At 42.5% G+C, this 121896-nt stretch overlaps 1 protein-coding gene and 1 non-coding gene across 4 annotated transcripts; one reads left to right on the top strand and one right to left on the bottom strand.

The window, feature by feature from the left end:
- Positions 1-220: 220 nt before the first annotated feature.
- On the bottom strand, positions 221-112278 carry LOC138288608 (L-threonine ammonia-lyase-like). 3 transcript variants are annotated; one of them, XM_069230103.1, is made up of 8 exons: positions 112204-112278; positions 108818-108980; positions 78195-78376; positions 58662-58840; positions 52250-52380; positions 25525-25670; positions 714-803; positions 221-597 (listed from the first exon to the last, which is right to left on the bottom strand). In XM_069230103.1, the coding sequence occupies exons 3-8, from the start codon at positions 78334-78336 to the stop codon at positions 356-358; spliced, it is 930 nt and encodes a 309-aa protein (XP_069086204.1). In that variant the 5' UTR covers positions 78337-78376; positions 108818-108980; positions 112204-112278; the 3' UTR covers positions 221-355. The 3 variants fall into 3 exon arrangements, with proteins under 3 accessions (XP_069086204.1, XP_069086203.1, XP_069086205.1); XM_069230102.1 differs by lacking the exon at positions 108818-108980 and having other exon boundaries at positions 112204-112272; XM_069230104.1 differs by lacking the exons at positions 108818-108980; positions 112204-112278 and adding an exon at positions 91472-91680.
- On the top strand, positions 23973-24088 carry LOC138288633 (U5 spliceosomal RNA). Its single transcript, XR_011202495.1, has one exon. It is a non-coding gene; the product is annotated as a U5 spliceosomal RNA (small nuclear RNA).
- Positions 112279-121896: the final 9618 nt, after the last annotated feature.

The raw sequence follows: 121896 nt of genomic DNA, 5'->3' as shown, positions 1-121896 counted from the left end.
AATAAGACGCAGCATGCTTATACGGGAGAAACATAAATACTGGGACACAATAACAGAACAATCAGGCCAAACAAAAGACCTAATATACTATCCTAACAATACTGTATTGATCACTATTAGGTGTTGTTAAGTGCTTAGCTTGCATCAAAAAAACACATTAACATACTTTTGAGTAACTGAACAGCCAAATAAAAAATTCACATCGAACCATGATGCCAACTTCAAAGTGAGTAAATAACATCTGAGGCCTTTAATGAGGACTCCTGCACTTACACCAGACCACAAACCTCTTTCAAGTGTAAATAACAAGTTAATGAGTTAGCAGGTTTCAGGTGGTTGTAGAAGTAACAATCATTTAAATACATATATGACTCAGTTCTTCAGGTGAGATATTGCCTCCTGTTAGCAAAGCTATCACTGTTTTCCCACTTATGTCAGGTATTTTATTTCTTAACAGAGCGGCATATGCTGCTGCCCCAGATGGCTCAACAACAAATCCTGCCCGATACAGATGTGACATCGCCTTTAGTATTTCCTCATCGGAGACAAGTATCACCTCGTCCACATGCTCCTTGCAGATTCTAAATGTGTTGGTGCCTATGAAGAAAAGAAAAACAGTTCAGGCCACCTGGAACTGTCAAAGCAGTGCAAATCCAGAGCAGGTCTTGTTTTGTTGTTGGTCCGTTTGTTTTGAGTGGTACAACCAATCTTACCTGCAAAAGGCGGGGCTAATCCTGCAGCAATGCTTTTTGCATCCATGGATGCAGGCTTCCCATCCATAAAACTTCTATACATGGTGCAAGCTGTCGAAAGGAAAACATGAACACTCAGCTTTGTTTTATAGTGGAACAAGTTCACATGCATGTGGTGATTCAGACATGCAGAGTGAAGTCTTACTGAGTATTTTAACCGTTTATCTGTTTGGGATATGTTTTGCATATGTTCACTGTTTAAGTGATACAGCGGTTTTTTAATGGGCGTCACCACTAATTTGGAGAATTTCAAAGTCATTTTTGATATTTCTGCCAAATGTTTACATCCGTTTTAGAAATGTTATTTGCATATGGACAGTCAATGAATATGGACAATGCTGCATTGGGCGACATTTCGAGCAGTGGATGCAGCAGTGACCACTGATCAAGCTTCACTGAGCCAGCAAGATACCACCTTGGAATGTAAATAAGACATGCAAGACATTGTGTGGTAGGACTAGACATTCAACATTTTGGCAAAATAAAGATCATTGTTTTAAAGGGCAGATGATTTCAGGGCTCAGAATTCGGCTATACTTGAAAAACTGTGCACGACCAAAGACCGTGCTAGTTGAAAGAAAAGGAAATGTACTTTTCCCTTTGCGAATGCATTCTCAGTGCAGTACATTGTGGAGTGGCAGAAATAGAGTAAGTGCCCACAGTACTTTTACTTTTTCTAATCTTCTTGCCTTTTCATTTTTATCATGCCAATTCAGAGTGAAAAAACAGCAAGCACTTCATATAAACTAAAAAAACAAGTTAAAGGTGCACAACATCTTAAGAGTTATATTGCTGCTCTTTCATATAGAACAGTTCAACATCTTATGAGTTATAGTGCTGTTAATTCATACAAAGAAATTATATAAGAATCAGCACACAAGTAAAGCTCTCATTCCTTACATCAGTTATTTCAGTGACACTACTGTTGATGTTCATTCAGTCAGCTAGTGATGACCTCACAATTTACTTTTACAAACAAAACAGCTATATTTGTCTCTTTCATTAATTATTTATTTTAAGGCAGAGGCCAACATGATTTTTAATTCAGTCATTCCACAAACTATTATTACTAATTCCCTGTTGTAAATTAGAAATCCTCTTGGAACACATATATTTGCATCATAGTTCAAACCTGTGGGCAACATTGTTGACTTTCGCAGGACCCATTTATTTTGCATTTTGTTTATGGCTTTCTCTCTCTGCTAAATGCATTATTCAGACTGGAGAAAAAAAGTGATTGCCATTCTATTTAATGTCACTCATTGCCAAACAATTTAATAAATATACAAAAATATTTTATTGATACGCATTATTGTTTGAAGGTTGACTTTTAGAAGTCATTGCTTCCCTTTCACACACGATTCATTCTATCTGTCCTTGAAATATCAATTCCTGTCCAGAAGTAACATTGATTAGTGCTTAGACCGTGACTGCTGGAGATACAATTTCCTATAGTGAAGAATGTTGTGTGTCTTCTGAAAACCCAAGGAATTTTGACTTAAGGGTCACACAAAGAGGTTACATCAGTGGTTGCGTTCTCAGGGATCTTAGTGGGGTCCCAGCTAATCAATATGAGGCCTTACCCTTGCTTCTTTGGAGTATAATCTAGGTGGTGGCATATAAGGGAGGGCTTATTTTCAAATTGAAAAGTTTAGAAGGGCCAGCAGGGATGACCAGCGTTAGAATCGTTCTTAAATCAATTGAAAACAAGAAGTTAAAATCCACAAGGTAATTGTATACGTGTGGGTAGCATAACAACAATAGCAAGCATCTGCAAAGCCCAAGTGTCTGGCCCTCACAAACTAGTGCTTTAGTTAATTGTTTTTATTGTAGGCATGTGACACAGAAAGAAAGAAAAACAAAACATAACACGCCACTGCCTAAATGTGGTGGTCATATGCTTGTAATAAAAAATAAATTTCTATTGCATATAATTTTAATGAAATATGGGTCCCTCTTGTCGGTCATGTGTAGTAGATACTGTCTAGTAACCATTTTAAGCTGTAATGTACATCACAGAAAAAATTATCCTTATTGGTGCAAAGAAATCACACACCTTAGCCAGTGGCATGTTAAAATAAAAAAGCATACAAACAACAAAACATGCAGGGGTCATGAGTTATGGTGTGCATTGTGGATTGCACACTATGACACATTTCAGAGCTTTTCCGATTTTGTGCTTGCAGAAACATAATTTACTTTTAACTATGCTATTTATATATATAAGGTTTTCTCACGTCGAGCTCGGTAGGTACTAATTTTCATAAGGCGGGCCTTCGTTTAGAGTGGCACAGTGGATGAAAAACAATGGTTTGAAATGCTACACTGAGAAATTGCCAGTGGTTAGACTATTTGCAAGCATTCCTCCCATCACCTTTTGTGGGTGTTCTGTAATGCCTTAAGTGGCCAAGGGAAGGCCTTGGCGTGGGTCGTTTGCTAGGTGTGCCATAGGATCCAACCTATACCTCACTGATGATGCCCAACAAGGCTGAAACCAGTCGGAGGTTGTTTGTGGTCCCTTTTGGAGGGGGCCTCCCTGGCTGTTCGGGATGGACTCTTCCCATAATGAGCAGAATCATTACTGATTTGCACAAGGCAGGCCATTCTCCACAGTGGCACAAAGTGTTAAAAACAATAGATTGGAATTCCACCCTGAGTGATTGTCAGTGGTTAGACTATTTGCAAGCAATACTCCCATCACCTTTCTTGTGTTTATATAACAAAAATAAAAGGACTTTATAGTAAGGTCCCCATGTTCTGTAATGCATCCTCAACATTTTTCTTCATGTTGCAGCAAGCCAATCAGATCCCTCGTTAACGCCGGACCGAATAGGCCATGTTGGGTTGGAAAGGTCCTCTGCATTGTAATAGGCATGCACCCCTGGCTTGTGCCCAACTTTACCATTGTCTGGATCAAAAATGCTGATTTTGTTTTGTCCTAGGCGAACACGGATCATACATGTATGTCATGACGTAGGCTTGTCTCATGGATTGTGGTCTTTTTGGACCAGGAGGGATGCCCAAGGTGCTGCTCTCATAGTTGCAGAAGACTGCTGTCTTCACCAAGAGCTAAGCAGCACATGTGCAGTGACGGCAGCCTGCAGTGTAATGATCCATAGTACTGAACATGACCTTTTTTTTTTTAGCTTGGGTCACTGAAATGAGGCCTACAGGCTCACTTACTGTTTTAAAAGTTCTACTGCTGTGTGCTTAACTCTCCCCTGACCAGGTAGATGTTGAAGTGTGATGGAAACGTGCTGAGTGTGTGTATGCTCATAAGAAGTGCACTACACCAAGGGTGAAGTGTGGTACAGAGCACACTGGTATAATTCAGAAAGTCTACAGTACCGAACAGAGAGCGCAGACTGAACACATTTGCTGCATGTAGGTGTGCTTGTGGTGGCACAATACATGAGGATAACAGTGCTTGGCAGTAAGTCTGCTATGGATGTACACTGAGTGCAAATGTGCTTGCACTGCTACATTACATGGAGGACCTTGGGATCCATTTTGGGAAGCTCTGGCCTGCCTCTTGAGAACATGAGGAGTAGAGGAACTCACAGACAAATTTGTCGATTGCTGCATTTCTGTAAGCTGGAATGGACTAGCACCAGCAGGTGGGAGAACCAGCCTCTCTGCATTTCAAAGGGCTCTTTGTTTCAATGATAGATCACAAGGAAGGAGCCTAGACACATCTCAGGAAGAGAGAGATGGGGCTGATATGGGAAACAAAGAGTAGCGCTAGGAGTCCAGTAGTAACCCTTTGATTCACATAGTACTGTGGCTGACATCCAGGTGTGAAATCTAGTCACTCCCATGAATCGTGTGGTTTAATCAACTTGTAAGTCCTGCCTGCTGCAACAGACATCCTTCAGGAGGAAGAACAAAGGGGAAATTTGTCAATTTCAATGAAGCAGAACCACAACATAGCACTCCAAAGGCTCAGAAACTAAATTACATTTTGAGTGTGGAAAAGGACTATAAGTAAGGGAGTTTGAGATACCAAACGTTGTCATCTTCTGAGCAACCAGACGGCTGTGTAAAGAGGCAAAGCTTTGCAAGACTTCTGCCTGTGACCAGGACTGAGGGCCCAGGCCTGATAGTCTCCCTGCTGGGTGAGGGGACATCGCCCATGCAAAAACCAAGACCATCTGTCCGGGAGCACCAGTGCCTGCATGCTCACCAAGACCAGTGTGCCCTGTGAGGAAGAGGAGAGAGTTGGAAGAGCAAGGTCTGTTGGGAGCCCCAATGTGAGGACTCTCTGTGGGAGGTGTGAGGAATTCACTCTTGCATTGATCGGGCCGCAGTCTGTGTGCTGGATTGTTTCAGGGACCCCTGTGTGCCAGGAGGGGCCACCTTGGACTGAGCCGGGGAGCAATGGTTGTGTGGAGTGAGCCAGACTTGCAGGAGCTCGCTTTGGCTAGCCTTGAGTGTCAAGGAGGTGGCCACTATGAACCTCAACGCTAGGTCAGCGTGACTTGACTTGTGAGTGCCATGGCTGCAGCCCCGTATGCCTGGAGGGGTCACCAGAGGTGCTGATGCCAATGATTCAGGCTGTTGCCTGGGACAGAGAAACCGCTGTTGTGACTGAGGTGGGTACGGCCCGCACACTGTGAACTTCACCAAAGGAGTCCTGAGGGTAAAACAACATCCCAGGAGTCCCGTCAGAGCAAGGAAATAAACTCCCCCATGAAGTGAAGTGCGACTTATAGTGTGTTCAGAGCAGTAACAATCTCTATTGCTAGAACCAGCTGGTAGCATGGCTCAGAGGTGAGAGCCTGCATCTCCTTGTGCTGCCACGTGTGACTGCACACAGCCTGACTTTGTCAATCCAGAGTACGACTTTGCTGTGCCCTGGAAGGGTTCCATATCACCGGAGCGGGTAAGCCATGAACTGGGCCTTTGGGGGCCCAGGGGACATACTGACGTTGGTAGAGCAACCCCCTAGACTCTTGTGACTGATCTATCAAAAGGAGTCAGAGGGAAGAACTCTTGAGTATTGCCTAATAGTTTACATTCCCTGGATGTGGTTATCAGTGAATGGGGAATAATACTGAACCAGTTGCGCTACAGTTAGTAGGACAGGGAGTAGCATTACAGCTACTAGAGCTCCGACCACAAGGGGGATTGTGTTATTGCTTTTGAATGTTGTTTACATTTGCATGTGTAGAATTAGAATACAATACTTCCTTTTTATATGAAAACAAATATTTGACTGGACATTGATTCATTGTTCGCACAGCGTGCACGTTGAAGTATGAGTTGTTTTACTGATCTGTATCTGCACTCCCTTCCCCCCACCCCAGAGGAGCCTTGACCCAGTTGAGCAGCATCCATAGTAGGTCAGGCCCTGGGGCATCAGGAGAAAAGTCCTCCGATGTCACAGGTGGACCCAGTAACTCCTGCTTGGCCCATGCCCCACTAAAAGGGGTTCTAACAATTGGTGGAAGTAGTGGACACCTAACATTTAGGAGCCAAACAATACAGAGGTGGCATTGGCTATCTCCAATTTGCATTGGTGCTGCAATAACTTTAGTTTTTTCTACACTCAAAGGGGACACACATAGGCAATGGAGAACACAGGTTTGGGAACTGACCTCATCACCACGTCCACAGAACAGATGGAGGATTTATGTACGGACAAAAGGCAGTGGAGTCCAGTGAGTCGGGACAAAGAGGTCCTTGCTAACTTCATTAGGGACCAGTTTGAGATACTAGGTGAAAGGGAGGAGGCTGTAGCTGTCTGTGGGGAAGGAACCATATTGGGGACCCAAGAAGAGAGAGCTGTGGAGTCAGGCTCTAGGATCCCCTTAGCACACATATATCATATATATCCCAGACACACAACAATTGTGTCCCCTAATGTATTTTCCAGAATTTCACCAAGGCACTCACCACCTTTAGTTTCTAAGATACCTCAAGTGTGCACACCACCTCAAATTTCTAGGGTACCACCATTACCACTTCCAGGAAAAAATCCCTTGGGTGGATTGAGTCTAGCAGAGACCCTGAGCTTGCAGTTGGCACTTCAGAAAGATAAGGCTGGGGAAGATGACAAAGCCAGAGTGTTCAAGAGGGAGAAGCTAAGACGAGCTCAAGGGAACAAGAGGAGAGGAGACATGATAGAAGGGCCGATTGGGTCCTGGAGGCGAAATTGCAAGAGAGGGAGGAGAAACAGAGAAAGGGAGGAAAAACAAAGCGAGTGGAAGGAGAAACAGAAGAAAAAGGAAAGAGAGCTGGAAAGAGAAAGGATAGCCCTTGCAAGGGAGAAACTTAGGATGGCAGCAATGACAACTCCATCTAGAATAAGTGACATTACTTCCAGTTCAGGTCAAGTTGTGGCCAATGTTCCACAAGATCTTGTGCATGTATGTGGAAGGTCAGGATATTTTGCAATGGCTTATGAGCTTTGAGGTCGCTTGTAAAGCGCAGGTCTGAAATGTGGTGTCTAAAGTAGCTGCCTTAATGGGGCGCATGCCATGGGAAGGGACAGCAATCATTGGGAGGATGCCGGTGGTGGACCAGATGGTTTCAAGTCTGTTATAAAACACAAGAGTCTCACAAGCGACAGTGGATTCGCTAGCACATGATCTTATTTTAGTAGTGACAGCAATTTTTGAATGTATTTTTTTTTTCACTATTTTCACTTTTATTAATATAAGCTCAAATTATTCAGTTTTTTCCACTGGACTGCTGCTTATGTTTCAGTATGTGTTTGAAATGTAATAGTGAGGAATTTGGGGTTTTAAATCATATTTTAGTGTTCCTGGTTAATATGAACCACTACATTAACAGCAAAAAACAGCTAGGGGCGCGTCAGTTTCTCCACTTAGAAAGCAGCCCTGGTTATCAGACTACACAGCACAGCTGTGTGTGATAAACGTGGACCACTTCCCAGATGCACTTATGGTTAAATATATTGGATTTCCTCTAGATCTGTTCTTTTAGTACTTTGCTCTCTGGGTAGACAGCGGGAAAGAATGGTGGAGACTCATGATAACTGTTTAAATAAATGCATTTTTTTTTTAATGAGGCTATTCACTTTCATAAAATAAATGCACACTTTAAAATAGATTATTCACACAATTTTCAAAACATAAACACAACCCGCTTTTTAAAGGAGCTCTGTACATTTAAGGGATTCCTGCACACCTCAAAAAATGTCATTGTCTAAGAAATTAAGAAAATAATTCTGAGCGCCTCTGTAAAAGGTTTAGCATATTTTAAAAACTGGCCTTTGGACCACAACTGCGCAAAGAAGATTTGTATTTTCTGTGCAACTTAGTGCATCTGCGATTTCCCCGAGCACCAGGCATGGCCCCTTTACTTCTAGTGAAAAAGCTAAGGCCCATATTTATACTTTTTGATGCAAAACTGCACTGACGCAGTTTTGCGTCAAACATTTTACCACCAGCTAACGCAATTTATTTGCGCCGCTCGGGCGTCAAATGTATGCTTTGACGCATGGCGGTGCAAACCACAGATGTGAGTCATTTTTTTTTACTCAAACCAATGCGTCACGTCGTAAAGAAAAACAACTTTAATGCGGCGAAAATGACTGTGAGCCGGTTTACGACGTCGCAAACCGGATACGTGCCGTTTTTTGATGCAACAGCTTCAAAAAGCGGTGCAAACACTGCAAAATGTGCTAAGGAGAGACAAAATGGATCCCAGATGCTTGGACAGACCCCAGGAAGATGACCCACACAAGACCCAGGAGAGGGAGAAGAAGAAAAGAAAGTGTTGCTTCAGTGCAGAGGAGCAGGAAATTCTGGTGAAAGAGGTGATGGAACACCAGCACCAACTTTTTGTCACCTCAAAGTTGCCAATCAGTAGGAGAGAAGCAATATGGCAACACATTGTTGACAAGATAAACAGTGCGGCAGAAGTACAGAGAACAGTCATTGAGTGCACGAAACTCTGGCATGACTGCAAGTGCAGGACCAAGGAAAAGATGGCCAGGAAGGCAGCACTGTAGACTGGAGGTCAGAGTCCTGCACCGCAGGAGGCCCTGGGCCACATGGAGGAGATGGTGGCAGCCGTCATCCCTGTGGAGATCGTCACAGGGATTCAAGGACAGGACTGCGCAGACTACCAGGAGACAACACAGATGCAGGGTAAGTCGCATGGGGAATTAAAATGCAAAAATGTTAACTGCAAGCAGGGGGGGGACATACCTACTACAAAATGCATGTAAGTCATGATATTCAGGGAGTGGAATGGGTAAAGGGACACAGCACGGGGGCATGGCCCGTTCAGAGGAAACCTGGGGCACAGTACTACAGTACAACAACAACCTTTGCATGGGGGGTATGCTGCCATGCCAAGGATTTTGGAAAGGTAAAGCCAGTCCAGGAGGGTAGGGTACAACGTAAAACTGTCCTGCTATCGCAGATAGCTGGTATTCTCCCTACATGAACTAGGGCTCAATTAACAGTCTCAGGCCATATCTGCAAGTGGAATTTAACATTGACAACAGTTGCCACTACCACCTCTGCTGTGTGTGCAGTTCAAGTAGCTAATGGCAGTAACGTCCCCATGGATCAAACACACCCAAATTAGAGGGTTCAGGATGACAAAGTTATCAGTCCCCTATAATCAAAAGAAATGTTCAAATCCTGTTAAATGTAAATGTCCATAGTTGATACAAACATCAGCCATTGTCATACACATTAGGAGGTACAGAGCACTACTTTCATACCCATGCTGCATATGTCAGGGTCCGCCCTGTGCCTGGGTCACAGTAGCTCCAAAGACACCATCCAGCATCCCAAATGTCATACTGCTCAGACAATAACATTGAGGGGGAGGACATATGTCACCGGCTAGTGAAATTCACCCTCACAGTCAGAAGAGGAAATGGAACACTGCTAGGACCATCAGTGCAATCCAATGTAGCACACTTTTCCCAACATAAACATTACACACTACCAATGCTGACATCTTTAGTGTGCCATGCCAATGCTATACATAGTATATGCTAGGTCTCAGGAACATATAGCTGGATGTGAAATATCTGAGACTGGCTCAGTTCCAGATTGTTAAGTGTGGTGCAAGTGAAATCAGAACAACCACAGCCAGTGCAAGGCCTCACCCTGAGAATGGAAGTAGACGGAGGGTTGAATAGGACAAGAAGGTGGCAATATACAATTTGGCCAGAACCAACACCTAGAGGATGTGATGCTGACAAGTTCCCAAACTGACCACAATACATGTGACATGCAGGTGGGGCATAGGCCTGGGAGACGGCTAATATTAAAGACATGATTAATGAACAGGAACCAAGATCACAATGTGCAACAAATAGGAAGGCAGGCATGTCACATTACAAATCCCACAACACAGACACACTAATTGTACAATATCTCATTGCAGAGGATGATGGCTCTCCTGGGGATATGCCTGTCCTGGACTACCCTAATGACATTGATGACGAGCTGACAAACATCAGCCAGCAGACCCTCCAAGATGTCCTTGGGACCCTTCAGACCCCACCTTCAGTCGCAAGGAGGAGCACAGAGGACCCACCCACCACCCTAATTGTACGACCTGCCAGCTCCAACCCAGCTGAGGACTCTGACGACACTGGCACCAGCTTTGAGAGAACTGTAGTTGGAGTACAGTGGGAGCTGGCCAAGGAGGTGCGGGTGGGGATGGAAAATATGGCAGCCAGCCTAGAGGGGGTGCGTTCGTGCATGATGTCAACTGCAGAACAGGCAGCAGCCATGCAAGGGCGAACATCAATCTTGCATGAACTTGAAAAAAGTGTGAAGGAAATCAGCACAGCTGTAAGAGAGTTGACACAACACCTCCAACAACAAACTTTTCAACGCATGCACAAATGTAATATTGACCCCCTCAAGGCCGACCTGGCTGCCTACCACAGTGATGTGGCTGCTATTCTTAAGAACCAGCAGCTTCTCCTTGCTGCAGTACTGCCCTTAATAGCCCCACAGTTGGCAGCTACCGGGATGTCTGACTTAACGTCTTCAAACACTGAGGTGTGTGTTGCCCCTTCACAACCACCACCACCATGGGCAGAGGAGACAACACACACATCAGAAGATGAAGACGTGGAACAGATCACCTTCACCCGTAAGAGTAACCAGTAGCACTAGTCCCTGCCACCTGGCCTCTTATAACCAAGGTCCTGTGCTTTGTAACATGCCAGTCTTGCAACAGCTGCACTCAAGCACTGTTCTCCGGCCCACTGTTTATCTTGTCACTCTGCCCTGTGATTGTCTCTCACTACCTCATTGGCAAATTCTGTCCCACTGCACTGTCTGACACTTCACCCCAGCATGTCCAATGACATGTCCTTTTGCACTTGTGTAGGATCACAATGGAAGGTGTCACACTAATGGACTCACAATCATGGACAATGTAAATATAGCACTACAGTACTTTATAATAAATAGAACTTACACAACCACATTGTCTCTGTGTAATGTGACACATCAATCGTGAGGGAGATCAGTGATGTTTGCCTTTTGTCAATGATTATAGAATGTCAATACAACTGCCCTGAAAGAATGTGGGCTGATAACTATGCACTGTGGTCTGGATGGTACCATCATCTGCCTTTCCTGAGGGTTAATTCTGAGGGAAATAGAAACTAAACAGTATAATTATGTTTTGGACAGAATAAGTCTTCCTCAAGGGATGTTTAAGCCAAAAATGATTGCCTTAAAATTTTTCTTCAAGCCAGTCTTTACGTGTGTAACACACACCATACAGCAGGAATGGATGTGTATGAGTGTACATACAAATAAGTAACCTGTCTGAACAATGTAACAAATGATAGGTGTGAGTTATGTATACCATACTACATGAGATCATACCACCACTCACCTTATAAGGCTTCACTTGAACATCAGGCTGCAGGCGGACGTAACACAGTGTCCTCAATACCAAATCTGGTCCCAAAGTATGTGAGATTGAAAACATACATCAAAAATTAACAACACTTTGGGATCCATAGTAACCTTGAGTGGTGGGTGCAATGGATGGCAGAATCTTAGCAAAGTAGCTCTGGTGTAGCTGCCAATGTAACAGCTCAATTGGGAATTGGTTGCATGATGGGACACAAATGCAAATACTAAAGAGACACTGTACAGCCACGGCAAGGCCCTGATCCCCAAGCATTCGACACATGCTGAAAAGGATTACCTAAATATTTATTTAACAGTAAAAAAGGAAGATAAAACCCGGGGAAACACCTTACCTAACCTAACCTATCCTAACTACACATTACCCACAACAGGCCCTAACTAACCTAAGCTAAACTTACTTATCACATTTAACTAAACACTCTAAACATCAACCCCCTACCCCCTTATAAGACGGGACACATGGAGGACAACATACACTAACCTAAACACATACTATCTTATACTAAACAAATATATTTTTATTGTATTTTTATATTTTATATATATATATTTTTTTTTAATAAAACACCAAAACCCCAGCATCATCCCTCACCCACACACATAATAAAAAAAAGATATTAAAATTATCATACCCCACCCCACAACCCACTACTACTAACTAAACTAACAGCCTATTCTAACCTAAAACTAAGCCCCCTAAACCCACTAATTTAAAGAACCAGGAAAGAGGAGGGAGGGGAGGGAATCATGCCTGAGGGTATATTGTTCACAAGTTTGCCCTCCGCAGGGTCTTCTTGATGGCACGCACCCTCATTAACTTGTGCCACATCCTGCTGCAGCCTGTTCATTTTCCTCAACATACGTTGCATGTCACGTTGCATCCGTTGGAAATCTGCAGGGTCAATGACTGCAGCAGGGGTGGTCTGGGTGCCAGTTGAAGATGTTTGTCCGGTTGTCGGTGCCATGCTTGTAGGGGGAGGTGCAGGTGGTCTGTCATAGGTCCGGGAGCAGCGGAGGTTGATGGTCCTGCAGTGATGCCTGATATGGTTGGTGTCACCTGGGTGGTAGTGGTGGTGCTGGTGGTGGCGGCTGTGGTGGACACCGAATGGCCCCCTTGGGCAAATGCCCTCCACACTCCGGAGGCTCTTTCATGGTGATAACGCCGTGCCATGTGGCGGAACCCAGACCCCACATCCAGAATGTGGCGGTAACGCATCGCCCGGCGCTGAAACTCCCGAATCTGGATGGCATTCATATTGGCTGCTGTTAAAAAAAGATAAAACCAAACATTAGGTACTTCATTGTGTGATATAGCTACTGAAGTAAATCAGACAATACATCTAAAATAGCAGAAACAGGCCGTATCATAATACAGATCACAGATTGTCCCTGAGGAAGTACATGCCAACGCAGCCTACACATGTCCTATCTAACAGCACAGCAATGCTCTAAAAGATGTGTAACAATTTAAATGACCTATGCATCATTGTTCAGCCATTTGTCACCTAGAAAATGCTGCAAGTCGTCCACATGTGACAAGCCAACTAATGACTATCTTCTGGATGACAATCAAGGGCAACAGGATCTGTGATTTGTAAATGGAATTGCCAGGATGGAATGCAGTTGCTAATTATGAGGGGGTATCCTAGTTTTGGACAAGTGATTTACAGATTTACATGTCCGTGTGCTAAACTTGGATCATAACTCCTAGGTACACATTTCATAACCCTAAGTCTGTGCCTGAGGGGGGGATGGACAAGCAACAAATACTTTCCAACATCTAGGACACCCAGGAAGCTTTGGACAGCTGTACATGGGTTTGGGCAGTCCACCACAGGTAAGGAGGATGTCCAACTAGGATACACCCAAACCTTGGACAATCCCATCCACATTTATGTTTGGAAATGCAGACAATTGTCAACATCATTTAATACCACTAATACCTGTCTTACAACAAGCATATAGATGCAAGCACACATCTGGCCATGAGCAGCATGCACACCTATGACATTGTACTCAAGTGCCACATACACGTAGCACAACATGTGGAGCTACATGCTGCTAGGAAGTCAAACATACAGTCGAACATGTTCATTAGTGAACAGGGAGGCTCAGGTCTGTGGGTAAGACTTTGGCATTCCTATTCTTTGAGATTCAGGGTCTGACTTGCTAACTAAATCATAAATATGGACCTCTGCTAAATTTTCTTAATACAAATGTTAGCAACAAATGTCACTCACCCTATTCACATGGCCATGCCTACAGGGCTGCACTACAATCCCAAAATATGACCATACGCTAATGATTGTCCAACTCAAAGATGGGAAAAAAATACTTATACTCCACTCAAGTAACATATCCAATCATTTCCCAGCACATCATACTTTGCTATATGTCCAACACACAGGAGCCAATCACACAACAGCTGCAAACACAACACAGAACTGAAATATCACACTTACTAGAGATGTCTGGGTCCGCAAATCGATCCACCTCTCCGATTGTGTAGGGGGCAGGTCCACCTGTAAAGCATGGAAGGGTGAACGCGTTCAATGTCTGTGCACTGTACAACACTTCCAAATACAATTACTGTGTGTAACATTAAAACTGAAAGTCCAGCCTCTCAGGCATGATGATACTGCAACAGACACACCACTGCAAACATGTACAGACCCGGTCACTCCAGTGAGTGATACACACATATCTTCACACATGCAGTGGCCCTAACTATCATGTGGTGGCAAACATGCTCCATCAATTGTTTGCAGACTCATTTATGGAGTGTACTCCTCTCATCATTTGTAGTAATGAGAGACATGCAAAGCCGCTTTCCTGGAGCACTGCAATACCAGTCACTCAGGTATTGTGGCTTGTGCATCAAAGGACAATCATTTACTGTGTGACGCACCTATGGGTTGATTTAAGGTCATGATTTATCATGCTTTCTATGGTCCCTTACATGTAGGGCCTGTGCTGTGTCTAGGTTACATATGCTACATTAACAGTGTACCCTGAGCCACATATGCCCCCTATGACAACATAATGGCACGGATCCTGTGCATTATTTGGTGACAGTTTGAGGCTAGCCATGGATTGACCAGTTTTAATATTTGGATGCAACACGGAGATATATGTTGACAGTGTATATTGTAGTCATCCGTGACAGACTGCATGGGCACAGGTGTAGTCATTGCACCTGAAATGTGTCACTCATTGCCCTGTTTACCCATTATGGGTTTAGGAAATCACAGATGAGCCACATTCATCATCTTACATTTGCCAAGTTGGTTGATCAGCAGATACACAGCAAACTGACACTGTGATATTATTAATACATGGTTTAGCAAATGTACCACTGTGTCAATCATGATGATGTAGGTTTCAATTTGTATGTACCTTCGGAATGACAGCAGTCACAGGAATGCTGGTCTTCTGATCTTAGCATACACCAATGTCAGTGATAACCTCCATACTGGGAGGTTAGTTATTAAACATATGCTGCACTAGATCAGCATGGGTGTGCCAAACTAAACTAGCAAAGTATTAGTGAACTTTATTTGTATGATGGAATTGGTCAAGGGTCCCTTGCACGACATCATGCACGTAATACATTGTGATCATGCATTCCCTAACGTCAGGTTTCCCATGATGATCCCATAACTTATGAGAAGTTCATGGCAATAGAGTAACACAGATGGCAAATGCATTAGCTCTGTTCCAGCTATTGTGACTAAGACCAATGTAAAACACACAGGTACAATGAACAGAGAGCCATGGACAGTTGTTACCCCTCAATTTGTATCTTTTGCTTCATTTTATGTGCCACAGCTACGGAAAGTAGCACCAAACATTTTGACATGAACCTGTGTGCAATACTTTTGGCATCCTTCCCTAATTTAATTGCAGCACAACCAAGTCAAACTATCAGCCTAAGATATTACCTGAGGTCAGAAATAACTTGTTACATATGTGTCAGAATCCAGTTCAGACATGTATCAGAAATAATTGGGGGACACATTAATTCTTGAAAATATCTGGATTAAAAACATGTCTTTCCTGGTACACTCACAGACCATGCCTAGAACATATGTTACAGCCACATTTGCATCATCTATTGACGTGAAGGCAGCACTAATTTACCGGCTCCAGCTGTGTTTTGTAACTCAGTGCAGCTGTTGCGTCAACAAATGACGGTAATGTGTAGGAATTAATGTATAACTCACGGCCAATGTATGTTTAACTTGCATTCCACATGTCCAAAAACATTGCCTGCAGCATATGAACAAATCTGCTACTGTCACTACAGAGCATTTAAATGTGCACATTACTCTGAATTGTACTCACCAACAGGGCCACCAATCACAATCCCCATGTGGTCCAGCAGGTCTTGCTCCCTGGCAACCTGGTCAGCCCAACGGTGTTTTAGCTGGTGGTCGATGCGCGGTGTGCTGTATATTCTTTGCAGATGGTACAGGACCTTTACCCACAGGAGCCTCCTTGCCTCTGTGTGATACCCCTGTATCACCCGGCCTCCTGCTTCTATCATCAATGGGAGGAAGTGGCACACCAGCCAAATGAATCCCCCCAGCTCTTCCTCTCTCATTCTATCAAGACGAGGCCTACCCAACATGCTTGAAAAAAATGAAGGAATTAAAGGGTACAGAGGATAATGAAGGGAAAGGAGGAGAGGGAAATGAAAAGTAAATAACACTACAACAGCCCAACTATCCCCAAACTAACACTACCCACAACAGACTCCCAACAGTACATAGACAAAATTAGACATCAAAAATGACAAAAATACACTTACACAGGATACCACAGACACTTAGAAAACACCAAAAGATAACATAAAGAGCACACAGGAGACACATTCACAATATTCACAGAGAGACAAGTCCAAACACAGCCACACAGTCAAGAAAAATAACAGACTGCAAAGTGAAAGTGAAAGTACACCCACTGTACCAATTCTGTAAACAGGATATCCTATTACATCACTTCCTGCCTCAAATGCGGTGCGTTTTTATTCGTATGCGTCAAAATATTATAACGCTTACAGTCTGTGCGTCATTTTTTTTGACACACCTGCTTAGAAATTACCCCGCATCCATATTTTCAAATATTTTTCATAGTTAACCAATTTCATGGGGTACAGTGTGGGGATTACCGCTCAGGGCCAATGGATGTAACATGGCAGTGAGCATCATTTTTTGACACATGTGCGTCTTTTTTGACGCATATGCGTCAAAATTTCTGTCTTTTACTGGGTTTGGGTCATTTCTCATATTTTATAGTACATGACGGGTGTGACTATACAGAGATAGGCTGTTTGCACCAACATTGTGCATTCCGGTGTATGGGCACATGTGGCAGATCATACTACTGCGTACCATGATCCTCTAGTTGTTGTACCGGATTTGCACTCTTCACTGACGCAATAGATCCCCAAACGTGTGGAATACAAATTGGTATTACCCAGTTTGAGCAGGTTGTGCGTCAATAGAGGATAGCAAGGCTACGCAGCTCAATACAGTAACTCATTGTCTGTGTGTCAGTGTGTGTGAATTGGCTCTTACAAATTTAGTTGTCCCACTGTGTGAACATCACAAGACGTGTTTTCATAAATGTGTTTGTATACATGTGTTGTCAATGTGGCCAACCATCAGATGCTATTCAGTGTGGAAATGAGAAAGGAAATGTGTTTGTCATACACATAACAACAAATGCTGTGTGAACTTCCCAGATGTTTGGGATATAAGCATCTCCAATGACAAACCATGCACAGAATAGATAGAAGACGGTTGGTCATGGCAGTGTTCCAAGACTAAGCCATCACATGTCCTGGAATGCGGGATACCACTTCCTGGTCACTTGTTTGTATACTACCCATGAGTCAGGCACTGGAAAATGCTATGTGGATACAATGTTTGTGACACCGAGTCCCAAAACCAATCCATAAATGTAATGTCACTCCACAGTTTGAGTCATATAAATGACCTATGTTTCTCCTGTGGCAGTGGAGGGCCAGCAGACTAAGCAGGACGTGTTCACATATTTCCAGTGGTTAATTGCACAAAGGTGTCCAGTTCAAGTGTGTGGGCCAATGTGTAGCCTGTATTATTATTGGGGTCCATGTTGTCACAGTTACGTGCAGGTCTAGTCATGAATCTATGGAGCCATTCCCTGCATTAACAAAGTATCCTTCCCAGCTAAATTGAACGAAAGCCAAAGAGGAATTGACAACACACATGGGGAAAGTCCAGCTATGGCACTGCAGAAGTTTTATGAGACTGACAACAGGGCAACCTTGGTGTGCTCACAAAGTTAATGAATCAGTAATTTTAAACCAGCAGGTTTCCTCACAACATTTGTACACAGGGTGGCCTCTAAAATTCCCACTGCATCCGGGAACATCAGTGCCTCTGTGCTGATTAATCTCACACCTATTCACAACGCAAGCCCCATCAGTATTTTGGGGGCGATGTGAATCAGTGTGTGGACCGTCAGGGTACGAACATGTGTTGACATTTCATGCACATTATCTAACGTTGTTTGTTGTGCTGGAGGCACCATACTCAATCCATGCATACAGCCATGGTACACTGTCACTATTTGTCACTCATGCATATATGAAACCCCGCCAAGGGATGGGCCATGATTAGGCTTTTTAAAGACAAGTTCCACCCCATGATACAATAAGTAAACTGATTAGGCTATACAATGTATTTGAGTATTCAGTGTAGACCTACCTGACACACTACCCCAGGAGGAGAGTGAGGGCATGGAAAGCAACTATGAGACAAATGTAGCCACAGGGAACCTTTATGGTAACGCAAAGACAGGACCCAGTCAGGCTAACAGGATGCAGGGTCAATCAGGAACAAACATGAACAAGGCAAATACACAGTGAGCAGACTGAGACTGGTCAAAGCTGGAACAACACTGTGGAAAATGTAAACTGTTTCTGTCCTGTGTGCTGCAACGTTACACAATAACCCAAGGCCTGTGTTACACAAGTGATTTATACGGCAATGCATAACAGTGATATACATATAATGGCAGTTTCTATGCAGTTCCAGGCAGCTGCAAGGGCAGTGCGTGTTCAAATGTCTTGTCTGCATGGAGGTGCTCACAGGTGTGTGCAGCTTCAGTCTCTCACAAGTCCCGTAGGTGAGAATGCAGTTCAAAGGGCCAACAGTACCTTTCACATGGGAAGCAATGGACAGGTGATTACAGGTCCTACAGACTACAAGGCAGTGCATTATCTGACCAGAAGTCCATGCAGACAGATGAACAATGACTATGGCATACCATACTAAAGAGGGAAGCACACTGGAGTCCGAATGTGAGTCTGGGTGTGTGTAGATGAGGGATTATCTTGGTACAAATTGTCCATATCCAGGGGCCCCTCGAGAAGGGTGGGGAGAGACAGAGAACATGGCAGTGGCAGGACTTATGACCTGGGATGGCATGTGCCGGGGATGTCTTGTGAGCAATGCTAGTCATACCTGGGGCACTCGTGCTATCCATTTGCTGCTTACATGCGTTTCTTGTCACACATACTCCTTGCAAAGATAGCTGATGTCACACTTACTGCTGTCAAGGGCCTGGTCATACCTTCCTGTTACCAATGCTATAGAACATCCACTGCCTCATGTATGAGGCATTTTTTTCTTGGTGAATGATGGTGTCTTAGTTGTGTGCCATATGCTGCAATGAACCATGTTGCCAACATGTATGTGTGAAATAGCTGTGGTCCTCTGCTATTGCCCTTCAAATGTGAAATAGACAGGATATATGTCATTTACAGTGTGTGTGTGTGAGAAGTTGGCTGTACATTCATACCCATCAAATGTAATGTGGATTTTTCAGGATCCTAATATGTATTTCTGCACTGCTCCATGAGGCTACACTCTGATGATGAATCTTAGGGATAATGTGATGTAAAAATGATTACCCAGACCATGATATAGTGATTAGAATAGGTGTTTAATGACATATGGTAAGACAGTGGTGATGGTGACTATAGTTAAAAGAAGTTTTGGACTATGTGTTGTCTCTGAGGCAATCCTGCTGCTGTGTTTGGATGGTCCCCCTCATGTTGATGGACCACGTCCTCCTCTTCCTCCTCTTCAGCCATTTGTGGGTCTAGTTCATAGAGGGGAATGTTCCTCCTTACACAAATGTTGTGCAGGATGGCACAGGCCAAAATGATCTTGCAGACTATTTCTGGTGAGTGTAGGAGGTTGGCTCCGGTGATGTCGAGGCACCTGAATCTTGACTTCAGGATGCCAAAAGTCCTCTCGGCTATGGTGCGTGTCCTCTTATGTGCCTCATTCTAGGCACGCTCTGATGCAGTGCTTGGGTTTGCAAATGGGGTCATGATCCATGGCTGGATCCCATACCACTGATCAGCTGAAAGAGAAAATGAGTGAGAAAAGTTTGATGTTGCTAGCACCATGATTATCACTTTGCATGGCAGTTGCTATCTTGTTTTGTCTGTGACTCATCTGTGTTTGTGTTATTGTGTGGAATCCTAGGCTTCTAGGATGTACCATCAGCATTGGGTTGTTGCATTATCTGAACTGGTGTTTGGCTGATTGACCGGATGTCAGCTGTATTTTTGTAGAGTTGCAGTACATTGTGTACTCCCTTGCATTATGTCATGTGGAAGAGGTTTCCACGTGTCTTAACTGAGGATGACATGATACTTCCATACACAGAATCAATTCCACAGTGGTGGTAACACAGTTGCATCTATATGGCCTGGACATCCCATCCAATTTAACATATGCAATAGAATTTGTTAAACATCAGTGAGGCCCTTTGATTTGGCTAGGTGACAATGTACAACACATCTCCATAAGCTGTCAGCACTGACGTGTTGACAATTGACAATGCACAAATATCCCATGTGAGACAAGTTCTCTGCAGACCTATTTCTCTGCCCTTGACGAGTTGACTCATGTTCAAACGTGTACCTATACTACTGAACCTGGTCCAGTTCAGGTGGCTAACTTGGTTGTGAGGTTGTTATTTTGAGTGTCAGAAGGTCCATATGCCTGTTCATCTGTTGTGTGTGTGTGTGAAATTGTCTCAATCCGCATGTGTAGGAATGTGCATTTTCAATATTGTCACATCAATATATGTTCTTAGCACAGTCCATTTGCTTATTGGTAGTGGGCAATGTCAGAGTAGGAGTGATGTGAGATATTGGTACAGCCACAATGATTCCATGTCACCTTCATTGTAGTCATCATCATCATGCTATGTGTCTCATGGTGTTTGACCTGCAGCAAAACACATTGCACACCCCTTACACAGTACTTATTGCTTGGAAGGGTGTTTGATTGAGTGTTATTGATGTGGTATTGAAAGATTAATCTTCCAAGTTGTACTGCCAGTTAAGGCCATGTCATTGTCATTGTGTTGTTTTAAATTGTTCCCTTGTGTCTGTGGAGTGGCACCTGTTGTTATTTGGAACTGTCATTTGTCCATAGGTGTGTATCCCATTGGGTGAGGATATCAAACATGCCTATCAGTGTCACAACCTCATTGTCTTCCTGGCCACGTGTCAATGTAGTGGTGTATGTGTTGTGTGTCCTACAGGGTTGCTGTGCAGTGTGTATATAACTGGGTTTCTGTACTTACCAACAAGTAGGCCATTTCCATATCGTCCATCCTGGAAGTGTTGATTGATGGTGCAGTGACGGAAGATGAATTAATCATGTACACTCCCAGGATACTTTGTCACGATGTTGGTGATCAATCCCAGGTGATTGACAATGGCCTGCACATTGATGGAGTGTGTGTGCTTCCTGTTGTGGTATAAATGTTCGGTTGCAGCAGGTGGCACAATGCGTACATGTGTGCAGTCAATGGCACCAAGCACGTGTGGGAAGCCGTTGATTTGGTAGAAGCCCTGTTTGGTCTCCTGCTGCTTCTGCTGTGTGTTGGGGAAGATGATGTAGCGGGGTGTGAGGGAGCTGATGGCATCCAATACCTTGGGTAGGAAGGCAGAGAATGAGGGCTGAGAGATCCCAGCAACCAGGGCACCAGTGGTTTGAAAGGAGCCACTTGCCAACATGTGGAGGACAGCTAGCAGCTTGGTTTCTGGTGGAATGGTGTGGGGTGTCTGCAAGCTGGGTGCCAACTGTGGCTCAATGTTGCGCAGCAGCTGCTAAATGATTTGCCAGTTGAGTCTGTACCTCTGGATGAGGTCTTATTGCCGGAGTCCCAGAAGGGTTGTCCTGGTGCGGAATATCCTCTCCTGCCTTCTGCATTGCCTTTGGGGACCCTGCTGGTGTTGTGGAAGCTGCTGTTGTTGGTCCTGTGCTCTGCGTCTGCGTACACGCTGGATGAAAAGGACCTCCGTGTCTTCCCTTTGGAGCTCTGCTGTTGCTTCTTTGTGTTTTCCTTAAGTACTGGTGTGTTTGCCCCATTTTAACACCTGCCCTGACCCAGGCGTTATTTTTTGACGCAAATCAGGCTGTGCGCCATTCTCCGACTCTGCCTCCCGTTCGTGCGGGATTTTTGCGCCGTAGCATAAATATGGCGCACTGTGTTTAAGTCATTTTTTGGACGGGAACGCCTACCTTGCATGTCATTAACGCAAGGCGGTTTCCCGCATCCAGAAAATGACACACACTGTGGACTTTTGGTGTTCGCGGGCTCGGGTGTCATTGTATAAATATGGTGCAAGGTTTGAGCTGAATGTGTGTCAAAATGTTTGACGCACATTCCTGACAGACAGAGTATATATATATATGCCCCTCAGTGTTATGAAATACTGTCAGCAGGAGGCTGCCTTTTTCCACATGATATCAAAAAGATGTATTCCAGGTGAACATCCACAAACCTCTGAGTTCAGCTGTATCTGTTTGTGGGGGTGATGTCACCCTGGAATCATGGTGCTAGAAAAAAGGGTTTTTTATCATAGGTGCTGCATCCAGTGAGAAGGAAACAAATTGTGATAGGTTTCGACGTTGTGAAGTGGTACTGAATTACAGAACATTTACAACCAGCTGCAAGGAACCTGTGTCTCAGTAACACTTCTATTTAACGTTTAAATTCCACTGATGGGGTGGGTAATGGGGGAGCACGTTGGGGTGGATAATGAGATGATTAAAAAGCACACAGGCCTCTTCATCCTGCATTTTCTTTCCTTTAGGTAGGTGTGACGGGAGAAGAAACAGAAACAGGGGCGAGTGGAAAGGGGGGAGAAAATATGGGCGGGAGGGCATGTGAGAGGGGAGAATAAACACTGGAGGGCAAGTGGAATAAGCTTTACAAATAAAGGAAGCTATGATGTGTCCAGTGTTGACAGCATCATAGGGTAGAAATAATACTTGAATCACAGCACGAGCAACAGATGGCCAGTAGAGGGACTCTAATCAAACCTAATTAATCTGTACTTGGCCCCTGCACTACAGAAAGAACATGAAGTGACGCATGGCGATTGCTGCCCCCATGAGAAAGCAACAAAGCAGAACGACAATGATTCTTACAAATGGTAAGCAATGGGTGAGTTCCAAGCCCATTATTGAACACAAGAGTCTTGCAAGCTACAGCACATGCAATAGTGCATTCTCACAGATGAGACCAAAAAAAACTTTCTTTCTATGGAAACAACAACTTGTGTATTATTACACAGCGGCTAGTGCCACTGTGCAATATGTATTATAAACATAATGCCATGCTATTGAAAATAAATGTGGCCCAATAACAAGTAATATTGCAAAATCAGATATTCACACATACATACGTTACTTTTCATTTTCAATTTATGTGGCAAGAAAAGTCCAGTTAGGAATTTACAACGCTAATAGCTCTAATTCATTCCTCTTTGCCAATACTTGTTTTGTTGCATCAGCTGATGCCGCCTTATAGGCTTCAAGTAGAAAACACACTGGCTCATTCATTGTCTCTGAAGGAATAACAACGAGCATGCTTTGATGTATGCATATAAAAATCCTCTTCTTGGGTGCCACCGGTCCTCACAAGAGCCGGTGTGAGGCACCATTTAAAATGTGCGGAGTTAAAGGAGCAGAAGTTACAACTTGAGCAGGGAAACTATTGGGGTGCAGCCTTTGCTGTCATGTGACCTATGACAAAATTCACATTACCATAATTCTGTGTCACTTCTGGGTCCTCCTGTTGTTTCTTTTTGGGGCAACAAGCGTTTTGTCAATGTACCGGATTACAACAATTATTATAAAATGGTTGTATTTTAAAGGGTTTTCTAAGATGAACTTAGTAAACTAAATCACCCCAACAGTCTATGGAACAGTGTTTCCTGGCACCACAGACGGTGGCCATGAAAAGCATACTGTGGTTTTTCTTCAAACCGAATAAATCTTTCTCCTTTTACTAAAGATTTTCATGGGGAGGAACATTTAAGAGTTTCAACCAATTTTTGAAAGCCCTGCCAAGTGCAGGATTACCCTTATTTAGTAAACAAAAGTATAACTATATAGTAGACAGAGTGATTAATTGCTGGTTCCTCAAGTGCAACAACATTCTTTTGTTATCCTGTGACGCGCTTTTGGGGCGTGATTCGTACTGTGACCGGTTAACCTATAGCCCTGTTACATGACATATAAGACAAACACATGCTGCACAAAAAACTCCATATCATCCGAAAGGATCCGCTACCATGTGGGAAGCAGCGATATATAACAACAGATAAGGAAGGATCAATTTGTAAATGAAACACGTAACTGTATCCAATCTGGATTTTATTTCTGGATTGGCTCTTGCTTCTCCTTTGTCATTGTATATTTATATCATGCCATGGTCTAACGGACGACTTTGAAACTGGTGAATAAAGTTTAAATCCAGCACAATTAACCAGCTGGGAAGATCATTTAATCAACCCTTGCCTAAAAACCACAAGCAATAGCAAAGTCAATATGGCTAGCTTATGCTAGATCTATTGGCTTTGTCTATGCTATTTCTTAGCCATGTACAGCAGCGTGGGTGCTCTGCAACATGGCTGAAAGTAAAAAAAAAAAAAATAAAAAATGCTATGGCGCGGTCAAAGTTTGCTCCATCATAGCGCTTATTTATTTTATTTTATTTTGAACCATGCTGCACAGCAGCCGCACAGCTGTACAACATGGCAAAACAGATTGACAAAGCCAATAGGTTCATGTAGGTGAGACCACATGGCTTAATCAATGCTTTGTGAAAAAAGCAATATGATGAGGCTAGCGCTGGACGTGTCTAACTTATTCATAAGTTTGAGTGCGCAAGTGCTTTGACCTATTGCAATCTATCTGTGGGCTTCTAACAAAACTGTCTGCACACCCATCACTATCATTCGTTCCTTTGGCTTGCCTTTCAAAATTCCTTTGTTATCATTGGTAAATGCTTTTCATTTGTCCCTCGTTGGGGTGGTTTTGTTACCACCTTGGACACCGACCCTGTTACATGGATAATTGCTCATTTGCCGATAAGTTTGACTGCTAGCAAACTTCTTATTCCTTTTGTGTCTCTCCTTCGCGCTCATGCTCATGGTGGCTGCGGCGCTTTGATTCGGCTCACTTTTGTCAACTTTTTTACTTTTCATTTCAATTTATGTGGCAAGAAAAGTCCAGTTATGAATTTACAACACTAATAGCTTTACCTCGGGCAAACACAAGACCCACTACATTCCAAATGCTTATTTTTTTTTTAACTTGCTCCGCTGTTTTTGATCCAGATTTATAGAATTGTGATGGAAAATGCAGTAAAATTCGAAAAGCTCTAAGACATGCACAATTGTAATTGTTGCAACAGACAGGGAAGTCAAAAGGTTGGGTGAGCTTAGCGTTCTTTGTAAGCATCAGTGCCCTTGCCTCAGAAACATCTTCAAATTATATCAGGAATCAATGTACCTCCTTCTGGCTCCACACCATATACTTTTGTTGAAGGGGATGAAAGTTTGACCACAGATGCTATACCAGAAAGCAATCCACCTCCACCGCAGCAAACAACAATCATATCTGGGTTTGGAACCTCCTCCAAAACTTCAAACGCTACGCTGAAGGAAAACGAACAACAGTTAATGCACAATAGTGCTGGATGTCATGTGTATCGCAATGCAGGATTCAGGCTGAAGAAAAATATTTTGGTAGGCTTGAACAAAACCAAACAAATGTCAAATATGGAACCTAGGTAAGATTTTAATCAATTATATTCAGTGAATAATTTGATAATCATAATAATAATAATAATAATAGTGCTAGTGCCAACATTACCTTCCAACCATTGCACTCCAACAACTGTGACAATATAAATTATTCCTTGTCACCAAAACTGTAAAAATGGCCTGTTCGAGGTATTATTGTTTTAATTCAGATTGAAAATCAAATCACTGTGTTGATGTGCTATTCTCAAAAATAAGCCGGTGTGGAGAAACAAGTGCCGGTGTTGAGTACCCGCAAACAGCAAAACAAACTAAGAACTTGCCATATTTTTTTCATCCCACCCATCCTTGTTGAGAACCCAGCAGATAATAGGGACAGAAACTGGTTTAACAGAGTAACGTTTCATTCATTTATACAGTTGTAATTTGTAGCGCTTAAAGGTCACCTACTCTGACCCTATTGGAGGAATGGAATTATTGTACAGAGCAAGGTGAGTCAGAAGCTTTCTCCTGTGGCCACTGCACGGATCTGCTTAGTTACAGAAGAATAAGTGAGTCATCAGACCCACACGGTACCATGTACGGGTGAGGAACATTTTTGAAAGGACCAAGGGCCAGATGCATGTAGATGCAATTGTTCATTTCCTAAATAGCGACTTCATAGAATCAATATTTAGGAAATATAAAATGATATGTATCAAAATACCAATTTCCTAATAGTGATTCCTACAAGGTAGGAATCGCTATTAGGACATTGCAATTAAGAAATCCCATGTCATTTGTTACAATGAGCCAATATTGCATTTCCAAAATAGCAATTTCCTATTAGGAAAAGGGGGCAAAAGGGCCCCCGTGATCCACCCCAAAAATAGTGGTGCACATGTAGAGCACACATACGCCCTAGAGGCATGTGTGTACTCTACTGCACTTAAAAAGCATTTTTGGTGTCTTTTTTAAATTGCACATGGTTTCCATTCACTTGGAGTCCATGGTAATTGCATTTCCTAAATGCCCAATTCGCATTTAGAAAATGCTTTGTACATATGAATAGGAATCGCAACTAGGTAATCCCTATTTGCGATTTCCTATTTAGAGGATCACACATTGCGATTTCTACTGTGTAGAAGTTGCAATTTGTGATTCCTTACAGGGCTTTGTACATCAGAAAAGCCCATTTAGTATCTCTTAAAGGCTCGAAATAACATTTCGGACCGTTAAGAAATGCTAAATGACTTTGTAAATCTGGCCCCTAGAACCAAACCGTTATGCTATGCTTGTTTTTCAATGTTATTCGTTGTGGATCTTGATGGAAGTAAATCTGGTGCACAGATTGGCATTTCAATCTTGCAGGCCTTCATTTATTAACTTAATATTGCTGGATTAACCCCTAATTTGCCTTGGGTGGGATAATTTTTAAATGACTGCAGTTAACGCCGGGGCAAATTCAGACATATTGTTCGATCCATATTAAGACACAAATCTTGTTGTGTACCATCCTAAGAGGATATTAGAACATGTTGTCCAGGATTCCTAATGATGCCCAAATTCCATTTCAGGGAAGCTCTTGCTTGCACTAGAAGCTAGATTATAAAACAAATACAAATGTTACATCCCTGTTTTTTTCCAAGCAGGGTTTTTAAGACTCAAAAGTTGGGAAAAATCTGGAGGCAGAACAGTATGAATTTCCAGTTTGTGCACCTTGGAAATGGGCAGAACATGCACAATTAGCACAACGATGCACCCTTTTATTAAGATGTTCCATGCAATTGGTAATTGATGAGCACACAGATGAAATTAATATATTGTTGTGAAAACATACTTTAGTAAAAGTGATTTATGCTTCGTTAGAAACAAAATAAAAGTATTAATTAAAAATATTCATTAATAAGTCAGAGTTGAGAGGTTGGGACTATATTTTCCAGAATGCACCTGGCAAATCCTCAAAGTCCAGCTGAAGGTGGCCAGTTGGGCTCCTCTTGGTGAAGCTCTTTTTACCGTGTTGCTTTCATGGAGTCCACTCCTTCACTCCTGGAAGCCAGACAAAGTCCTTAGGGCTGTAGTTCCTCAGTGTGCAGCAAGCACAGTCATGCAGAGTGCAGTCATTTGGGGGTGCAGACCAGGATCTCAGCAGGGCAGTCCTTCTTCTCCTTGTAGTTTCTGGCAGTGACCTGAGTTGCTGGGCAACTCTTCCATATTTATTCAGTGTTACTGGGTTGGCAGGCAAGGGGGTACCCCTGACCAATGGGATGCAGGGTGCCACCCTCTGGGTTGACCACTTCCTGCAAAGAGTGGCAAAAATCAATCCCAGAAAGCACTATTCTTCCAAAATCCCATATGGGGAATCTTTCTCCTGGAGATTAAGATCTGGCTAATCCATCCCTCTGGTGTGGCAAACTTTCCTTAACACCCCCTCCCCCTCCAGCTTCTCTGCTAATCTAATTACTAGGGCTCCCATCAGGCTGGGGTGACAGGAAGTGGGGGTGAGCCTGTGTACTGTCCTAACTGTCATTCCCCCTTGTGACACCACTTTGGTTACCCAGCCCCCTTCCTGCCTTTTGCTCTGCAGCTTGCAGATCTGACCCACCAGATGCCCCATTGTCTCAATACAGGCCACTTCACTCCTCATTAAGGCAGTTTGGCTCAGCATGGCATACGCTGGCCAACCAGAGAAGATCTGCTGGAAGGCTGGATTTTAGCTCAACAGAAATGCAAGTTCTATAACTTTTTTTCTGTGATAGTTATAATCAATATAACAGTGGCAAGGTTATGGATTTATTCTAACAATCATTTTAAGTCCAATAATGACATTATAGCTCATTCCTAACAATAGTTATACTTTAATAAAGTATTCCTATGTTAGCCTATGGAGCTTATGCACTACAATGGAGAATAATGAAGGGTAGGGTCCCCTCACCAAGGCATATAAAACATCTTTTATAATGTCCCTGCTTATAGTAGCGAGGCACCCTACCTCTGGGGCACCTAGGGGAGACACCTTGGGGGGGAGGGGAGGAGGGTGATTTATTTGTAAAACAAAATAAGGCCGTTTAAGACTTTGGAAATACTTTTCATTCCAAAGTCGAACTTGCATATACATTTACGTTCAAAAACAGCCTGCAAGGCAGGGCTGGCTTTTAAATTGACAGCAGCAGGCTACACAGCAATGCATATTTAAATGTATTAAATTTGCTAGGCCTCTAAACCTACATGCCTTACCATATAATAGAGACTTACAGGTACGTTGTCATGACAATTATAACTATGCATAATTTGCTTTTTTTGTTTTGCATGAAGCCCAACATGCTGATGCTAATCTGATGGTAGTTAAGGATTCTCACTAATGAACCGTCTGCTAATGAGGAATAATGTTTGATGAATTTCTCTGCTGAACTTAAATGTATGTGATCTTGTTGTGAAATTGCTCTTGTTATTAATTTGCACCGTAACCTTAGAATGTGTAATGGTTCAAGCTTTGATTAGATTATGTTTTTCCGTTGCTTTGGACAGCCAGTATTGTTTCTGTATGTGTTTTATTTGATTTTGAACTTGATCTACATGACTTTAGCATTGTTAATACAGGGAAATAAATATTCTAACTTTTACTAAAAGGTTTGGTTATTCATGGCAGAAAGGTCATGGTATGGAATTACTGATTCTATTGATTATTAATGTTATTGTTGATTATTGATATTGTGTATTGGTTATAGATTATTGATCGGCATGCAATGGAATTATGGTGGGATCAATTGCGAGTCAAAAGGTTCATCAACCTGTTCGCATCCCCTTGTAAGTTTACTTATTAAGGTCAGACGCGCTAACAGTGATGGTAGCAGAGGATGGTTTGCCTCCTTAAGAGCCCATCAGAGATGTCCAGAGATAATAACAGAGGCATCACCATTTCTGGTAGCTTGATGATTTGGTCTTTTGAGAGTTCATTATTACTGAGATTCGGATTTTATTTTTTAATGATGCTAATTGGAGAGAAAATGTTTCCCTATGTCCAGAAATGACTTTCCCAGAATCTCAGATCTTGCTAATGGTTGTTTGAGGATGTTCTCTGCATTCTAGTGACAGTGTAAATGAAGTAGGTTGCGCTTGCACAGCTTATGCAAAATCGAAGGTGAATTGTGAGGTTTGTGAGGGTTTAGGGAGTTTGCGTACTCCAAATGAAGTTGTAGAATGAGTGTGCGTACTCCGTAGTGTGAGAGTAGGGAAGTCATCGACCTTCACATGTGTGTGGCGCTTTGTGGTCAAACATTGTCCACGTGTTTGTTGAGTGCGGACCCTGCGTGGTCTAAGACTCTGGAGTATATTGAAAAGTGTATGAGACACTTGGTTTTATGTTGTAATCTGTATGGTTTAGTAGGTTGATCGGGCGTGGTCGACAAGTCAGAGGATGAGTCAAAGTGAGTGAAAGAAAATTTCAACTGAGATCTGGCGAGTCCTATGTGCACCAGGACAGACCCACTGATCAGTTGAGAGTAAAATTTTGCTTGCGAATATGGGAGACTGAGAAAGAAGGAGTAGCTGTAAGTGCGGGAAGAGCCGTCAGTGAAAAATCCGTAAAGTTTCTTAAATGATTGTGTTACCTTTCCTGCAGTAAACCAGCAGATTTGTTTTTTGTTTTTTTGATTAGTGCTCGCAATTTTTGCATTAGTTTTGGGTGAATCAAATTTGGGAGGACAAGCTGCAAGACTTTGCCAGCCGCAGTGAATGTGACGTCATTGGAGCCGCGCAGGGATAGGTCGGTTAGTGAGAAGGGTCGCGCACAGATTGACAGCGACCTTGAGAGGCAATTGGTTGAAAAAGTAGGTGAAAAGAATTCTGGGATTAAAAGTCACTTCCTGATTTGATTCTGAATAACAAAAAGGTCGAAAAGTTGACATTTTCAAAGCTTTAAGGAGTGCTTTAAAGGGAGATGCGTATATTCCGAGTATAGGCGAGGCTACACCGCCAGAAGGTACACCAGCTTGCATTGTAATGGAAGAGAAAGGTGTCGCTCCATGTCTTTGGCTAAATCAATGGTTTAAAGTGACAGAGAAGGATGGGAACTTAGCATTTCCTACAACGGGGATGTTCAATTTGAGAGTTTTAGAGCATTTAAGGATGGTGCTATATGAATCGAAGCCCCTTCTGAGACAGCACAGTTTGAGGCATTATTGATTTGGGAGCTAGTAGCCAGCCAGCAACAGAAATTTGAGAGGAGGATGAGAAAGGCAGAAAAGACTTTAGCCGAGGCTAGGTGGGCCAGGCTCAGAGAGTTTGGAGGTTGGAGACTTTGCACGGAATCAAGTTGTTTCCGGCAATTATGTAGGACAATGAGAAGGAAGGAAGGAAAGCTACTAGAAAGACTAACAGAAGTCCGTCTGAAGCAGGCAGGCTAGAAAGTCTTCAGCAGTGGCGGAAGAATCAGGTGACAATGAGTTTATTACACAGTTATTCGAAAAATTGCCCACCATATGCAGCACATGAGAGTGGTCCGAGCACCAGTGCTAATCCCACAGCTCCAAAACAGGTTAATGGGACAATGAGTCTGATGCAGGTTAATGTTAGCCTGACACAGAATGCGATGCACAGTGGTCTTAATGTGCCAACTACTCCTGTAGTGCAAAATCAGGTGCAACCGCCACAGGTTCAGAGAATTTACTCTGATGTGTCCATTATGGAAATGACTTCGAACTTAAAGGTGTCCATGGAACAGGTTTTCCAGAGACCAATGTTGGTTCAGACTGAACCAACTCAACTTTTACTGCCCCAAGTGCAGCCGCAGGTAATGTCAAGATTCACTCCAGTAACAAGGACACAGTCAGATATGTCTTCAATGATGAATCTGAACATGGGAGTTACTCTCTCACAGAGCTTAAGTACCACAACAACCCCAGATGCTATATCGCTACCTATTACTGTTGGTCCAGCTGTACCCTTACTTGCACAAAAGAAACCTACTGTAGGTGAATCGGGTGCCATGTCCCAGAATATAATGAGGGGAGAAAATGCTCAGGTAGTCTCTCCTGTGGGACACACTTTTGACGGATCAAGATCATTGTTAGACCTCAGTCCATTGGGAGCACTTCCAGATACTATGGTAGAGTCAAATATTAGCCAGAGTTTGAAATTGTTGACACTGCAGACCCCAAATGCAGTTGCACAGCAGGTGCCACCAGTCAAAGCCAGTAACATTTTGTTGCAAGGTTTGACAGCTCAGCAGTTGACTGAATGGTTAGACAAGTTGAATACCCTGCAGAGTGCTCCTAAGGGAGAGGAGTGTTTTAATTATGGAAGCGGTGAACTCATTGAGGGAAATATGGGTGTGAACAGGTTAGAATCCTACACAGAGGCAGAATTGAGATATTTGTGCCCGAAGATTACAAGGGAAGTGAGCAATGTGCATCAGAAACTATCAGACATGGCAGAGAAGTATGGCATAGAAATAGAGAAAACAAAGCATTTGAAAAGGAGTTACAGATTAGACTTTGAGACTAAAGATTTTGAACACATGAGATCTGTCAGAATGAAGGCACACCTTAAGAAATTGCTTCACACTGCCCAGACTTGGGAGCATTAGGCAAATGGGAAGGCAGATGGGTGACGAAAAGAGACAAAAGAAAAAGGGATTCTGTGGAGCTGACTGCAAATGTGCAGCAGGATAAAGATCCAGTCACAATTTTACCAATGAGAGAGATTACAGGGGGAAATTTTATTGATGTCCCTTGCAGCAGAAGGGACATTATATAATTTACAAATGAATATCCAATATTAAGAGAGAAGCCAGTAGAGTGGTATCAGCAGACAGACAGATTTGTGAAACTTGCGAAGGGCCTGAGGGAGGACTTGAACACATTGCTATAGATTACTAGAGATAGTGGATCCAGCTGATCTGTGGACAGAGTGTAATAGGAGTGTAGACTGGCCAACAAGTGAACCTTAGAGCAACAAGTGCACCATCTCCTGAGGTAATGAAATATTACTATAAGGTGACTGAATTTCTGAAAACGAGAATTTCGCCCAAGAATATTGATTGGCAGAGGATTGACAGGACAGCTCAGGCGGCAAAGGAGTCGATACATGCATATTATGAGAAATTGTTGCAGGCGTTCAAGCATTACGGTGGTACAGAGACCATTCAGGCAAAAGACACCATTCATTTTGTGTTCATATTTGTGGAAGGGTTGAGACCTGAAATTAGCCAGATGATTAAGAGTCATTTGATTTGCTGGCAAGCAAAGCCGATTGATGAGGTGTTGCAGTATGCAAAGTACTGCAGTGATGAGATTGAGTTGAAGCAGAGAAAGCTGAAAGAGAAGGTGATGGTGATGCAGATTAAAGCTGTGCAAACGAGTATGCAGGGGAATTTCCCACAACAGTTACCGCAGCAGCAGCAATGAAACATGATGTTTCAGCCCCAGACGAGAGGTACAGGTCGAAGAGGTAATGTGAATCGTGGTCCAGACTTGGGTACCATAGGGGTTCAGAATGATGTGCAGGGAATTAAGAAATTATTGTCATGTCACGTTTGCGGAGCCGTTGGACACCGGAAACGGGAGTGTCCGATGATGATGCAGAAAGGTGTCATGCAGCAAAGTAATGACATCAATTTGTTTCAGAACATGAGAGGGCCAAGAGTCATAGGTCCTAATCCAAATTTCCAAATAATGTGAATCAAGGGCAGAATTTTCAACCCCTGTAGCAGGTGCAAATGCCACGTATAAATATGACACAGTTGCAGCCAATGCAACAACAGGTTCCCATGGTACCTAGATAGCAAATTCAAAAGCCCCAATGGAACGGCAACAGATGATGCTTTCTCAACAGGTCACAGGCTTAACCAAAGTAATAACACAGTGCACAAATTCCCGTTACACAGTGAGAATGGAATAAATGAAGACTGGATGAGCAACAGTTTGGATGAGGAGCCATGTGTGCTTGCAACTTCCTTATAAGTAGATCAGAGAGGTACCTATGTGAAGGGAAAGGTTATGGGTCACAAAGTTTCATTCTTGGTTGACACTGGAGCTACACGCTCTACAGTGAGAAGTGCAGAAGTTCCAAACTTGTCCCTTTCAGGAAGAAGAGTTCAGATTGTAGGAGTGGCAAATCAGTATTTGACCACCCAATTACGGAACCAGTTCAGGTTAAAATTGGCAACTTTCAGGGATTACACAAATTTGTAGTCTGCGATTCAAGTCCAGTATACCTACTGGGAAGAGACTTGCTGTGGAAGATGAAATGTTCAATTACTTGTTCAAATGATAGAATTGAGATAAAGATGAATAGTGATGATGAAGATGACCAAACCCCAGAGCTAGAAGGTGAAACTACAAATGAGGAGTATCATATGACTGAATTTTTCCTGATGTTCATACCGAAGTAGCTTCGTCCTGATTTGCAGGGAACGGTTATGGAGAAAGTGTGGGATTTGACAGGAAAAGAAGTAGGTCTGATAAAGGGAGTTGAGCCAGTTAAAGTTACTGTAGAGCCAAATGCAGTTTTTCCTCATCTTCCACAGTACCACATGCTGCAAAATGTCCTTATGAAGGTTGCCCAGATAATTGCAGACTTTGTAGAGCAAGGGGTTTTGAAGGAAGTATTGAGCAGCCCATGTAATTCACCGATTATGGGTTTGCAAAAGCCCTGTGGGAAAGTTCAAATTGTCCAGGATTTGAGAAAAATAAATGAGATTGTGGTCAAATATTGCCCCGTGGTGCCAAATCTGGCCTTGATAATGTTTCAGATTCCATGTGATGCTGAGTGGTTCACTGTCATTGATTTGTCGCAAGCTTTTTTTTTTGTGCCTCTTCATGAGGATAGTCAATTTCTCTTTTGTTTTAAATTTCTGTATCGAGTTTATTGTTGGTGCAGAATTCCTCAAAGTTTTTCAGAGTCACCGTCCATATTCAACCAGATCTTGAAAAATAATTTGGTGTTGTTGAAATTGCCTTTCCAATGGACCTTGGTGCAGTACATTGATGACTTGCTGATTGAGTCCAAAACAAGAGACAAGTGCAAGTATGATATGATTGCCTTATTGAACAACTTGGAAAGAATGGTCACAAAGTGTCACTGCTTAAATTACAATACTGTCAAAAAGTAGTGAAATACTTGGGTCACCTGATTGAGAAAGGATCAAGAAAGATATCCAGAGAAAGGATTACAGCCATATTGCTGATAAGTCCCCCGACCACACAGAGAGATGTCAGGATGTTTTTAGGGATGATAGGCAAGTGTCGCCAATGGATTCCAAATGTTTTAGTAATTTCAAGACCACTGCAGAAACTGACTCATAAGGAAGTCACTGATCCTATAGTGTTAGACCAGTCTGGAATGAAAGCGTTCACTGAAATGAGAGAGATTCTGTGCAAGGCTCCAGCTTTGGGCATGCCTGATGACACCTTTCACGTTGTTTTGTCATGAAAGAGATGCATATTCTTTGTCTGTCCTGACACAAGTCATATGAAGATGTAAACCACCCAGAAGCATATTTTGCAGCTAATTTGGACCCAGTTGCTGCAGCCTTACCAGGTTGTTTGCGTGCAGTTGCAGGGGTTAATCAAAGCCTTACACAGTGTGAAAACATTGTGATGGGACATCCCCTGACTGTAATGGTCCCTCACTCTATTGAGATTCTACTTACAAGGACGAAAACCCAATATTTGAGTGGTGCGAGGTTGACCAGATATGAATCGAGTATTCTAGGGTCATCAAATGTGTCATTGAAAAGATGTACAGTGTTGAACCCGGCAGCCTTAGTCCCAAATCAAAATGTTGAAATTGGGCAATTGGAAGACATTGAGCATGATTGTCTTGAAGTAACTGACTTGTGCACAAAACAAAGACCTGACATTAGAGATGCCGGATTGGAAGAGAATGACCAAATTATCTTTGTTAATGGTTCCTGTCTGAGAGACAATGCAGGGACACTGAGAGCAGGATATGCCGTGTGTACAATTACTGGAATACTGGAAGATTCTTGGCTTTGAGGAGTGTATTCTGCTCAAGTAGTAGAACTGGTAGCCCTTACTAGAGAGTGCCATTTTTCTGCTCAGCTGAAAGATACAATCTATATGGATAGCCAGTATGGATTTGGAATAGTCCATGATTTTGGCTAGTTGTGGTCACAGAGAGGTTTCATGACCTCTTCTGGTTTACCAGTGACAAATGGTGAAAGGATTAAAGAGCTGTTACATGCTATTCAAATGCCTGAAAAGATTTCCGTGGTGAAATGCAGTGCACATCTGAAGTCTCAGGACTTTGTATCATTGGAAAATGAATATGCGGATCAAGTCGCAAGGTTTTGCTCATTGAACTGTAAATTGTTCAAAGATAAGTGGGAACTGTTACCTGAAGAAGACAGAACATGTTAAAGTTTTGCATTTAAAGTAATTTACACCTTGGAGGAATTGAATATTTTACAGAATAATGTTAACAGGGAAGAAAAACGTTGATCGAGCAAGATTAAATGTGTACAAAGTCAAGTTGAATTGTGGGTTTCAGAAGAGGGTCGGTTGGTTTTGCCAAATAGTCTGTTGTCTCAAATGGCTAGGCATTATCATGGTCAAGCACTTGTTGCGAGGGATGCCATGATTCGGTTGTTCAAACATGATTGGTTCAACTCAAGGTTTAGACAGGTTGCTGAAGCAGTTTGGCATTGTTGGGTCATTTGCCAACAATTGAACGCGGGGAAAGGGACAGTGGTTAATTTGACCCACATTGGAAGAGCGGGAGGTCCATTCAGCAGAAGGCAGATGGATTTTATTGAGATGCCTGTGTGTGGAGGATTGAGATATGTGTTGGTGATTGCATTTTTAGTCACTGGATTGAAGCTTCTTCTACACAAAGAAATGATAGTCTCACAGTAGCAAAGCTACTGCTTAGGGAACTGATACCGCGTTTCGGGTTTCCAATCTCTTTAGAATCAGATAGGGGAAGTCACTTCAACAATGAAATAATTAAATTACTGTGTGCAACACTGAACATTGAGCAGAAGTTGCATTGTAGTTACTGCCCTGAAGCATCAGGACTAGTGGAACAGATGAATATTACCTTGAAGTCAAGAGTTGCAAAGATGTGTGCGTCCATGAATTTGAAATGGCCTGACGCATTGCTGTTAGTTTTGATGTCAATGAGAATCACACCGGACAGGACGATAGGATTGTCGCTGCACGAGATCCTTATGGGCCGAGCCATGAGGTTGCCAGCGGTGCCTGCAAATGCACTTGTCAACATTACAGATGTTATGGTGTTGGACTACTGCAAAGGTCTGGCTGATGTGGTTTGCTATTTCTCTCAGCAGGTGGAAGCCACCACACTGCCACCGATCCATGACCCAGGGCACAACCTGAGAGCCGGAGACTGGGTTGTGGTCCGGAAACACGTGAGGAAAACGTGTTTGGAGCCTCTCTTGCAAAGGACCATTCCAGGTAGGTCTGACAACTACCACAGCTGCTAAGTGCGCTGGAATTCTGAGTTGGATCCATGCCAGTCACAGGAAGAAAGTGGCATGTCCACTGGATCATGAGGAAGAAGAGTTGTTGAAAGTACCAACAAAAGCGAAACAAGTCTCTGGGCCCGAAAGAGAAGAAAGAGGAACTGAGACTGGATCTGAGCCGGTTGACGACGGTTCAGTCACTCCTGTGAGAGACGAAGGAGAAGACCTCCAGGAGGGTGACGGGGAGCCTATCTCAATTGAGGCAGCAGGACAGCTTAGTCAGAGGAGGGCTATCCACAAAGCAGACAATCTTGAGAGACAAACAGAGCAATTGCCAGACCCAGAGGGGAAAGGAGTTGAGGTGGATCAAAGTCATTGTGATCTGACTCCTCCTGAACCTGTTGCCGGTCCGTCAAGAGAAAACACTGCAGAACACGGGGAAGTTCCAAGTTTTACTCTGAAGAGAACACTGAGAAAAGGTCCACTGAAAGGAGATAAGTGGCCGGAGTCACAAGGAAAGGAACAGTAAGTGGTTGTTGAGGCAACAGTCGAGGAAGAAAAAGTAAATACAACAAGGAGAGAAGATCTAAGTGAAGGAGAATCGAATGGTGATCAAAAGTTGAAAAGAAAGAGAATAGCAAGTCGGAGATATGTAGGTCCTGTATGGGCATATGCAACTACAAGTGAATGGCAGCAAGAATTTTTGTCTTTTTGTTTTGATAGAGACATTTCGGGTCAGTATTTTGGCACTTGAAGGAAGCTGATGAACTGAACTGTTGAACCAATCTGAAGAGAAAATATTTGATAAAGAGACTATTGAAAGTAACCGGAAGAGACATTGAGAACCTGATTTGATTTTTGAAACCTGATTTTAACAAGCTGCTCGACAAAGGATCCTGGAAGTGAGACTGAAAGCTGTAAATAACTGCTGAAAGAAGAGTTGTTTTTTTGATTTTTGCTGCAGTTTTTCTAAATTTTCTTCTGCTTTCTGATTCTTTACAGATGATGAGTAACATTTGCCAGCATGGTAGGAATACTAGGCGCTGTAAATATATGAGTATTGGTTTGGCTATTATGTGTGGGATATTGTTTGTGGTGTTGATTGTGGATGTGTCTGTTCTTGATAAGTGTGAAACAAACCATGCTTCTGCTTTTGAGGCAACTACTGCACTAAAGGCAATAGAGAGGTTTAGGTTAGATGAGATATACTTGCATAGGGATACTAATATGCAAGGAGAACTTTCTTCTAATGTCTTCTATCACTTATTGAGTGAGTATGTTGGAACGATGGATGCGAGGAATTGTTATGTGTGTACGCAGATTCCTTCATCAGTTGAGAAAGGAGTTACGTACCATAGTTTGCCTTTTAACATATGGAATAAGTTGTAGTCTGCTACTAGCAAGATTTTATAACCAGGAGTACATCCAGTACTTTTACTCAAATCATGATGTTGTGTTTTTGTTTGTTGCTATAATTAGGTATTTGAGTAGAGTAGCTAAAGATAATAACATAGTATTAGTTAGGGGTTTCTTTGAACCTACATTGGTGTTTGGCACAGCTTATGCTCACAGGAATATTCTGACATGCTTGCTTACAACTTTAGAGAAAAGCTTGTAGGTCACACAGATGACAGGAGAAAGGCATTGAAGGAGAAGTTAGAAAAAGACTTAGAGAAAAGGACTTATATGAATGATCATGCTTATAGTGCAATCAAATAAACCTCCAGGGAAATTAGCTTTAGATGCGCAACACATAGGGAAACTTTGTATATATAGACCTAAATCACACACTGACCATTTATTTGTGGGAACGAGTGAATGTAAGCATGTGTTTTTGTTTCAGAGTTCATGGACGTTTATGTTGAATGGACAGGACCTGGCAATTCCTGGAATCTAATATATCTGTGGCCTTAATGCTTATTAGTGCCTTCCAAGAGGATTGTATGGGACATGTTACTTGGTGATAGTTTTCCCAAAGATTTATCAAATGAATGACTTGAAGAAGTTTCTGAAAGTGACTGAATCACATCATATGAGACATAGGAGGGGGGCTCCTTCTGGTATAGAGGGAGATATATTTGGAGCAATGATTCCTTCAGTGGGAGTCATTCTGAATTCGATAAAGATTCAAAAGTTGTCTACTATTGTGGATAACATGCTGACAAGTTTTTCAGGAGCCATATTCCTGATAGATACTGAATTAGCTGCTGAAAGAGCTATGACTCTTCAGAATCATCTTGATTTAGACATTTTTTTTAGCGAAGGATGGCAGACTTTGTAGAATGATTAATTCTAGGCATTGTTGTTCATATATTCCTTATAATAGTAAAGAAATTAGAGGCATAGTTACTAATCTGAGCAATGAAAGTGCTGATTTGAAAGAACTGAAGGAGCCAGCTGTTTGAGAAAAGATTGGCAAAGGTTTTGCTTCAGTGGGAAATTGGCTCAGCAACATTTGCAATGGGATTCTATTGAAGATCTTGCAGGGTATATTAATTATTGTGGTTTGCCTAATCGGAATATAGGGATTGTGTAAATTATGCAAAAGAATTAAACTGAAAAGGTCGAAGAATAATCAGAGGAGGGAAGAAAAGAAAAGGTACAAATTGTACAGGGAAAATTAAAAAAGGGAACAAAGGTCTGAAGGGGTTGAACTGACAGCATTTTAGCTAATGCAACAATTTGTGGGTGGTAGGTAGAATGATGACACATTTAGTCATCAGAGGAGGGATTGCTAGCGCAGGTGTTTTAATAAAAATTATTAATGAGTGATTACAATGAGTGGCCGCCAATGTCCACGAAGTGTACTTATTAATAGTCCAATGCTGTCAAATGTTAAATATATGTTTAACTAATGTAGTTATATGTCATATTAAAGGTTATGCATTATATATTAGCTTTATTAATTGTAGGCCTTAACTTAGCGAAGGTCTTGGCCTACTTGCCAGGCCTCATGTCAAGCTGTATTTCTTATCGTTTAATAAATGGCTGTCCTAGAGAGTTAAACTGTGATTTTCCATTGAATTGTGTAAAGGTGCTCAAAGCTGAGAAGTTTTCTCATGAGAATCAACTGCTAGAAGATGTTATTCTTGCTAAATGTAACATTATGTGTGTAATGTGTGTAAGACTGACTTCCTCAGGAGGAGAACAATGGAGACAATGAATGGTGTAGAAGCTGCAACAATATTGTTACCTGACGAGCCGGATGATGAGGACATTGCAGGACAACCAATCAACAACATGTGAACAGAGTAATGGTAGAATTCATAGATTTGGAGTTTTAGTTTTATTGGACAAAAGTGTGAACATGCAATCCCTTGACCAATAGGGATTTGGGAAATAGTTTTACTGAATTCAACTTAACGAGACTGCACTGAAAAGAAACGAGCATTCCGCATTTTGCATTTTTGCATTTTAGCATGTTCCATTTGCCATTAGCCATGAGCTCATTCTTTCCCATTTTGAATTTTGACAAAAGACTTGCTTAACTTTATTGCTTAACCCCTTCGCTGCCAGGCCTTTTCCTCTCCTGTGGCGAGCCTTTTTTTGGCTATTTGGGGCAGTTCGCGCTAAGGCCCTCATAACTTTTTGTTCACATAAGCTACCCATGCCAAATTTGCGTCCTTTATTCCAACATCCTAAGGATTCTAGAGATACCCAGACTTTGTGGGTTCCCTTGAAGGAGACCAAGAAATTACCCAAAATACAGCGAAATTATTTTTTTTTTTTTAAAAACAAATGGGAAAAAAGGGCTGCAGAAGAAGGCTCGTGGTTTTTTCCATGAAAATGGCATCAAGAAAGGGTTTGTGGTGGTAAAATCACCATCTTCCCAGCTTTCAGGAACAGGCAGACTTGAATTAGAAAACCCCATTTTTCAACACAATTTTGACATTTTACTGGGACATACCCCATTTTTACTATTTTTTGTGCTTTTAGCCTCCTTCCAGTTAGTGACCGAAATAGGTGAGAAACCAATGCTGGATCCCAGAGAGCTAAACATTTCTGAAAATTAGACACAATTCTGAATTCAGCAAGGGGTCATTTGTGTAGATCCTACAAGGGTTTCCTACAGAAAATAACAACTGAACTAAAAGAATATTGAAATTGAGGTGAAAAAAACAGCCATTTTTCTCCATGTTTTACTCTGTAACTTTTTCCTGCGATGTCAGATTTTTGAAAGCAATATACTGTTAGGTCAGCTGGACTCTTCTGGTTGAGGGGATATATAGCGCTTGTAGGTTCATCAAGAACTCTGGGTACCCAGAGCCAATAAATGAGCTGCACCTTGCAATGGGTTTTCATTCTATCCTGGGTATACAGCAATTCATTTGCTGAAATATAAAAAGTGAAAAATAGCTATCAAGAAAACCTTTGTATTTCCAAAATGGCCACAAGATAAGGTGTTGCGAAGCAGTGGTTATTTGCACATCTCTGAATTCCGGGGTGCCCATACTAGCATGTGAATTACAGGGCATTTCTCAAATAGACGTCTTTTTTACACACACTCTTACATTTGGAAGGAACAAATGTAGAGAAAGACTAGGGGCACTAACACTTGTTTTGCTATTCTGTGTTCCCCCAAGTCTCCTGATAAAAATGGTACCTCACTTGCGTGGGTAGGCCTAGTGCCCATGACAGGAAATGCCCCAAAACACAACGTGGACACATCACATTTTCACAAAGAAAACAGAGCTGTTTTTTGCAAAGTGCCTAGCTGTGGATTTTGGCCTCTAGCTCAGCCGGCAACTAGGGAAACGCAGCAAACCTTCACAGTTTTGAAAACTAGACATCAAGGGGAATCCAATATGGGGTGATTTGTGGGGCTCTGACCAGGTTCTGTTACCAAGAATCCTTTGCAAACCTCAGAATTTGGCCAAAAAACACTTTTTCCTCCCATTTTGGTGACAGAAAGTTCTGGAATCAGAGAGGAGCCACAAATTTCCTTCCACCCAGCGTTCCCCCAAGTCTCCCGATAGAAAATGGTACCTCACTTGTGTGGGTAGGCCTAGCGCCCGCGACAGGAAATGCCCTAAAACACAACGTGGACACATCACATTTTCACAAAGAAAACAGAGCTGTTTTTTGCAAAGTACCTAGCTGTGGATTTTGGCCTCTAGCTCAGCAGGCACCTAGAGAAACCTAGCAAACCTGCACAGTTTTGAAAACTAGACACCTAGGGGAATCCAAGATAGGGTGACTTGTGAGGCTCTGACCAGATTCTGTTACCCAGAATCCTTTGCAAACCTCAAAATCTGGCCAAAAAACACTTTTTCCTCTCATTTCGGTGACGGAAAGTTCTGGAATCAGAGAGGAGCCACAAATTTCCTTCCATCCAGTGTTCCCCCAAGTCTCCTGATAAAAATGGTACCTCACTTCTGTGGGTAGGCCTACTGCCTGCGAAAGGAAATGCCCCAAAACACTATCTGGACACATCAAAATTATCAAATACAAAACTACCTGTTTTTGCGGGGGCACCTGCGTTTTTAGTCCTGGGCTCAACAGCCATCTAGGGAAACCTACCAAACCCAGACATTTCTGAAAACTAGACACCCCAGGGAGTCCAGGGAGGTGTGACTTGCGTGGATCCCCCAATGTTTTCTTACCCAGAATCCTCAGCAAACCTCAAATGTAGTTAAAAAAATCTATTTTTTCCCACATTTCTGTGTGGAATTACCGCACTGGGACAAATTTCATACCACCCAACGTTCCCCTCAGTCTCCCAGTAAAAATGATATCTCATTTGTGTAGGTGGGCCAAGTGCTTGAGAAAGTGAAGAGCCAAAACATGTTGATATTGAGGGGGAACCAAAGGAGGTCCAAAAGGGCAGTTTGCAAAATAACATTTTTAGGCTGACAAGTGCAGCAGAATTTTCATCAGTATAGATGAGACAAAGCTGGGTGGTAGGAATTTTGTGGATTCCTGCAGATTCCGGAAGGTGTGTGATTTCCAGCAAAGTTGGAGGTGTGCAGGGCATTGTGGGTACGAAAATGGTGCGGGGTGCATGTGAAACATACCACCCTGGAATCACCCAGATGTTTAGTTTTCAGATGTGTCTAGGTCTTGTGGATTTTTATACATGGCAGCGACCCAAAGTCCATAAAGTGCAGCCCTCACCATTCCAAGTGGGACGATTTTGAGAGTTAGCCAAGCTCTCATGGCCCAAATGTAAAACCAAAACCCCAAATAATCAAATGTCTTCTTGCTTGCTGTGGGATAAGATACATTAGAGTGCGGGGGAGACCTGAAAGACTGTTACCCCCTTCAGTTGAGGTGGGGGCATAACCAGGCCCATACTGGTTGGTAGCCACCATCCCAATATATATATTTTTTTTTTAATTCCCTGGCATCTAGTAGACTTTCTGCTCCCCGGGGTGTGGATCATGGGTAATTGCCCCATCTGCCCACTGGTGGGCAGAACAACTTTGGCCCCATTTATTTGGGGTGGGGGTATACCCCCACCCTCTTATTTTGGGGAAAAAACTTCCCTAGTCTCTGGTGGGCTTTCTGCCCCCCCATGGGGGCAGATGGGCCTTCCAAAAATAGGCCAATCTGCACCCAAGTGGGGCAGATATGACCAATAGTAATGTGCCCCCATGGGGAGCGACCATTACCCAAGGGGCTGCCCCCCTAAAGAAAACACACACATACACACACACCAAGTTCGGCCTAATAGAAATACGCCGATCTGCCCCCAAGGGGAGCAGAAATGGCCAAAAATGAGCTCCCCCCCAGGGGACCGACCCTTGCCTAAGGAGTTGCTCCCCACCTCTAAAAAAGAAAAAGAAAAAAAATGATCCCTGGCGCCTAGAGGTTTCGGCCTGATAACAATAGGCCGATCTGCCCCTGGGGGGGGGGGGGCAGAAATAGCCTAAAATAAATTCTTCCCCCCCGGGGAGTGACCCTTGCCTAAGGGGTCGCTCCCCTTGCGTGAAATTGGCGCAAAAAACAAATCCCCGGTGCCTAGTGGTTTCTGCCCCCCTTGGGGACAGATTGGCCTAACAAAAATCGGCCGATCTTCTCCCAAGGTAGGCAGAAATGGTCTAAATACCATTTGCCCCCTAGGGAGCGACACTTGCCTAAGGGGTCACTTCCCAACTCTAAAAAAACAAAAAAAAGACACACAAAAAACCCCAAAAAAAGGATCCCTGGCGCCTGGTGGTTTCTGCCCCCCCGGGGACAGATGGGCCTAACAATAGGCTGATCTACCCCCAGGGGGGGCAGAAAAGGCCTTGAAAATAAATATTGCCCCCCTGGGGAGCGAACCTTGCCCAAGGGGTCGCTCCCCTTATGCCAGTTTCACTTTTTATAAATGAATCCCTGGGTCTAGTGGGCATTTCAGAAGCCAGATCACTTTACAATCCGGCTTCTGAAATGCTCTGAGAGACTTCAAAGGGAAGGAAATTATTTTCCTTCCCTTTGAAGTGTCTCAGGCCCCCATCACATGGTCGGAAGAAAAATGCAAAGCATTTCTCTTCCGATTGCGCTGGAAGCTAGGCTTCCAGCGCGATGGGGGAGTGGCCTCTGATAAGGTCAGCGCGCAAATGTGCGCTGACGTCATCAGACATCACTGGAGGGATCAGGGGGAGTCGGGGTGGAAGGGGAAGGGCTTCCCTTTCCATCCCTGCCTTGGGGGGGTGGGAGGGAAGCCCATAGAGGGAGCGCTAGCGCTCCCTCTGAGCTCAGTGCCGAGGATGTAATGGTTACGTCCTCGGCACATGAGCACTGTGCCGTTGGACGTAACCATTATGCCCACGGCACAGAAGGGGATAAAGACTTTGCGTTTTCTGAACTTTGATGCTGAATCCTGATGCCTTGCTGATCGACTGATTTTGAAGACTATCTTGTGTTGCCGATCCAGTTGAGAAGAGGTATAAATCGTATCTGTGCGTCTGTCATGCATATTTGCTTTTTCTTTCTAGGTACCAACTGCACTTTTTGAAAGAGCCATAGTTAGATGTTTTTCCAAATTCGTGTTACTAAATTGTTTTGCATGAAGCCCAACATGCTGATGCTAATCTGATGTTAGTTAAGGAGTCTCACTGCTGAAAAGTCCACTAATGAGGAATAATTTTTGATGAATTTCTCTGCTGAACTTAAACTTATGTGATCTCGTAGTGAAATTGCTCGTTATTAATTTGCACCGTAACCTTAGAATGTGTAATGTTTCAAGCTTTGATTAGATTGCGTTTTTCTGTCGCTTTGGACAGCCAGTATTGTTTCTGTATGTGTTTCATTTGATTTTGAGATTGATCTCCATGACTTTAGCATTGTTGATATAGGGAAATACATATTCTAACTTTTACTAAGAGGTGTGGTTATTCATGGCTGAAAGACCATGGTGCGTGACACTTACTGACTCTATTGATTATTAATGTTATTGATTATTGTTGATTATTGATATTGTGTATTGGTTATTGATTATTGATCTGCATGCACTGGAATTATAGTGGGATCATCTTAATTGCGAGTCAAATCATTCACCAACCTATTCGCGTCCCCTTGTAAGTTTACTCATTAAGGTCAGACGCGCTAACAACCCACTCAGTAGCAAGACCACCGCAGCAACAACAAAAGGATATGTGATGTGTTTGAAACTTTTATCACATTAGTCAGTCTTGTATTGTGATCACGAAATATCCATTCTTTTCCATGTTTGTCTCGCACCTTCTCTGGACCCTAGTCTTGACCAAGCTCCTCCTCTACTTAAGGAGCTGTTTCCTGATGAAGTGCCTTTAATCGTTCCTTCCTCTGAAGCACCGTCCTCGTGTAGCATAACATGTAGATGTTTACTGCTTCTGCTTTGTACACAAAATGAACAGATTTATTGTCTTTTTCAAACGTGATCCCAAAGGGGGAAGTCCATTTACATCAAATGCCATTGCTTCTAGGTTTGTCAATGATTGCCTTAAATAACAATCTCCGTTGGTGGAATGCTGTTCACACTTCCTGGAATAGCTGGTATGAGTACTATTGAAAAGTAGTTTTTTCTTTACACCTTGACAGTTGTAACATTATCTTTCTTTAGAGCAGTCGTGGAATTTAGCAAAGATACCTCTGGGCCTCTGGTCATAGACTCTCCTCTTTAGACCCACTCAGTGGACCCCATCAGTTTAAACGGTTTGTGATTGTCTCCCAAGAAGGAGGAGATCAAAGCCACCGCAAATCCCTTACGATCCAGCCCCTGTGCTTCCTCTGTTGAGCCTTAGATTCAAATGTTCTCCCTGTGGGAACAGTTCTAAACTTCTTAGCATCTCTGGAGAGCCATCTTAGCAGTCAGTTACAGTAATTCAAGTTGTAAAGTTATAGCAGTTATGGCCAATCCATTCTGATCAACTTCTAAATCCATTACTCTGATACCAATAAAATCCACGTCTTTTCTAAAGCTGTTTACTTTACGGTCCAAATTGCATCTAAGCTCTTGCCTAGATTTCCTTTAAGCTCTTTTATTAAATTAACTTAGCCATCCATCAGTTCAGTCTTCGGAGACCCATTGTTCATTGCTTAGAATTCACCTTTTGTCTAGTCCCTGACAAGAGAAGAGTCTACAGAAAAATCACTTAGTGTCAAAGTCACTTAAAAACAATTCACAGGTCTTTCTGTGTCTGATGTTGTGGTGGCATTTGAAGCCAATCAAGTCCGATCCGGGGCCAGATCCAGTGAACCCCCTGCTGCACAATATCAACAATCAGAAAGCTAATGAGCAAGCTGCAGCCTTCAGAGTGATAATTAACCGTGGCTAATGTTGCCATTCCATTACATCTTTCCTTTATCTTACCAGTGTCCCAGGTATTTTTCCAACAAAGAGAATAACTCCTGTTCCCTAGACAATGCCACAGATAGTCCGGGCATTTCCATTAGATGCCTCTACATCTGTGCCTTTATCAGTAGGGATGTATGGTTTTGAACAGCCAGTGATTCAGTGGTGTCTTGATTTCACAGTAGATACACCAACCTTTAAAGTGCAGACATCCACTGTTGTGGTCTGCATGCAACCCACTGAACTTCCTCGATGGGGTCCTGTGGGCCACGCTCCCTCAATCGCAGTGCTTAATTAGGGCTGGGCCTCATTTTTGGGGCTCAGCACTTAATTTTTCCTCATCAGAGTTTGACCCAGATCAAAGATGAGATAAAACACAAAAAGCGGCAAGAATGAGAAAAAGAAATACAGACAAATTGTGATGAAGAGTGAAAGCAGGAATGAAATAGAAAGTACAAGAATGAGATAAAGGGGCAGGGAGTGTCCTGTGGTGGATGAAAAATGCATGAGCTGGAATCAAGACTAAGCAGCCCTGTTATTCTGCACCCCAACAATGCTAGTCACAGGTTTACGAGCAAAAAGTTGGGCCCGGGTACTTATTCTTCTACAAATGAAGCACTGCTCAAGCGCAACCCTCCTCATAATGAGAAGTATTTTGTTTCCTTTTCGACTCAGGGATTCCACTGTCCTGTAGCCGGCAAAATTGTTTCACCAGTAAAAATGTGAGAAGAGTGCAAGAAAAGCCTGGCCTCCATTCCTGAGGATCCACTTATTGTCTAATGTTTTTCTTCTCTCTTGGCACTGTGCACACCATCTTTGTTCCACTGCTCTTAAGAGGGGCCTCTTTGTCAATGACCCACATCCGCATTATCCAGCATTCACTCTCAGAGCTCCATAAAACTGGAAGGGACCCTGAGAATCAAGTATCAACGAACGTACGAGCTAAAGCAATGGTTTATCATGGACTTACCCAAAAGTCAGGTGTGCCAGTCAGTGTTTGGCAATAATACTATGTTTTGGGGGGAAACAATTGCAGTGAGAGGTGTTTAACGTGTTCACTTCCCAGATGTCCAAAAATGTCAACTATTTAGATCAATTAAATTAAAAGGTTCAGGGAGACCATGCAAAACGACAGATTCTAACTTATATCATACAGATTGGTGTTGGAAACTCAGGGGCATATTTACCAGTCCCTAGCGCCACTGAAGCGTCACTTTTTGTGGCGCTCCTGTGGCGCAACGCCCTGCGCCATATTTACAAGGTGATGTTAAGCCACTTTTTGTGGCTTAACATCACCTTGTAAATAAGGCACCTTCACACGCAGTTAATTTCCGTGGAAGGCACATGCAATGGGTGTTGTTGTGGGCCTGGCACAGCAACACCCATTGCATTTTGACGCTGCCTCAGATTTACGAGTTTTCGTAAACCTGAGGCAGTGCCAAAATCTAACACCACACCATGGGTGCCGTTAGCATGGCACAATGAGGAGAAATGCTTCAATTTCTCCTCTTTGTTTGCTCTTTCTATGTGTGCTGCAAATCACCATGTAAGATTGTTTTTGTGCAAGAAGGTGTTCCTTCCTGCACAAAAACAATCTCCCCCTCAAAGCAGCCATCATTGCACTATGGTGCAAGGGTTGCTGCGTTGACACACCACAGCTGATTTAGCGCCAGCACAGGGGGAAACACAGGGGTGCACTGTATACTAGTAAATAAGGTGCATCCCTGCGTTTTGAAAATGACGGTGTGCGACACTGCCAAATTTGGCGCAGCACTGCACTTTTCTATTAAATCTGGCCCTCTGTATTTTAGTCATGTCCTGGAATTCTACAAAACACCTCTAGCTCTAGCGTCTGTGAAAGTTTCTAGGACACACCATTCAGTGGTAAAGGATGTGGTGGACATTTTCTTTTGAAAAAGCAGTACAACCAGTTTTATTGGAGGACACTTCTCAGAGAGTCTAAAGCCTATGCAAATTGCTTAAGAAAACAAGAGCGGACCAAGTCTGGGGGACAGCTCACCAACTCTCAATTTGAAAATGCTTAAAAAGTCAAAACGCCAAAGAACATTTCTATTGTGACTACAAGGAGTATGCACTAGTAGCAACTATGGAATTGTCTAGTAGGCTCGATCTGAAAATGAAAGTAGGCAGTTTTACCTGGAGGGCAAGTGAGTCCCAAGTGCCATAAGAGGGGTCCCACACATAGGGCCTGATTCTAACTTTGGAGGACGGTGTTAAACCGTCCCAAAAGTGGCGGATATACCACCTACCGTATTACGAGTCCATTATATCCTATGGAACTCGTAATACGGTAGGTGGTATATCCGCCACTTTTGGGACGGTTTAACACCGTCCTCCAAAGTTAGAATCAGGCCCATAGTCTTCTAGAACTTTTTACGCAACAAATGTTTTACTGATCATTATTAAAAATGCAGAAATTAATTATTTTGACTCCGTAGTATCTGGGAGGGTTAGTAGTTTATTATGGTAGACCAAACTCATTCAAGCATGTCTGAATATTTTAATTGTTAACAGGGTCACCCTATTTCTAAATAAAGATGTCACACAGGATTTGGGTATGCATAGTGCAGAAAATGCAGCTGCTCCCTGCTAGGAAATTCATAGGTCTTGTACACAGAAAAAACTGTTGTAACTTCTTTTTAAGACAACTTGCCTGTTGACTAAAACTACAGTGCTTTATCAGGGTGGTCACTTTAGGGATAGGAAAGCTTAGAGGCACTCAACTCAAATCAACATTCGACTTAGACGAACCCCTATCAATCTATCTCAAGAGCAGTGGCAGGTGGTAGCAAATTAAAGTGGAGAGGCACAAAATACACACACAAGAAGTTACACACATAAAATACACACATAACTAACACACCAACATAACTATAAAAAAAAAATCCTTTACTCGATGTTCTGCAGCACGCCCCCGTTCTTCTGCAGCACGTCCTCCAAGCGCGAAGCCCATATCCACCTCCCTCACCCAATCAAGGCGCTGTTTTCATTCTGTTACGCAACATGAAAAAAGTGTCTTGATTACCTTGAGTGGGCTGGCTCCACTCTCAAAAAGGCAATGCATGCCTGCTCTCTAACCCAGCTGTCCAACAAAGCCAGGTTGGAGAGGTTTGAACTGTGCATGTTGGTTTGGCGGTAGCAAGGTAGCTGTCCAAACCTGCATGTGCACTTCAAACTGAAGAGGCCACTCGTCACTGCTGTCCTGCCCTTGCACGCAGTTTCCTGACAGAAAGTGTCAAAAATAAAATCACTCCTCAACCCACCCACAGGCCACCACATTAATAACCACCTGCTCAAAGCAGGTGGTAAATTTATGATGTAAAACCTCATGGAATGATGAGTTCTGTGTGGCTTTACAATTAGGAAAATCGATCCCACACAGTAATTTCCTGGTCCAGTAGAGCTACTTGTAATTATGCGGCACTGGTATGATTTTACCATCTCTCCAGTACAGCGCAACTAGGAATCAGGGCCTATGGCATCTTACTTATGCGCGCTTTATCTACAGAGACATATTTGTTTCAGAAACTAATTGAGTTCAATCAATTCATGCTACCTTTTTAATGTATAATGCACCAGGGTCCATACCTTTCAGGGACCCAAGCCACTGCTGCATATGTAAATAGATTTTTAAAGAAAGTCTGCATTATTTATTAATGACTCAGCTTTTAACACAGCATGCCGCTTCTTGGTTCTGAATGTTGAGCTGCCTTGTTTCGGTCTTTCCGAAGGACGTATATATTTTTTATACTTAAATTGAATAACCAAGAGTGGCCCTGCATCAAGTTTATGATTGGGCCTTGCAAAAACCTCTGCCAAGCACAGATAGTTATAAGCTGAGCATGCAGAAGGTCATAACTGGAGCAAGAGTGTGTTTTAGTGGCAATTTGCGAAGGTAGAAATCTATAGTTGCACCTGAATATTCCCTAATGTCAAAGGGAGTGGGTTTGTATTTAAGAATGAAAAACATTTAGGCCCATATTTATACTTTTTGACGCAAACCAGCGATAGCGCCATTCCTACGCGCCATGCTTGCGCCTTATTTAAAGAATGACGTTAGCCGGCTGGTCAGAGTAAAACAAAATGACTCAAACCAGGCAGCGCCGGCGTAGAGGAAAATGGGAGTTGTGCGTCAAAAAATGGTGCAAATCAGGTTTGAGGCAAAAATCATCATCACAACCACCATTGAAATGACTCCTGTCATAGCAAAGACAGGAGTCACGCCCCCTTGCCCAATGGCCATGCCCAGGGGACTTCTGTCCCCGGGACATGACCATTGGGCATAGTGGCATGTAGGGGGGGAATTAGGCCCCCCTATGCCACTTTAAAAAAAAATTAAAAAATACTTACCTCAACTTACCAGTACTTACCTGGGATGGGTCCCCCCATCCATGGGTGTCCTCCAGGGGTGAGCGAGGGTGGCAGGAGGTGTCCCTGGGGGCAGGGAAGGGCACCTCTGGACTCTTTCCATGGTCAGAGACCATGGAAGTGAGCCCACAGATCCCTTAACGTCTGCCCTGACCCAGTCGTTAAAAAACGGCGCACATCAGGCTGTGCACCGTTTTTTACGGCCCACCCTCTCCTGTGTGTCAAAATGATGCGGGAGTATAAATAAGGCGCACAGGCCTTAAAGTCATTTTTTGGGCGGGAACGCCTACCTTGCATGTCATTGACGCAAGGCAGTTTCCCGCATCCAAAAAGTGACTCACACAGAGGAATTTTGACATCCACGGGCTCGGGAGTCAAAGTTTAAATATGGGGCAAGGTTTGCGCTCAATGTGCGTCAACATTTTTGACGCACATTAGGCACAAACAGAGTTTAAATATGCCCCTAAATATGGAAATAATTTCCATAGGGAATAAATGACATTTTTTTAGAGATTGTGGATTGTAGGAAATCTTGAGATGTCTGTCACACAATAGGGATTTGAAGAAATAACCTCGTGCCAGGATGTATCTGGTGCAATGCAAGGATTGTACCACTTTGTAAATATGGTGCAGCGTTTTTGGCCTTCCAACGCCACATTAGCGTAAAAATGATGCTAATGTGGCGTTGGAATGGCGCTAGGCCCTCTTAAATCTGGGCCAAGATGTTTCCTAATGGGAAGACATAACGGAGAGTTTATAAAGGACCAATCCATACTTTTCATCTGGATATATTGTGGTAAAAAAAGTATCATGGATAAAAGCCTTCATCAACGTGGTTATAGGATTACATTTCTTACAGGAGTCACTAAATATGACAGGGTTTTTGGAAATACTTAAGCTTACCTCCCATGACCAGCAATCAAGTCTAAGTCATCAAATGGATGTAGGTACTTCATGCCGTGTTCTTTGACATATCGATCCACTGCATCTTTTAAGCATTCAGGTGGCAAAATGTCAACATCCACGCCATAACTCTACAATGACAACATACATTACTGTTCAAGTTCTGTTTCAACATCCACCAATTTGCTTTGCTCTTACGCAGGTAGAACCAATATCCGGGGAAATGCAAGAGAAAGTAAATGTTCATGGTGGTCAATACTGTTTAAAATATTCATTTTATGAAAAAAATGTGTGCATGGATCCAAAAATGGCTATCTGATGACAAATTTGACTGCATACTGCAACATCTCCAGTGTTTGGAAGGATACAAACACTACATTAGCATTCAAGAGATGGTACAACACATAGTCCAATGATGACCATACTAACAATAATACCACCTTTGTGTCTAATTGCCTGGATGAACCGTGGATCAGATTTATCATAATTTCACGCAGCGCAGCAAGCCACGTTGCTGCACTGCACCCTGCTGAGTGAAAGTGCAGGAATGCACAGTATTTAACATGAAACAGTGCATTCCTGTCCTTTCTTTGTGCTGGTGCCCAATGTGCTGCCCTGCACCAATGCAGGCACCCTTGCACCACGGTTCACCGGGGCCTGCGTTGCAGGCAGGATTGTTTTTGTGCAGGAAGGGGCACCTTCTTCCACAAAGACTATCCTCAGAGGCATTTCCCTCTCTTAAGTGTGGATGCAGCACATTTAGAAATAGGAAACAACAAGGACATTTCTCCTCATTGAGCCTCCCTTGGGAAGGCGTAGCATTTTGATTCATTCCCAGATTTACCAGTGTTGGTAAATCTGGGAATACGCCCAAATCCATAAGTGGTTACGTCAGAACACCCAGTCTCTACCCATGGAACGCCTCCCTGGGGCAGAGTAACGGAAGGCAGTGATTTGCGCAGCCTTGCGCTACTCCAGATTTATGAGGCAACTCAGGGCCACGCAAAGTGGCCTTGCGTGGCTTGATGAATCTGACTTAGATTTTGTATTGCCCTTGCACCCCCTTGCATGGTGCAAAGGCAATTCAAAACCATGACACATATTCCCCTTAGTGTTCAGCAAACCATATCACTCACACAAAGATCGAAAAACAGAGTTACTCTAGCCACTTAGTCTGTGGTACTAATTGAGGACTATAGCAGGACAGTAATCCCACATTCATAGCTTGCTATGTCCCCTGTTCATACTCTGCTCTGCTACCCAGGTTATTCAAGGATTTCCAGTGCCATTTTCATTTGTTTACCCGCTTAGAGGACCGTTTTTGTAGTTAGATACAAGAAGAATAGATGTGTAGCTTGTTTTTTCATTTTAAAATATGTCCTTGATTTGTTGCATTACTGAGTGTTATTACACTTCCTCTGCTTGTCGTCTATTTTGCATTTTTTCCTCTGCCCTCCTGTAAGGAAAACACAAGAAGGACAGAGTTTCATCCTCCCATTTGTAACTGGCTAGATGGGACGCAGAACCTGGTTCGGTCCTTGACACAAGCAGAAGTTATAGAAACCAACCAAGCTTACTGAAGTGTGTTTATCTTTGAACTCTTCTTACAGAGGTTCATGCAGGTTTCTTCTTATTAACTAAAGGCCATGAGTGGAACACTGTGACGCGGGTCTGTGGGGGCACGATTCAAAAGGGATTAGTGAACAGGTACCTGTGTTTTCTCTTTTTTTACTGAACGTAGTTCATACGCATTAACCCGCAGAGCTATGTCATTGTGAAATGGCGGAAGTAGATTGCAGTACAGTGATCTATCTACAGACACAACTAACTGAACACATGGAGCCTAACTACAACTGGACCGTTATATTGCGTTGCCTGCAGAGACAGCTGCTTGAGCAGGGACTGCAATTATAAGTGGTAAGAGAGAGATTACACCCGTCATTAAATTCCGGCATTTTAATCCTGACGAAATTTAACAGGATACAAAGGCCTGGTGTTTTCCTGGAGTACGAACTGTGTGCATCATTCCCCTGAAGAAAGAATAGGAAATTATTATGGCACGTGGTACATTTCGAGCTCATTGGTGTTGGATTTCAATATCGATAATCCTCTGATGAACTGTTGTGTGCCTTGTGCCGCCCAGATCAGGGGAAATAATCCAACGGGAACACGGATGTAGAATGTAGGCAGGAGGCTGGGGGGAGGGGAGTGGAGGGGAGAGAGGGAGGAGCTAGAAGGAAGGCGGGTCCAGAGAAACTGCATAACGGAGGCAGTGGTGGAGAACAGTGAGATATGAAGTCACTGACTCGTTACAAGGAAAGCAGTCATCGTGCTAACTTATTAGATCAGGCTGCTCCAAAGAGTAGCTCGTGAGCTACTGGTAGCCCTCTAGCAAGACGCTCCTCTGTGTTCAACAAAACATATTAAATTAGAAGCTTTTGCCTGGCTGAACTAATATATGTTAAAAAAAGAGTTGTTATTCGAGGAGAAAATGTCTGTATTTTCAGAACTCATGAGCTTGTTTCGAGAAAAATGGCTGAATTTCTAAAATATATTCAAAGCTGATATTTGAGTGATAAATCATGTGGCACTGGGCAGCCAAATTACTAATACCATAACCTTGGTGCCAGAGGTATTGGGTTTTGTATTATCCATTTTAAGTCATTTGAAAATGACATAACCTTCTCACACTGCCCGAGGCTACTAAGGTAATCTCGTCTGGTGCAGCCAACAGCATACTCTAATAATATTAGTAGCTCCTTATCATTTTCAGTAAACATAAGTAACTCTTGTTACAGAAAAGGTTGGAGATCTCTGTACTAAATTATTTCCTTAAAGTAAGGAGGCCGCCTGAGAGATATGCTGTCCAGCTGGAAGTCTAGCAGACCATCTGCAGCTAGACATGTTGCACATGAGCAAACATTAGAGGGGTCTTAAAATAAGGGTTATATTTACTAAAGTTTTCCACACGCACCTGTGTGGTGCAACAGAAGTGCAAAAGTTAAAGGTGATTTACCACTCATTATAGAAGTCAGCAAAATTATGTGCACTGCAAGACAACCTGCCAACTTTACTCAATATACCCTCTATTGTTGCGTCCCTACCAAAGGTATAGGAGTATGTCCCCCACTTGTACACAAAGGAAAGTGCATACTCATGCTTAAACCTCATCCTACTCGTCTGATCACATGACATGGGAGGAGAGGACACAAGAAGCCTTATGTTATCCCACCGAAGAGTAGGATCTGGCTCTTTTTTCATTTAATAACATCACAAGGAGGAGTTACAAAGTGATCATAAACCATTAAGGAAAATGAAAGACCTCCCTAATAAAATCAGGTGGGATGCCCCCAAAAATAGTTGACTACAGAATTAGATTTAACATTTTTCTTAAATCTCAGAATATGATACAAAAATGATCAAATACATTCAAATTAATGCTAAAGTTTCAAGGTAAACTCAAAAGTTCTAGAAATGTGGCAGTTAATGTCTAATCCAACTCCGACCTACAGTAAATTCCCAATGGCACTAAAAAAAGGGCAGAGAAGAGTAGAGACTAGGAACATGAGGTGACTGCCGGCTTGGTTGGGCAGAGCAGAGGGCAAATGCTGGGAAAGCAGAGTCATTCTGAGTGCCTAGTGGAGTGTTCTATGGAGAACCTGCATATATAGAGGGCTTGCTCGGCACCAAAGTAATTTAGAGACAAATATATTGATGGGAGTGTATGTCTGCTTGTGTGGTATAAAACAGGAAAGAGGGCAGAGTAGTAAATGAAGACGAGCAACATGCCTACTTATAAGCCTACAGTATTGTGAGTGGATGTAATACATTCGGTGATCATGTTGAAAGAGAGAGATGTGTAATCCTCTGACCTTATCTGGTAGACTCTAACCTGCAAAAGGTATCAATCACAAAGCTTAATCCCTCTGAAAAACACCAGAAGAAGAGAAAAAAGCAATCCGCATTTGAGATAGATGAAGAGAAGTGCGAAATGATGGGTGGTAGGTATTTTGTGGATCCACACAGATTCCTGAACTTTTCCTCATAGAATGAGGGAAATGTGTGGTTCAAACCAAAGAAATGACATTTGCAGGTCATTAAGGACAGATACATGTAAGGGATCCATGCAAGCAACAGAACCCTGGAATTGTCTGGTGGCTAGATTTAAAAAATGTCCAGGGTTTGTACGGTTCCCAGGTTTCTGGTTGACCCAGGACTGTTCTTGACTGGGGACCAGAGGATGGGGGGTACAGCCCGATGCCTAGATGGGCTGCAACCCCACCCTTTTTTGGCCCTTTTTTCTGGTGCCTAGTAGGGTAACCCCCCCCCAAATGCACCCTTGACGGACCATTCAGACTGTTGCGCCGTTATGGGATAAGGGCATTTCCCAATGTCTGAGTGGGCAGCTCCCATCCCTCCTTTTTTAGGCAATTTTTCCATGATGTCTAGTAGACTTTATGGGTTTTCTGCCCGCCCCTTTCCACTCTTCTCACTGGCTTGCCACAAGGCCTAATTGAGTCACTCTCACATCTTTGTTTTCTTTATTGCCATTATTCCTTTGTGTCTAGTAGGCGTTCTGCCCACTTAGGGGCAGATTGGGGTAAACATCAACCATCTGCCCCCTAGCAGGGGTAGAAAGACTGTTATGCCCCGGGCATTAGTGCCTGTTGTCTTGTGGGTAGATCATTGCTTGGTTGGATCATATTCCTGATGTGATTCCCCAAGCAGGGATCCACTAGGGACAGGCAGCATTGGAAAGGGAATAGTTTCAATTTTCCAGCTCTGCCTCTCCTGTCATGATCAGTGCCTGGAAGGCAGAAGTATGCAGGCTGATCCATATCTAATCCACTCACCCACTCCCCAAACCAGCAGCATGACTGGTGCTTTGTGCGACTGGTGCTGATGGGCCTGCCTTTGGTGTGCCATTGGCACAGCCAATCAGCAGTGCACCTTAAATAGGCGAGGTCTTGCCTGCACACACAACTAGCAGGCTGACCAAGATGGAGGTTGGCAAAAGAGCCAACACCTAAGAGGAAAATGGCAGTACCACAGTAAAACCCCTCAAAAATCCTCGGTAAAATCTATTCAAGCACGAAATATCACTTTAAAAAACATATGAAACCCCCAACACAATTGTCACCTTTGACTTGAATTAGAAGATGAGTAACTCACGTTTGTAGTGTCAGTCACCCCGACATTTGAGTTTAGTTGTACTCTCAATTGTACGCATAAGGCAGCTGCAAACCATCAGCACGTTATGTTATATTATGTTTTGTTATACAGATTTTTAAAGATCACTACCCAGAGGAAATCCTGGCACTGAGCGGGTGTGAGTCTAGCCACACCTAGGGCTTAGCTAGGCTACTGGAAAAGCCAGGTCTTCAGCTTCTTGTGGAATTCAAGAAATGAGGTATCTGAAAGGTTTGTGAAGGCAGATGTGATTGTTGAGATATGCTGGGACAGTGTAATGTAATGCCTTGAAAGTGTGAGAGAGGGGTGTGAATTGTGCTTGTTTGTGAATGCGGAGTCAGTGGAGCTCCTTCAGGTGTAGTGTGATGTGAGTGCTATGTGGGAGGTTGAGAGTGATTCTGGTTACCGAGTTTTGAATGGTCTGCAGCCTTTTGATAAGTTTTTTTGTTTATCCCGTCATAGAGGGTGTTTACGTAGCACAGCATGCTCGTGTCAAGTGCATGTGTGACAATATTTTGGGTGCTGATTTGGAGCAATATGAAAATCTTTCTAAGCATCTTCATGGAGCCTGAGGCACTGACGTTATTTATTTGGGTGGTCATGATGAGTTTGCTGTTAATGATGATTCTGAGGTTCTTGGCATTGGTGTGAGAGTGAGTGTCAATCCTACCTCTGTTGGCCACCAAGTGAAGTCCACTGTGATGTGTTCTTCCCAAAGATCACAATTTCTGTCTTGTCAATCTTTAGCTTTAGACACTTGATCATCATCCAGTGGGCCATTTCAGTCATGCAGATATTGAACTTGATCCGGTACTGGGCTTCTTGCCCATGACGGAGAGAATGAGTTGTGTGTTGTCGGCTTGCAAATATCAAAATGGGTAATAAATGCAGCAAATTAGGCCCCATTTCCAGAGGATATAACTGTTAAAATAACAATATAAGTAGAATGAAAATAAATATGCAGTGGTTCAAAAAAGGGCTTTGGAGAAAAGAATGGGTGTTGTATATAAGTGGGGAGATGACTCTTTGAATCACAGAGAAGAGGCCTTTTCACTTGAATGGTAAATGGGTAGATGTAGAGGCCATCTTGATATTGTGTCTAAAAGAGAAGGGATTGTTTAGATTTACAGAGAAGTGGCCAATTTGCTATTTTGTTTCCACCTGCAAGAAAAAAACATAGGGCACATAATTTTCTGTACTGCGAGAAAATTATATTTCTTACGGAAATTACGTCAGCTCTTGAAGCTGGGGCTGTATTTGCCATCAAGACTCTCCCCTTGTGTCCATACCAGTTTACCGCATATGCAAAGGAGCGTCCATAGTTTCCAGCAGACATTGTGATAAACGGTCCCTGCTGTGCACGAGCGAACTGGTTGGCCACTCCTCTGATTTTAAAAGAACCTGTCCGTAAATAAAGAAAATAAAGTATGTTTGTTTTTCTGTAATATTTACTATGCATAATTTCATCATCCAAGTATATTGAGTTATGCATTTTGTTCATGCTTCAAAGACTTGAAGATAGTCTCAAAACAGTTTAAGAACAAAAATGGAAAAACATGCTATCAATATGAAAGTGAAAGCAAAGAAACAGGGGAAACAACTAACTGCACCCAAAGGAAAGCTTTTGGCTACATTTTTCCCAAGTGGCATTTCTTGCATAAATTAGTGGGAGCTTTATAGTGTCACGGGTTTGGAAAAAATATGTAGGTAGAACTATGTCCCTTAAATGACAGACGTCAGTTCTCTAGCTTCTGTGTTTAAAATGTGAATGTGTACAGGAATATATTGAGGATTGTTTATTTAGGATGTTAAAGGGAAATATCACACAACCATTGATTGAGGTAACAAAAATTAAGCCTACTTTTGGGTGAAAATTGTGGTCCAAATTTACAAAGACTTTGCTTCAGATTTCAGTTACTTTTTTAATGCAGACTCAACACAAACTGTTATGTTAGTATTTACAATCCAACACAAATCACAATTTGTGTTGGATTGCAACCATATGTAACACAACACAGAGCATGAGTTGCCTTGCATCACTTTGCTTGTATTGGGTGTTCCATTGTCAGTACATTCAATTGGGTGTTCCATTGGTAGTGCAAGGGTGTTCCCATGTATCCACCCATGGGTTGTGATGCAAATCGATATTCTCAAATAATTGTAGAAAGGGATTTGCGGAATGAGGTAGGCGTTTTTTCCTCTTTGAATGTGTACCACATTGTACTACAGACAGCCAAAGAGGAATTTGCCTTAAAACATAGTTTTTGTACAGGGAGGGGACCCTTTGTGCACAAGACTATGCTGGCCACAATGTCAAAGTGCACTAGCGCAGGGAGCTAGCAGAACAGTGACACATCTTAGAAGATACTGCGCTGTTCTGCTGTCTCCCATTCACAGAACATAGCGCAGCAACTTTATTTGGAAAGAAGGCAGAGGGGACAAGGATGAGCGGCTCCAATGTGAAAGTGGTGGTGCGGCTCCATCCCATGAATAAGCGAGATTCACAGAGGAGTTAAAAGTTACAGAAATGCCCTAGAAATGTCTCCCTGAAAGACATGGAGCTGGCTCAGGATGCCCGGAATAGTAGAGAGGGCCTCCGCGACCAATATGTATCGATAGAGCCCTACACGGGGGTGGGGAGTAGCCCCCGGGCCTGGAGACACAGGAGACATGGGAAAAGAGGCAGGTGGCCTAGTTTCGTCACTGCCTTTCAGGGTCGAATCAGGCACCATCTGGCCTCTGCAGAATTTCTCGGGCCCAGCGGTGAGCGTTGCACAGCAGCGACAGGACGACCCCAAGGTGACCCACCATCCACAGCGAGAGCCTGGCCCCATAGGGCCACACTGGCCAAATTACTATTCCAAATAGACCTTTGACTCTGACTGAAAGGCTCAGGTTGGACTTCTAACACTGCTACATAGGGCCCACGAGTGGACCGAGCCGGCAAGAGTGGGCTACACCCCCCCAGCTCACTTTGAGTGCACTGTTGCTCCTTTTGTGCGGGGATCCCCTGCCTGATCAGAAGCGAGACCCCAGGGAGATCCGCAGGGGCAAGTTGCTGCAAACAGACCCTCCCAACCAGTTAATCTGAGGCCATGAGTGCCTCTGTGCACCGAGGCGCAGCGACACCTGACAGGCATTGGCAGGTCTGCAGGGGATCCGTCCTGCTTTACAGATGGGACTTGAGGGTGTGACTGCACCAGTGACGCAAAAGGAACTGCACAGCTGAGCCATCTACAATATGCCGGCTACCTCCGGGGATGGAGGAAACGCATTGCTTGGGCACTGCGGTTCGTTCTTTGCAGTTGTGCTCCCCGCTTCTGGGCCCATAAGAGTCCTGCACAGAATAGCAAGCTTCCGGGAGCCCTGTGTTTGGCTCGCTGTATGTTTTCCAAATATGGCTTTAAAGGGGATGCACTGGTGCTGACACTGTATTAAGGCACAGGAGAAGTGGGAAACTACAGCCCCCAGAACTCTGAGCACCAGCAGGAAGAGAGGCGGGACTTCATCAAAGCCTGGGGGAGGCTGGGCTAGGCCACTCCCCCTTCATCCACTCATCTACAGGAACTGTCTCTTAAATAATTTATATCTTTTACCTTTTCTGGTGAGCACAATGCAACACTGGAAAGCACAATACCCCGGCTGCCCCCTCTGGGGTGACGGGTACCACTCTGGATCGGTTCCTCAAACAGGCCTTTGGAGTCATCTTGGAAGAGATCGAGCTAGAGGAGCGCCACCTGTTGCTCTCCTCACCCCCTCTGGATCCCCCCCACTGCCATCTAAGACCCAGACCGGCCTTGATGGAAGCCCAAAGCCAAAATATTAGTAGTGAAACAATTATCTTAGATGCAGAGCAGAGCACTGGGGCGAAAGCGATAGTAACAGCTAGCATATCCTCATGGGCACTGGTTTTGGGGGAGGCACCCAAATCCCAACCAGATGGAGACAGGCAGGAAAAAGAAAGAGAGCTGTAGTAAGCTCTAAGTCAAAGAGGCCTTGCACTTCAAATATTCTACCAAAGCCTGACAAGTGAAAAATAGAAGGGGACCCTCTCCTTGACAAAATGAATGCCTTTTGTTATGAACATAAGGAATCTACACCGAGCAAGCTCAAACCCATTTATGCCTGCCCTGTGGGCTATTGAAGCACAATTAAGTAATCTGAACTCCCTTACTGAGGTTCATGAACTAACTGGGACACCATCAGATGTCCCACGTCCTGGAGCCAGGATGGGAGCGTCTACAGCTGCGGCTACAAGCTCTTCTAGCACAACTCCAAGCAGATCTCTTTGTTCATCTAGTTCCTTGGATATCAGTCCAAAGAGGTGTAGCAAATAATGTTAAGGAGACCAGAAGAATATATAAACAGGTGCTTGAGGAAAGGAAAACTGAGAGTAGGAATAAAGCCTGGGAAGATTTTACAATGCCAGGAAAGTCAAGGGAAAGCTTGAAGTTTTGGGAAGTGGTTAATCGGCCTTTTTTTTCCCCCTGAGTTAGATGTACCTAGAATAGATCATTTATTACTGTAGATGCGTGGGTGACTCATTTTACAAACATTTTTCCCCAGGACTATTGCCCATTAATTCAGGCTCAGAATGCAGCCCAAATATCGAGCACTCCTATAACTTCCCAAATCCTATCGAAGTTCACAAAATGACCTTAGCCATCAAAAAATATGTACCTGGATAGGGCCTGGCCCAGATGGTGTTCCAGTCAATACTTTTAAAACTAATATAAACTTGTGGGCCCCCTTTCTCACAAACGTTTTCGAGCTATGGCATCAGGCTCCATTCCCCAATTCTTGGAGAATGGCCATTGTCCTTCCCATTTTTAAAAAGCGGGACAGAACTCAGCCAATCTGTTACAGGCTGATTCCTCTATTGGACTCCAGTGCCAAAATCCTGGGACAGGTATTATTGTCTCATCTTGAAGAATGGGCTGTGGAAAATAACATCTTGACTGAAGTTCAATTTGGATTTAGATCTGGCTTTTGGCACTGTTGAACAATGTTTAAATCTCTACCTTGTAGCAGGAAAGTATGTCAGGGCTAAAATGGGTGTGTTACATCATCTGGCCTTCAATTACTTATCAAGTGCTTTTGACCTAGTGAATCGCTCCAATCTGTGAGATTACTTCTTATCTTTATTAGGTGCCTAAACCACACAGTAAGGGTGCATTAAAGCTCCTCAGGCAAATGTTCCCCCTCCCCATCAGCTCCATCTGGGGTGTCGGGCAAGGTGTATCTTGGCCCCTTCCCTCTTCCTGCTTTATATTCATTTTATTAATAAATATTTGGTGGAAAATGGAAAGGATATTGGAAATAAACTCATACCCATTTTGTTACACGCTGATGACGCAGTGCTTGTTGCCTGCACGGCAACCAGCCTCTAGGTCCTCCTAGACTTTTTTTTTAGCTCATATGAATGAATTGGACCTCCAGGTAAATTATTTAAAATCATAAATAATGAGCTGTGATCGTCCAACCATGAAGTCCAAGAGCTTTGTTATGGGGGATTTTCATTTGGCAAAGGTTAAACAACTTAACTATTGAGGGATTCTTTTTGGCACATTTCTTTAGATGGACTGCACTTTTCACATGAAGAACGGAGCACTTTAATAGGAACATCGAGTCCATATCTAGATTAGCTCACAGGCTAAAAAACAAAACAACTGCAGAAATGTTGAGTCTATATAAAGCAAATGCATCTCGGTTAGGGTATTCTGCGCCGGGTTATGGTTCTATTGTAAAGCGGGCATCCTTCAGTGGGTTGAAAATCATTTTAAGCGCAGATTACTGGCAGTTCCCGGATGCACTGCTACACTTATTTGTCTTGAGGAATTTAGGATGCCATACCTGGAGGACCTGATTGAGCTTGCTCTGTTGCTCCTGTGGACTACAGTTTGAGGAACCCCTGAGGCTGGCCTTGTTAGAACCCGCATCACTGACCGTCACTTGACTGGGCAGACCGGATAGCTTTCCTACTTGAGGGAATCCTTTAGGACTATAGGCCTGCAAGAACCATATAATAATCCCCTGATAATTGGTCCAGAACATAACGGGTTAAGCCATGCTACCTGGACCATTGTCTGAACTCACACCTAGAGAAGGCCCAGGTCAAGTAATCAATACTTTAAAATTCATTAGTGTCAGCAACAAGGAGCATAGAGCCCTACTTAGGCTGGATTAGGAATCCTACTCAGCGACATTATTTTACACTTTTTAGGCTCTTCACGATGCACTTTAAATTTGCTTTTCCTATATCAGGAGCCTGGCAATAGGATTTACCCCTATGCTGCTGCTACAGCGTCTCTATGCAAAGTATTAGCCACTTTACACTGTTTTGCACTTTGTATTCAGCCCTAAGGCTCTCCTTTCGGGTTCTCATTTGTGAAAGATGAATTTGAGGCATTACAAGGATGGGTTTTTGTATTCTTGCAATGTTTAGGATCATCAGATATTTGTTACACGATTAAAAATTTTATAAGAGTAGCTCTTACTATTACGAAATTCTATAAATCCTTCTAATAGGTGAAACATATGGACTTTGAATTGTACTGAAGCACTTTTATTCCCCACTGAAGGAGCATATGTTTTTGCTGCAATGCTAAATCCCTGGGTCTCCTTTCCATGTTGTTGCCTGTTTTTTTTTTTTACTGTTGAGGAATTAATATATACATTTTTAAATATTTTGTGATATACATGTTCCTTGAACCTCAATTGAGCACTTCACCTTCCATTGATTCAAGTTTATGGCTTTGCTGAGATGTTTATTCTTTTTTTTATATTGGTTTTATGTTGAAACTTTGCTTTATGGCTCAGGCCGAGTAAAGAAATGATTGAATGATTGATGGATGCTATGAAGCTGACCTGCTCTCTCCCATTCACAGAACGAAGCGCAGCAACCTTACTTGCTGTTCTGCGATACATGAATTATTTGTTAATGGGGCCGTAGTTTTACCTTCGCAAGACTTTGCAGTTAACTACTTTTCTTCAGTCTTCAGCTAGTCAGTCATTTGTGCTAAAAAAGAAAACACAGCCATCAAATTGATGAAATCTGGTGACAGCGCACTCAGAAGGGGGACAGAAATGCAATGCAGATGGGGATGTGGTTGCATAAAAATGGCCAACAAGTGGCATGATTTGCAAGCCATATGACATAAAGAAAAGTCTAGAAAGTCAGCTGTATTGACAACCAAAATGGCAAAATTGGGAAATCTTAATCTCAAATAGGCAAGCAAAAATTTAACAAGCATTGGCAAAGCCATCAGGTTTCATCTATGCAAGATCTATTGTCTTTGCCAATGCTTATAATACTATAGTTTTAGAGTATACAGGGTGGTGGGTTAACACGGGAACAAGTTTTGAGTTTTGGTGTCGGCTCAACACCCTGTGATCCTTGGCAAATCAATTAATCACCAGTGTGTAATAATAATTTTTTAAAAAGGTGTCCATGTGTATTACAAATGGTGCTTATGTAAACACTCTACCTTGGGGGACAGAGCAGGAAGACCTGCAGACCGAAACCAGACAGTGTGCTGACCAATAAGAAGTAAGTAAAAGAGTGTGACGTTGGACCTACCTAATGGTATGTATAGGAAAGTGATGGGCAGGCCTGAAGCCCGTTTTTTATTTTTTTATTTACAAGATATTTCCAAGCACAGCGCAAGCTCTCCCCCTCACCTAGAAGCACTGGATTGAAATCCTTTGATACATCTGTTACGCAGCCTAGCGTAAAAATCCTTGTTAATAAGAAAAACATACGTAAATGTCCTGCAATCCAATTCTCAGACACAGTTGAAGCTTTTCTTTTAAAAATCCATGCCGAATCAGTCATCCCACGTGTGCTTTTAATAAAACTACAGGTAGCCTAAAGGATCAATCTTCATTAATTCACGAAAGCCTACTGCTGCACGTGATGCATTTATTAAACAAGTATTTGAAATGCAATGGGTCTTGCGTTTGCTCGAGTTAGAGCTAGTAGCGTTATAAATTCCTAACTGGACCTTTCTTGCCACATAAATTGAAAATGAAAAGTAAAACAGTTGACAGAAGCAAGTCAATTCAAAGCGCAATGACCGCCATGAGCGCAAGAGAAAGAGTTATTGGCTCCCTGTGTGAATGTGTAGAAAGGATCGCCGCTGGGATGAAAGGCAAACCGAAACCGGAGGAGGGCCATCACATGCTGTGACAGGTGGAAGCGTGATGTGGTGTGATGGCCAAACAAAATTTTCACTTAGTGAAATCGCCTGGGAGGGAACTCAGCACACAAAGGAGTGACATTTCACAAAATGCACCTATGAAAATATGAGGATTTAAGACAAGCGCAACAAAGAATGAATAGCAAGAGTGGGCCTGGTTAAAAGCCCACAGAGAGATTACAAAAGGCCAGAGCGCTTGCGTGCCTGACCCTAAAAGTTGGCATGTCAGCCTTAGCTGCATCTGCTAAGCGACTGCCAAATGTACCGTAGATTCATCCATGGAAACCAACGTTATAGGCAAATAAAAAAACGCCTTTTCCTTAGAAAATTTGGTTGTACCTTAAGTATACATTAGAGACCACTGTGTAACTTATAGCGTCATATTGAGTTTTTTTTAAATACGGAGTATGACTATCATTATTTAGCTTTCTAAGAAAAAGAAGAGTAACTCACGTCTAAAAAGGCAGACCATTAAAAATATCTCAAAATTTATGACAAAAGTGCAAGATGCATGCCACAGTAATCTATTTGATCTACGCTACTTGCTCAGCTTTTCTACAGCGTGACTATTTTTTGTAGGGTCTTAACATTGTTGTGATAGTTCTATCTGGGTTGAAGGAAGAATAAGAAAAGTACAAGATTTATATTGCTTAGGTGCACTTTGTAAAACTGAAGCAGTTTATTCAGCATCTGCAATATACACTATTGATGAATAACATCACAAAATGATAAATCGTGGAACTGCTCCCCAAGGAATGCTCTCTTTCCTTCTGGGGTAAACTACAAGAAATCTTTCAAATCTAATACTGCTTGTTGTGGATGTGAGAAGAAAAACAAGCCCATGAACGAGTGATAGTGATGGGTCGTGGTAAAAAGCTGAGATACATACCATACGACGGAAAAACAGCGCTGCTATGCTCGTCCTAAAAAAAACCGGTGTTGTTGAATACACGGTAGGCGTATGTTACTATATGCATACGATTGGGTTATATTCCTGAAGAGGAGTGGGCAGGGCAAGAAATCACGGGGCTGCCTGCTCAAGGCCCTGTGCAAACAGAAACTTTAGCCACACGCAGACAAAACTTGGCACAGAAAGGCAGTTGAAACTACACATGCGCACACACCAGGAACATAAACCGACCTCAAGCACGTACCAGGAAACAACCCCAGGACTTGCAACATCAGAGGAACATAACCACAAGAACTAAAGTCAACAAAAACAACAGGCAGATTAAGTTTAGCTTTGAAGATCCCACAAACTACTAGTAAACCAGCCACTGTACAATGGAAACACACTCACCTGAAAAGAGCAATAAGGACCAGAAAAATGTACCGAGAACAAGAAAGCATTGAAAACCGTAGAAAATCCATTACTGTCGTTGGAAAAAAGTCACTACACCGAGAAACTGCACATAGGCACTACATGACTTGTGATTGTGAAGCTCTTTACACACAGAACCCATGACTACAAGGAATGTGGCAACTCAGTCCCGACAGCAATAAAACATTACAAACAGCAGCCACATTAAACGCAGATATCTTACAAGCATCCCTGAACCAGTTCATACCAAAATCAAAACACCCATAGGGAGCGAGTTCAAAACACATATCCAAAAGCAGCAGAGCACAGAAAAATGAAAAAACACACACGCTACACATTAAAACCAAGCCAACAATTGGAGTAAAATAATAGATGCAAAAAATGCTACTGGGCTGAAGCTCAAGTACACAACAGAAATACAGCTAATAGGTTAAATAACAATTAGAAACACTACAAGAAGGTTAGGGGATACTTAGTATCTCTGGCAACCAAAAACAGACCACACAGCCCCCAGGCACATTGCTCCAGATCGGACAGCGATCCGCTTAAACGGACTAAGGGACAGCGTTAAAATCATGAGACATAAACATGCAATAAGCAATCCCCATTTCACTTCCACCTACTGATTCGGCGCCCACGGCCGCCAGTATGGCCATGGTGCCAGAAGTCGCCACGTCCCACTCAACTGGCACAATCCAACACAGGTACAGAAATAATCCTGATGCGCCAATTGTCTCCGGACAGTGGGGGTCAGCGATGTTCACTAGGTGTGCCGTCTTTCATAATTTGCCCCCGGATCGTCGTGTTAAGTATCACAAGAGTGAATTTGCGGCGTTTAGGCGTGTGGTCGCTGGGTTTCCGCACCACTTCTTTCCTCTTCTTTAACAATCTGAATCTGCTCGCTGCGGCATGTGGCTACTTTATACAGTGCCTCCTCCCCACGCTGTAGGCTACCTGGGATAGAGAGTAAGAGTTCCTCCTCCCACAGTTCTGCAAGGTCTTTATTCTGCACCGCCTCCCCTGACAGGAATTTCCCAGCTTGGAGGAACAGGAAGTGTTGAAACAAGAGAAAGAGAGTGAGGGCGCGATGGCGCAGGAAAAGCCCTCCTCTGCTGTTTTATGTTTACAGAGGGAGCTGGTGGGGAGGAGGAACTGAACACCCCCACAGTGTAAGACGAACAGGCAAATACTGTAAAAAAAAAAGTCCCCTACAGAAGAGATAAACAGTACATAGCGTAGTTATACAGTAATTGGTGCTGCTCCCAAACAGAAAAAGGCAGGACAAAGTGGCAGAACTGACCACTAGCAAGCAAGGATTTTTAAAGGACACTGCAACCAACAAATGGGTTAGCTTTGAACTCACAGTATAAGTGTACTTAAAAGTATACAACACGTTGAACGCTTGCGCTCGACCTAAAAACACTGTGTAATTTACAGCAGCTTTCCTAATGTGCACAGCAGCTCAAATCACTCTGTGAACGTCAATATATGCTGAGGTAAACGGTTTGACAAGTGTTAATTCCTCAAGGAAAACTTCGACTTCCAGGGGTATCCCAAGTATAATATGTTACAGAAAGATGGTGCAATAACAGAGAAAAAAAGGCTCCCTTTAACTATGTGAGGTACAGGTTTCTTTTCATTATATTTTCTATGGCATTTGCCTAGAATTATATTATCATAGTGCTTCACACCAAACATTGTGACTACTTTTTAAGAATGCCTATTTTCTAAAAAGGAAAACAAAACACTTTGTATTTGAAGGAACACAAAAAGTGTTTTCAGTGACCACCAATGAAAGCTCTCTTTTGGTAGACAGCAGACAATGTCGCAAAAATAAAATTCCTAAAACCAATCTAGTTTGCACTGCAGAGGCTCAGACCTCACACAGACTTGTCCATCCTATCAAAACCACCACCAGAGACTTATAACATTACATTATCTCAGGCTTCATTAATGGAAGAGCTGCAAAGAACACTCTTGCCTGCAAAGTATGATTTTTTTTTACAGCAAAAGAAAACTGGTGTTTTACCGCACTGAATATTCAGCTCTGAGTGTCTCATCGCTTCCTGCAAAGGGTGCATTTTACATCCACTAATGTTGATTTTCAGGGAGTGATGTATATCAACAAAAAGTCCTTTAATGATTTAATCAGCCTTCGGTGCGTTAGAAATCCTGGTGAGATTTTGAAGCAGTCCTTCCCGATTAGCTGGAAATAGTACAAAATACTGCAGGAAAGTTTGTTACAATCATCTGATGATGACTTATGTGAAACAAGCATTAACTAAGCTACCAATCGCAGATCCACTCGTACAGTGTGGTAAACGGCAAAGGCCAAAAAATATAGTACCTTCAGACTCCATAGCCAGGGGATGGACACTGGCCACCAGCCAGTTCTGAGTGACCAGAAGCTGTACTTCGGCCAAACTCCATGCCATGGCAAGAACAGAAAGCAGAGCAGGAAGACCTGCAGCGTGAAACCAAATGACGTGCTGACCAATAAGAAGCAATGAAAAGAGAGTGATGTTGGACCTACCCAATGGTAAGGATAGGTAAGTGATTGCCGGGCTTTCGGTTTATATTTTATTTACAAGAAATTTCCAAGCACGGCACATAAAAGCCCTTCATTTTATTTCAGGTTTGTGTACACTGCTATAGGATCTGACATGGACACAATGGCAAGATGTTATGCTCTCTTTAGTGGTGGAAGGCCTTCTTGAAGATCAGGGAGGCATGGGCTTAGGAGAGTGGAGGCAGGGAAGTTTATCAAGGTTACACACGCTCTTGGTTCTTGACTATGGATTGTAAAAGCGGGCAAGTGGATATCAGTGTAAGATACTGAAAAGCACCTAGAACTGTTAAAGAGTCACAGCTAAACACAGGATGGGCAAGGGAGGAGTGGAGGAAGCCTAGTGCGGTCCAAGTCCACAAAACAAAAAAGGAGAAGGCTGGCATCTGATGCTCAGTCAGTCAGACATGACCAGTGCGCTTAGCTGGTGCTAGGATATAAGTTACACTAGGTGAAGAATTGTCCTGCCTAATTCTATGCAGATGTATCTTATAGCAGTAGCCTTAAAGTTGGGGTTGGCCCGGGTATATTGGTCTCACAATGGACAATCTTACACTTTTGCTGTGCATAGATGGCTGATGCCTCTTTCAGGTGCACAATGGCAGGGCCAGTTTCATAAACCATGGCAATACCACCTGCATGTATGATGGAACACCTGATGGGATTATCGCGGGCATACAAGATGACACACCAGGGGCACATTAATGCAATAGTTTTGGGCATAATGTACGTGACTGCAGTACTCTCTCTCACAAGTGAAATAGTGCCTTTATTTTTCTAGCCTTAAACGTGTTTTTACGCTAAATGATTTGAACACACAATAATGACTGTGGCCTGTCTACTTCTGACTAAACAATATTTCACCTTAGCTGCAGCTGACAAAACTTAAGGAGAGTAAACAGTGGTCACTTGGCATATCTGCTACTGCACAAGAGAAATGCACAATATAAAGAGGGAGGCACACAATAAGAGGACCAGATGCAAAAAATGAGAGAGACGGGCAGAATAAGATACGAGACAGGAAGCAGAGAGAAAAGGTTTGCTGTTTACAAACATATCCCACCAACAATGTTATTTCCTTGTGTAATACCTTCTTTTTGAGTTATGTTTTGATCTTTTTACAGTGTACAGCTCACAGAAGGCCAAAGGTCCTAGTTTGTGCTCTAAAAACATGAAATCATTTAATTTGAAATCTGCTTTAAGCATATATCCTTCCCTCTCTCAACTTTTTTCCACTGCAGTATCTCCCTGTAACATTCCTTTCTTTTTGTGCACTAATTTGCCATAATAATAGTGATTGTGTCATGCAGGCCTCTGAATAAACATAATTTCTTCCTGTCTTTAGCAAATTAAGCATCAATATAGCGAACAGAGAGCACATTGCATGCATGATAATATGTGTCTTGTCTGCACTGTCCGTTGTTAATGTGTGCATGTCTTAATATAGACCAGTTCAAAGTCTGGGAATACTTTCCAACCCTAATGAAGAAACATGAACGCTCTTACAGAGAGGTATAATATAGAGAGATGAGCACAATAAAAAGAGAAAGATGAGCAACACAAACAAAGAAAGGCACAATTATATGAGTGAAAGGTACAATAAAGAGAAAAAGGCACAACAAGGAGAGAGAAAGGCACATTAAAGAGAGACACACTAAATAGAACTGAAGCAGTGAAAGACAGAAAGCTCCGTAGTTAAACAGCGGACCTTCAGCTGCAAGTCAGACAATTAGAAACGTGTGGAAAATCCTCTCACAGGTGATGATCACACAATCATGCCTCAGAGACCTACACCTTACTTTTCTGAGGACAATCTTATTTGGGGAGGACAGAAGGGTCTGGGGCTGAGACAGGTGTTTTAACAAGACTCTTCTTGAGTAACTGACTAGCTGTTCGAGTTCCATCCCCTGGGCACGTAGGCCAAGGCCAATTCCTTTGGATCAATTTGGCTCTAGATTAAACTGCAATAAGTAAATTCAAGCAGAAAGTAAAAAGCAGAAATTGAGCTCAGGACACCCTAAGGTGAAGGTGAAAAAGAATCAGTCAGCGCCACGTGCCGTTGTTATGTTGTTATTCAAGTTCAGAAAGTTTAGAATTATTGTTATTCAAGTTGGAAACTATTGTGCTAGCGCGTGGTTGTTGCGTGGCTCCATTCCGATTCGAGGGAGGTTGGAGATCGGAGTTGGTGAGAGACACGCAGCACGCATGACAGTTTTGGAAAGCCTTTAATATTTGTATCTTACAAATAAAGCAAGAATTCAAAGTACAAAGTCTCCGACTTTACAGAATTGGCGACGAGCTACTTTGACGAATCTACGCAGGAACTTCACTATTTGTGACATTTTTAATACGGTATTGTGAATTCATCACTGAATTAATTTCCCTAGTACACAGCTTTGCATAATAATATTTTCAAATGGCCACACAACAATTTTCCCTTCAACCCCCACAAGCATTTTGGCCAGCAGGAGCGAGTCCATGTATGAAATGGACAGAATGGAAATCGTACTTTCTAAATTTTTGGGAGACTATTGACGAGGAAGGAAAAATGAGTTCGGAGAGGAAGAAAAAGATTTTTCTACATTCTGTGGGACCTGAAGGACTAAAAGTATATGAATCTATGACAAAAATTAGTGGCAGTGGGGACACCAATGTATTTGAGAACGTGTTAAAGGAGTTTGATAATTATTTCGCACCTAAAGTGTGTATAGGCATTCTAAGATACACATTTTTTCAAAGGAAACAAGAATGTGGTGAGACTGTTGATGAGTATGTAGCTGCGCTCAAAGCATTGGTGAATGATTGTAAATTTGATCATTTGCAAAGTCAGTTAATTATAGACCAAGTAGTAATGCATACCCGTGATCCAGCAATTCAGGAAAGATTGTGGATAAATGGAGATGATGAATTGGATGATATTTTAGCTATAGTTAGGAAAGCTGAGTTATCAAGTCGGAGCGCGAAAGCAGTTAAAACAGAATATAATGATATTAAGGAAGATAAAGTCAACAAAATAAAGTATAAGGGGATAGGCAGAACAAAGAATGAAAGTGAGAAGAACCAACAAGCATTAAAGTATGATGGTCAAAGGTGTTATCGTTGTGATAGCACTTCACATTTGGCTTCTCATAAATATTGTCCTGCGTTGAAGCAGAAGTGTTCGGCGTGTAGAGTTATAGGGCATTTTGCTAGGGTGTGTAAAAAGAAAGAGGAATAATAATGTGAAGTATGTGGATGGAGTAAGTGATAATTCAAGCAAAGATGAGAGTAAAGTCAATAGAATTAGGCAGGACAGCAAAAGTATAAGTAAAGATCAAATGTTTGTATTTAATGTTCAGGAAGAGTCTATTGGTAATAAGAAGAAACCAGTATGCTTAATGCGCATAGGAGGGGTTGAGATTCAAGTTTATGTTGATTCAGGTTCTCCTTTTACTATCATTAATGAGGGAGTGTGGAAGTCAAAATTTGTGGGAAAACTAGGTAGTAATTTACAAACACCCGATATTAGCCCAGAAGGATTTTCTGGAGAGAAGATAGATTTGTTGGGTTTCAGAGAACTTACTTTTGTTTTTAAAAACAGGAAATCTGTGGGGAAGCTATACGTAGCAAGGAAGGGACCTTCAGTCCTAGGTTGGAAGGATCAGGGAGACTTGCACATTACCCTTGATCCGAATAGCCCTGAACCAGTTATGGTAGTGGATGAGGAAGAATGCATTGCAAATGAAATGTTAAAAAAAATTCCTAAAGTTTTTAGTGGGAAAATTGGTGTTTTGGAAGGTTTTGAACACAGTATTGTTCCTAAAACTAATTCCAGTCCAAAGATACACAAAGTAAGGAACATTCCCATTCTAATCAGGAGTGAAGCGGAGAAAGAATTAGATAAATTAATGGAAGCTGATATCATCGAACCAATTGAGTCTTCCGAGTGGATTTCTCCTGTAGTAGTAGCTAAACGTGCGAATGGAAAGATTCGTTTATGCATAGATTTGCGCCACCTGAATAAAAATATTTTACTGGATAAATTTCCTCTACCAAGAATTTCAGAGATGTTAACATTAATTAAGGGAGCGAAATGGTTTTCCACCATAGATTTGTCTGCAGCATACCATCAGATCAAATTGAGTGAAGCAAGTAAGAAGTACACTGCTTTTATTACTCCAGTGGGGTGTTTCCAATATAAAAGACTACCGTTTGGTTTAGCTTCAGCAGCTGCCATCTTCCAGAGGTTGATGTATCAGTTATTTGGGAAACATACCAATGTGAGATGTTTTCAAGACGATATATTGCTATTTGGCAAAGATAGGAGGGATCATGACACAGTTTTGGAGGAGGTTTTAAGTATTTTGGAAAAAAAAGGTTGGACTGTAGAACATTCAAAGTGTAAATTCAGGGTACAATCTGTAACTATCTTGGCCATGTTTTATGTGGGGATGGTGTAACCATGAAACCTAAGCTGGTGGACGCCTTTCTGAATTCTCCACATCCTACGTGTATAGAGGATATTAAGTCGTTTTTAGGAATGGTTGAGTTCTATGCAAAATTTGTGAAAGTTTTTTCTGGCATGGTGTACAACATCAGACAATTGCTGAAAAACCATGTCAAATTCGATTGGTCATGTGAATGTGAGATGGAGTTTAAACATGTGAAAAAAGCAATTGCACAGGCTCCTATTTTGAGTAGCTTTGATCCTGAATGTACAAATGTGGTAACTGTGGATGCCAGCAATAAAGGTTTGGGTGGTGTGTTGACACAAATTGATGCTTCGGGAAAGGAAGTTATAATTGCTTTTGCTTCTCGTGCATTATCACCGAATGAAGAAACATTTTCGGTAATAGAGAAGGAGACACTTGCATGTATTTGGGCACTGGAGCATTACAGATCTTTTGTGTGGGGTAAGGAATGTATTTTACAAACTGATCATAAACTGCTAGTGAAATTACTGACTACTGAAGGAATGTGTAAAGCATCAGCGAGGATTGCAAGAATGTCAATGCGCTTGCAAGATTTTGTTTATGAAATCGAATATGTTCCTGGAAGAAGTAATGTGTTGGCATATTATTTGTCCCGAATGCCTACTGAGATATTAGAATGTGATGTGAGTGAAGAAGAGGAGTTACAAGTAGCATTAATTCATGATGGTGATGCCATAAGCATAAAGGAGGAGGTGTGGAAAGAAGAATATTCTAAAGATAATGATTTACAATCATTGTCGGAATGTGTGATGAAAGGTTGGCCTAACAAGTCCAAAATTTCCAAGGTGCTTAAACAGTTTTGGGAGGTGAAGTGTGAGCTTTCACTTGTTCAGGGAACTATTTTTAGAGGCGATAGAGCTATACCACCAAAGGTACTTAGAAATACGATTTTAAAGTTATGTCATGAAACTCACTGTGGTATAGTTAAAACCAAACAAAGGTTGAAGAGATGGTACTGGTGGCCTGGAATAGATGTTCAGGCTGAAAGGGTTGTAAAGGAATGTATCATTTGTGCTAATTCAGATAAAACTTTGAATACTTTAAAACCGAACATGTGTGAACCTATTGTTCCGAGTAAGCCGTGGCATACTGTTGCAATCAACATCATGGGTCCCATTGGGAATCCTGGAAAGTATATTATTGCTATGATTGATGTTTTTTCTAGGTGGCCAGTGGGGAAAATTGTGGATAAGGTGGACTCTGTGGAGGTTTTAACATTTATGGACAGTACTTTTGTGGAGGAAGGTTTACCTGTACAGATCATTAGTGACAATGGGGTGCAATTTACTTCTGCTTTGACGAATAAGTATTTTGAAAGAATTGGGATTAAACATAGAACTACATCCTTATACAATCCAAGTGGCAATGGAATGATCGAAAGATTTAATAGAGTTATGAAGAACGCAATTCAGATTGAGTGTAAGAATGGGGACGATTGGTCGGTTCAAGTTTATTAAACACTGTGGTCTTATAGAACCTGTTATCATGAAGCTCTTGGCCTATCTCCTTTTGAGTTAATGAGAGGCAGGGTACCAAGGACAAAATGCAACCCGGAGTGGTTGTTGGAGGTTTCTGAATGTAAGGTGCCTTTTGGGAAAGTGAGAGATCAAATCATGAAGAAACATATGGTTTATAAACAGACTTTTGACAAGAGAAGAGGTTCAAAAAGAGATGTAGAAATGTGTGTAGGTAACTGGGTTAAAGTGAAGAAACCATGGAGAGTAAGAAAGGGTGAGAGTCAATTTTCAGAACCTATTCAAGTAAGCAAAGTTTTACATAACGCGGTCCTTCTGAGCGATGGGAAGGTATGGAACCTTAAAAGGATAATGGTGTTTAAAGGTCAGCCTACAGAGGGATTAAATATAAGTGATATTGGAGTAGGGAAGAATAAATTGAAGGACAATTTGGAAAAGGAGTTATGTATAAATGACAATGTTGAGAATAATGTGTATAGAAGGAATCTGGAGCAAGTTGTGGAAGAAGTAGTTTTGGAATGTGAGGATGTTCCGACATGTGTTGCTAGTGATGTAGGAGATTGTGCTGAATCTATGGAAATGCGTAATACTTCCAATGTAGGTAGTAACAATGAAAGTACAACTCGTATAGGCAAAAGAATTTCTTCAAAACCGAAATGGTTGGATGATTATATTTTGTAATTTTATTATTGTGTATCTTTTACTTGTAATTATTTGTTTCTTATTGTTTTGTTGTTCCAATTGTTTTTTCATTTTGTTTTTAAGGGAGGAGATGTGTTATGTTGTTATTCAAGTTTAGAAAGTTTAGAATTATTGATATTCAAGTTGGAAACTATTGTGCTAGAGCGTGGTTGTTGCGTGGCTCCATTCTGATTCGAGGGAGGTTGGAGATCGGATTTGGTGAGAGACACGCAGCACACACTGCAGTTTTGGCAAGCCTTTAATATTTGTATCTTACAAATAAAGCAAGAATTAAAAGTACAAAGTCTCCGACTTTACAGCCGTGTAGTATGTTGAGTGCTAGAATTGGCTGATTGACATACAAGCCAACGCTAGGTCAGTTTGCTCACAGTGACCAGAAACCAGGGCGTTCACTGGATGACAAAAGCAGTAACATAATTAGCTGTCTTTCTGCATATTTCAAATTCCGCACAAAAGCTGTCTGTGAAAACATTAATTCTGGACAATGGACATAGCACCGAAATGATGTACTGTCTATGTAAATAATAGACAGGTGGTCCCCCTAGAGTGCGAGGAACTGATGAGAGTCCAGTGGGTGTGAATTTTAGCAAGGAGGAGGAGAGATCTGATAGTGTCACTGGCTTGCACAGGATTAAATGATGTACTTTCGAGAGGCTGCCCCAAGCAATTGCAGCCTCCCTGCAGCAAAATACGATTAGGAAGGTCTTTCGAAATATGTGTGCACATAAATAATTCCAATAAATCCCGGGGGAAATGCAGAAAGTGCAGGGGAAAAAACAATGAACAACATTACTCGGACTCATAGCACAACCGAAGACGCGCAGGGGAAGAACAATGAACATTACTCGGCATCATAGCACAACCGGGTGAGCGCAGGGGGAAAAAACAATAAATAACATTAATCAGACTCATAGCACAATCGGGCAAGCACAGGAGAAAAACAGTAAACAACATTACTTAGAAGTCCAAGCACCACCACGGTGTACTTCACGCAGCCACACAATGGCATGGACGGCAGGACAGCAAAGCAGAGAGCAGGAAGTGAAAGCAGACAACGTGCTGGCCAATCAGCAGCTCTCAAATTAGAGCGACGTTGGACTAAGCCAATGGTCAGTTCAGGTAAGTATGGGGTGGATTGTAAGCCACATTTAAGATTTATTTTAACAACATAATATTTTGCAAGCACAGCTCGCAGCCGTGCGCGTGCAGGATATACCTAAAAAACAGTAGTGTGAAAGCATTTTTAAAAAAAATGCTGGTGGGAGTAGCAACACAGAGGGTAGAAGTGAGAGGAGCAACACAGAGGGCCGGGTGGGGAGGAGAAGCAACACGCATACATAGGCAAGAAATTAACAGGGGAAGTAGAAGGGGGTGAGTGTAACATGGAGGGGGGCAGGGAGAAAAACACAGGAGACCGACAGCAACATGAAGTAGAGGGGAAGAGAAGTATATCAGGGAGACAGATGGAAAACAAAGGAGCTTCCAAGGAGTGTTTAACCCAAAAGAAGAAAGTAGTGCTTGAACAGCAAGCGATGGAGGATAGAAGTCAGCCAAACAAAAGAGATGGTAAAGGAGCTATACTCCATAGGAGTAACAGGGACAAGGTTGACAAGCTAAGACACAAGTAAGAAGCAGAAAAATGAGAATGAGAGGAAACCCAACTTAAGCAATTGGCGGGCTACCTGACCCTGTATGTTCCTGGTAAGGCCACAATATGCTTCACAACAGCTAGTGCATGAGCTGTCTTGTAGGCAAGACCTAAAAATGGGTGGGGTGGAAGGAGGGGGGAATTTCTCATAGGTTGTGGAATGGGCTAGGAATTTCCTTACCAGGGAATAACTCTTGGACAAAAATAACTTAAAAAGGCATTGAATCCTTGCTACATTTGCTCACTCAGTTCGCAAATCAAACCTCAGTAGCGCCCAAAGTCTAAGGTAACAGCAAACACCTTAGCAGCAACTCTTGCTCCGTGTACAGATCATGCAAGGGGACATCAAATAATCAGTTGGTAGTTTACTCACCTGTATTTTGCATGTTTTCAAGCTTTAAAAACAGGTTGCATTCGGCTTTCAAAGACAATGTTGTTTCTTTTATGTTGATCAGTGGAGTTCTGACAACTTTCAAGGGACTGTCTTTCACTCGTTGCCTTGCCTCTTCAAACATTTCCTTGGAAATAAGGGTTTGATGATCAGATACTGAATTTCTGGAAATAGAAAAAAATTAATTTGTTGGAAAGTTCACTTTAAAATCATGCCTGGCGCATGCATCAGAAAATAAGTCAGCTTTTTGAGGCACTGTGAGCACTAGGGCAGGAAGATATCTATAGTCTGTGATCAACACTATCTTTAAGGCAAAACTAAATACATTCTAACTGCTAGAAATGCATTAGTAGTACTGGAATTTACAAATAACACCTAACAATAAAAGCAATAACTAGGTGTTCTGATGCTATCCAATCTGCTTTATGTAATAAGAACCAGTAGGCTGTGATCTGGCCCATCATGTGGAGCCCAGGATAAGGAGGAATGTGTCTTATTAAGCCAATGTTTGTACAATTCAGTTATTGTTGTTATAGTTATTTATATAGCGATTACTACCCCTGACAAGGCGTCAAATCACTTTTCAGCGAGCAGCACGCTACTCCGGAGCCCATGAGGAATTAGTGGGGGATTAGTATAGGGAAATATGAGTTCAGTTTTAGTATTGTTATGAGTTAAATTGATTTTGGCTCAGCCTTTGTTGAGTCCACTCAGGATGAGGACGTAGTGTGGAATATTCCCCCACTTCAATTTCAATCTACACTACGTATTCCTTCCCCTAGGGTGTCTCAGATAATAGACCTTGTACATACATATGGCCTCCGTTTTGGAAATGGCCGATTTCCAAATGATAACCCTGCTAGGCCCACTTTTTTTTTTTAGAGGTAATTATAGCAGTTGTTTGGATTATGCCATCTTGGATTTGCGAGTTTGGCATCTCATAACTAACGTAGAGGTGGGTCTTCCCCGCACTAGCGACCATGCCCCCCTGCAAATTGCATATAATGTAGCCCTGTTTGATCTACCCACTGGTTTGGTTGGTCGAAGTGATCTGTTGAAACTTTCCACTAATAAGCATGCGGTAAAGTGGCCTTCGTTTCTGAAATCTAACTTATTGAATTATAAGCTTGGCATTATGATGTCCTGTCACCAACTCTTTGAGGACTCCATCGTACTATCTCCCTCAGAAAGTTTGTCTGCCCATGTGTTTTTTTTTGCCGAACTTAAGGAGCTTTTCACTAAACCTTCCAAATCCCAACCAAAATCTTCTGCTCCTAGGTGCAAATGGTTTGACAAAGAGTGCCGCGTGGCCAAGCATCTTCTATCTGAAGCCTTAAAGTCAAAGAACCGGGATGACATTATATATGCGAGAAAGAACTATGTGTCTACTCGTACGCTATCGAAACTCAAACATGAGGAGCATTTATGGGAGTGTCTGGCGGAGGCTGCTAGTTCTCGCGACGCCAAGCTCTTTTGGACTTTGGTTGCGCGCAGCGTCCCAGGCCTGTCATCCACTACTGAATGTCATATCGACTCAGGAACCTGGTTCTCTTATTTTCGTGAATTGTATGGCTCTCGGTTGGAGTTTTATGATACTTCCACAGATTATGCACTGTGCCAGCCAGAAATGCTGCCCTTCACCCTGAAAGAAACAGAGATGGCAATTTGCGCTCAAAGATCTGGTAGGGCTCCTGGCCAAGATGGTATTCCCTCGGATCTGTACAAATCAGACCTACCTGTGTGGACCCGATACATTAACAGGGTATCAAACACTGCCATGGCATCTCGATCTTATCCGGTTTCGTGGAAGATGGCGATTATTGTCCCCGTCCATAAAAAAGGAGACAAGAGCTCCCCTGGGAATTATAGGCCTATTAGTCTATTAGACAACTTGCAGAAAATGTTCTCGTACCAGTTACTAACTAGATTAAAACAATGGATAACGAAAAATCAGGTCTTAAGCCATCTTCAGGCAGGATTTAGGGACAAGATCAGCACCATTGATCAGATCTTCCGATTTACTATCATTAAGTGGAAGACCGTAGATGTAGACAAAGGCCACTTATTTGTGGCCTTTGTTGATTTGAAATCTGCGTTTGACCTTGTCCCGGGTGCCAAGCTTTGGGAGGTCCTTAGTACCACCGGTGTTCCGGGTTCCATGATTAACATCATCAAGGATCTTTATTCTGATAACTGTGCTAAAGTCCGTTGGGGTGCTATTGGCGATCTGACTCCTGCTTTTCCAACTGCACGGGGTGTGAGGCAAGGCTGTGTCTTGGCGCCCACCTTATTTCTCTTGTTTATTAATGCCTGTTTGCCATACCTCTCAGACTGTCAAAGTGATGCCCCTAGCCTGGGCGGGCAGAAGATTCCCTGTCTTCTGTTTGCAGATGATACCCTATTGTTATCACGTACTGCCATGGGCCTTTCTAGGCTGCTCTCCAGATTTCTGGAGTTTTGCACTGACCATGGGTTATCAATTAACTCAGCAAAAACAAAATACATGGTTTTTGGAGATATTAGGCAAAAAATGAAGAGGCCTGTGTATTTAGATGGTGTCCCCTTGGAAAGGGTGGGTACCTTTGATTACTTAGGCATCAAAGTGGAAGATTCACATCTTTGGCATGCCCAACGCCAAAAATCTTTATTATGCCTGAAGCAGAGGGCGGGTGGAATTGTCAGATTTGCCTCTAGTTCTCCAAAATTTGCAATATCCCCTGCACTGGAAATATACAAAGCTCAAGCTAGGGGGGCCGCCTTATATGGAGCTGAACTTTGGGGCCATTGTAATTTGGCGAATCTGGCTAGGGCGGAAAATCAGTTTCTAAAAATGATGCTAAAGGTTCCATCGAGTACCCCATCCTTGCCCATTCGCCTGGACCTAAATCTTTTTTCAATTTCACAGATTGCTGCCCTAAGGCCTCTGCTGTTTTGGATTCGGTTGTGGACAACAGATGCCCTAACCCCTTTTCGGTGTGGCCTTCTCAACATGGTGGGCCACGATTCTAGTATTAAAACTAAATGGTGTTCTTGGCTTAGGGTCCTATTGGCATGATCCTATTTCTATTCCTAAAAATGCTGCTCAGCTGGTAAAGGATGCTTTTTGGCATAATGTTCAGGTTGGACAATTTGTTAGTTCTATGCCATTGTCTATGTCCGACAATTTTTTACTTGTTAAATGCCATTATGAATTTGAGCCCTTTTTGGACGCAAAGTTATCTCCCTTTGCTCGTGCCCTTTTTATTAGGTTTAGGATCGGGTCTCTCCCTCTGTGCTGTTTTACGTATAAATGGTCCAGCTCAAATAATAGATCTAAACACTGCCCGATGGGTTGTAAAAGTGAAGAAACTGTTTCACATGTTTTCTTCCACTGTCAAGCGTATCATAAACAAAGAGCACTTTGGCTCATTCCGCTTTGCAAACAATTAGGGGTTAGATCCTGTCTCCACGCTGAGAGAATTTTAAAATGCGACCCGTCCGTCCAAATAGCTCTACCAGTGGCAAGATTTCTTGAGTCAATCTGGCGGTTGAGATTAGCAGTTTTAAGGAACAAAACTGTGTAGTTACTGTTTAGTTTTACCTATGTATATTTACTTAATTCGGATGTATGATTGTAGTCTTTGTTGTATAGGACATAGACTTTGGTTCGGTTTATTATGGATTATTTATAGATCTATGGAACTGATCCCTCATTTTATGTCGTGAGAATTTTAAAATGAGATTCATCCACCCAGATAGTTTTATTAATGGTAAAAAAAAAAAATGTATTATTCTGACATTCGAGATTAGCAATTTTAAAGAGTAAGATTGGGAATTAATTTTATATTTAATTATGTATATTTATCAAATTGGATGTGTGATTGCTCCTCAGGATGTAGACATTGGTGTATTATATTTTTAACTAGTGCTGCTTTATGGAACCAGTTTCCTTATTGAGTACAGCCTTTCATTATATTAAGTGATGTTTATCTGACTGTTTATTTATTTTTTTTGTTTGTTTTTAACTTGTTTTGTCCTTTTTAACTGTGTTTTTATTTTACTTTTTTAGTACCTCCCTGCTTTTAAGAAGCTCTTTTTCTCTTTGTCGTGTATTGTACTTTAATGGTTTGTTTTTTACTTACCGAAATAAAGTTAAATGATGATGATGAGTTAATTTGAGCAGAGGACATGTGAGTTTATTAGTTGAATTTACTAGAGTAATGGAGGGATAGAGGAGGGATGAATCCAGAAGTGTTAATTGGGGATTTATAGTAATAGGATGAGGCTTGGGATGAGTAAAGGAGAGATGGAGGAGGGAAGAGGCTGTGGATAGGGTTAGGGAGATCATAGTAGCAGGAGGGGTTTTGGAAGAGCAGTGGCGGCCGGCAGCTTTAGGAGGGAGGAGGGCGGGCGGGATACACACACACACACACACACTCATTCTTTCACACACAGACACGCACGCACACACGCACATCCATTAACATCACTCATACCATTCAAACATGCACACACCAAACATTAATTTTAAAAGATCGCACACACTCATTCTTTCACACACACACACGCAAGCACATCCATTAACAACATCCATAACACTCAAACATGCATGCGCGCACCAAACATTCAATTTCAAACATCACTCACACACACACACACTTACCTTCAGCCTCCAGGTCCCAGGAGGGTTGGGAATGCTGCCTTAGGTCAGCCAATGAGGGAAGGCAGCAGTCCCAGCCTCGTCGCAGAGTGGGATGGGGTCAGTGAGACTGCTGACCCCACCCCACTCTGTGATGAAGTGTCACCAATCACGCATGTCTGCTCCTGGCTGCCTGACCTGACCTGAACATGGAGAGTGTCTGTCAGGCTGACCTTTGTTCAGCCTGACAGACACTCTTCATGAGGGGCAAAAGGTGGGAGGGCGTGGCCGCCACTGTGGAAGAGTCAAGGTAAGATAAACGAGGGAGAATTTATTAGGGTTGTTTGGGAGATCATGGTAGTAAAGTGAGGTATGGGTGAGCTAGATGTGGAAGAGGAGGGAAGAGCTTAGGCAGGGTTATTTTGGAGATGAAAGTAGTAGAATGGGTTGGGATGAGTCAGAGTGGGGATGGAGGATAGGTTGATAGAGACATGACATATGGTGATGGGTAGACAGTAATGCTTACAAGAGAGTACATTTATATTATGTTTATTTAATTATAATTTTATTTATATATATTTAATCATTATTTTATTTTTCTTTCATGAATTTATTGATTATTTTTTTACTTTAATTATCTTATTTATAATTTGAGTTTTTTTTTAATAGATTTTATTTTATTTACACACACATACACACACATACACATATATATATATATATATATATATATATATATTTTATTATTGGGTTCTGAATCTCCTTGGGGGCATAATCTTGATGCTGAGCTTTATGTCCATCTCAGATGACACTCTAACCCTTAATTGCGCTGAGCTTGAACATAGGAAGAGTTTCTGAATGTTTTTTTTAACCCTGTAAGCAATACAGTGAATATGATATTATTTTATGACCATAATGATGTCTATGAAGGGAGATGAGAAAATTACCATTATCAAAAATTCCAGAGGAGCAACAATTTTCTATACTTACCTCTCTTTTCAATTGGACTCTTAGGAGTTATGTCGCAAAAATGGCCATTTCTATGAACTTATAGACCCTCTTATGAACTTATAGGTCTTTATTTGTAATCAGGTTTAGGATAACTTCTTCCTTATAATTTAATAAATGCAGAGAACAGAAGTTACATATATATTCACAGGATATAGGATTGAAGAGAAAGCAACAAATACAATCTTTTTAACAATATCATTGTTTTTTAATATTTAGTTGCACTTTATATGCACGTTTTGCACACATTGTTATTGTATTACTTAGCACTTAGCACTTTAAGCCTAGGCCTTGTTTTAAATATAGATCAATAACATGCATCTATAGAGCGACGCATTATACAGATAAATACGGTAGATCATAATTGACTGAATGTTTTTTAGATATGGAGACCCATTACAATATGAGGTCGCTTTGATGATATAGAAGAGATTGCAATATAAATATAGTATAAGTGACTGATATATCAAGGAATTGGTGCATGATAATTGAGATTTGGATAAGTAACCAATTAATTGCTTTATAATCATTTAATAATTGTAATAGTGATTTTTTACTGAAAAAGTTCCTTTAAAAAAATGTCTTTTATGGGGAATTTTTTAGAAAGGATTAATTATAATAATAATATTTTTTTATGATAGGTTGTTATATCCAATTTCTCATAATCTATCTATTTTCAGGATCGATTCATGTGTAGTAATAGATTCTGTACAGCAGTTTTTAACACTTTGCAACATATATGAGATTGATGAATTGATGATAAATTATATGCATTACTATTTATTGAACAGGCAACTTATGATTGACATCAGACCTAATTATAATTAAAATTAAAATTATGTATTGTCTATTTGGGTTATCTTAAGTTACATTCAAAAGATATCCATGTCCAACTAATTGAAAATTTCTTAAATTATTCCAAAGAATATAGGTGATCCCCGTATTAATTGTGGAATTTAAAATATAACTATAGACTTTAGCATGTTTTAAGATGGCCGCCGCTTTAGTTCACATTGTTATGCTATGGAAATAGACGAAGGACTCTTAATTTGCACTTAAACGATGCCGGCTTTGTAGCCAGATTTGTCCAGTAGAAGGCGTTCTGCCGAAACGCGTTGACATCGCATTTCAGGACACTGTGTTACCTGCATTAAGAAATAAATTTATGAACCATTTCCGAGCTTGCTGGATGTGAGTTTGTTTCGATATTGGGATTCAACCAACGGGATCGGTGCAGCCGTCAGATGGCCATCTGTCCATCTGTTGAAGATTTATATATATATATATAGATATATAAATTCACATATATCATATACATATTTAATTGTGAGTAAATATACATTTGGTAAACAGGTTTAAAGAGTATGTGTGTAATTTATTGTTATGACATAGAAGTGATACATAGTTCCTAAAGAACTATACATATCTAGAATACACACATATTCACATTAAAAATATTTATCAACACAGGCACTGGATTAAAAAAAGAAGTTGGAAGGCAAAACCTGCTAACCTGCTCACTTTCCAAAATTAGACACTACACAAATCAAGATGATACGCATTTTCCCTATGTGTCAACTTGTCTCAACTCCTGGAGTGAGAAGTCACAAGTCGAGAGCCGGATCAGAAATTAACATCCCCAGCCATAGACAAGTAGTGAAAAAAAAGAACTCAATACAGATAAAATCCCTCAAATAACGTTAAAATGCCTTACAAAATCAGCATTTTTTTCTTTTTGCTACAATGCTGAGATAATGTGCCCTGCTGCCCCTTCCCTTTGTCTCTGGGTCATTCCAAGCACTGCCCTGCTGCAAGTTTGCCGAAAGTAAACACTAGACGGCAGCAAGCCAGTGAATATGGATAATACTAGCAGGCATTACCATGCTTATCTTAGGGCCAAGGCTGCCGACTTTGTAACTGGGGAACCGAGTTAGAGTCCTAGTGTCTGCTCATCAGCCTGTGATTGTGGCCACATCACTTCATGTCCCGTGCCTCAATGCCAGTGCATTTATTGATGCACCTTAGGCAGACCTTTCTCCAAAGCAAGAACTGCAATGTTTGGGTTGCCTCAGTTATTATTTGGGTGGTATCAAATAAACCAGTATTTCCTTCAGATTTTGTATTTAATTTACTATGAAGTCTGCCTGCCATCTAAATTCTCTTAACCCTCTAGACACTATACTACAGCTACAGTCAAAAGTACATGCTGACTGGGTAGAAGCAGCTGCTGCACCAAAGTGCTTTGTGTACCAACCAAAGTGGTACAGAATGATTTTAAGAGCCTATGTCGAATGTGTCCTGTAAGACCATGATGAGGCTACTGAAGAAGTAGTTCTTTCAAATCTCACTGAAACATGGTCACACTTGTCTTGTTCTTCATGCACTCTACGCTATTCCCTCTTCTTACTGATAAAGCACGACCATTCTATGGGTATTCTCATTATCAGGATTTTCCTTCAAACACACTAATATAACACCATCAGACTTAAGCTGTATACATCCATTCCAACTGTTGTGCACTGATTACTGCTCAGCTATTCCGCTACAGGATCGTTCTCATGGTTATCACGAGCCATAGTAAAACAACATTTTGTCTCTACCTTTCTACCAATCTGATCCATATTTCGGTCTGCACCAGCAGGGAATCCATCCAAAACCAAGGAGCTCACAACAACTACTGAAAGCTTCACCATTAACATGTTTTATGACTTCAACGTATCTACAACTTAATACAATTGTATTTTGCAAGTTTGCGCCGCTTTAGCGTAAAAAATTGACCCAAATGCGGCGCTACAAAAAGTATAAATATGGGCCGAAGTACTCAAAGTCAGGAGTACAGCACAGCCAGCTTGATGACAGTGAAAGCTGACAATTGGGGTCCAAAATACTGTTGTCATATGCAATTAGCTAAGCAACTTTAAGTCGCCTGATAGAAATAATATTCTGTCAGAAAACCCTGGGCCTTGCCATCCAAAGTTACCTGCCACCATGCTAAAATAGGCAAGAGATTGATAGAAAAGAGCAAAATCTTTAATGAACAACCAAATGGGTTGCCACCTAGAAGAATTATACCTCCCACCAGCCCTCCTTACTTCACTATTTCTTCGAAACTCTGCACTAAAATGGACTCGTGAGGTGGAAAACCTAGGAAACCAGTTTGCTAGAGAGCATACACAACAGTTTATGCTAGATGGTCATGAGACAACAGTGTCAAGTTCAGAGAAGCACCATTTAGTAAAACGCCATTATGCAAGAGTGTGCTGCAGCCTTTCCATGCAATTTTGTACATCTTCTATTGAAAGGTTTCCTAAACTTCACAAGACAGACCACATACCCTCTTTAACTAACAAAGATAAGTATTAAAAAAAATTGTCCACTGCTGTGCAGGCTGAGATTGCATTACTGGAGCTTATTTTGTAAATCAGAGGTGCTTAACCTTTCCACGTCTTTGGACTCCCAGTGAATCACTTCTAGAAAATGGAGAATCCCCATTAAGCAATTTATATTTGAACTGCAAGACAATATACAAAAATAAAGAAAGAACTATACATCAAAGCGATACACAAATTATGAACTATGAAAGTTGCAGATTTCCAATATATGATTGTATTTCTAAAAGACAAAGCAGTATGCTAGATTCTAGCATATTGCTTGCAATACATGCTCTCTTTTTGTCAGTGCAAAAAACGACTTAATTTGTTGCCACCAATTGTGTATTCTAGATTCAGTCAGATGTGCTAGTGTTGCTCTCCCACGAATCAAGCTAAAAATACCAACCTAATGTTCAGCCTCAAACTTCAGTCTTTCACATTTACAGAGCTTTTTAAAATGTTACATTTTTTCTGTTCACTGTGCCACTAAAACCAAGTGATACCATGCTTTTGAGCCCTCATATGAGTGAAAACATGCATAGGTTGCTTGTGTTATAGTTCAGGGAGGACCTGTACTGGTAGCTCAGACTGGAGTGTTCCCACTGCAGCTGGGTCAAGACATATTTGGACATGGCTGGATTCAAACTGAGGTGCCTGGTAGGTGAAAAACGATGGATTGGGATGCAAAACAAAGCGATTTCCAGTGGCTGAGATCAATTCAACCATCACCTTGTTTTTTAATACCCTAAGTGGGACAGGTATACCTAGACATTTATCCTTTGCACGCCGTCACTGGAACCAAGCTATACCTGGCTGCTGAGTCCGAACTAGAGTGAAATTGGTTCTTGGTTGCTTGTGCTCCAGTTCAGGGAGGATTTGGCTGGGCATTTCATGCTGGACTGCACCCACTGGGGCAGGGTTAAGACTGATTTGCAGATAAATGTGTCCAAACTGAGGTGGCAGTGTGTGCAAGATAACGACCGGCTGGGATGTGACCCTGAGTGATTATTAGTGGCTGAGATTGACTAACATTCCATCCATCACCATTTTTTGTATACTTTAGTTTCTTGGTAACCTAAAGTAGTAGAATAATTGCAACTCCACTAAACAGAGCCTCAAATGTATTTTTCGAACAGCTTTCCAAACACACACGGTCAACTAACAGAGCAGCATGTGTCCAACCGCAAGACATCCCACGTTCCCTCTGAAACAAAACCAACACTGAGACAACACTTTTCCCAGAATTTATGAATATAAGATTTTGCCAGAAATCAGGATCAGAGACCTGATGAAATCCTCCGTATTTTGCTTCCCCACTTTGGAGGTCATAACCCACAATGTCAAAGCAAAGTGAGGAGTGCACATAGATTAGGGTAAGCATAAAAAGGACTGCCCAGCCCATCATTCGTGATACGCATTTTTAACAATTTATGTTTGTTTGAAGCTAGTCAGCATTGTAAAGAACTGTGATACTGACACACATCACTCCTACGGGTCGTACTTCGGTGACTGGAAGCAGGCTCTGGATACAATGGATATGAACTGCCATGTAAAGAGCTGGCCGAGTTCTTCCTTCTACTTATTTATTTACTTCGATTTTTTGTTAAAGGCCCCTGTCCACTCAACTGCTGAGTGCAGAGCACTCAAGGAATATAGCAAATGGGTGAACAGAAAACGCTAGATATGATAAGGTATCCCAAATTACCCTTGCATTAATAACCTGTATAATAATCAAACTAAAGAGTTCAACCTGGTTTTAAAATCAAAGACATCCAGGCCCTGGGTGTAAAGGGAGGTCCAATCTTAGGTGTCTAACTGGCAGGACCCATAGAGCCTTAGACTCGCAGCCCACCCAAAAAAATGAAATGAGACCGAATATCTGCACACATCAATTCCTATATGATTGAATTGCTCTGGCATTTAACATAGCATGTTCCTACCCTTGAGAGGAAAAGAATGCTTTCTCAGAAGAACATATCTACAACATTTCTAATGTATGGTTAGTAGAGGATTGGCGGAGATGTTGCCTCCCAAAAAAGTGTTTACATTCTAATTGTGTTGTGACAGGCATGTCGCAGTGCAGTACTGCTAGAGAAATGAAGTAAAGGAATGTGAGGGATAGGACAGCAGCTCACTTATACAGGCCAACAGTTAATTTGGGTTGGATCAAGTTGGTACATCTTTATTGCAAATGACAAGATGCAGAATGCATCCTGAGAGGACATGTAAGAAAGAGGAATATCTTGCAGTGATGCTGGTTGGGTTTCATTATACAATACTATCACAATACCCCAACGACAATTCACCACAATAAATCATGAGCTAAGTCCTGTTAGCATGGCAAAGAGCAGTAATATGAGTCCGCCTATAGAAGATCGCAAAGAATGTATGTTTTAACCACATCTTGTATATATTGTACAGAGCACATTTGCACACATGTTTTTCACTACATTCACTTTCACTGCACCATCACTATAGGAGCACTGTAAGGACTGAATTCAAAATCAAGAATGACTGTGTTTTTTAGTAAAGATATAATAAAATATGAATTGTTGACAAAATGTGCACGTTTGAAGAGTGTTTAAACATTGTTTACCAGGAAGACAAGGGTTTTACTTCCCCCTGTAGGACCAATGTTTAATTACTTACATATATTAATGGCAGTGCTGGAACTGTGCCACACATGGTTTGGGGACAGTTGAGTATGAGGAGTTTGCATGGCTCCTGCAGTCTGCTTGGGTCACTCAGGTAGCACACCAGTGCTTCAGGCCCTGGTAACCCCTTTAACACCCATGCCCTGAGTACCACTGGTACCATATAGTAGGGACTTATATAGGTGTTAAAGTACTTGCCAGTTGGTGATACCAATTCACATTTACCAATTTAGGCAGAGAGCACTGGCAGTGGGGCCTGGTTAGCCACCTCTAGTGCACTTTCAACGTCAAAACCAACAGCATCTAGATCAAAAAGTGGGGGTGACTATCCAAAAAGTTCACTTTCCTACAGCATCTACCCTAATTCTCCTATTGGAATGGAGCCCCAGCTGACACCCATGATATTGCTGAGAATGTGTGAGCCAGTGATGGTTCAGGCTAATCTTTAAACTGTCTGGAGTTCACCAAGGGCAAATATCTTGCCCATTAGTGTTTCTAAGGGCAGTTACAGGACTTGGTATTAATCTTGGACCCTACCTATGCATGAACTTTCTTAAGTAATGCATTGTGTAAATGTTTTCCTTCATGTTTGAGCAACCTTTTAAGTCCTTTGACACATTTTTAATGTCTTTAAGGTTACTTTTGCTTTTATTTTAAGAAATTGTGTCCACTTGATTGGGGGGTGTTCACTCCCAATGTAAATATTACTTCTATATTACATTTTTGGCTTCTGTCTGAAACTTGGTCTCATATTTATTAATTTATGTACTTTGCTGGTTCCTGTACAGCGTCTAAGTTTCACATTTTAGCCACTTCTGAGCACTGAGTGTTGAGTGCTCTCCTGTTGGTGGTGTCTGGTCTCTCAATAGAGATGGAAATGGTCCTGATCTGATCGACCCAAAAGTGTGGGGTTTGACTCAGTTACCCTACCTTTTAAAACTCACAGAGCTTAGAAATACATATTTATAATGGCAGACGTAACTAATGTTGGACCTCTCCTACTGCTGATCATGCCAAGTAGATATTCCTGGGCCACTGGTAACAGTAAATACACACTTTCCTATTGATCACCACTTGGGATCCCCTGACAGACTCCAACTCCACCACACCATTCCTCTGTGTTGTGGGTACACTACAAGAGCTTGATTACAGTAAAGTTCTGTTGCTTGCAACATTCAGACTTATTTGGGTATATTCATTAAATCCTTGAATATCAAGTTTGCAATAACCAATGCTTCGTTATATATCTCATTTATTATAACCAATGCTTGTTGATTATGCACAAGATTGCATCCCACCTGCTCAACGTGTGCCAACTGTAACTGCAATAAACATGTGCTCTTCACAATGTGATCTGCATTGAACATATGCCACAAACAGGAGTATAATTGCTCATTTCCTTAACAAGCAATGAACTGCCTTTCCACCTGCTCCAACTGTAACTGTCAAAACATGTGCTTCTCGCAATGTGATTTGTATTGAATATGTGCCACAATCAGAAGGATAATTGTTCATTTCCTTAACAAGCAATCTACTGCCAAAGGGCACATGTGCACATTTGATTATTTAAGAAGGTTTGGGAGTCTGATGCCTTGCTTGGCTTCGTACCTATTGCTCTGCTCACTTGTTTCCAGTCAAGTCAAGTTCCTTGTTCTCCAGTCTGCCTCCAGTCGAGTTCCCTGTATTTCTCATTCTCCGACCAGCTTCCAGTCAAGTTCCAGTACTTTCCTCTGGTCACCTTCCAGTTGAGTTCCGGCAATCCTCACCCTCAGGTTGGCTTCCTGCGGAGTCCCGGATCTCCTCTTCCTTCCTATGCCGATTATCCCGTATTTCCTGTAAATGAGAGAAAATAAGAAAGGTGAACAAACCCAGTTTGGGTTCTCCTGAAACTTTCCAGCAAGTAACTTAATTTAAAGGTAAACAAAGATGAATACCTTAAAAGAAACACAACAGTTTAAATAATTTATGACAATTAGAACTAGAGTGATTTAGCATTTGGGTGGGAATCAAAGATACTGCTAAACAGACATTAAGGAAAGACGTATTTCCTATAACAAGAACTCCCCTGAGAATTAGGAGATTGGAAATAGAGCAAGTTTATCAAAACTATTATTGGCAAGAGATTACGCCAGAACACAAAGAAGCCTTTTAGTCCAGTTGATTTTTTTTTTTGGGGATATTGCTTCAGACACCCTGAAAGTATTGTAAAAAGAGGAAGAGACTTGTTCAGCCTTATAGAAACATATGCACAATGTGTCAACAATAACTGATATTATACATTGTACAATAGTTTATTGCAAGTCAATGTATCAATGAAGTAATTCTTTTTTAGCCCAGAGTCCTAAAAAACGAACCTAGTATTTTGAGAAATCAGAAGTCCTGAAGCCCAACACAACACGCAGTCCAGGGTCCAGCAGTCCGATTCAGCACTCCACAAAGCAGAAGCTGGTATATTCTCTTTTTCTTTTCCCAAAACCCCTTTCTCCTTGAGGACTTGCACGTTGGCAATGTACTCTTCATCGCAGTCACGTTAGTCCTGACCGGGATTGGGGAATTGTCATCGCCCAATCGGAACGCCTGGAATTCAGGTGAGTGGCTCGCATAGAACAGAAAGCTAAGCCACAACATTAAAGTTCCCTTGGGGCGAAGTCATCATAGATCACGAGTCTGTAACTGATTCATACAATTAAACCCCTACTGAGCAGTTGGCAGTTGTAGTACAAAATTCACAGGAACAAGTTCTGAAATTACAAACCGAGACTCAAGAGCTCAGGGAAACCCTAACCCGTTCCACAACCTTCACGCAATGGAGGGATCCCTCAGGACCAAGGCCCATTAATAATCTCCCAAAATGTGGTACTCAACCCTCCACTTCCACTCCTGCTAATCCCTCTGACCACAATCTACATGTAACAGTGACCACTCCGACATCTGTGCCGTTGGCCAACTCTGAAAAATTTACTGGGTATAGATCTCACTTTGCTGCTTTCATGAGCCAATTACAGTTGCATTTTTTATGTAAACCTCAAATATTTACATCTGATGTTGCCAAGGTAGCTTTTGTAGTTCCCTATCTTAGTGGTATTGCCGCCAATTGGTGTAATCCACTTATTGAAAAAAATGATCCCATCCTATATAATTTTGCCGCCCTGAAGGCAACCCTAGTGCGATTATTTTCAAAACATGTTTTTATCCAGTCTTGTGATAACAAATTAACCACAGGGGTCCAGGCAACTCCTCACTTAAATTACTACTTTTAACCCGTTAATTACAGAAACTACATGGCCTAAAGAAAAACATACCTCACCTTTTTTACAGAGGCCTGAGGGATGATTTAAAAGATAGTTTATCCCCTATCATTGAATTACCAGAAGATTGTACTGAATTTATTAATTTAGTAGTGAGACTAGATCATCAGTAAGGAGAAAGGAAATGTGAACGTCCTCGGAGTGAACCCAGGGTAGTTGTTTTAAAAACAGATAAAAAAGAAATCAAAGAAAAAGCACATGAACTAGAACCCATGCAAATTGGGGGAGTTAGAGGTCCTTTATCTTTTGAAGAGAAGTAACAGCATCATAAGGCCAATCTGTGCCTATATTGTGGTAAATCTGGTCACTTTGCACAAGACTGAATGTTGGAAAATGGGTTATTGGTAAGGGCAGGTAGGTACCTACACCTAGCAACAAGCCACTAACCTCCACCTAGGTACAGTTAGGTCTCAGTAAATTAATCCCAGCTCAACCCTTGGTAGCTTGGCAACGAGCGTCAAGGCTTAACTTAGGAGACAAATTGTAAAGCATTCAAATATCACAAAACAGTAATCAAATAAAACACAGGAAACAGTTTAAAAATCCAAAACCAATTTATAAAAATAGTTTATATTTTTATCTTTAAAATGACACAAAAACGATTAAAATCGGTTCAGGGGAACCGGAGATATGAATTTTTAAAGAATTATTATTTTTTCTAGCGCCTAGAAACAAAAAGCGCCAATCGGGTCATCTGGTTGCACCTCGACCGGGGCAAAGTCAAACTTTCAGGCCGACCGCGATGGAGCCCTGCTCGGCTACAGGTCGCGGGAGGCCTCGGTTAAAAAGTTACCTTCTGACTTAGTCTTTATTTTGAAGTTTTTCTTCACCGGGACGAACCTGCCAGTTGAATCCGACCTCCTGGAGCCCTTGTCCGGATACGCGATGTGGGTTTCCTCGGTGGAGACTTTTACCGTCGGACTTAGTCGTTTTTTCGAGATGAAAATCCTTCGACCGGGGTAAACCTGGATCTTGATCCGACGTCCATGGAGCCCTTCTCGGATACGATGGCTGGGAGGTCCCGGTCAACTTTTTACCTTTGGACTTAGTCTCTTTTTTGGATGTTTTTCTTTACCGGGACGAACCACAAAGTCAGGCCGGGTCGCGGTTGAGGCAAGCCGGCTAGAATTTCCGCGGCGGGTCGGTCCCTCTCTGGAGCTTTTTTCCAAAAATTCTCAAATCTTTTCCAAACTTCTGGGGCTTCACCCAGATGTTCTTTTAAGGTTCTTTTGGGGTCCACAGCTCACCCCAAGGGTCCAGAAGTTCTGTGATGGTCCTTGGGGGGTGCGGACTTCAACTCCCAGAATGCACCTGGCGCAAACTCCTTTTTGGCCACTGGACAGTGGTCAGCTGGTCGCTTTCTTCAGGAGTTGGTGCAGGGGACTCTGGTTTAGCAATTTTTCACCTGTAGCAAACAGGGAGTCCCTCCTTGAACCAGTTGAAGCCAGGCAAAGTCCTTCTTGTGGTGATGCCCAAGTGTGCAGCTGGTGCAGTCCTTCTGAGTGCAGGGTCCAGGTGCAGGCCAGGGGTCCAGCAGGGCAGTCCTTCTTCTTCTTTAGTTCCTTTCTTGTTGAATTCTGGAGGGGATCTGAGGTGTGGGGGCAGGTCTGCCAGTTTTATCCTTGCTCCTGGGTGAAAAGCAGGGGGGTCCTGGTCCTCCAATCAGGTACAGGGTCATCCCCCTGTGATGACCACTTCCTGGGAAGTGTGGCAAAAATCCATCCCAAAAGGCAAAAGTCTCTAAAAATCCAACATGGCTGAATCTGATTTTTGGAGGTTACATCTGGCTGAGCCCACCCACTGGTGTGGCTAAAAATCATAAACACACCCCTCTCCTGCCCTCTCCTAATCTAATCAAGGGGGCACCTAGCTGTCTGGGGTTGCAGGATGTGGGGGTGTTGCTGGGTGCTCCAGATGTCCTTCTCTGCCTTTGAAGACCAGTTTGGCAGCCCTCCCCCTTCCTGCCTCACCATCTGCTGAGGGGAGATTCTCTCCCCCAAGCACATTCCTTTGTGTGAAGCCCGGCCACTTCACACCTCATCAAGGCAGCCTGGCAGAAGCTGCTGCAGGCTGGCCAATACGAGCACAGCAGCAAAAACAATGCAGAGCTGAAATTAGCAACTTTTTAGGTAAAGTCTAAACTTTTTACCTGGACAAGTTATATTAAATCCAACAACTGGAAGTTGTGGGATTTATTACAACAATCAATTTGATACCAAATTCTTGGTATGTAACATTTAAGGAGACTTTAAAATGTAAAATAAAGTCTGCCCATTCTAGCCTATGAAGGCCATTTACTTCAATGAGGGAAAAATTAATTTGGCTGTTTTTACCTCACCAGGGCTTATAAATCTATTTGTATAAAGTCCCTGCTTATAGTTACATGGCACCCAGCCCTAGGGGCACATAGGGCACACCTTAGGGGTGACTTATATGTAAAAATAAGGTAGTTTAAGACTTTGGAAGTACCTTTAATTCCAAAGTCGAATTTGCATATAACTTTAATTTAAAAGCAGCCAGCAAAGCAGGCCTGCCTTTAAAATGACACTGGGTACCTCAGCAGTGCACCTAGGTGTGCACCACCTATGCTGTGGTCCCTAAACCTACATGCCCTACCATATACTAGGGACTTATAGGTAGGTTAACTTAGCCAATTATAATTAGCCTAATTTGCATATTGATTTTACACAGAGCACAGGCCCTGGGACTGGTTAGCAGTACCCAGGGCACCATCAAAGTCAAGAAAACACCAGCAAAAAGAGGAAAATGGGGGCAAAAAGTTATGGGGCCTCTGCAATCAGCCCTGTTTTCTCACACAACCCCCCCCAGCCCACACACCCAGGAGACTCAGCCCAACCCTGGGAGAGTCTTCCTGGCTTGTTAGGCGAGGAAGACAGTGAAGAAAACTGGCTGTCCTTTTGCAGAGCCTACTCTGCCTTATATCCTCCTGTCAGGGTCACTCCCTATGGGTAGTGAAGCCATCCCAACAGTAAAAGGACCCAACTCAAACTGAAACTTTCCTCTAGGGGGGTCTTCCTCCTTTCTCTCTGCCAACTTGGGTAGTGAGGTGCCCACCTCCCCTACTCCAAACTTTGCTAGGGCAACACCTAGCTTACCCAAAGAGGTCACCCAACACTTGAGCAACCCCACCATGACCAATAGGGTCAGGGGGCCTACTTTGCTATTGGCCCTGGGGTCTGCCTCCCAGGCCAAGTACAGTGCTGCCAGGAAGGCTAGCACCCAGCAGAGGCTACTGACAGCTGTCAGTACCCAGAACCACACCCTAACCTCTCCACTGACAGGTGGCTGAGCTGCTTTAGGGGCAACTTTGGGGTCCTGGCACCCCTCTTGCTGTCTAGAGTGGGGGGCTACCACCTCCTGTGGCAGACACCCTCCTTCCACTCTCCCTTCTGTCAGTGCAGGGGCAACACCTTGCATCTGGACAGCTGCCCGACTACTCAGGACTTCCTTGGGGTCAGGTGAGGCCTCACCAGTGCCAACTCTGGGCTCCCCCCTTACTGGGGCAGAAGGCCCTTGGCTCCCTGGAACTCTCTTTAAGAGTGGCCTACCCTTCCTTTTCTTCTTTCCTTTTCTTGGGGACCCCTGTCTCCTAACTGTAGGGACTGACTCCCCAGGACTTTGGGTTGGGGGGGCGCCCTGGGCGACCACCCCATCTGTGACCAGACTCACCTCTGGGAGGTCATTGCCCAGGATACAATCTAGGGGAAGGTCAGCACTGACTACCACCCTAATCCAGTCAAGGATACCCTCCCTCTCTAGGGGCACTATGGCTACAGGTTTGGAGGTGATCTCCCCTGTGGCTATCCTGACTTTCTTTGTCTTTCCTAGGACATACATGTCTGGGGTCACTAACCGGTCACTCACTATAGTGTGACTGGCACAGGTGTCTCTCAGGCCAGTGGTAGGGATCCCATTCACTTGAATGTGGTGGAAGTGTTTACTCCCACCCTCAGGGATCACCAGCTTACCATCTGGTCCTGTCTCCCAGCTCAATGCTAGGAGGACTTCATCATCTGAGGAATCCTCCTCTATGGCTACACTGGACAGCCCAGTGCTAACCACCTTCTTTGGACAGGCTGCATCTCCTCTGAAGTGACCTGTCTGCTGACAGTCAAAGCAAGCCCTACTGTCCAAGAGCTTTTTTAACCCTGGGTCTAACTGTCTCTGCTGGTCAGAGTGGGATTTACTCTCCTCCTTCTTAGGGTTCTGGGGTACAGAGGGAGTCTATGTGGTGGGCTTACCACCTCCCTCCTTAGGTTTTTGGGGACCTGTCCCCCCCTTCTTGGAGTCTCCCCCCTGGGACTTGACAACCACCCTGGTTCTCAACCACTCATCAGCTGCCTCCCCTACCTCTCGAGGGTTGGTCTGCTTAGAGTCCACTAGATGCTGGCGTAACCTTTCTTGGGTACAATTGGTCAAGATGTGCTCTCTCATGATCAGATTGTATAACCCCTCATAAGTATCTACTTTGTTACCAATAATCCAGCCCTCTAGTGCCTTTAGTGAAATGTCCACAAAGTCAACCCAAGACTGGGTACTGACCTTCTGGGTGTCCCTGAACTTCATTCTATATTGCTCTGGGGTCAGACCAAACTTCTTGGCTAAGCACCTCTTCATACTAGGGTATGAATCTGCCTCCTCCCCCCTTAAGGTCAGAAGCCTATCCCTCCCTGAGTTGGGGACCAACTCCCACAAAAGGGAACCCCAGTATTGAGGCCTAACCCTTCTCATTTGGAGTGCCCTCTCAAAGGCCCCCAGCCACTTATCTATGTCACCCCCCTCTACATAAGCAGGAACTACCCCCTTGGGTAATCTGGGGCAAACTCCCCCACCCATGGACACCTCAGCTTCTTTATCGCTGCTTCCATCTCTTTTCTCTTTGTATGCCCACTTTTTCTTTTCTAGGGCCAGCTTCTCTGCTTTCAAAGCTATGTATGCTAGCTGGGCCTCCAGCTCTCTTTCTCTGATGGATGGGTTCTCTCCTCCTGAAAGGAGCCCCTTCCCACCACTAGCTTTGGATCTGCCCCTAGTGACTGTGTTTACTGAGGACCGTTCTTCCTCATCCTCACTTGGGCTCAGATGCCTTCCCTCCCCTGAGTGGTTAGAGCTTGCATCCTCCCTTCTTTCTCCCTCCTCTGGAGCTTCTTCTGACTCTACCTCTTGGGCCTCAGCCCATGCTGTCAGGGATGTGATCAGGATTTGCTTCCTGAGATCAGTGGTTGCAGGCAACCCTCTTTCAATACACAACCCCCTAAGCTGGACTACTGTCAGTGTGGGTAGGCTAGCCAGATCAAGCTCCATGGTTCCCTAGTTTTGTGTCAACAAAAACATTTTGCAAAAATTGGAAACAAGAATTTAGAAAAATTAAAAAAATTCAATAATTGAAATTAATCCAAATTAAAAATTAAAAACAATTTTTGCACTAGGACAATTTAAAGGATTTTTAATTTGTTTTACCTAAAACTGTAACGTGATATTGAACACAAGTACAGGATCCCGTCGCTGCTTCCAAAAATGTTGGAAAATGGGTTATTGGTAAGGCAGGTAGGTACCTACACCTAGCAACAAGCCACTAACCTCCACCTAGGTACAGTTAGGTCTCAGTAAATTAATCCCAGCTCAACCCTTGGTAGCTTGGCAACGAGCGTCAAGGCTTAACTTAGGAGACAAAGTGTAAAGCATTCAAATATCACAAAACAGTAATCAAATAAAACACAGGAAACAGTTTAAAAATCCAAAACCAATTTATAAAAATAGTTTATATTTTTATCTTTAAAATGACACAAAAACGATTAAAATCGGTTCAGGGGAACCGGAGATATGAATTTTTAAAGAATTATTATTTTTTATAGCGCTTAGAAACAAAAAGCGCCAAGCGGGTCATCTGGTTGCACCTCGACCGGGGCAAAGTCAAACTTTCAGGCCGACCGCGATGGAGCCCTGCTCGGCTACAGGTCGCGGGAGGCCTCGGTTAAAAAGTTACCTTCTGACTTAGTCTTTATTTTGAAGTTTTTCTTCACCGGGACGAACCTGCCAGTTGAATCCGACCTCCTGGAGCCCTTGTCCGGATACGCGATGTGGGTTTCCTCTGTGGAGACTTTTACCTTCGGACTTAGTCGTTTTTTCGAGATGAAAATCCTTCGACCGGGGTAAACCTGGATCTTGATCCGACGTCAATGGAGCCCTTCTCGGATACGATGGCTGGGAGGTCCCGGTCAACTTTTTACCTTCGGACTTAGTCTCTTTTTTGGATGTTTTTCTTTACCGGGACGAACCACGAAGTCAAGCCGGGTCGCGGTTGAGGCAAGCCGGCTAGAATTTCCGCGGCGGGTCGGTCCCTCTCTGGAGCTTTTTTCCAAAAATTCTCAAATCTTTTCCAAACTTCTGGGGCTTCACCCAGATGTTCTTTTAAGGTTCTTTTGGGGTCCACAGCTCACCCCAAGGGTCCAGAAGTTCTGTGATGGTCCTTGGGGGGTGCGGACTTCAACTCCCAGAATGCACCTGGCGCAAACTCCTTTTTGGCCACTGGACAGTGGTCAGCTGGTCGCTTTCTTCAGGAGTTGGTACAGGGGACTCTGGTTTAGCAATTTTTCACCTGTAGCAAGCAGGGAGTCCCTCCTTGAACCAGTTGAAGCCAGGCAAAGTCCTTCTTGTGGTGAAGCCCAAGTGTGCAGCTGGTGCAGTCCTTCTGAGTGCAGGGTCCAGGTGCAGGCCAGGGGTCCAGCAGGGCAGTCCTTCTTCTTCTTTAGTTCCTTTCTTGTTGAATTCTGGAGGGGATCTGAGGTGTGGGGGCAGGTCTGCCAGTTTTATCCTTGCTCCTGGGTGAAAAGCAGGGGGGTCCTGGTCCTTCAATCAGGTACAGGGTCGTCCCCCTGTGATGACTACTTCCTGGGAAGTGTGGCAAAAATCCATCCCAAAAGGCAACAGTCTCTAAAAATCCAACATGGCTGAATCTGATTTTTGGAGGTTACATCTGGCTGAGCCCACCCACTGGTGTGGCTAGAAATCATAAACACACCCCTCTCCTGCCCTCTCCTAATCTAATCAAGGGGGCACCTAGCTGTCTGGGGTTGCAGGATGTGGCGGTGTTGCTGGGTGCTCCAGATGTCCTTCTCTGCCTTTGAAGACCAGTTTGGCAGCCCTCCCCCTTCCTGCCTCACCATCTGCTGAGGGGAGATTCTCTCCCCCAAGCACATTCCTTTGTCTGAAGCCCGGCCACTTCACACCTCATCAAGGCAGCCTGGCAGAAGCTGCTGCAGGCTGGCCAATCAGAGCACAGCAGCAAAAACAATGCAGAGCTGAAATTGGCAACTTTTTAGGTAAAGTCTAAACTTTTTACCTGGACAAGTTATATTAAATCCAACAACTGGAAGTTGTGGGATTTATTACAACAATCAATTTGATACCAAATTCTTGGTATGTAACATTTAAGGAGACTTTAAAATTTAAAATAAAGTCTGCCCATTCTAGCCTATGAAGGCCATTTACTTCAATGAGGGAAAAACGAATTTGGCTGTTTTTACCTCACCAGGGCTTATAAATCTATTTTTATAAAGTCCCTGCTTATAGTTACATGGCACCCAGCCCTAGGGGCACATAGGGCACACCTTAGGGGTGACTTATATGTAAAAATAAGGTAGTTTAAGACTTTGGAAGTACCTTTAATTCCAAAGTCGAATTTGCATATAACTTTAATTTAAAAGCAGCCAGCAAAGCAGGCCTGCCTTTAAAATGACACTGGGCACCTCAGCAGTGCACCTAGGTGTGCACCACCTATGCTGTGGTCCCTAAACCTACATGCCCTACCATATACTAGGGACTTATAGGTAGGTTAACTTAGCCAATTATAATTAGCCTAATTTGCATATTGATTTTACACAGAGCACAGGCCCTGGGACTGGTTAGCAGTACCCAGGGCACCATCAAAGTCAGGAAAACACCAGCAAAAAGAGGAAAATGGGGGCAAAAAGTTATGGGGCCTCTGCAATCAGCCCTGTTTTCTCACACTGAACAGTTAAACCTAAAAAGAAAAAAGCTGTAGCTAGTTTGAGTGCTCCCAAACTGCAGCAGGAAAACTAATGTTCACGGAGACAACTGAGATCGCCTCCCTGAGAGGGTCCCTTTACCAAATCTCCCAATACTTGACTAATGTCCTATGCCGTGTACCTAGACACCTGACCATTAGAGTAACCATCATTCTATCCCCTCAGAATAGACAATGTCTGTCAGTGCTCATAGACTAAGGTGCTACTGGTAACTTCCTAGATCTGTCCCTAGCGGCCAAGCTGGGAGTGTCACGTGTTACCAAGGCAGTACCCGAACCAGTTAGGGCAGTTGATGGCTCGTCCTTGTCCTCTGGCCTTATTCGGTTTCAAACTAATCCATTAACTATGGTATGTGAAAAAGGTCATACAGAAGATACAACCTTTGACTTAACTGATACCCTCAGCATTGGCATTGTTTTTGGTATTCCCTGGCTGGAATGCCATAATCCTGAAATTGATTGGATTTATCGAACAGTCACCTTGGACTCCCCCTTCTGCATGACCACATGCTATCAAGAAGCCTGCTAACCTGTGACACCCCCACATTGTGCCGCAAACAATGACCCTTCTCCCACTATTCTACCAGAAGAATATCAGGATTTCCAGGATGTTTTTGACCCAGTCACTGCAACTCAGTTGCTACCCCATACGGATTATGTTTGTCGGATATACCTAGTTCCTGGAGCATCCCTTCCTTGCAGATAATGTATGCATTAACAAAATGAGAGAATCAATATCTGCACAAGGATTTGGATGAGTTGTTGGATTTGGGATTTATAAGACATTATACTTCTCCCTTTTCTTCGTCGCAAAAAAATCCAGAGATTTGCAGGCTTGTATTGATTACAGAATGGTTAATAAAGCAACCATCGAAAATTGTTACCTCTGATCTCTGATACCGGTCCTGTTGGACCAAGTCCGGGGTTCCACCATTTACACCAAGCTAGCCTTGCGTGTGCATATCATCTGATTTGTGTCAAAGAAGGAGACGAATGGAAGACTGCCTTTCGGACAAAGTTTCGTTTGTTCGAATACACACACAGTGATGCCCTTTGGGCTTTGCAACTCCTAGGCGGCATTCCAATACTTTATCAATGATGTATTACATGAGTTACTAGATGTCAGCACTGCCGTCTATATTGATGACATCTTGATGTTCTCTAAAACTAAGCAGGAACACACTCAGCACATTGGGGCCATTCTGCAACATCTCCGTGAACGCTCCCTGTATGCCAAATTAGTAAAATGTACCTTTAACACTGACTCAGGAGAGTTCCTTGTACTTTTCACCCAGCGGCATTACCATGGACCCCAAAAAAGTAGACACTATTCTTTCATGGCAAACCCCTACATCTGTTAAGGATGTCCAAAAGATTATTGGTTTCGCCAATTTTTATAGGTGCTTCATCCCACAATTCTCACAAATAGTTGTCCCTATAACCACCTTAATAAAGGGACAACCATTTATCTGGTCTCGATCAGCAGAAGAGGCCTTCACAACTCTCAAAAGAAGTTTCACCTCTGCTCCCATTTTATGCCACCCAGATCCTGAGCAGCCATTTTATGTTGAGAATGATGCTTCTCAATTCGCTCTGGGAGGTGTGCTATCGCAAAAAGATCAACAAACAGGGTATCTCCATCCTGTAACCTTTTATTCTAAAAAACTCCTTCCTGCTGAACAAAATTATACCATTGCTGAAAGAGACCTATTACCTACTAAAACAGCATTTACTGAGTGGTGACATTATTTGCTGGGAGAGAAGCACACTTTCACAATCTACACCGAACATAAGAATTTGCAATTCTTTAGTTCAGTTAAGGCTTTGACCCCTAGACAAATGTGCTGGCTTCACTTCTTCAGCGATTTTGATTTCATTATCACATACAGATCAGGGACAAAACAACTTCAGTCAGATATCTTGTCTTGCATAGCGCACCAAATGGATGCTAGTTCTTGTAATCCTCACAATATAATACCTGCAGACAAAGTGCTAGCTCTAACCACAATAGATACATTCATGGATAATGTCAAGAAGGCATCGCATGACCTCCCCCCCTGAATGAACAGTGGCTCAGAAAACCATATAATAAGATCGAACAGGACTATTACTTCCATGCAGGGAAATTGTATATTCCAACACAGGAATTGCAACATCAAGTACTAGTCTGGAGTCATGATTCCACTCTGGCTGGACATCCAGGTATACAAAATACTTTAAAAAACTGTTCATGAAAGATTTGGTAGGAAACCATGCACCAAGATGTTTATGGCCATGTGAATTCATGCCCAACCTGTGTCCGGAATAAATCCTCACACCTCGCTCCCACTGGTCTTCTCCAACCCTTGCCAAGTCCCCCTAAACTATGTCACACAGTCAGCCTGGATTTTATTACAGACTTACCAGAATCTAACAAACATACTACTGTGTTAGTTGTAGTAGACCTCTTGTCAAAATGGCACATTTCATGCCACTCAAACAATTACCAATGGCTGCTGAGCTTAGCACTCTGTTCCTACATCATATAATCAAACTCCATGGCTTGTCCACGAAAATTATCTATGATTGTGGAAGCCAGTTCACATCGCGGTTCTGGAAGGCCTTTTGTTTTTCACTTGGCATTGAAATAGCCCTATCCTCTGCTTACCAGCCTCAAACAGATGGTCAAAGAGAGAAAGTTAACCAGACATTAGAAAAAACACTCAGGTGCCGCCTGTCCTCACTATCAGCGACTTGGGACCAAGTCCTACCATTGGCAGAATTTACATATAATAACTCATTCCACTCAGGGTTAGGGTGCTCACTGTTTTACTTTCTCACCAGCACTCATCCCTCTAATCTCCCAGAAACCCTTCCAGACGTAACCTCTTCAGTCCCCTCCATCACTGAACGATTAAATATTTTACAGGACATCCAATGGAAAGCGAAAAACAAGCTAGCTAAACACAAGACCCAAATGAAATTACAAGCTGACAAACACAGAAGCCCTGAACCCACGTACCAAATTGGAGATTTAGTATGGCTCTTTAACCATAATATTCCCCCAGCTGGTCCCAGAAAACTACAACCACGTTATCTAGGACCATTCAAGGTCACACAAGTCTTAGGACCAGTTACGAAGAAGCTGCAACTACCTCCCAAATATACGATACATCCAGTATTTCATGTCTCTCTGTTAAACCCTACCACCCAAACACCAGACCAGACTCCCCACCCCCCTCCAGTCATTGTCAATGGGCATTAGGAGTATGAGGTACGTCGCATTTTAGACGCTAAGTGAATCCATGATAAATTGCATTATTTGATAGACTGGAAAGGATACGATCCTTCTGAGCGTTCTTGGGAACCCGCATCTTTTGCTCATGCCCCTCATTTGGTGCGACAATTTAATCTGTTAAATCCCTTGAAACCATGCCCAGCGCGTCGGCCTTTGGAAGGGAGAAGAGTTCTGGGTATACTAGCACATCCAAGAGCTCGATTACAGTAAGGTGCTATTGCTTGCAACATTTAGACTTATTTGGGTATATTAATTGAATATCAAGATTGGAATAACCAATGCTTGTTAAATATCTCATTTATTATAACCAATGCTTGTTGATTATGCACAATGTATACCACCTGCTAAACTTGTGCCAACTGTAACTGCCAAAACATGTGATCTTCACAGTGTGATCTGTATTGAACATGTGCCACAATCAAGAGGATAATTGCTCATTTCCTTAACAAGCAACCAACTGCCTTGCCACCTGCTTCAACTGTAACTGCCAAACTACAATGTGATCTATATTGAAAATATGCCACAATCAGAAGGATAATTGCTAATTTCCTTTACAAGCAATCAACTGCCAAAAGGCACATGTGCACATTTGATTATTTAAGGAGACTTGTGAGTCTGAGGCCTTGCTTGGCTTCGTACCTATTGCTCTGCTCACTTGTTTCCAGTCAAGTCAAATTACTTGTCCTCGAGTCTGTCTCCAGTTGAGTTCCAGTGCAAGTCAAGTTGCTTGTTCTCCAGCCTGCCTGCAGTCGAGTTCCAGTCTTCTTCATTCTCCAACCAGCTTCCAGTCAAGTTCCAGCATTTCTTGTCTTCCAGAGAGTCTCCTGTTGAGCTCTGGTGATCCTCACCCTCCGACTGGCTTCCTGCGGCATCCCGGCTCTCCTCTTTCATCTTCTGCCGATGATCCCGTATTTCCTATAAAAGAGAGAAAATCAGAAAAGTGAACAAACCCAGTTTGGGTTCTTCTGAAACTTTCCGGCAAGTAACTTCATTTCAAGGTAAAGAAAGATTAATTACTTAAAAGAAACAAAACCGAGCTCTGTCTTTTGAATAATTTATGACAATAAGAACGAGTGTGATTTATCGTTTGGGTGAGAATCCAACATACCCCTAAACGGACATTAAGGAAAGATGTATTTCCTGTAACATGCGCTTCCCTGAGAATTAGGAGATTGGAAACAGAGCATGTTTATCAAAACTATTATTGGCAAGAGATTACATCAGAACACAAAGAAGCCCTTTAGTCAAGTTGATTGTTTTTGAGTTTGGACATTGCTTCAGAGACTCAGAAAGTATTGCAAAAAGAGGAAGAGACTTGTTCAGCCTTACAGAAACTTATGCACAATGTGTCAACAATAACTGACATTATGCAATGTACAATAGTTTATGCAAGTTCAATGTATTGATGAAGTAGTTCTTTTGCATCCCAGAATGCTAAAAACCAAGAACCCAGTATTTTGAGAAATCAGAAGTCCTGACACCCAACACAACACGCAGTCCAGGGTCCAACACACCGATTCTGCAGTCCACGATGCAGAAGCTGGTATTTTCCCTTTTCTCTTCCCAAACCCCATTCCCCTTTAGGACTTGCGGGAGGGCAATGTACTCTTCATCGCAATCACATTAGTCCTCACTGGGACTGGGGAGTTGTCATCGCCCCATCGGAACGCCTGGAATTCAGGTCAGTGGCTCGCACAGAACACTCTGACCCTGACAAAGACTTTAGCTAGAATATTCTGGGAAGAATTCACAAATGTCAGTAACTGTTTGAAACTGGTCTGAGAGCATACCCGCCAGTGTGGCAAGATTCTCTACCATAACCTGGAGTTCCAAAGCAGTGGAGAGTGAGAAACTCTTTTGCGTGTCAGGGTTGCAACTGCTGACTGCCAACACTGCTTTGCCAGATTTGAGATCAGGAACCTGGAAAGTTCTGAAATCTGCCAGTAGGAGCTGCCTAAAGTCGGTGTTGAGGGGAGGAGCAGACCGCTGAGAAGGGGTGTTAGAGAGCCCTTGCATGAAAAAGATGCTGCCTTGAAAAGGAGGACCCTAGGAAGTTGAGCGGAGGAACAGCAGAACACAAAATGGTGCAACCCGAGAAATTATCTGCTCTGCTAAGCTGTTGGGTGAGGCCTCGAAACCCATTGTTATGCAAAGAAGCTAAAGTGGCTATGAATTGCTGGGGAGTTACAGAGATCACTACTTCATTTCAGAGTATTCCTGTGTCAAAAGCAACAACCAGTAAATGCAGGAGTGCCTGAAGAACAGAGACCCTTTGTTGACGGCCATCCCAACCAAAATCAAAGCACTTTCAAGGGAATAGGCACAACTACCAGTTTGCATTCCGCAATCATCAGTCTTTCATCAACCTCTATTGAGGTCAGCATCAGAGTGGGCTCTTCACTTTGTATGGGGGGTGCTTTTGATGGGACTGAAGGAAGAACCTCCACAAAGGACCTACCTGAGAATGGCAGCGCTGGTAGAGTGTAACCTTCATCTCGCCTGGATAGATGCCCCCCTTTTTATATGCCAAGTGTGCCTGCACACTTGAATTGAGACCAGAGACTCCAACAGCATGGCTTGGCTGTGCTGGGCTAGGGCTGAGTTAGGGCACTTGCTCTTGTCATGCAGTAAGGTGTGCAGCCTCCTCCTGCAGTCAGCATAGATTTACTGATCTTCCCAGGACCCTTAAGACTTAGGACCTCATTATGAGTTTGGAGGTCCCACCAAGGGACCGCCAAACTCACAGGGAGGATGCCACCACCATAGCGGTGACATTCCACCTTAGCGTATTAAATTGTTCCCGCCAGGCTGACCTGCGGGAACATTGTAATACGTGCTCCTGCTGGGCTGACCGATGGGAACGGTGTTAGGATATTAGTTTCTTTTGTGTGGTTTTTAGTAAATGTGCCCTTTGGACTGCTTGATTTTGTTTCACTGATGGTGAAGTGCTAAGGGGGTGAGGGGTACCTGACACTCAGTTTTGAGCTTTATAGTAAAGCAAAGCCCCAGGACAACAGTGGGAAATGATCCCTTATTACAACATGCTCTTGTGATATGTTGTTCTGCTAGATCATGCGAGTGACACTATGCCATTGGTACGATGTCTGTCATTATCTAAATATACTACTGTTTTTTCTTAAAACCAAATGAATAGACAAGATGGATACAATGTGTACTTATTTTGTAAGCAAAATGATTAAAATCAAATATTTTCCAACTTTTCAAGAAAATTATATTTCATTTTTTACAAGAGGAACAGAGTGGGAGTGGTCGCCCATGAGGAAGGGCTGGTCCCTAACAGACATATGCATTTTGTCAGATAGCATACATGTTGACCAGCATCGAAGGTGTGGGTACTGCTTGGGTACTCCTTAGATTTAAAAAAACTCAATAGGTGATCACAGGATGGAAGTCTGTATCTTTTCAATGAGACTGCATCTCCAAGGAGACTGAATGTGCAAGAGAAATTTTGTACTAGTTGTGTGGAGTGCATAATTAATATCAGAAAACCAATTTAATACAAGGATTTTTAGATGCACCATTTCCACCAATCCTGTGGTACAGATTTTTAGTACTTGCACCATGGAAAGTTGTTGGGTTGCTCTCTCTGTCGTACCACAAAGATGAAGAAGGAAGACTGATTCTAAGTGGACACTGTAACTTTGGGCCTCCATCCACACAATGTTGGTATATTTTTCCTGATTCTACATTCACAGACAATCTGCTTGATAGAACCCCTCTCAGAGGGCCACGGGTCAAGCAGGAGCTACTGGCCCGAACTGTGGTGGTTGAAGATTTATACTCCTGATGTCCCAGGGCCCAGCCTACTATGGACTCTGAGTAACTGGGCCAAGTACTTATCCGCACTTGACTCTTAGTGGTAGTGGCATTCAAGCAACTCAAGGCTTTGCGGGGATGAGGTAGGTGTAGGGCGAACGGAGACCTCATAACTCAACATACCTTCAACACCTTAAATAGATGAAGGTTCAGCTAAATACCCACTTTTATAAAAATGTATATGTATACACACACATAAAGCGAAATACGGTACACACTAAATAAGAACAGTCTTCATAAAGTCTGTATTCTAGCACTATCCACACTAGAGTCCAGCTCTTCTAGCCACCGACTGGGGCTATTCCCCATTTATGTAAGATAACATCCAGGTTAAACCACACTAGAGTATACAAGCCTTAAAAATTGCACAATGGCTATTCAAAGTCAAAGAGTCCCTGCCACTTTGCCGGCTTCAGTCAGAGCAGATTGCACCCACAAAGCCTCTGAGACTTGAGGTGCAGTCTTACCTGCTCCAGATGGAGATGAGGTGAAAGGACCTGGAATGTTCCTGGGTCACAGATGGCTTAGACTGTTGCCAGTGATGAATGGAAATCTGGTCGCAGTTGGCACAGGGTCTGGACCTCCATGGTGCTTCTCCATTGTTGCGGTAAGTAGTAGTAGTACAACAAGCTTTATTCAGTCATTAAAAAAAACATCAAAGCAAAAGAATACTCCATATAAATACAAATTACAAAAGAGAAAGTTTAAAAATAAATAATGTATAATAAAATGTAAAAGAGAAGTACCTTCCATTATTAAGAATAAAACCAATAAAAGATCTCTCAGTGCATACCCTGAGACATACATATTGCAAGTTACAATGTTTTTAAATAACGAGTCCGTGTATGCCATGCAGCCACAAGGAACTTGCTAACTGCATGGATCAAAATACCAGAAGTGTCACTCTTTAAAATCCTATGGGCAATAGCAAATTGTTTAAAACCCAACATCTGACATACTGGACGGATCCACTTATGTCAGGGGGCGACATACACTGGACAGAAGAACATAAAATGGTCAATTGTTTCCAGAGCAGAATTGCAACATGGACATAAGTTGGACACCGATGGTGTCCCCCAACTGTCAGTGAATGGTTCTTCTTGGCACTGGGAGTGCCTTTCATCATAAAACCAGGTACTTTTAAAGGACATACATATCTCATATGTTTCTTATATGAACATTCATGGTTTATATGTTAACCTGCCTATTTGTATGAGGTGTTTCATAAATGTTTGCTAATGTTCCTTTTATGGGCATAACATGCTAATATGTTTTTCTGACTTGCCATATGTTTTATAATGTTCCTGATATTTGTTGTTTATGATATTTCTTTGACAAGTGCATTTGGGTTGTAATGTGATTCCTGACTACTGCTTATGTTGCAGATGAAAAAGTAACGTGTGTGTTATATGTGATACTGCTGGTTCTGCAGAGTAACTAATGTGTAACGTTCTGACAACTGCTTGGGTAGCAGGATATTACTGACATACGGTGTTTGGTCTAACAATTGCGTTGTGTACAAAAAAGTATATTTTCATATAACTTGGTGTTGTGTTTCCTTTGTGGTGGGGATAGTGTGCCACGTGTGTTGTGCAAACGCTTTACACATTGCCTCCGGGATAGGCCTGACTGCTCATGACAAGCTACCAAGGGGTGGGCAGGGGTTATCTTGGACGTGTAACTCCCTTGTCCTGACTAGAGTGGGTGGGTTCTGCCTGGCTTAGGTGCATACCCTAGCCAACCAGAAACCCCATTTCTAACAAGCACACAGCTGCAGAACTTTATACCAGTGGGCTAGGAGGCACCTCTCTAATGACAAAGGTATGAAGATCTCTACTTATTTGAATACACTGTATGGTACCACCGCGCTGGTACTGCTCAAGTCCTGGTGAAGGCAGTAGCCTTCCACCACTACTACTTTGGGCACCCCTTCCAGGCCTTAGCAAGCCCACAATTCATGAAAGAAGTGAAGGTCAGGATACATGCATGATCCACTAAATTGTTACGAAGGAACCAAATATTACTGCAGCTGAGGCACTCAAGGCAGAGGTATATGTCTATCACCATGATCAGGACTTTTCTGCCCCAAAAATTGTGTTTCCAGTAACCTGCCAAGCCACCTGTGCAATCTTTTGTTGTTTGTACCTGAACAAATAGATCAGACAGGTTTCCAGAAATCAAACTCTGCTGCACGTTACGTTAACTAGCAATTTCCTTACCCATTAAACTTCCACTCTCTGCACTGTCCGATATTCCTAGTCCTTAGTAAACCAGCAGAACTGCGTGGAGGACACTTTTCAACCTTGTTCCCATCTCAAAGATTTTCTATAACAATTTAAGGTTTAAATACCTCCACGCTTTCATATCAACTACCAACACATCATTAAAGTAAGTAGGTGTGGAGTTCAAAACAGTATATCTATTCTTCTGTATTTATGATAACATTGACGATATATTGGTAGTATATACTGTGGAATCGACATATCTATCTATCTGCTAATCTTGATGTGACATATAGCTTTCTGAAAAGAGATGGACTGGCTACGTGGGAAATATGGAAACCATGCAAGCTGGTGGGCAAGGCTGGTTTATCTGAGGAATCCTCTGTTGTTCCAGCCTCAATTAAGTGGTGCCTACTATATAATATCCTAACTTGATTTGCAGCTGGAGAGAAATAAAGGACTTCAGCATTTTATAAGTATTTAGTACTAAAATATTTAAAGTGCTCCTCATTCAAAAGCCTGTATAATATGTGCATTTTAGCCGATAAATTAGAAAAATGAGCTGTTAAATGAATAATTTGTCTCCATCTTAAATGTTCTGGAAGGACAACCACAAACCCCATCTGCTCCCTCCCCATCCCACCACATCAAGAATCCCAGAGAATGCTATTTGCTTCTGTTGCATTTCGATATCACTATTTAGTTGCATCTACTACTGTAAGCTTGAACTTTGTCTATGTTTTTTTACCCAGAATTGCACCACCGAGCATGTGTATTCCAAGGTCGAAAATCCCTTATGCCACAACAAAATATATTAGAAATAATTGATAAATGGTTAATTTAACATGAATTTTGCACCTCGGTCATTTCAACCATGTGAAGATTTGACCGGTTGTGTTTTAGTAGTGAGTGCAAGGTGTCTACCTACCTGCATTGTATCCCTGAGTCTGCAAGTGATGTTAACTGGGTAAAGTAATCCTTCAAAAAGTCAACTATTCAACCCAATTTGCCGATCCCATAAATAATCGGGTTTAGACTGCCCAAGGCCATACTAACTGCAGTATCCAATTAAAATGGATGCCTGCGCAGGAAAGCATTAGATGCTAGCGCCCAAACACATTTTGACAATATCAAGCATCCTCTTAGCTACAGCGTTCCTAAGGTTCATCAGTGACTAGTTAGGTCAATCTCGTCTTTTTTTCGTAAAGAGTTCTGCACTTGCAGTTTTATTTAATTCAGTGTGCAACCAGTCCCAGAATTCTAACAAAAAACGAAACTGGACTAACTGTTAATTGATGAACCTGCGAAACTTGACAGCTATGCATTCTTGAAGCAGATCTGTTGGAGAAAAAACATTGCAAGTAACATTTTGTATCTAATGAAGATTTTGTATTCGTTTTACAAGCAACGCATGTAAGCACTAAGAAGGAAAAAAACGATTTCTGTTTAATGTTTCGCTGAAGAGAGCAAAGTCTATCCGAGTGGCCTTTGTATATACTGCTGTAGAGGAACTTTTAGTGTACCAAGACAACGGTCCAAGCTGACTAGCTTCCTCATAGCAGTAAAACAAGTGAACACCGCGCACTCCGCGCTGCACAGAAGCCGTTTATTTCATTTTAAATCCGACTTACTGCATGTTTACTTTGCCTTCTGTGTTCAGGACAAACTCCTCACAGTTCGCTGATGAGTGGAGTCCCTCCTCCCGCGGCAGAGTAACTTCCCTCCCTCTGGAAGCGCTGGCTGCAAGAGCTCCGCCCCCTCTACATTCCCCATGTTTCCTAAGGCGTAGTTCTCTTACTGGGACATTCGTTTTACTATCAAATCCTTTAGCTCATACAGGCCTTGATGTCTTTAAGCATTCTGGTACACGTAGTCCGCGATTTAAAAAGGGACACACAGGGCTACAAATATTATAAAAATCCTCGATCCAGTAAAGAGCAGAGCCCGACACTTTCATCATGCTTACACCCACAAAGCAAAAATTGCAAACTCAAATATTTTAAACATGTTGTTTCGATTGTGAAATAATGCGACCATTATACTTTACCTCCCAATCTGGCAAAATGCAGAATAAATAAAGTACATCTTGCAGTAGGGTGCTTTCGTGCATTGATCCTATGTAATTACCACCAGCCTTTTGCTTATTGTAAAGGATATTGCTTTTGTTTAGTTTTGCTGTCTCACTGACGTCGTAAAACTGCATCGCCAGACGTTTTCTGAAGCTAAACCTTAAATTGGAAAAAGTCCAGAAACATGGTTGGCGTGAATATTTTTAATCTCCGAAGGAGTCTAAATGAGGAGTCTCGTTGTTTTATTTTTCGTTAGGATCTATAAGTGCCCATACCGCCAGTATCCCAAGTGGACAACAATGCTAGTGGCCCTCGTAAGTACCAGCGCCCACAGTACCTATGTTTCTAGCTTCTGCAATAATAACCAGTCCAGACGTCCTCAATGACCATAAATGTCAGTGCTTAGCAGTGCCACAAGTGCCCATGTATCCAGATTGTACCACTGACCACTAGTGTCAGTGCCCGGGCCTCATTGTGTTACGATGATAGTACTTTGGTGTCCATCAGTGCCAGACACTAAATGTGTACCACCGTCAGCCCTAGAGTGTCCCTACTCACTGCACAGTTATGTCACTAAGCGACCACCAGACAACGCAACAACTCCTTTACTGACTGCTGTTGGCAGCCTAGGCAACCGCAAGGTGTTGAGAACCTGTTTGGCTGAAGACCACTAGGTGAGCTCATCAGCACTGGTTTGTTTCATTGCATCCAGTGACCCATAGGAGCTACGATATTGTCACATATTACACTTCTTAAAAGCAAGTACACATGAGGACTTCCTGTCGCTAGAGGGCAGGGTGAAGACGAGCAGGACATAGTGGTGCCTGAAAAAACACACAGGATTTAATGTGTTTTTCGCGGACTCAAGTTATTTTTTCTTCATGGTGCATGGGCTTTGGCAGTGAGTTCCATAGTTGTGCTGACTGCACAGAGTGCGACTGACCACCCATTCCAGCGTTTTAAGGGAAGTGACTGACACTCAGAATAAGAGCAGAGTGAAGTGAACTGGGGAGACAATACAGACTCTTTTTAGGTGCTTATCAATACCTGTGCCATTAAATGCTCTTTCTCTTCAGAAATGTCATTGGCCAGTATTGACAAAGAACGCATTACTTTTATCACATACCATTCAATGTGCTGTTTCCAGGACTGTGGGCACTTGATGAAATCACCCACAAGGGTTTCTCTACATCTCAGTACATGCAATCACAGGTAAGATGGCCAGGCCGATCACTGGCTTAACAGTCTAGGTCTCACTGAGCCTCCAAGCACTGGTGCGAGCCAAAAGCTCGCGAAAGAACGTAATCCATCTGCAACATTTTGAATTAAGTTGTGATGTTTGAGCCCTGGACTTTTCAATGTTTACCTCCCTCCAAGGAATACGAGTGATTATTCAGCAATGTTAAAGCTCTTAAGCTCCTATCTCACCTATTTTTGTTAGGGGACTAGTCTCCAGCTAAATGTTAAGAAGAAGCACTGCTCTCACTCTGTTCTGCTACGTGGGGAATTCAACACTAAACCAGATATATCTATGCTTGATAAATCGAAGTTGCAAGCTTGGAGGTCTCTCTTTGCGTCCTGGTTCCTGACCATAGGATCCACCAGAAGGGGAAGGGAGTACAATACTTTCTTGCTCCAGAATAATCTCTTAACTATTAAAGACTGTACTATTTCAGACCATCCTGCCAAATGTACTTTTAGGTCTGGCAATCGAGAGACCCTAATAGATCATATACTCATCAACCAGGAGTCATTAAGTCAAGTTATTGACATGATAATAACCAGTAGAATCGAGAGCAATCGTGATCCATTGATTGTTACTCTTATGGTTCTTCTTTCATCTACTCCTGCAGGGATCTTCCTGGGAAAATGAAAAGAAAAATCCATCCGAAAAAAAGCTTAGATGGTACATTAATTGCAATAAATATACATATAACATGGGCTGTCACTCTCTTTATAACCAAGCGTACAAGGAACTCTTTGTTGAGTTGGAAAAGCTGAGCCTGATCATTGTGAAGAAATTTGAATCATTTCTGAAAGTAACCCAATCCCTGAGTGATGGCGCAGCTTGGACTAAAAATGGTGCAATGGCCCCTCAACTGTTAACTAAAGTAGACTGGTTTGACAACGAACGCACAAAACGAAGCAAGCTCTATCAAAAGCCTTAAGCCACAGACATTCCTAGGAAGACGGGGAAGTGCGCCTGAAATCACTATGACAGCAATACAAGAGACTATATGAAATCACATATCCATTCACAGGTATGGGCAGCCGTTGAAAAGGTACTCGAAGAAAAGGATAATATAAGTGTCTGGATCTTGGTCAACTGGGGCTGCAAAGACCCATTTAGGGCATTGGATCCAGTTATCACTTCAGCCACAGTGATTAATCACTTTGGGGAATTATATAAAATATCAGCCTCTAATGTGAATATGAATACAGTTGCTCCATTGACACCTGACCCAGGCCTAAGTAAGGATACTCCATTTTCAGACAGACCTGGGTTCACTCTCGTAGTCACCTTTAACAGTAAGAAATGGGCAAACAAGTTCTTAGAGGAAGAAATATGGGCAGCTATTTTTCTCAAAAGCTAAATAAGGCCCCTGGCACTAACGGTGTCTGACCTGACGTCTTTCACTGTAATGTTTCTTTATGGGCTCCTGTATTACCCTCAGCATTTAATGCAGTCTAGATAATGGAGAAGATGCCGGCTTTCTGGATAACTGTAATAGAAAAGGGGTATGGCCTCTAAAACAGCGAGGCTAGGCCAATCAAAATACACAAAACAGACAAGAGCCACCACTGTAATTTACTTGGAAAGAATTATTATTCACAATGAGAAGGCAAAACCAATTACCTCTCACTGGCATCAATCCATAGCATTTATCAAAAAAACAATTTTAATTGAAAAACATTTATCGCACACAGAAAAACATATACAGAAATGAGCAATAACATCATATAAAAAATGGGCACCATGCAAACATTGCTTACATCAAAAACATTTGACAGTAATACAAATTCAAAGACAAACAGTAACACATCAGATTGAAAAATAAAATTCAGGTTCTGCACCAATTTGGAAAAAAAGAAAACTAGGAGCCTAACTAATTAGAAAGATTTTTGTTGGCTCCTCCTTGAAGAGCAAAATAGCACATAGGCGCTAATTGTAAGTCTTTGTGATAGCTCAACCAGAAATGATGTGCATTACAAGACAATACTTTAGATTCTCCCTGAAGGCCTAATCTTCTTTAATGGGGCTCACCGCTGCTCCCTATTGTCGATGCGTTTAAAATCCACTGGATTCAAGGGTTCTTTTCAGGACATAGAAAAGATGCAGGCTTTCTGGATAACAGCAGTTATTTTGCTCCTCCATAAAAAGATCCTCGGAGTGACCCAGCCAATAACTGCCTAATTTCACTGCTTGATAGCACAGAGAAGATTTATGGAAAGGCAGTCTTTACCAGAATGGAAACCTGGGTGGAGGATAATAATTTACTGTCACCTTTCCAGGCCAGCTTCATAAAAACCCATAGGACAATCGACCAAGCAATGAGACCATACAACATCTGTTTTAAACCAGTCATCATCAAAAGTAACACCTTGTTTATGACATTTATAGATCTTAAAACAGCAATTCACTTGGTCAATGAAGCCTTTTTGTGGCAGTCTCTCCATGATATAAATCTTCAATGTGATCTTGTGACTGCCATTCAAAAGCTGCACCAGAATACCACAGCTGCAGTCAGGTATGTGTAAATGGAGCGCTGATGCCCAACTTTTTGAGAAAGAGGTGGAGTAAAGCAAGGCTGTGTCCTGGCATCCTTATTATTTAATCTTTTTACAAATTATGTGGGGAGTGTACTTCAAAGCCTAAAAGTGGATGTCCCCCAGATTGGAGGAGACAAAATTCCAATATTGATCTACACAGACAATGCAGTCCTTCTTTACTGCACTGAACTGGCAATGCATACATTATTGATCTTCTTCGAGGCCTACTGTGCCCCAAAAAATAGCTTGTGATAAACACAATGAAAACTAAGGCCCATATTTATACTCGGTTTGCGCTGAATTAGCGTCATTTTTTTTTTACACTAATTCTGAACAAACCTAACTCCATATTTATACTTTGGCGCTAGACACGTCTAGTGCCAAAGTTATGGAATTTACGTGATTTTCTGGACGTGGAAACCTACCTTGCATCAATGAGATGCAAGGTAGGCGTTCCTGTGCAGAAAACAATTATATGGCCTAGCGCCATATTTATCCCCCTGTGCTAAAATCTAGCATGGGGCTGGGGACCTTAAATAATTGCGCTAAGCTTGCTTAGTGCCATTATTTAATGCCTGGGGCAGGGAAGGCATTAGGGGACCTTTGGGCATTTTTCCATGGTCAGAGACCATGGAAAGAGCCCACAGGTGCTCTTCCCCGACCCCAGGGACACCCTCACCCACCCACTCCCACCCACACCAGGAAGACACCTAAGGATGGAGGGACCTCATCCCAGATAAGTAGAGGTGAGTATTTTCTTTTTTTAAGTGCCATAGGGGGGCCTAACTTAGCCCCCCACATGGCACTGTGCCCAATGGCCATGCCCAGGGCATGACTATTGGGTTCGGGGGCCTTTACTAAGACAGGAGTCATGTCCATGAGATTTTAACATCAAAAAATGACACTAGTCTGGGCAGAGGCATTTTTTTTGGCTCTGACTGTCCTAATGTCATCCTCTGACGCTAAACCCTCTGTTCCCCCTACGCCTCCCCCACTCGGCTAGTGTTCTTTTTTATGATGCAAGCCGGGCCTTACCGCCGGCTAGCGTCATACCATAAATATGACACCCGGCTGGCATCTTGGTTTGGCGTTAGCCAGCAGTAAACCTTTTGACGTTGAAGTGCTTTAGCGCAGTTCAGTGTCAAAAAGTATAAATATGGGCCTAACTTCATGATAGTGAACTAGAGGAAGCCACTGAGAACCACCTTCAAAATATACTGACACTGCTTGAGCAGAGTCCATTCCTTTGATTACATGGGGTTCAGATTTTATGATATGTTATCCTGGACGACAAAGGCATCTAAAATGTAAGGAACCCTGGGCCATTACCATTACAGTAATTCAATAAATAGATACTTCCTGAAATGCGTAAGGCGACTCATTTCTCCCACTCTCTGTGCCTACTAAATGAAAGCTGTGGCAGCAAGCTTGTTCGGTGCAGAAATGTGGGAGCATAAAAGCCAAAAGGAACTTGGTGAGTTGGAAAATAGATTCTTATGCCGCCGTCAATGCCTGGGCTCTAGGACTCCAGTGGACACTCTCAGGGTTTAACTGGGCATGACGTCAATCAAGTCACTCTTGTTTTTCAAACCAGTTTTATACTGGGTGCGAATCTGGACAAAGCTTGACTGGGTATAAACACATCTTTAAGACTCTTTTTGGCTTAGGATGTGAAGATTGTAGGAACAATCTGGAGGTATTGACCCCTGCAATGATGCAGCTACTTAAGGACAAGTATTTGGCGTACATCAGCTCAGCGACAGGTGGTCGTCTGCTATCCCAGTTTCGGACAATCAAACCAACCTCGTTATTCAAACCTTATCTGGATAATCTGTTTCCAGCTATTAAGCAATCCTTTTTTATTACATTTCACCTTTGCATGCTATCGGTTAAAAAAATTACCAAAAATGGTTAAGAAATGAGGTTGGCTCTACTTAATGTGATTCCAAATAAGGATATGAAGATATCCTGCTTCATTTTATGTTGCTTTATACTAAATCATTGTTTGCAAAGAAAAAACATCTTAGACCGCTATTCATTAAGCATAATATTAGGCACTGTAAAGCATCCTTGACATTTTGTTTACAGGTGAATAGTAAGTCAGTTTACAGGACTGTGTCTGAACACATTTATGCCGCTTGGAGACTAACTAGAGGCCTACTTTGTTCTTAGAGCTAATTTTTTCTTTTTAACTAAGTTATTTGCTGTGATATTGCATTTGTCCAGCTGCTAGAAAAATGTACTTACCATAGCTACCGGGTATCTGCCTTCTCGAACAAGTATTTTTAACATCTAAACAGCCTTGTTTTTTTATGGTGGTCATGCCTCTAAAACTAGCTAAGTGCCATCTACGGTGCTTTCAGTACGGCTCCTTGGAATGCACTTGATAGCTTCTGTACGCTTTAAATGGACGCAAACTGCACTAGATTTCTGCTAAGTTTGTGCTTTTTCTGCTTACGGTATGGCACATAGTGCATAGGCTGGAACAACTACATCCTTACAGAGAGGAAGAAGAGAGGGATAAGAACAATTCCTGTGTGGCAGGAGCTATTTTTTAAATACATTTTATGCACAATGTTTTTTAAGTGATCAGATTCACTGATATAGAATTTTCTCACAATTAGTCAAAGCACTGAGCACTTTAGTTTCAATATACAGTGCATCTTAAGTAGTTAGTAATAAGGTTATAACTTATTTTGAGACTCGTTTTGCTTCCAACCGCCTTAATAAGTTATGAAGAATTGCTGGCTAATTATTGGACGTATGTTCTTAGCACTCAACAGGAACTCAGGGTCGCTTCTGCATAGAAAGGACATGGTAGTTCTGTTTTTACGTTTTGAAGTTATTTGGCAGTAGTTTTTTTACTTATATAGCTGGATACTTGTGCATTTACCTAGTTATATTTTTTAGTGTTGTATGTATTGATTTTGTGAATCTTAACTGTTTTATATTGCATAGTTTATAGTTTAAGCTGAAACTATTATTAAATAATTGGTCAGTATTGCTTTTTCCCTAGTATCTGGAGGAGCTATTGCAGCAAATGTTCCCAAATTTATTTGATTTTCAAAAATTCAAAACAAATCACACCCCACCTAAACAGTTACAAGGCACTGCAGGTTTATGGCAGATCCAACTTGAATCAGGACAAAGGCAACGAAAGGAGGGCGGCAGCCGGGGTTTCTGCAGGTTCTGCCATGTACGTCCGTTGCATGTGGCTGTAACCAGTGCTTGAAATGGAAAACTTAAAGTGCAGTTACTCTGTGCCAGAGTACCTGCTTGTTTCCGAGAAGTGCCGGTACTCTCCAATTAAAAGTATTACGTTTTTCGCGAGATGTGCCGGTACTCTTACTCTCAAACTAAAAAAGTGCCGGTACTCAGTACCAGACAGTAAAGCACTGGCTGTCACTAAATTTCTTAATTACAGACTTCACAAACCAAAAAGTCATACATTCATGCTCGGAGACGCACTCCTAAACACGAGTGCAAATATACGACTTTTGTGTGATTTCACAAACATTCCCATTAGTTTCTGTGGAAACAGGGGCGTAGCTTGGTTGGGAAGATGGGGCTGAGGGGGGAGGGGTGTGTGGAGGAGAGAGGTCCTGAGCTTCAGATTTCCCAATGATCACGCTTAGCGTACAATGTCACAAGCAGAGCACATGAGAGGCGCTAAGGAGGTAGTGGAAAGGGAGACGAATGCGGATTAGCAGGGGTACAAAGTGAAGAAAACACAATATTTTGTAAAATAACCAACATTTCGAAGAGTTTCAAAGCAGAAAGGAAGAGAGTGAGTGTGCGTTTTCGTCTGTGTTCATGTACATTTTCTTGTGAAATCCTACAGACACCTCACCATACTCGACTGAAAATATCTATACCCCACTATTTTCCAGAAAATACATCTATTAAGGGATGGGTTAACACCCCAAATGCCCCCTGAAGCTACTCCCCTGTCTGGAAACCCGTGCCAGTCATGGCTTCCTTTTCTAGGTCTACCACTGGGAACGTCAGGTGTCATTTACTACTTTGTCAATGCTTGTGCCATGCGTGGGCTGCACGTTAAATGAATGTCTGCAAATCTGGTTCTCTGTTTGTAATTTCACAGAACATAGGGACTGGCCCAGCGCCCCCACCCACTGTGGTGGCCATTGTGATCTTGCCTTCAGTGCAGCTCTACCTCCCGCCTGTTCCTTGACTCCACTCATTCCACCTCAGCAGTGCTTCCTAAACCTTTTATGACCTCGGACCAATTTCTAGAATTACATTTTTTGGTGTCCCACCAATCTTTACTGGACATGAGGCAGGCTTTTTTTTATTATAAAGATCGATTTAATGGAAGCATACTCTCATTTACAGGCAACACATTTTCCAGTGAAATGTTGTGCATAGAGTTGTGTGTGTGACTCAGTACATGTATGTGTGTGTGCAGTGCGATTGGCTGGGTGGGGTGCAGCGAGCTGGAATGGGTGATGTGGCTGTGTCAGTATGTGTGCCACTTGCATATGGCATTGATGATGTGTATGTTATGTGTTGTGATGCATGCAAAATTTAGGTAAGTGGTGCTGTTTGTTAGTCATTGCCGTGATGTGTGTAGTTCTGATGCTGTGTGAGTGTGTAGTTGTATTAGTTGTTGTGTTTGTGTCATGTGTGGGTGCTGTATCAGTAGTGTGTATATGTTGTATCATTGATGTACATCTATGTGTGTTTAAGGCATGCACGTGTTCTGTTGTGGTGGAATGGCAATGGATAATGGTGTTTTATGGTGTGTTATCTCGTTTGTGATTCAAGGAGGCACATATGGCAAAGGTACAATGTATGTGTGTGACTTACCTCTATTCCATAGCCACTGCCATTGTGCGATGTCCATTGAGCCCATCGTTGTCCTCCACTGTCAGCAAACAGCTGCCAGTACACCGAATGTGACATCTAGATACGGCAGGTGGAAACCGTCAACTTGACGGTCTTCTCGGGTCCATTCCTCGGTTTGGCTGTAAGACCGCCAAGATGTAAAGCAGACCCATAGTCTGACATTTGACCTCTGACTTTGAAGCACAGTAAATGTAAAAAGATAAATACAGAATTTAAAGGCATCTTCATTTATTGCTTGGACTTTTGTGACCCACCAAAAATTGTCTAATGACCCACAGTTTGGGAACTGCTGCACTATCCAATAAGGAGAGGTTAAATGTATTTTCCTGTGGTATCTTTGCTGTTTGAGCCTGTTAGAGCCAGGCGGAGCCACGGTCTGACCCAAAACCATTGCCCAATTTCTCCCCTAACCAATTTAATTTCTTGTCACTATTTTTATCCAAGTAACGCCAATGAGTTCCACTCCTCATTCAGTGTTTGAGTACAACACCAACCAAGCCGGAAGGCTGTACTAATACCCTCTCTAGTTAATCTCACAGTCACTGTTTCTTGTATGAATTTACTTCTTCCTGTTTATCAACTTAATCAGCCCTGATTTACCCTGTACACATCTATGGC

The sequence above is a fragment of the Pleurodeles waltl genome, chromosome 4_1 (assembly GCF_031143425.1).
Source record: "Pleurodeles waltl isolate 20211129_DDA chromosome 4_1, aPleWal1.hap1.20221129, whole genome shotgun sequence".
In the NCBI taxonomy this organism is placed as follows: Eukaryota; Metazoa; Chordata; class Amphibia; order Caudata; family Salamandridae; genus Pleurodeles; species Pleurodeles waltl.
This window is presented reverse-complemented; position numbering and strand designations above follow the sequence as displayed.

What these genes read in the sequence shown, in the direction of transcription:
- LOC138288608 (XM_069230102.1), bottom strand. An exon ending in TGAAAACATGCAAAATACAG is followed by an intron (nt 58,841 to 78,194) that starts GTGAGTAAACTA and finishes ATTTACGGACAG; the next exon opens with GTTCTTTTAAAATCAGAGGA. An exon ending in CAAGAGCTGACGTAATTTCC is followed by an intron (nt 52,381 to 58,661) that starts GTAAGAAATATA and finishes TTGTCATTGTAG; the next exon opens with AGTTATGGCGTGGATGTTGA.